Here is a 143384-nt window from a genome sequence, read left to right as displayed (position 1 = left end):
TCTTGAAATATCTTTAGCTCCCCAAATGTGCACTGTCATTGTTGCTGCAGGTGAAATGCTTATTGCAGTGCTGCGAAAAGGTGAGGTCACAGGACGCAAACCCGAAAAGGTGAGGTCACAGGACGCAAACCCGTATCTGAGACCTGGATGCCTCCCTCCACGCACTCACCCACTGGCTGTCCTGAGCATCACCCTGCACCTATTGTCCCAGCAACAAGGGAAAAATCATGTGAGTATTTTCTATTTCAGTCTAGAAGGCATAGCCTGCAAGGGAAGGAAGTGTGCTGGGAGATGGAGCAGGGGCTTTTGTCTGGAAAACAGGATTCTGGGCTAGAAACTAAGTCAGTGCCAATGCAGTGCAGGGAAGGGGAAATCATCACTGGGTCGTGGGCTGTACTCGTGGAGAAGGAATGGAGGTCAAGACCATAAGCCAGCCCCTAACTGCTTCTCATTTAATGTAATCCTCACTGTTCATTGTTGTTGGTTTGAATAAAGTCATGAAATCTTTTTTTTTTTTCAGGGTCTCATTCTATTCAGGGTCTCATTCATTTCAGGGTCTCATTCTATTGCTCAAGCAGGAGTGAAGTGGTGCAATTGTGGCTCACTGCAGCCTCGAATACCTCAGCTCAAATGATCTTCCCACCTCAGCCTCCTGAGTAGCTGGGACCACAGGCATGTGCCACCATACTCAGCAAACTTAAAAAAAATTTTTGTAGAGACAAGCTCTCCCTATGTTGCTCAGACTGGTCTCCTGGCCTCAAGCAATCCTCTTGCTTCAGCCTCCCAAAGTGTTGGGATTATAGGCATGAGCCATCACACCCAGCCTATTTTTAAGTTCTGTAATATAACTTGGAAATTAATTTGCCAGCTGCCCTGTCTTATCTGCATGAACATTTCTAAGATTTGTAGAGGTGTTTCTATGACACCTCCATGCCTGTGATCATGTATAAGATGTAGCTGATTGAATTACCTTATTCTGTTCAGAAATAGTAAATATAGTGTTTTCACCAACTCTGTGCATAGAATATACCAAATGGAGACCATAAGTGGGTCATCACAGAAAAAATCTATTGTCTCTTTATTATGGTGAGACTCTTTTCCCTCATGAAATCAGCAAAGAAAAGTAACTGAATTTAGCTTTTTGTGTTAGAAAAAACCATTATGCTCCTCAGCAGTTTTCAGAATTGCATTATTTTTGATCTTTCCTCTTGTTTAAAAATGTTTTCACGTCATCCCCAGGCTCAGTGCTCATCTTGGTACCATTTTGGGTCAATGTATAATCATTACCTCCAGTTTTTCTTGTGCATAATGAACTTGAGTTTTCATATAGTGAACTGTTCTGACATTGATATACTATATTTGATATTTTCACATTCACCAGTCCTCATTTTCTTTCTACACTCATGGTAATTTAGTTTCTCCTCTACAATGTTTTCCCTCCTACTCGTTTTCCTGCTCCCTTGCTTAGCACACGGTCATTCCATTATGCCCTCCTTCTTGGTTAAGATGGAAAAGAACCTCCTCTTTTAATTCCGTTTGTGCTTAAGAAATTCCATTTGGTTGTATATAATTATTCTTCTAAGATTATGCTAAGGTTAGCCTATCTATATTTTTCTTGGATCTCTGATCACTATAGATGATATTTGCCTATAAAACAAGCATTGGCGTATTCAATCACAATCGAAAAGAAAAAACTCAAAACGATTCTTTTAAAAACCCACAAGAGGTACAAAAATTTTTTTAAATACATGGATTGTCTTAAAAATTATTTCTCTCGGCCGGGCGCGGTGGCTCACGCTTGTAATCCCAGCACTTTGGGAGGCCGAGGCGGGTGGATCACGAGGTCAGGAGATCGAGACCACGGTGAAACCCCGTCTCTACTAAAAATACAAAAAAATTAGCCGGGCGTGGTGGCGGGCGCCTGTAGTCCCAGCTACTCGGAGAGGCTGAGGCAGGAGAATGGCGTGAACCCGGGAGGCGGAGCTTGCAGTGAGCCGAGATCGCGCCACTGCACTCCAGCCTGGGTGACAGAGCGAGACTCCGTCTCAAAAAAAAAAAAAAAAAAAAAAAAAAAAAAAAATTATTTCTCTCTGTTGCTACGACAGCATAGTGATCAAGTCCATTGTCAGCTTCTGACACTGCCTCTTACAAGAAGGTGACTTTGGAAATGTCATTCAGCCTTCCTGTACCCGAGATCGCCTCACCTGTCAAATGCGAACAATAAAGCACTTCAAAGAATTCTTGTAAAAGTTCTATGTAAAACACTATTGTAGTACTCTTATGCTAGGAATATATAACTATACACACATATATTTTTATAGTGAAACTCTCAGGAAGAGGAAAATGAAGTTTAATAGGAAATTAATGGCTTGAAAACAATGGTAAGTGGAAAAGAGTGGCTTTCAGTTGCCATGGTACAGCAGGTGTCTTGTTTCCACGCCAGATCCTCTCACTCTGAATAGGATGATCAGTCATTGAAAAAAGACAAATGGCCTCCAGGGATGTGGCAATAGGAATGATCTTCTTATCTCAGACCACAGTAGGATTCCTGGGCAATTGCTTTCTTCTTCACCATTATAGTTATTTATTTCACCAGATGCACACTAAGGTCCACAGATCTGATTCTGCAGCAACTGACTGTAGCCAACTCCTTGGTCATTCTCTCTAAAAAATGCTCCATATCCTTGTCAATACTTGGTATTGGAAATCCTTTTAATTTAAGTCATTCTGGTGGTAGTTTTGGTATCTCATTATAATTTCAATGTCCATGATACGGCTATTTTTTTTTTTTTTTTGAGACAGAGTCTGACTCTGTTGCCCAGGCTGGAGTGCAGTGGTGCCATCTCGCTCACTGCAACCCTCTACTTCCCAGGTTCAAGTGATTCCTGTGCCTCAGCCTCCTTAGTAGCTGGGATTATAGGTGCGCACCACCAAGCCCAGGTAATTTTTGTATTTTTAGTAGAGATGGGGTTTTGTCATGTTGCCCAGGCTGGTCTCCAACTCCTGGCCTCAAGGGATCCACCCACCTCGACCTCCCAAAGTGTTGGGATTACAGGCATGAGCCACTGCACCCAGCCATGACATAGCTATTAATATAGAACTTTTCATGTGGGCCTATAGGTCAATCTAGGAATTTGCCCTTTCAGAGGCTATTCATATTTATATGCATATTGGTGCATGGCAGGGGTTGGTGTATACACCTTGGTGTATGGCTGAGCCATAACTGGAACATACCTGAGAATAACCCTATTCTAAGTGTGTTTGGAGTCCCAGGCTAAGGAATCCAGGAGTAGCCAACACTGAGATTCACTACTTATCTATGAAGGACAGCCATACCCCTGTCCCATCCCTTGGAACACAGGCTGTACAGGTGATCAAGGCCCTTTTTTTTGGGTTAAATTGAGATTGCTAGAAAGAGGGTTCTAAGTGAAAATGCTATATGCTATATGGACTACATGCTTTTTTTTTTTTATACAAACGGTAGCATTTCTCCAGGCCAGCCCACCACCACTGGACCACCCCTGTATGTAGCTCCTGAATAAACCTTATGTTTCCTTCACTGGTTCTGCCTTTCCTATAGTGCCATCCCAATCGGAATCAATGGGGATCCGGAAGGACAATTGGCCATTTAGATAACATTTGAAAATTAACCAGTATAATTGGTTACATTGTAACAATATTATTAAAATATTATTTTAAAATTATTATTATATAACAGTAACATATTATTATTAAAAATACATATGAACATTTCAATAAAGGCAGAAAAATCACTTGATATTGAATGCTTTCCTCTTGATTTTACAACCAAGACAAGGAAGTCCATTATCACTATTTCTATTCAATAGTGGACATACTAGTCAGCAACAAAACTAAAATGTATAAAGATTACAGGAAAGTTAAACCATCTCTATTCACAGATTGCAAGATTGTAATCACATAAATTCCAAAAGACTCTCCAGTCTTTTGGACTCCCTTACAAATAATAAGGGAACTTAGCAAGATGCTTGAATATAACATCGATATGTAAAAATCAATAGCATTTCTATATTCTTACAACAAACGAGAATATAAAAAAATAAAATGCTATTTAACATCGCATTTAAAACACTGCTCAAGAATAAATCTAATGAAAGATATGTTTGATCTCTGTACTGCAATCGATCCAAGCACAACTTGGATCCAAACATTAAGACATAAATATGTGTACAATCTACAAAATATTGCCAGGAGAAATTAGAAGCCACTTAAATAAATGGTGGGAAAGAATGATATTAATGGATTGAAGGACTTAGTATTGTTAATATACTAGTTTTCCCCAAACAGATCTACAGATCCAACGCAAGCCCAGTACAAATCCCAGCAGTTTTGTTTTTTTTTTAAACTGGCAAGCTAATTCCAAAATTCACCTAGAAATACAACGGCCTTAGAATAAGCCAAAGCAATCTTGGGAGAATAAAGTCACAGGACTTCAAGACTTATTATAAAGGTACATGAATTAACACAGTTTGGTAGTGGTGTAAAGTTAGAAAAAGACCACTCCCTCCAGCTCCCCATTCTGCCCCATCCCTGGAAGGCGCTGGCAGCTTTCCCCATCCGATCTGCATGGGTCAAAGCGCGCTGACGGAGGGCCTGACCGACTGGGGTGGGAAACACAGCGGCCCTGAGATCACTTTAGGCCACCTTCTGCCCCTCAGTGTTTTCGGATAGAAAAGGTTTTCCTTCTTGGTCTAGGAAGCCCACTAAGAAGAAAGCCTGGGCTGTGGAGTTATGAGGAAGGGAATGAATAGTACGCGGGCGCCAGGCGCGTCTCCCCAGGAACCAGAAGGCCTTTAGCGCTATTAGTTGAGAACGACTTCCTGCGAGTCCCAGCCCTTTTCCATTCCCAGCGCAACGATCGCCGGAATCCAGGCGCCATCCAGGCCCCTCTGTTCCCTGAAAAGACCACGCAGCCGCCAGTGACATCACGGAGACAAAAGGGCTTGGCTACCTGTGGTAGCCATGATAAAACCTAGGGAAAACGGAGCTCGAAGTAGCTTATGTTATTTATTTATTTACTTATTTATTGAAAAGGAGTCTTGGTCTGTCGCCCAGGCTGTGGTGCAGTGACGCGGTCTCTGCTCACTGCAACCTCTGTCTCCCACGTTCAAGCGATTCTCTTGCCTCCGCCTCCCGAGTAGCTGGGATTACAGGCGCCCACCATCACGCCCGGCTAATTTTTGTATTTTTCGTAGACGTGGTTTCAGCATCTTGGCTAGGCTGGTCTTGAACTCCTGACTTCGTGATCTACCCGTCTCGGACTCCCAAAGTGCTGGGATTACAGGCACGAGCCACGGCGCCCGGCCTGGAGCTTGTGTTACTAAAGGACATGCAAACGCCCTTAACTGCTAAGCTCCTGAGGGGTAACAGTATGCTACAAAAGTGCTCCTGAGCTACTACTCCTGGAGGCTTGGTCGGAGTGACCGCTTGGTCGGAGTGACCGCGGCGGTGGGCGCGGTGGAAGACAAGGAGAGAACGTGTTGGCCCGGGCCTCCGTACCCATGGCTGCGAGGGGCGTGGACTGGGAGTGCAGGTCCTGGGCCAGGGTGCGGGCTGGGAAGACTCGGTCCTCCACTGCCCCAGCAGGCCACGCGCCCGCGCGTAGCCTCCCGTCCCGCTAGCAGCACGCTGCGTGGCTGCTCGTTGGCTACTTACGACGGAAGCGCGGTTGGGGTTTCTGCAGAAGTTTCCCCCTTGGGCGGTGGCGGAGCTGATAAGCGCGCTAGTAGCAGCTCTGGCGGAAGCAACAGTGACTACGAGGGATGGCGGCGGCTGCAACAGGACCTGCCGCATCCCAGAGGTGCGTGTTTTTCCTTCCCTTTGCTATTTATTTTATTCCCCTTTCCTTGGCTAGTGGGTCCTGCTGAAGTCGTTGTTTTCCTGACAGGTTTTTTCCAGAGCTTTTCAGATGCTCTAATCCACGGCGGCGTTAGAGGTGAGAGAACCTTTTCTGCTTCCTCCACCCCTGGCTGACGCGCCTCCTCCCAGCAGCACCTGATTGGGACCCAGGGTCCTGTGGATGCTGCGTCTCCGCCCCAATATTGAGATTCTCAGTCTCCTTGCGTTACCTCAGACTCCTGTCTTGCCCTTTCCACTTCCAGACTCTTGCATTCCTGCAGCTTCTGAGAAAAACCTCCTCCATTTCTTGGGAGCATGGTTGACAACTGTAGTTGGGCAGAAAGGATTTTGTTTTTTTTTAATGGCAGTTATGACTAGAAGAGAAAAGCGGACTCTGGGTTCGATGAAAATTATTTTTTTCGTTTGACAATCATTGTTGCCATTCTTACGTAAAAGTGTCGATATGAAATCAGTCTACTGGAACAAAAACCTTTTCCCTCACGTCCCTGAAACTTTGCAGATGTCTTGTCATAGTTCATTATTCACTCATTTGTTTATTCATCAAAAAATGTTTTAGGAGTTGCTGTGTGCAAAGGTGCTGATTGCTATGGGTTAGTCTTAGTTATACACTTAGCTAACCTAAAAATCACTTCTTGTAGGTGTGCGCTGAAGCAAACCATAAAGCTGTAAAGGAATGTAAAAGAGCAAGAGTTAAATAATAAGAGTTAAAGAAGAGCCTAAACTAAAGATAAATGATGCTGTGGATTACAGAATTTAACCAGGAGGTTTTTGTTTTTATTTTATTTTATTTTTTTGCTTTACAGCACAGAAAAAAGGAAACCCTGTTTTGTTGTTATTATCTAACATAAGTAACATTAACAATTTGAGGCAAGACAGCGTCTTTTCTAGCTTATGGCTTTTATAAGAAATGTGCCATGGGGTGCTGGAGCCTCTGTTAAGCGATATTTGAGCAGAGACCTGAAGGAGCAAGAGAATTCACTTAGAAGTTCTGGGGAAAGAGCATTCCAGGCAGGACCAAGAGCCAGTGCAGAGATCCTGAAGTAGGCATGAAGTTGGCCTGTGTATGGAGCAGCAAAAAGGCCCTTTTTATTAGAGGGCCCGTTTGATTAGGAGATAAGGTTGGACAGGAAACTAGGAGCCAGGTCCTGTATGGCCTTTTAGGGCCCAGGTATGTTTTTTGAATCTAAATATATAGACCTTTAGATACTAGCAATAAGGCTTCTGGGATCAGTTTTGGGATAATGTTACAGGAAGCAGTGAAAATTTTTCTCTGTAATTCCTTATATTAGATAGCTATTACTTTGAATTTACATTTCTTAATTGTCATGTTAGGGCTAGTGCATCCTTTGGAAATCCAGTTTATATAAAAGTTGCTTTTAGGCTGGGCGCGGTGGCTCATGTCTGTAATCCCAGCACTTTGGGAGGCCAAGGAGGGCGGATCCCTTGAGGTTAGGAGTTCGAGACCAACCTGGCCAACATGGTGAAACCCTGTTTGTACTAAAAATACAAAACAAACATTAGCCGGGTGTGGTGGTGTGGATCTGTTGTCCCAGCTACTTGGGAGGCTGAGGCAGGAGAATCGCTTTAACCTGGGAAGCGGAGTTTGCAGTGAGCTGAGATCGTGCCACTGCACTCCAGCCTGGGTGACAGAGTGAGACTCTGTCTCAAAAAAAAAAAAGTTGCTTTTAAAGAATATTAATATAATAAACTTCATTGTCACTTTCTATCTTATTTTACTTACTAATTTTTTTTTTCGAGACAGAGTTTCACTCTGTCACTCAGGCTGGAGTGCAATGGCATGATCTCGGCTCACTGCAACCTCTGCCTCCCAGGTTCAAGCGATTCTCCTGCCTCAGCCTCCCAAGTTGCTGGGATTACAGGTGCACACTACCACAACCGGCTAATTTTTGTACTTTTTAGTAGAGATGGGGTTTTGCCATGTTGGCCAGGCTGGTCTGAAACTCCTGATCTAAGATGATCTGCCTACCTCGGCCTACCCAAAGTGCTGGGTTTACAGGTGTGACTGTGCCCGGCCTTAAATTTTTTATTGAGGCATATATGACATGTAAATAACATAAATTTTAAGTCTACAGTTTGATGAGTTTTTACATATGTGTACACCACCCAGATCAAGATATAGAGCATTTCCATTCATAAGGTTCCTTCATGCTCCTTCCCAGTCAGCAGTTCTTCTTATTGTCCTGACTCCCGTTTTGACCTCCATCACCATCTGTTCGTTTTGCTTTTTCTCGACTCATAAACAGAATCATACAGTAGGCGCTTTGTTCAATGTAGGCAGTCTGTTTTTGCTTTAATCATTCCATGAGTATACATGCATATTGTGTGAAGCAGTAGTTCTTTTTGCATTGCTGTGTAGTATTCCATTGTATAATTGTATAAATATATGTTGTATAAATGTAAGTATAGCACAATTTATTCTAATTGGACATCTGGTTTATTTCTAGTTGTTAGCTAGCATAAATAAAGCTTCTGTGAGTACTCTTTTGTGTATTTTGGTGAACACATGCATTTCTTTCTTTTGATTGTATATACCTAGAAGTAGAACTGGATAGAATAGTCATGTGGTTAGCACTGGTACCTTGGTTTTTAATGTGTGGCTCTTGGGCCAGCAGTAACAGCATGACGTGGCAATTCACTAGAAGTGCAAATTCTTACTGAAAGTCCTTATGGGCCAGGCGCGGTGGCTCACGCCTGTAATCCCAGCACTTTGGGAGGCTGAGGTGGGTGGATCACCTGAGGTCAAGAGTTTGAGACCAGCCTGGCCAACATAGTGAAACCCTGTCTTTATTAAAAATACAAAAGATTAGCTGGGCCATTTTGGCAGGTGCCTGTAATCCCAGCTACTTGGGAGGCTGAGGCAGGAGAATCACTTGAACCCAGGAGGCGGAGGTTGCAGTGAGCCAAAATGGTACCATTGCACTCCAGCCTTGGTGAGAGAGCAAGATCCCATCTCAAAAAAAAAAAAAAAAAAAAGTCCTTATGACTCATGTAGTCCAGTACTTCTTACTCTTCCTTATCCCAGTGTATGTAAGAAAGCAGACCTTGCTAAGCGTGGTGGTTCATGCCTGTAATCCTACCACTTTGGGAGGCTGAGGTGGGAGGATCACTTGAGACCAGGAGTTCAAGATCAGCCTAGGCAACCTACAGAGACCCCATTTCTTAAAAAGAAAACAGAGATTCAAATAAATCCAAATGATCTGTCATAGAGACACACCAGTTACAGGCAGAAGGGGGGGCCTCAGGACACAGGTTTCCTGAATTTTAGTCTGGTGCTATAGAACAGTGGTCCTCAAAGGTGTGGGCTCCAGATTAGCTGCAGCATCAACATATTAGAAATGCAAATTATTTATTTATTTATTTATTTATTTATTTATTTATTTGAGATGGAGTCTTGTTCTGTTGCCTAGGCTGGAATGCAGTGGTGCAATCTCAGCTCACTGCAGCCTCTGCCTCCCAGGTTCAAGTGATTCTGCCGCTGCCTCCCAGTTAGCTGGGATTACAGGTGTGTGTCACCACACCCAGCTGATTTTTGTATTTTTGATAGAGATGGGGTTTCACCATGTTGGCCAGTCTGGTCTCGAACTCCTGGCCTCAAATGATCCACTCGCCTCAGCCTCCCAAAGTGCTAGGATTACAGGTGTGAGCCACCATGCCCTGCCCTAGAAATGCAAATTCTCAGGACCCACCACAGACCCAGAATCAGAAACCCTGGTGTGGGGAGGATGATCATGATAAGAACCAGCTGTGTTAAGAAGAAATGTTCTTTTTAAACTGTGAGATGACCTCACAAAGATGAACAGATCAATGTAAATTATTAAATAATTGGTAATGATAAGTAGGGCTGAAACTTTGATGATGAATGTGAGTGTATTTCTCCTGGATTGTCCCAAGGGCTACTTTAACAGCCATTTGGGATTCAGGTCACTAGGTATCATGTGAGTTACAATGTGTATATTTGATATAAGGTCATCCAATTAGGAATAAAGGGGAATGTTCTTATCACATAGGCTGTTTCACATTTTTCATTCATTCAACAAAGAATGAACATTAAGTGGTGAATGTTGTACTGGAAATCAGGAATCTAAGGATGAATAAACTTCAGTGAGTGAGTTTTCAGTCTAGTGGAAAGACAAGTCAACAGATCATTAAAATATAAGGTAACTACTGTAATGGGGTTGTGTATAGAAGAGCATAGCAGAATAGAATCTGACTGAGGGAGTTAAAAACTTTACAGAGGAGGTTGCAAAATTCAGTAGGGAGAGAAAACGTATGAATTTTGAGAATCGTTCAGGGCCCAGTATGTGTGGTGGTTAAGAGCCCAGGCTCTGGAGTCAGAGACTCTTGGGTCAAAATTCTGGTTTCATGATAACAGTGTAACTTCAGTAAGGTTCCTGTCATCAGTCCAGAGCAGATTTCTCATCTGTCAATTGGGAACAAATAGGACCTACTTGAAAGGTTTATTATGAAGATCAGTGAGGTACCCTGTGTCATATGCTTAGTACAGTGCCAGGCACATGGTAAATACTACATAACTGTTCTGTTTGGGGAATGATACAAGTTGTTCGGTAGTATTAAAACATAAAATGTGAGGAGGCAAGTGCTAGGAGATAAAGGTTAAACAAGTGGAGAGAGGCCAGGCCATCAAAGGCATTAAATCTCAACAGATGGTTTTCAGTTTTATCATATGATCATGGAGACCTGTGAAGAATTTGGAGGAAGGAAATGAAATTTTCTGAATTACAAAACCTACTTTAAAAGCAGAGTAGATAATGAATTGGAGGAGACACAAGGGATAGTGGATAGCAGGAAGATGGTGGTACAGACCAGGTCAAAGATGAATATCTGCATTCAGGGCAGTGATTGTGGGCATGGAGGCGAGTTGTTTTATGTAAAATGCACTGGACTTGGTGATGATTGGAATATAAGGGATGACTCCCGAGTTTCTGGCTGGGGGAATGTAGTAGGAATTGGTGACTTTCACTTAAATAGCACCTAGGATGATAGCACTTAGAAGATTGCATTCAGCATGCGGGAATAGGTTTGAAGAGAGGAATTAGTTTTAGATTTTGAATATTTGTATATGAATTGCCCCTGGGACATTTTGGGTGAAGTCTGGAGAAAACTATGCTGATATTGCACAGGAGCACTGTCTAGGCTCTCAAGATAGACTTGAGTCATCAGGATGATTCAAGACATATGTGAAGCCCCCGACACTACTTAGAGTCAAAGAATGTTTCTAAAGGGGAGGAAGTATAAGTACTGAGCCCAAGGGAAACATTAGGTTTTTTTTTTTTTTTTTTTTTTTGAGATGGAGTTTTGCTCTTGTCACCCAGGCTGGAGTGCAATGGCATGATCTTGGCTCACTGCAACCTCCGCCTCCTGGGTTCAAGTGATTCTCCTGCCTCAGCCTCCCAAGTAGCTGGGATTACAGGCATGTACCACCATGCCCAGCTAATTTTTGTATTTTTGGTAGAGATGGGGTTTCGCCATGTTGGTCAGGCTGGTCTTGAATTCCTGACCGCAGGTGATCCACCTGCCTTGGCCTCCCAAAGTGCTGGGATTACAGGTGTGAGCCGCTGCACCCAGCCCGGAAACATTAGTTTTTAAAAAGCAACAGAATGGTAAGCTGAAGGGTCTGGTTATTGTCAGGGGCCACAGAGAGATCAAGTCAGATAGGAATCAGTTGGATTTGATAAGGGGTTACTGGTGGCTTTGAGAAGATTAAGACTAGGGAGGCAAACATTTTTATATTTTGTGGCAAAGGAGATGTGGTCAAATAGAGATTGGGGAAAAGGCGGAAAAAGTCTGCAAGGAGAGAAATCAATACTTTTCATTTAGTGCCTACTGGATGCCAGATATAGATCTAAGTAAGCCCCAAATCCTGGAGTGATCTTCAATTTCTCTTATCCCACATTGGCAAGTCTTGCTGGCTCTAATATATTCCAGCTCACTGTATTTCTCTTCATCACCTCTGTGGCTAACATCCTTTTCTAGCCTAGACTTAATGTATTAGTTTCCTAAGAAGTCTCTGTTTCCAGTCCTGATTTGTTATAATGTATTCACCATGCAGCAACCAGAATGACATTTGAAAAGAATAAATTGGACCATTTCTCTCTCCTACTAACAATGAACTTTCCACGGCTTTCCATCACACCTAAGGTCCAAATTCCTTTTAACAGCCTGCAAGGTACAAAGTGAGGCCCTTGAAGTAGCATTTTATAGCTTCTTTGCTCTCTTAGTTTGAGCCACACTTTGTTTCTGTTGATTGAATGCAACCCCAGGTGAGTTGAGGGGCATCTGTATTCATTGCTTTGTGAGAATTATCTATTAGGTTAAAGCAAAGTCAGTGACACATGTGGCTATTGAAATACTTTTACCATTTAAGAAAACTACCAAATCCCTAGAGTTTGTACGTAGTTGGCAGAAAATAAAAGTGTTCCTGTGTTCCTGCACCTGTCCTTGATCTCCCTAATTCTGTAATCTCTTACATCATTATTTTTCCAGCTACCATACCTATATGTTGTGACTGCACAGGGTGAAAAAGTTTTAATCTCTCTAATGTTAACTCTTGATCAGTTGCCATAGCCATCTATTAGATTGTATCTGGGCTTTGAACAGAATGTTTAATTGCATTTTATTAGAGTTGTGTGCTATTGATAGAGGATAAGAGAGGGCCAGGTAAGCTTGATGGTGTAGGTATTGATTGTCTTAACCTCCCTGAGCTCTATATTTAACTTTTAGTCTTTTTTATTGGACAGCTTCACATTTTCTAGGAATTTCAAATTCTATATGATGTTTGAATCTTCTCCAAGTTAGAAGGAGAAAATCTGTAATGGTCCATGTATATCAATTAAACTCTTCAGAATATGTGAGGTGATAATAATTACCATTTATTGAGTTCTGTAGGTCAGGAATTAAATGCTTTTTTTTTTTTTTTTGAGACGGAGTCTCACTCTGTCGCCCAGGCTGGAGTGTAGTGGCACCATCTCTGCTCACTGCAAGCTCCGCCTCCCGGGTTCACACCATTCTCCTGCCTCAGCCTCCTGAGTAGCTGGGACTACAGTCGCCCGCCACCATGCCCGGCTAATTTTTTGTATTTTTAGTAGAGACGGGTTTCACCGTGTTAGCCAGGATGGTCTCGATCTCCTGACCTCTTGATCCGCCTGCCTCGGCCTCCCAAAGTGCTGGGATTACAGACGTGAGTCACCGCGCCGGGCCTTTTTTTTTTTTTTTTGAGACGGCGTTTCACTCTTGTCACCCAGGCTGGAGTGCAGTGGTGTGTTCTCGGCTCACTGCAACTTCCGCCTCCTAGGTTCAAGTGATTCTCTTGCCTCAGCCTCCCAAGTAGCTGGGATTGCAGGCATGCGCCACCGTGCCTAGATAATTTTTGTTTTTTTAGTAGAGGCGGGGTTTCACCATATTGGCTAGGCTGGTCTTGAACTCCTGACCTCAGGTGATCTGCCTGCCTCAGCCTCCAAAAGTGCTGGGATTACAGGCATAAGCCACCATGCCTGACCCCTAAATGCTTTACAGTACAGAAATACTATGTTAGATTGTCTACTTTTGGGAGGACGGGCAGCAGAAGGGCAGATCCTCTTTTTTTTTTTTTTTTTTCCTGTTTTAGCTTTTTATTTTAAAAGGAATTTTAGATTTACAGAGGAGTTGCAGAGCTAGTATAGAAAGTTTCAACCTACCCTTCACCTGGCTTCTCTTAATGTTAACAATTTATGTAACCCTGGTTCAAAACTAAGAAATTAACACTGGCACAATACTAATAACAGAACTACAGACCTTATTCCAGTTTCACCAGTTTTTCACTAATGTCCTTTTTGTGTTACAGGATACCACATTGCGTTTAGTTATCAGATCTCTTTAGTCTCCTATCTGTGAATAGGACAATCTCTGACAGTTTCTCAGTCTTTCCTTGGCTTTCACGACCTTGACAATTTTGAAGATTACACGTCAAGTATTTTGTAGAATATTCCTTCAATTTGGGTTTATTTGATGTTTTTTTCATGATTAACTGAAGTTTTTCATTGGGGGAATAATTTTTTAAATATTGGTACTATCCATCTATCTATATATAATAGATATAGATATATAATTCTGCAACTATTTTCATTCAAAAATATGACTGAGATATATCCATGTTGATACATGCAGATCAAAGTCACTTCTTTTATTTTTTATTATTATTATTTTTGGAGACAGAGTCGTTCTCTGTCACCCAGGCTTGAGTGCAGTGGCACAATCACAGCTTACCGCAGCCTTGACCTCCAGGGCTCAAGTGATCCTCCCACCTCAGCCTCCTGAGTAGCAGTTGCAACTACATGCTGGAGCCACCACGCCCGGCTGATTTTTAAAAACTTTTTGTAGAAATGAGGTCTCACTATGTTGCCCATGCTTCATTTAAATTCTCTATAGAATTTTATTATATAAATATTCTACATTTTAGTTAGCCATTCCCCCATTGGTGGGCATTTAGCTGATTCTAAATTTTCTTTCTTTTTGTTTTTTTTTGAGACAAAGTTTCACTCCATCACCCAGGCTGGAATGCAGTGGTGCAATCTCAGCGCACTGCAACCTCTGCCTCCTGGGTTCAGGTGATTCTCCTGCCTCAGCCTCCTGAGTAGTTGAGATTACAGGTGTGCACCACCACACCTGGCTAATTTTTGTATTTTTAGTGGAGACGAGGTTTCACCATGTTGGTCAGACTGGTCTTGAACTCCTGACCTCATGATATGCCAGCCTTGGCCTCCCAAAGTGCTGAGATTACACATTCATTCTTTTTATTATTGATTTTTTAAGAGTCCTTTATAGACAAATCCTTTGTCTTTTGTATATTGCAAATAGTTTTCCCCTTATTCTGTTATCTTTTAACTTTGTTTTCAGTTTTCTTCAAGTTATTCCATCGCTCTGATTTTTTAAATTCTTTTTTCTGATTTATTTTTTAAAACAAAGTTCTTGATTATAAAAGTAATACAAACACTGTAAGAAATTAATACAAAGTACAAAGAAAAAACCACCCCATCTTATCACAGAGAAAACAACATAATCAATTACATATTTCCCTGTAGTCTTTTGTGTGTGCAGTTTTTTTTCACAGTTGTGATCACATTCATTTGTGTGTGTCTGTATATTTGTTTTTCTCTCAGTACCATAGTCTTTAGACACAAACCCTGGCCTTTTTTCGTTTCTTCTTTTTTTTTTGGAGATGGAGTCTCCCTCTGTCGCCCAGGCTGGAGTTCAGTGGCGTGATCTTGGCTCACTGCAACCTCTGCCTCCCGGGTTCAAGCAATTCTCCTATCTCAGCCTCCCGAGTAGCTGGGACTACAGGTGCGTGCCACCATGCTCAGCTAATTTTTGTATTTTTAGTAGAGATGGGGTTTCGCCATGTTGGTCAGGCTGGTCTTGAACTCCTGACCTCAAATGATCTGCCTGCCTTGGCTTCCCAAAGTGATGGGATTACAGGTGTGAGCCACCACGTCCTGCCACCCTGGCCTTTTTTCAAATGCACTTGGTTTAAAGATTGTGTTCTGCTAGCTTCCAACCCCTATTCCTGTTTTCCATATATCCTGAGAAATTTAGAAGGTGAGGGGCCCAAGGTCTATCCTCAGCTGACCTGAAGCGAAGTTGGCTGAGAAGCACAAGAAGGGGTAGATCTAAGTGCTCTGGCGGAGCACTTATTAAAAAGACGCGGAGGTTTTGGTTGACTGCAAGCCCAATATGAGTCAACAGTGTGAGTGCCAAGAACTTTATCGCAGGAGTGCAAAGCGATAGGTCCCAAAAGGAGGAAGCTATAGTCCTGCTTTGCTCTGATGATACCACAAACATTTGGTTCAGTCTTGGGTGACATATTCTAAAGAAATCACAGTCAAATCTACCATTTACATGAGAGGGATAAAGACCTTCAAAACCAGGGCAGAGGAGGAATAATGGAAGGAACGGGAGACACTGATGTGGAATGAGAAGACCTTGGGCAGAGGTGATATAAGTAAAGTATCTGAAAAGTCAAAGGTCCAAGAGAGATTAGACGTTTGTTCTCTGTGGCTCCAAGGCATCGAATTTGGGCTCTGAGAGTGGAAGTTTAGACACATTTTCTCACTGGTGAGAGCTGCCCGGACCAAGGAATTCAGCCCTCTGGAAATAGCTGGCTGCAGGCCGGGCGCGGTGGCTCACGCCTGTAATCCCAGCACTTTGGGAGGCCGAGGCGGGCGGATCACGAGGTCAGGAGATCGAGACCATCCTGGCTAACACGGTGAAACCCCGCCTCTACTAAAAATACAAAAAAATTAGCCGGGCGTGGGCGTGGGCGTGGGCGCCGGTAGTCCCAGCTACTCGGGAGGCTGAGGCAGGAGAATGGCGTGAACCCAGGAGGCGGAGTTTGCAGTGAGCCGAGATCGCGCCACTGCACTCCAGTCTGGGCGACAGAGCGAGACTCCGACTCAAAAAAAAAAAAAAAAAAAAAAAAAAACAGCTGGCTGCTTTTGTGGAGTCTTCCTGCTGAGTTGCTGGTGGTGGGGTGAAAATTTGAGTGCTTACTGTGTGCCAGGACCCTGCTGAGGGCCTCACCTATATTGTGTGATTTCATCCCGTCAACACCCTTTGATGTGGGGACTGTTGTTCCCTATCCTGGTGTTACAAATGTGGGCACCGGGTATAGGAGGTCAGGTACCTCGCCAGAGGTTACAGTTTGTAAGTGGTGGTACTGGGACTGGAACTCGTTCTGGCAAACTTCAAAGCTGGTATTTTTAGCCATCAAGGGGATTCGAGGGTGCCATGGGGGTGTGGACGCATGAGGGGCCTTAAGGTCCATTAGACCAAAACATTCTGTGACTGGGAAAAAGGATGCCCTCTCCTCCCAAGGAAAAGCTTCTTCTGAATGAGACACAGTGGAGAGGTTAGCCCGGGGCCCGGCTGAGGGGCGCAGGCAGAATGCCAACGGATGGAAACCCTCAGAAGGGCAAAGCCGGTGTTCTGTCGTTTGAAGACCTGCAGACCCGCGGGACAGACAGACGCAGCGCGGTCAGGCAGCGTCGGCTTCGCCGAGCTCTGCGGCGGAGCTGGGGGACGGAACAGCGCGCCGGTCCCTGGGCGGGCGCGAGCTGGAGGGCGGCGTGGGGCGGTGCCCGGCGGCGGGGGCGGGGAGGGCGCGCACCTAGGCGGCTGCGGCAGTTGCGCGCTGGGGTTGTTGTCGTGAGCTGGCGCCGGTGAGTGCGGCGGGACCCGTGGGCGGGCGGGGAGCTGGGTGGGGAGGTGCGCGGCCGAGCACGCGAACCTAGGGTAGCGGCCGCCGCTTGCCCCCGCCCCCGGTCCCCCAGGGACCATGGCCCCCAGGCCCCTCTCCTTAGGCCGAGTCCCCGCCAGCGCGCTCGCGGACGCCGCACGCCTCCCAACTCTCTCGGTGCGGCCCCCGCCCCACGGCAGCCCCTTCCTCCGCGCCGCCGCGACGCCCCCGGGCCCACGTCACGCTCGCGCCATTGTTTCCCAGCCGCCCGCTCGCTGGGACCCCGCCTCAGCCTTCGAGCGCGGCGGTTCGCCGCGTTCCGCCCTCTCCCCTCTTTGCTCACGCTGGTGGTGGCCCTTTCCTCAGTCCTGCTGATGTCCTCCAGCTGATTCCAGGCTGTTCCCAGCCACCCCTGAGGCCGTCCTTTCGCTTCTTGTAAAAGCCTCCCCGCCCCCTGAACTCCCTGGGTCGCCTCCCGAGAAGCCAACGGGCCCTGGTGGAGCGCCAGGTTGACAGCGTTTTAGCAGGACCGCGAGAAACCGGAGAGATCCTCTTATGAGGAAAAACTCCAAGATTACATCCCTGTTATCTTTCCTCCAAATAGTTTCTGATAATAAGTTATTTGTTTAAAAATTATGTTTTAATTAGAATTTGATGGCTTTTAAAAAACTTTTAGTGACACTCAACATGTTTGTTTTTGTAGGAGCTGACTAAGGCTTTGGAACAGAAACCAGATGATGCACAATATTATCGTCAAAGAGCTTATTGTCACATTCTTCTTGGGAATTACTGTGGTAATTTTTCTTATAAGGTATATTGCCCCTTTTTAATAAGTTATACATTTTACCCATGACCAATTAATCAAATAAAATAAAGGTTGTCTTTGAGGATTTTTGAGTTGCTCGTTCATACAAGGTAAAGTAGCTCAAGTGTGACAGACATGTTGAGCAACACCTATTTAAATTTTATGGATGTCACTTCCTTCAGTGGGTGGATAATGTATATAGGTTTCATTCATAGTTATTGAGTAGGCTGATATAGTATCACATTTACTATTTGACAGAGTATTAAAATGACATGCTCTTCTTTGTATTTTTTTACAAAAAAGAATGTGGCATGGTGGCTCACGCCTGTAATTCCAGCACTTTGGGAGGCCAAAGCGGGAGGATCACATGAGCCCAAGAGTTCGAGTCTAGCCTGGACAACATAGCAAGACCCTATCTATATTAAAAAATAATGTATTCCTGTACTGTGTAACTTTAAAAATTATTCTGATGAAGAATCTGGATAGCGAAAGACTGAATATCTTTTTTTTTTTTTTAGATGGAGTTTTGCTCTTATTGCCTAGGCTGGAGTGCAGTGGCACAATCTCATCTCACTGCAGCCTCTGCCTCCTAGGTTCAAGTGATTCTCCTACTTCAACCGCCCAGGTAGCTGGGACTACAGGTGCATGCCACCATGCCTGGCTAATTTTGTATTTTTAGCAGAGAGGGGGTTTCACCATGTTGGCCAGGCTGGTCTCAAACCCCTGACCACAGGTGATCTGCCCACCTCAGCCTCTCAGAGTGCTGGGATTACAGGCGGGAGCCACTGCACCTGGCCAAATTACATAAATGATGCTAATGAGAAAAGGAGATGAATTTTGTCACACAGCTTTATTCACTGATGGAAGAGCTTTAAGAAGGAAGCTAAATGTTAAGCCAAAAGGAAGGTACAAGAGTAATATTTATTTGAATTCTGTGTTGGATTAGCTTTTCCTAATTTAAAACCATTGGGCGTTTCTGTCAACTCAAAAACTTAGAAATCTAAAACTGATCCGTATTCTGTGTGTATTTGCTAGAATCTGTAAATAACTGACAAAAAAACATCGTTTTCTTTTTTTCTTTTTTTTTTTTGAGATGGAGTCTCGCTCTGTTGCCCAGGCTGGAGTACAGTGGCGCAATCTTGGCTCACTGCAACCTCTGCCTCCCAGGTTCAAGCGATTCTCCTGCCTCAGCCTCCTGAGGAGCTGGGACTACAGGCGCATGCCACCACATCTGGCTAATTTTTAATTTTTTTTAATAGAGACGGAGTTTCACTGTGTTAGCTAGGCTGGTTTCGATTTCTTGACCTTGTGATCCACCTGCCTCGGCCTCCCAAAGTGCTGGGATTACACCCGTGAGCCACCATGCCTAGCCCAAAACCCATCTTTTTCTACATAGTTGCTGTTGCTGATGCAAAGAAGTCTCCCGAATTCAATCGAAATAATTCCACTGATGTGCTGAGAAAAGGGTATGCAATAGCTACTCTTTTTGTCGAGCTTGGACTGTAAATAGGAGACATGTAATTTGTTGAATGAGTTCAGTGTAAGCTTTATAAGTAGTAAAATTCTGTATTTATAGCAGAGATATGATTCAATTTTAAATATAAAGTTATAGTTCTATTATTTTGTTAACCATAGTATGTGATGGAGATCTATACTTAATATATTTAAAAATAGCGGTGATTGAAATAACTGCAAGGTATAGATGAAACTGATGGATTTCACGTTCTTTTTTTATTTAAAATTTAGAATTTACCATATTTAACCGACTAGAGGACAGCCTATTCTTCAACCAAGCTGAATAGGCTACATTTAATGGTGTGAAAGCTCTGTATCTATGTGCTTTATATCCCATCTTGTTTCTGTTAATAACTGTAACTTTATTCTTTAAGTAAGAAACTGCTTTAATTCCTTTGTATATATTTTGGAATAAGCAAGTATGTACAATTAAAGTGAAATTCCTTCTGAAGTAAGTTCTAAAATTGAATTTTACTGGAAATTGTACTAGATGTTAACAGTATTTTAGAAAGTCTCTTGGCTTACTAACATATACTTAAAATAAATTTTTTCTTTCAACAATAGAAAATACTAAGATGTTTTTATTTAGAAAGAAGGCTATTTTCCGGATCTTGTGTGTGTGTTAATTTGTTTTAAATATATTCATGCAGGATATGTGAATACCATTAAAAAAACTATGCTGCTGCTCTGGAAACTTTTATAGAAGGACAAAAATTAGTAAGTATTAAATTATGGTTTTATAAACTTACCCATTTCTGTCTTAAATACCAAAGCTGAATTTTGTTAATGTTAATCTCAAGTTAATTACAGAAACCCAATACCTGTTTTTCTCACCTTAATTACATTTCATATTGATCGCAGATATGAGATCACTTAAAATTGGTTAAATTAGCCTTTTAGCATTTAAATCACAGATAAACTTACCATTAGAAGTAAAAAACTATGTGGAAACACTTAACATGCTCTCTCTACTTAGTCTGGCTTTGTTTTTTTCTTTTCTTTATTTTATTTTATTTTTTTTTTTGAGACAGAGTCTCGCACTGTCACCCAGGCTGGAGTGCAGTGGCGTGATCTCGGCTCACTGCAACCTCCGCCTCCTGGGTTCAAGTGATTCTCCTGCCTCAGCCTTCCGAGTAGCTGGGACTACAGGCGTGTGCCACCATGCCCAGCTAATTTTTGTATTTTTAGTAGAGGTGGGGTTTCACAATGTTGGCCAGGATGGTCTCGATCTCTTGACCTCGTGATCCACCCGCCTCGGCCTCCCAAAGTGTTGGAATTACAGGTGTGAGCCACCCGCGCCTGGCCTGGCTTTGTTTTTTCTAATGGAGAAATGAAAGTTTAATTTGCTTTCTTGGTCAGAAGTCTGTTCATTTTAAGTTATTAAGAATGCTGAGATGGGAAATCTTAACAATAAAGTTTTTATGGAGAAGTGAAGTGTACATTTGGATAAATTATGAGAGAGTACAGAAGAAACCCAGAGTTTTGAGAGTATTGTTAGTTTTTAATGTTATATTTTTGAGGGGAATATATAAAAATTATCACAGGATTGTGGATATTTAGACATATATAGGAACTGTGAGAGCAAGAATTTTAAAATCGGAAAAATACTAAGAGGTTGTGAGTAATCCCAGAAAATTGTAGACTACATAATCCTACTCGTACTATTATTTTATCTTTCCGTTATGATAGAGTTTTATCACAATTCTGTAAAGCAGTGGTTCTTAACTGGAAACAATTGTTTCCCAGGAAACTTTAGGCAATGTTTGAAGAGATTTTTGATTATCATGAGTGGTAGATGGGGGATGAGCTACTGACATCTAATGAGTATAAACCAGGAGGTGCTACGAAACAGCCCATAATGGCCAGGACAGTCCTGCCCAACAGAGAAGTATCTGGTTCAAAATGTCAGTAGTGCTGAGTTAAGAAACTCTGCTCTTACGTATTATATGTTAAATTCTTACTCTGTACTGCTTTGAATGTTTGCTTTTCTGCTGTATACCTATTCGAAAAAGGGATTTTAGGCCTGATTACACAAATGGAAGCTACAAATTAGGAAAGGAAAGGTCTGGGTGACAGGGCTTATTGTCAGATTTGCTTATCCCAGTTTCAGTTTTGGTATGTGAATAATAAGGCTATTCAGTTAGGAAGACAGCATATCTACATTCCTAGCAAATTCCAGAGTCAAGTTATCTAGTCTAGCCTTGATACATACTTGAAACCCCTGAAAAAACATGAGTCATATCATCCTCTACATTTTCTTTTTTTTTTGAGACAAGGTCTCACTCTGTTGCCCAGGCTGGAATGCAGTGGTGTGATCTTGGGTCACTGCAGCCTCCGCCTCCTGAGCTCAAGTGATTCACCCACCCCAGCGCCCCAAGTCACTGGGGCTATAGGCATGTGCCACCACATCTGACTAAATTTTGCTTTTTCTTTTTCGCAGAGACAGGGTTTTGCCCTGTTACAAAGGCTGGTCTTGAACTCCTGGGCTAAAGTGATCCACCTGCCTCAGCCTCCCAAAGTGTTGGGGTTACAGGCATGAGCCTTTATGCCTGACCTCATCCTCTACATTTCTAGGCCTTATTACTTTTAAGAGCAATAGAAAAGTTTCCTGCCTAAATTCCTTTTTCTTCTGTTCGGACCTGGGGGCACAGAGCCTTACTCTCACCCAGACTTGAGTGCAGTGGCACCATCATAGTTCACTGCAGCCTTGAATTCCTGGGCTCAAGCTGTCCTTCTGCCTCTGCCTCCTGAGTAGCTGGGAATACAGGCATGTGCCATCACACTAAGCTAATTCATTAAACATTTTTGTGTAGAGATGAGGTCTCGCTACATTGCCCAGACTGGTCTCGGAACTCCTGGCCTTAAGTGGTCCTACTGCCTTGGCCTCCCAAAGCGCTGGCATTACAGACGTGAGCCACTGCACTTGACCCCTAAATTCTTCTCTTGAGTTTTCTTTCTTCCTTTACTTTCTTTCATTTTCTTTTTTTCCTTTCCTTCCTTTTTTCCTTTCTTTCTTTTTCTTTTGAGACAAAGTCTCGCCCTGTCTCCCAGCCTGGAGTGCAATGGTGCATTCTCGGCTCACTGCAACCTCTGCCTCCTGGGTTCAAGTGATTCTCCTGCCTCAGCCTCCAGAGAAGCTGGGATTACAGGTGCGTGCCACCACGCCCAGTTAATTTTTTTATCTTTAGTAGAGATGGGGGTTTCACCATGTTGGCCAGGCTGGTCTCAAACTCCTGACTTCGTGATCCACCCGCCTCAGCCTCCCAAAGTGCTGGGATTACAGACGTGAGCCACCGCGTCCGGCCGAATAATATCTTAATATCATGCCGTTGACATTTATTCTCTAATTACTTCAGAGGTGGCCTTCAGAAGAAGGCCTCTTTGGTAAAATTGCTATTGAGGATATTTCACTAAAAAACAAATTTGCCTTTAAATTTAAATCCAGGAAAAATTTAAGTTAAACTTTTAGGCTTCTATTTTTATCAGACAGGGTAAAAAATTTATAACTCAGAATACTACCTTTTCCCCTTTTTGCGTGATAGATTGCTTGGTTTTAGTTACGGATCGTTTAAAATAATAAGTTATTCAAACCCTCTTCCCTAGAATATAGTGTGTGTGAGAGAGTATATTTAAAATTTTTATTAAGGCCCATGTAGTTGTATTTCTTTTATAAATTAGTAAATTAGAAAATTTTGTTTTAAGAGATTTTTAATTTAAAATTTCCAGATTACTCTTGGCTGGAGTTAACTTGAATTAGTAGGCTTTTATTTAGAGTACTTTCAGTGTTTTTAATGTATTTCACTATGCACTGTGTATAAATGTAATCAGTGTTCTGTGTCTCCAGAAATGAATAATTTGTTTATGCATACATATACACTATTATCTGTAAGTATATAATTTATCACCTGTAGCCTCTTGACCCCCATGTAACTTGGATATATGAGAAAACTTCACAGAATTTAAAGATGCTTCTTGGTGTTGGTAGGAAAGGGATGGGAACAGATAAAGCCACTGAGAGAATAGTGGACTGAATAGGTAGCCGCATTGAAGAGCGAGCTGGGGCTGGGAAAGGCTTATGGACCTCAACTCAGCTCCCAGTTACCAAGCCTCCTCCCCACCCTAACTAATGGCATTTTGGGAGTCTGATTTAGATCTGACTTTGTTGTGTGGGTGAAGAAGCTTCTCTAAGGGCAGAGGGATTGAGGGAAATGTACATTATTTATATCTGTGAAATTAGTGAGGTTGACTGTAGTTAAAATTAATTTAAAAAAATCAAAATGTTTCAGGATGAACAACGAAATGTTAAACTATTGTTATGTTTATAGCTATAACAGAGTTTGCTATAAGTTCTGTTAAGACAGGTTTTATTCACTGCTGACTCCCCAGTGCCTAGAACAGTGCCTGGGATGCAGTAGGTATTTAATAAGTATTTGCTGATTAATAGGTTATGCAGATGAGTGATGTGATAGGTTTTTCTTTCTAGGTCCAGGTGCTAATTTCAGTGACTGGATTAAAAGATGTCAAGAAGCTCAGAATGGTATGTAGATCTCCCATGGTATTTCAATTTAAAAAGAAGTAAACGTTTGAAATTTTTTGGTTTAAACAAATTTGTTTTTACCTTTATAATTTATTTTAAATAGTACATGTTTCCTTAAATGTAGACTTCCAAAAATATACTGTCTTTTGCCTAGCTTCTTAGGTTGAAAAGGAGATTTGGGTGGATTTGCTAGTATGGCATATCAGTAAGAAATTACTAAGGAGTCTAGGCTGGGCGCGGTGGCTCACGCCTGTAATCCCAGCATTTTGGGAGGCTGAAGCGGGCAGATCATGAGGTCAGGGGATTGAGACCATCCTGGGCAACATGGTGAAACCCCATCTCTGCTAAGAAAATACAAAAATTACCCGGGCATGGTGGTGTGTGCCTGTAGCCCCAGGTACTTGGGAGGCTGAGGCAGGAGAATCGCTTGAACCCGGGAGGCGGAGGTTGCAGTGAGCCAAGATCATGCCACTGCACTCCAGCCCGGGCGACAGAACGAGACTCTGTCTCAAAAAAAGAAATTACTAAGGAGTCTAAAATGAATTCAGGAGGCAAAATGAATCCACTTTTCTTTAGTTGAAAGGTATGGAGAATTGGCTTGCTTAATCAGTATGTTTGTGCAATAAAAATCATATAAATACCTTTGCCTTTAAATGTGCTGTTAACTGAAAATGCTTCCTTTTTGTGTTTCAATAGGCGCAGAATCTGAGGTGGTAAGTTCAGAGTTTTCATTCTTCGTGTTTTTATTTACTTAGGTTAAATTTCAAGTACCAAATATATTTGAGACAGGACTCAGGATGAGCTCTCTGTCAGTTAATTATTAAGCAATTTCATTTAAGTACTGGTTCCTCTAGGAACTGAAATAAAACCATTTTTTCATAAATATGGAAGTTTCTAGTCATGAACTTTATTGGGCTATTTTAATGAATTTATTGTGTGGTTAAAATCGATTTGGTATGTTTTAGTATGGTCAAAATGATTATCTGTTCCTTACTAAAACCTTATTACATTTATTTAGGTCCAACAGTTTGAATCACTTGTAGGGCTTTTTATGATAGGCTAAGACAAAAGTTAAGGAAAATTGGAAGTGTTTATCTTTAATTCAGTATAATGTTTATTGTTTTGGGCATGAAGGCCTTCAAGTCTTTTTAGTTATTAAAAATTATGGTGGCATGAAGGCCTTCAAGTCTTCTTAGTTATTAAAAATTATGGTGGAATTGAATAAAAGTAACTTTTAATTTTATTATTTTTTTAAAAGACAGGGTCTTGCTCTGTTACACAGGCTGGAGTGCAGTGGTGCCATCAAAGCTCACTGCAGCCTCAAACTCCTGGGCTCAAGCAGTCTTCCTACCTCAGCCTCCCAGGTAGCTGGGACTACAGGTGTATGTCACCCCACCAAGCCCGCTAATATATTCTATTTCTTTAAAAAGCTTTTTAGGCTGGGTGCAGATTCTTATGCCTGTAATCCCAGCACTTTGGGAGGCTGAGGCAGGCGGATCAGTTCAGGTCAGGAGTTCAAGACCAGCCTGGCCAACATAGTGAAACCCTGTCTCTACTAAAAATACAAAAATGAGCCAGATGTGGTGGTAGGTGCCTGTAATCCCAGCTACTCAGGAGGCTGAGGCGGGAGAACCCCTGGAGCCCAGGAGGTGGAGGTTGCAGTGACCCAAAATCATGCCACTGCACTGCAGTCTGGATGACAGAGTGAGACTCCATCTAAAAAAAAAAAAAGGGGGGGGGGGACAAACTACCATAAAGATGAATCTGCTTTTTTGTTTTGTTTTTTAATTACGCTAAATATTATGTTACTTCATTATGAAGGAATAATGAAAAATTACAGTTTCAGTAACTAAGTTTTAGATTCCTTTATATTTTCACAAAGAAATAAAGCTATACAATAGAATTAATATTCAGAGAATATTTAACTATCACTCAAAATATGTAGATAATAGCCAGGCGTGGTGGCTCATGCCTGTAATACCACCACTTTTGGAGGCTGAGTTGGGTAGATCACCTGAGGCCAGGAGTTATACACCAGCCTGGCCAACATGGCAAAACCCTATCTCTAGTAAAAATATGAAAATTAGCTGGTCGTGTTGGCACGCACCTGTAATCCCAGCTACTCTGGAGGCTTCAGCAGAAGAATCACTTGAGCCTGGGAGATGGAGGTTGCAGTGAGCCGAGATCACGCCACTGCACTCCAGCCTGGATGACAGAGTGAGACTCTGCCTCAATTAAAAAAAAAATGTAGATAATAGTGTAATTTAGTAAGAAAAGTACTGAACTGAAAATCAAGAAATCTGACTGGATCTTTGCCAGCCCTGAGGATTTAGTCTAGGCACAAAATGACTATGACTAAATTTTTAGTACCTTTGAAAGGAATTCTGTGGACCAAATGAGCTCTGGAGTCCTTTCAGCTGTAAAATTATATGAAGGTATAATGATAAATGAGTTCAGGCGAATAAATGATATAGGTAGGCTTTTTCCATGGCTTCTCCTTTTTTATGTTTAATTAATTAATTAATTTTTGAGACAGAGACTCTGTCTGTTGCCCAGGCTGGAGTGCAGTGGCCCAGTCTCAGCTCACTGCAACATCTGCCTGTCTGGTTCAAGCGATTCTCCTGTCTCAGCCTCCTGAGTAGCTGGTATTACAGGCACGCACCACCACGCGTGGCTAATTTTTTTTTTTTTTTTTTTTTTTTGAGACGGAGTCTCGCTTTGTCGCCCAGGCTGGAGTGCAGTGGCGCAATCTCGGCTCACTGCAAGCTCTGCCTCCCGGGTTCACGCCATTCTCCTGCCTCAGCCTCTCCGAGTAGCTGGGACTACAGGCGCCCGCCACCACACCCGGCTAATTTTTTGTATTTTTAGTAGAGACGGGGTTTCACCGTGGTCTCAATCTCCTGACCTCGTGATCCGCCCGCCTTGGCCTCCCAAAGTGCTGGGATTACAAGCGTGAGCCACCGCGCCCAGCTCGTGTGGCTAATTTTTGTATTTTTAGTAGAGACATGGTTTCACTATGTTGGCCAGGCTGGACCTGAACTCCTGACCTCACGTCATCCGCCCGTCTCGGCCTCCCAGTGTGGGTGACAGAGTGAGACTCTGCCTCAATTTTTAAAAAAATGTAGATAATAATTTAGTAAGAAAAGTACTGAACTGAAAATCAAGATATATGACTCTGGATCTTGGCTTGCCCTGTGAACTTAGTCTAGGCACAAAATGACTGTGACTAAATTCTCAGTACCTTTGAAAGGAAGTCCGTGGACCAAATGAGCTCTGGAGTCCTTTCAGCTGTAAAATTACATGAAGGTATAATGGTAAATGAGTTAATGTGAATAAATGATATAGGTAGGCTTTTTCCATTACTACTGATTGATTGATTGATTGATTGATTGATTGATTTTTGAGACAGAATCTCTCTGTTGCCCAGGCTGGAGTGCAGTGGTACAATCCCAGCTCACTGCAGCCTCCACCTCCTGGGTTCAAGTGATTCTCCTGCCTCGGCCTTCTGAGTAGCTGGGACTACAGGTGCCTGCCACCATGCCCGGCTGATTTTTATATTTTCAACAGAGATGGGATTTCACCATTGTTGGCCAGGCTGGTCTCAAGCTTCTGACCTTAAGTGATTTGCCTGCCTTGGCCTCCCAAAGTGCTGGGATTGCAGGTGTGGGCCACGGCGCCCAGCCACTACTCCTTTTTATACAAAGTCCTGCAGCAAACTGTGTTACTATTTATTAACTTGAAGTTCTAAGGACATGTGAAGTTTCCTGTTGTGGAATAGGATCAGGGTTGGCCTGTGTCATGAGGAATGGTAACTGGGCCAGCAGAAAGGAGACAGGTTCGGAGGGTTGGAGCAGGAAGTGCAAAGTGAAGTAGTTTTTTGCATCTAGCTAAAAAGGATCTGCCTATTTATTCATTTAAAGATTGTGAACAACAGAGCTGGTTAATTATGAGGCAGATTTATGAAATAGCTGCTTGGGACAATAGAAAGTGAGCAAAGGGATGAAATCTTATCAAGTGTTTTTTTTTTTTTTTTTTTTTTTTGAGACAGAGTTTTGCTCTTGTTGCCCAGGCCGGAGTGCAGCGGCATGATCTCAGATCATTGCAACCTCCACCTCCTGGGTTTAAGCAATTCTCCTGCTTCAGCTTCCTGTGTAGCTGGGGTTATAGGCACATGCCACCGTGCCTGGCTAATTTCTGTATTTTTAGTAGAAACGGGGGTTTCACCATGTTGATCAGGCTGGTCTCGAACTCCTGATCTCAGGTGATCCACCCACCTCGGCCTCCGAAAGTGCTGAGGTGACAGGCGTGAGCTACCATGCCCGACCCTTATCAGGATTTTGGTCTGTCTCTGGTCCTGTCCACATTGTGTAGAATTTGTTCAATAAAATAATTTTGAGTAATCAAGCACAAAACTCTAGGTAGATTTGAAAGGGAGATATTTCCGAAAATTATAGATTTGATTTTTTTGGTGTATGTCTGTCAAGAGATTGGTAATGCATGTCCATTTGAAGTAATTTAAATTGAGTGTGAATAAATGATAAATGACTTAAGAGCTTGTATTACCGAGCCATCTCATATACTAGTGAAAGAATAGCATGTGTGGTAAATACACAGATCTGTGTGGCTAGAGTTGAGGATGTAATTAAGCACTGTCATCTCTCATTCTTTTTTCGGTTTTGTATCTTGCATTTGTTGATTTTAACCATTTTTCAATCCTACTTAGTGTGTTCTCAGTTTGCCTTTCTTCCCCTTTCCTCTTTAAATGCTAAGCAACTACTTTTCTTCCTTGTATAGTAGTTCGTTTATGTATACATTTCATATCCCTCATTCCTATGTAAGTCTCTGAGGTTAAGAAGCATGTCTTTTTTTTTTTTTTCTTTTGAGACAGAGTCTCACTCTGTCACCCAGGCTGGAGGGCAGTGGCACGATCACGGCTCACTGCAAGCTCTGCCTCCTTGGTTCATGCCATTCTCCTGCCTCAGCCTCCCGAATAGCTGGGACCACAGGCACCTGCCACCACACCCGGCTAATTTTTTGCATTTTTAGTAGAGATAGGGTTTCACCATGTTAGCCAGGATGGTCTCGATCTCCTGACCTCGTGATCTACCTGCCTTGACATCCCAAAGTGCTGGGATTACAGGCGTGAGCCACTGCACCCGGCCAGAAGCATGTCTTATTTTGTATGTTTGTATGTGCCCCAGTTAGGGTTCCCAGATAAAGTACAGCATGCTCAATGAAGTTTGTATTTCTGATAAACAATGAATTATTTATTTAGTTATTTTTTTTTTTTTGAGACAGAGTCTCACTCTGTCACCCAGGCTGGAGTGCAGTGGCCCAGTCTTGGTTCACTGCAACCTCTGCCTCTCTGGTTCAAGCGATTCTCCTTTCTCAGCCTCCTGAGTAGCTGGGATTACAGGCATGTGCCACCACATGTGGCTAATTTTTGTATTTTTAGTAAAGGCGGGGGTTTCACTATGTTGGCCAGGCTGGATTCGAACTCCTGACCTCAAGTGATTCACCCGCCTCGGCCTCCCATATGTTGGGATTATGGGCGTGAGCCACTGCACCTGGCCTATTTTTTTTTATTATATAAGTGTGTTCTGTGTTGCATTTTTGTTTGCTAAACTTGGCAGCCCTTGCCATGTGTATTGCACAGTGGGTGCTTAGTTCAGTGAATCAATCAAAATTGGGTTCTAGTTTTAGTCCTGTGACACTGGCAGAGTATTTTTAGTCTTAGTTTTGCAGGTGGAAAAAAATCTGAAGTTAATGGACTCTAAATCTTTCCCTAAGCTTACTCAACCTGGCCCAGGACACATACATACACTTGACTCCCAACCAAACTAGTACGCCTTTGCTTAGTTTTTTCCTGAGTTTTGAATTGAAGAACTTAGATTCTAAGGATTTGTTCTAAAGGATGATTATTTTTCTTGTCCTGTCCCTGGAATCTCCATATTTTATACATATATATGTGTATAATATATATATATATATACACACATATATAATATATATTAATAATATATATGTAATATATATATACACAAACACACACACACAAACATAATCTTGTTAGATTACTAACTCTAAAAACTATTTGGGGGAAAACAAATTGAAAGAAGTTTTCTTAATTATGTCTTAAGGGAAATAAATGATAAAAATCTTTCAATTTCCTTTTTTATACCGTAGAGGGAGACAGTATTAGAATACTGAAAATAAAATCTGTGGGCTACTGAGGCTTACTTTGTGGACACTAAGAGAACAGTACTAAAATAATTTGCTCTCCATGTATTCAGGTATCTTGATTGTATTTCACTGTTCGGGTATCTTGGACCTTTGTGCATTAAGAAAAGATGCATTTTGCTGGGGAGAATCTGCTTAGTATTAGAGCTTCTGTAAAATTTGCAGCTTAAAAGGGTGATTTCTGTGCTTTTGAGAATTCTCTTTTCTTTCCCACCTTCAAGGTTGAATGAATGTTGCATGTCCATGTGTAGTCGGTGGTTAAATGTTATTAATTTTTTTTATTGTACTTTAAGTTTTAGGGTACATGTGCACAATGTGCTGGTTTGTTACATATGTATCCATGTGCCATGTTGGTGTGCTGCACCCATTAACTCATCATTTAGCATTAGGTGTATCTCCTAATGCTATCCCTCCCTCCTTAAATGTTATTAATTTGAGTGATACATAATTTGCGATGAAGGTAGGAAGAGAAACAGGTAAAACCCTGAAATTAATGAAATAGCATTTCTTAACTGTTTTACAATATAATATCTAATATGTTTTTTCCAAGCCAGGATTCATATTTTTTCAGTATCTCTGATAGTTATTTCTACCTTTTGCTGAATATCACCTTTCATGTTAGCCTATTAATTTTTTAGAAATTAAGAAACTATAATTTTTTATTTCTTCTTGTTAATTTAATGACACTCTGCTCTGGTCACAGTCTCAGAATTGTGACTTTAGTGTCACCTATATTGTGAAATATTCATTTTAAAAATTAGGGTTTCTTTTTTTGAGATGGAGGCTGGCTCCGTTGCCCAGGTGGAGTGCATTGGCATGATCTCTACTCACTGCAACCTCCGCCTGCTGGGTTCAAGCAATTCTCTTGCCTTAGCCTCCTGAGTGGCTGGGACTACTACAGGCGCACACCACCATGCCTTACTAATTTTTTGTATTTTTAGTAGAGACGGGCAGGCTGGTCTCGAACTCCTGACCTCATGATCTGCCCACCTCAGCCTCTGAAAATGCTGGAATTACAGGCATGAGCCATCGCGCCTGACATTAATTTTTATTCCTTTTAAGAATTAGAATTCTCAGTCTTTTGGGGTGAATTTGCCCTTGTGCAAATGTTGTTTTCTTCCTGTTTTTAGTCAGAATAATTTTTCTGTATTAAACAATACAAAATGTGAAAGCCTGGAATTGTGGGAATTAAAAATGTATGTCTTAGAAACAAAATAGCCTCCTTTTCTCTCACTAAAATTTGAGAAGTTTTAAAGTAATCCCTTTTTTTAATGTCAGAGAAGAATATTTCTATGTTAAAGAATCCTGGTGATAATGTAATGGAATGGGGTATCTGGGCATGATGTTCCTGCTTGTCTGAATACACATATATGGGATTTTAAAAATTGTTGCTTTTAACATCTTGCTTCATACAGTGGTGGTGATAATAGTGAGAATTGTTTAATTTTTTTTTTTAACTGAGTTAGTTAAAAAAAAATCCACGAATTGTAGATCTTGGAATGTATTCTTGTTACTTTTCATATATTTTGTAACATATATTTATATATTTTTAAAGAATTTTACTCTACATAATTTTTAAACAGCTATACATTGTCAATATTTTTATCATGTCCTTACATATTCAACAGCAAAGTATTTCATCATATGCATGTACTGTACCTTATTTAGCCAGCTCCATTTTGTTTGTCCTGTGGATAATTATAATAGCTGTTTTGACTCTTTTACCACATGCCAGGCACTGTACTGTGTATTATCTCATGTAATTCTCATAGTTACTGCATGGTGTACGTATTTTTATCCCCAGTTTACAGGTAGAGAAACTGAACTCAGATATTAAATAATTCGTCCAGGTTTTTCGGATTATACTGATGACGATGGTGATAACATTCTGTCGTCAGTTATTTGCCAGAAAGGGTTCTTTATTTTTCTTATACATAATATCATTTATTCTTGAGAACCCTAAGTGAGTTATTCTTGGGAACCTAAATGAGTTAGGGCCTACTAAGGAGAAACTGAGGCTCGCTGAGATTAAGTTGTGTGCGTATGGTTGTACATCCAACAAATGGCATCTATTTCCGACTCTTTCTGTTTACACAACTGATTGTTTTTGTCCCAACCCCTGCTTATTTCTGAGGAAATAAGTAAAAATTCCAGCTGAAAAAGACATTTCCAGCAATTTTTTTCATATTTTGACTCCCTCCTCTCTGAAATATGGGTAACAGTCTTTTTTTAATAGAGTGATTTTATTAAGTGAGATAATGCATGTGAAGCATGTAGCACACAGGGTATATAATAGTCAATAAATGTTACTAGTACTATTTCTATTATTTTATTTTGGTTATTTAGATTTTTATTCAGGCTGTAAAAGCAGTAAATGCATATTATACCATATCATAGAAAATCTGGAAAAGATAAACGAGCTTAGGAAGTAATCACTCAGAATCACCACTGATGACATTTTAACATGTTTCCCTCGGGATAACTCATTATTTCTTGATACATAGGTCGATCACTACACATGACACATACTGGAATCTTTTTACTTATGGGAATATCTCTTCTGATTAATTACTTTAAGAAGAACAAAGGCTGTGTCCTCATGTTCCAGCACTGTTTCTAGCTCAGAGTAGGTACTCACCAAATATTTGAAATGAGCTGTTAGAAGCTTGAGAGAAGACCTTTCAGGTCTTCTTCATTCATTGCCATTTTTTTGAATTTAAAAAATGATTATAAAAAGATTTTAGTTTAAAAACAAAGAAGGTAGACATACCAGTTTGAGCTCAGGAAGACTGAGCTATTATCAGACAAAGGAATTTGATGTAACAATGAAATGTGCAAAGAGCTCAGTAAGAGTATGTTGGGAAGGTTGCATTCTGTAGATCGGGGGAGAAATTATTTAATGAGTACAGTCTTGAAGTATATGGTTCTCAAAAGTTTGCCAATAAATTGCCCCAGCTCTTTAGTCTCTGGGAAAGATCTCTTCATGTTAGTCTGTAGTGGTAAGTGGAATCTTAACTTACCACTTAAGATGGTGGTGTCTGGATATCACGATTGCTTAAGAGTAATGACATCTCTTTAATTTTGAAGTTTCTTTCATTGGAAAAAAATTAAACTCTATGCTATGCAGAGGAGACTTTAGAGGTGGATGGATGGTAATACATATAATGTTGAGAACTAATGATCCAGCACAGTAGGGATTCTTATTGATAACGCGTGAATACTCTTTTGGGATATTAACACCTTGAGGACCTTCCCGGTACATGTGAGAGCAACATTCAAGCAAACTACCAAAGTTTTAAGTTAACTTTTAAAGTATTTTTGACTTCAGTGAAAATAGAATGGCTTCTTAATGGGTGCAATAAAAACCTCTGAAATTGGACTAGTGCTAGTTCTAGAACTATCTTCCAGAATCAAGACTTAAAACTTCATTTTAGAATTTTAGACCAATATCCTTGATGAACATTGATGCAAAAATCCTCAATAAAATACTGGCAAACCGAATCCAGCAGCACATCAAAAAGCTTATCCACCATGATCAAGTGGGCTTCATCCCTGGGATGCAGGGTTGGTTCAACATATGCAAATCAATAAATGTAATAGAACATATAAACAGAACCAAAGACAAAAACCACATGATTATCTCAATAGATGCAGAAAAGACTTTTGACAAAATTCAACAATGCTTCCTGCTAAAAACTCTCAATAAATTAGGTATTGATGGGACGTATCTCAAAATAATAAGAGCTATGACAGACCCACAGCCAATATCATACTGAATGGTCAAAAACTGGAAGCATTCCCTTTGAAAACTGGCACAAGACAGGGATGCCTTCTCTCACCACTCCTATTCAATATAGTGTTGGAAGTTCTGGCCAGGGCAGTTAGGCAGGAGAAGGAAATAAAGGGTATTCAATTAGGAAAAGAGGAAGTCAAATTGTCCCTGTTTGCAGATGACATGATTGTATATCTAGAAAACCCCATCGTCTCAGCCCAAAATCTCCTTAAGCTGATAAGCAACTTCAGCAAAGTCTCAGGATACAAAATCAATGCACAAAAATCACAAACATTCTTATACACCAATAACAGACAGAGAGCCAAATCATGAGTGAACACCCATTCACAATTGCTTCAAAGAGAATAAAATACCTAGGAATCCAACTTACAAGGGACGTGAAGGACCTCTTCAAGGAGAACTACAAACCACTGCTCAATGAAATAAAAGAGGATACAAACAAATGGAAGAACATTCCATGCTCATGGGTTGGAAGAATCAATATCGTGAAAATGGCCATACTGCCCAAGGTAATTTATAGATTCAATGCCATCCCCATCAAGCTACCAATGACTTTCTTCACAGAATTGGAAAAAAACTAAAGTTCATATGGAACCAAAAAAGAGCCCGCATCGCCAAGTCAATCCTAAGCCAAAAGAACAAAGCTGAAGGCATCACGCTACCTGACTTCAAACTATACTACAAGGCTGCAGTAACCAAAACAGCATGGTACTGGTACCAAAACAGAGATATAGATCAATGGAACAGAACAGAGCCCTCAGAAATAATGCTGCATATCTACAACTATCTGATCTTTGACAAACCTGACAAAAACAAGCAATGGGGAAAGGATTCCCTATTTAATAAATGGTGCTGGGAAAACTGGCTAGCCATATGTAGAAAGCTGAAACTGAATCCTTTCCTTACACCTTATACAAAAATTAATTCAAGATGGATTAAAGACTTACATGTTAGACCTAAAACCATAGAAACCCTAGAAGAAAACCTAGGCAATACCATTCAGGACATAGGCATGGGCAAGGACTTCATGTCTAAAACACCAAAAGCAATGGCAACAAAAGCCAAAATTGACAAATGGGATCTAATGAAACTCAAGAGCTTCTGCATAGCAAAAGAAACTACCATCAGAGTGAACAGGCAACCTACAAAATGGAAGAAAATTTTTGCAACCTACTCATCTGACAAAGGGCTAATATCCAGAATCTACAATGAACTCAAACAAATTTACAAGGAAAAAGCAACCTCATCAAAAAGTGGGCAAAGGACATGAACAGACACTTCTCAAAAGGACATTTATGCAGCCAAAAAACACATGCAAAAATGCTCATCATCACTGGCCATCAGAGAAATGCAAATCAAAACCACAATGAGATGCCATCTCACACCAGTGAGAATGGCCATCATTAAAAAGTCAGGAAACAATAGGTGCTGGAGAGGATGTGGAGAAATAGGAACAGTTTTACACTGTTAGTGGGACTGTAAACTAGTTCAACCATTGTGGAAGACAGTGTGGTGATTCCTCAGAGATCTAGAACTAGAAATACCATTTGACCCAGCCATCCCATTACTGGGTATATACCCCAAGGACTATAAATCATGCTGCTATAAAGACACATGCACACATATGTTTATTGCGGCACTATTGACAATAGCAAAGACTTGGAACCAACCGAAATGTCCAACAATGATAGACTGGATTAAGAAAATGTGGTACATATACACCATGGAATACTATGCAGCCATAAAAAATGATGAGTTCATGTCCTTTGTAGGGACATGGATGAAACTGGAAATCATCATTCTCAGTAAACTATTGCAAGGACAAAAAACCAAACACCGCACGTTCTCACTCATAGGTGGGAATTGAACAATGAGAACTCATGAACACAGGAAGGGGAACATCACACACTGGGGACTGTTGTGGGGTGGGGGGAGGGGGGAGGGATAGCATGAGGAGATAATACCTAATGCTAAATGAGGAGTTAATGGGTGCAGCACACCAACACAGCACATGTATACATATGTAAGAAACCTGCACATTGTGCACATGTACCCTAAAACTTAAAGTATAATAATAAAAAAAAGGAGTTATTCAATCTGAAAGAAAAAACCACTAATATGGAAAAACAAAACAAAATTTAAAATATTTGAAGGTATAAAACACACTGATAAAATTAAGTACATGCACAAATGCAGAATACTCTAATATTGTAATTGTGGTATGAAATGCACTTATAACTCTAGTATGAAACCCAAAATATAAATCTGTCAAAAACAGTAATAGCTACAACAACCCGTTAAGAGACAGGTAATATAAAAATAAGTAAATTGAAACAACTAACATTCAAAATGTGGAGGCGACGGAGTTACAGTGTAAACTTTTATTTTCATTTTTTCTTTGTTTCTATTCTATGTGATCTAAAATAAGATATCATCTCTTTAAAATAATGTTACATCTATAAGTTTTTTTTTTTTTTTTTGTAAACCACAATGCAAAACCCTATAGTGAGTTCACTAAAAATAAAAAATTAGGCTGAGCGTGATGGCTCACACTTGTGATCCCAACACTTTGGGAGGCCGAGGTGGGTGGATCACCTGAGCTCAGGAGTTCAAGACCAGCCTGGCCAACATGGCAAAACCCTGTCTCTACTAAAAATACAAAAATTAGCCAGACATGGTGGCAGGTGCCTGTAATCCCAGCTACTTGGGAGGCTGAGGCAGGAGAATCACTTGGACCTGGGAGGCAGGGGTTGCAGTGAGCTGAGATTGCACCACTGCACTCCAGCCTAGGAGACAGAGCAAGACTCTGTCTCCAAAAAAACCAACAAAAACAAATTAAAACATACTGCCAGAGAAGATCACTGAACCACAAAGTAAGGCAGTAAGAAATGAAGAAAGGAAGAGAGGAGTTACAAAACAATCAGAAAACAAGCAACAAAATGACAGTAGTAAGTCCTTAGTTGTCAATAATAATACTAAACATAAAGGAACTCAATTCTCCAATTAAAAGGCAGAGAGTGGCTGAATGGATAAAGAAATGAGATCCAACTATATGCTGCCTACAGGAAACCCACCTGTAAAGATAGACTGAAAATGAAGGAGTAAAAAAAGAGTCCATACAACTGGAACCAAAAAAAGAAAAACAAAAGTAGAAGTACCTATAGCTATAGTTAGATAAATAGACTACAAGTCAGTCAAAGATTGTAAAAAGGGACAAAGAAAGTCACTGTATAATGATAAAGGGGTCAATTTCTCAAGCAGATGTAACAATTTTAAATATATAGGCACTCAGCACCGGAGATCCCAAATGTGAAAAGCAATCTAAAGGAAGAGATAGACTGCAATACCCCACTCTCAGTAATGGAAAGATCATTCAGACTCTCTACAATAAATTTTCTAAATTAGCTGGGTGCAGTGGTGCATGCCTGTAGTTCTAGGTACTTAGGAGGTTGAGATGGGAGGATCACTTGAGCCCAGGAGTTCAAGGCTTCAGTGAGGTAAGATTACACCACTGCACTCCCGCCTGGTTGGCAGAGTAAGACTGTCTCTTAAAAACAAAGCTGAAGAATAAATACCAATTCTACTGAAACTCTTCAAAAAAAAATAGAGGAGGAATACTTCCAAACTCATTCTATCTATGAGGCCAGCATTACCCTGATATCAAAACCAGACAAGGATACAGCAAGAAAAGAAAACTATGGGCCAATATTTCTGATGAACCAAAATGCAAAAATTCTCAATAAAATACTAGCAAACGAAATTCTACAACACATTAAAGAGATCATTAATCATGATCAAGTGGGATTTATCCCCGGGATGCAAGGATGGTTCAACATACACAAATCAATAAACATAATACATGACATTCACAGAATCAAGAACTAAGAATGAAAAACATGATTATTTCAATAGATGCCAGAAAGGCATTTGATAAAATTCAACATCCATTTATGATAAAGACCTTCATCAAACTGGGAATGGAAGGAACATACCTCAAAATAATAAAGGTTATATATAACAAATCCATAGCTAACATTGTTCTGAACAGGGAAAAATTGAAGGCCTTTCCTCCGAGATCTGGAACAAGACAAAGATGCCTATTTTTTACCATTTTTATTCAACGTAATACTGGAAGTCCTGGCCAGAGCAATTAGGCAAGAGAAAGAAATAAGTGGCCTCCCAATTGGAAAGGAAGAAGTCAAATTAGCCTTGCTCTGAGACAACAGGATCTTATATTTAGAAAAACCTAAGGACTCCACCAAAAACACTGTTAGAACTGATAAATGAATTCAGTAATGTTGCAGGATACAAAATCAGCATACAAAATTCAGTAGCATTTATACATGCCAACAGTGAATAATCTGAGAAAAATTGAGAAACCTGTTTACAATAGCTATAAAGAATATAAAATACACAGAAATCAATTTAGCCAAAGAACTGAAACATCTATACAAGGAAAACTATAAAACACTGATGAAAGAAATTGAAGAGGACACCAAAAAAATGGAAAAAATATTCCATGCTCATGTATTGGAAGAATCTGTATTGAAATGACAATACTACCCAAAGCAATTTACAGATTCAATGCAATGCTTATCAAAATACTAATGACATTCTTCACAGAAATAGGAAAAAAATTCCTAAAATCTATATGGAAATTCAAAAGACCCTGAATAGCCTAAACAATTCTGAGCAAAAAGAACAAAGCTGGAGGCTTCACACTACCTGACTTCAAAACTTACTGCAGGCTGGGTGGGGTGGCTCACGCCTTTAATGCCCGCACTTTGGGAAGCCAAGGTGGGCAGATCACCTGAGGTCAGGAGTTCAAGACCAGTCTGGCCAACATGGCAAAACCCTGTCTCTACTAAAAATATGAAAATTAGCTGGGCATGGTGGTGCGTGCCTGTAATCCCAGTTACTTGGGAGACTGAGGCAGAAGAATTGCTTGAACCCTGGAGGCAGAGGTTGCAGTGAGCCGAGATAGTGCCACTGTACTCCAGCCTGGGCAACAGAGCAAAACTCTGTCTCAAAAACCAACAAAAAACTTACTGCAAAGCTATAGTAACCAAATTAGCATGGTACTGGCTATACAGATAGGTACAGATACATACATGGAACAGATCAGAGCACCCAGATACAAATCCATGCATTGTCAGTCAAGAACATGCAATAAATACCTTTTCAATATATGAGGCTGGGAAAACTGGATAACTGTATGCATAAGAATGAAACTTGTCTGGGTGCCGTGGCTCATACCTGTTATCCCAGCACTTTGGGAGACCAATGCAGGCAGATATCTTGAGCCCGGGAGTTTGAGACCAGCCTGGGCAACATGGCAAAACTTCAACTCTACAAAAAAAAAAAAAAAAAAAAAATTGGCCAGGTGTTTAGGAGGCTGAGGTGGGAGGATCAATTGAGCCCAGAAGTTTGAGGGTGCAGTGAGCCATGGTCATGCCACTGCACTTCAGCTTGGGTGAGAGAACAAGACCCCATCTCAAGAAAAAAACAAAAACAAAACAAAACAAAAACAAAAAACTAGACTCCTATCTCTCACATACACAAAAATCAAATAAAAATCGGATTAAATACTTAAAAACACATAAAACTATAAAACTACTAGAGGAAAATATTGGAAAAATGCTGCATGACATTAAATTTTTCCTGTAAGACCTCAACAGCACAGCTAACCAAAGCAAAACTAGGCAAATGAGATTTCCTCAAGCTAAGAAGCTTCTGCACAGCAAAGGAAACAATCAGCAAAGTGAAGAAACAACCCACAGAATGAGAGAAAATATTTGGAAACTACTCATCTGATAAAGGATTAATAACCAGATTGTGTAAGAAGCTCACACAACTCATTAGCACAAACCCAAATAATCTGATTTAAAAATGGATAAAAGATCTAAATAGATGTTTCTCAAAAGAGACATACAAATGGCCAACAGATGTATGAAAAAATGCTCAACGTCACTAGTCATCAGAGAAATGAAATGGAAACCACAATGAGATATCATCTCACCTCAGATAAAATGGCTTTTTTTTTCATTCCCACTGTTCAGAATGTAAAATATATACTTATATACTTAGAAAAACCTAAGGAAGGACCTTAGAAAACATCTAAGCTATAGATCCAAAAGAAAGGAAATCAATATATTGAAAAGATACCTGCACTTCCATGTTTATTGCAGCACCATTCACAATAGCCAAAATATGAAATCAACGTAAGGGCCCATGAATGGATAAGTGGATTAAAAAACATGGTCTATATACAGAATGAAATATTCAGTCATAAGAAAGAATGCAATCCTGTCATTTGCAGTAACATGAATGGAATGGGAGGTCATTATGTTAAGTGAAATAAGCCAAGTACAGAAAGACAAATGTCGCCTATTCCCACCCATATGTGGGAGCTAAAAAAGTGAATCTCATTAAGATAGAGAATAAATTGATGGTTGCCAGAGGTTGAGAAGAGTAGTGGGGAGGAGGAAATGAAGAGAGGTTGATTAATGTGTACAAATGTAGTTTGATAGAAGAAATAAGGCTTAGTGTTAGACCATTAAGGTGTGTATAGTTTACAATCTGTTGTACACTTCAAAATAGCTAGAAGAGAATAATTTGAATGTTTCCAACATAAAGGAAAGACAAATATTTAAGTGATGGATATCCCAAGTACACTGATTTGATCTTTACAAGTTATATAAATGTGTTAAATTATCGCACATACCCCAAGACTATGTACATCTATTATGCATCAATAAAATTTTTAAAAAGGTTCAAAGAACAACAACAACAGCAGGCTGGGCTGGTGAGGAAGACAGTGACATTGTAGGCAAAAAGCTGCAACTCAGACCTGGGAGGACCATCTACAGACTTCTGGGGCTGTCAGGGCCAGCAGATACACAAAGACAGCCAGAGTCACGTAGGCTGGGCTTCCTTCTCCACTCAGCAGTGTCTTTGCAATTCTTCTAATGGAAGAAGAGAAAGGTGAGAGGAGAGAAGACCAGAGGCAGGGAGATTCCTGCGAGGCAGATGAGAAACCTGGGGCAGGGGAGACAGGAGGGCAGATCCCAAAGGCATGAAGGATGGGTAAGTGCCAGGGAGCTATTTAGATGTGGAGAGGAGGACAGGGAGGAGCAAGGGTGCCCCGGGACTCATCTGAACCCCTGTGCGTGTGGTACTGCTGTTCACTATTCAGGATCCAACATTCAGCTCCTAGGGTAGGGAACAATTCTGAATTCATTTTTAGATATAGCAAGTGTCAGTTGGAGTTCTTGATGACTTCAGAATTATTACTTTTTGGGTGCAGAAAAAAGTAACAAACTATAAAAACCTATTTTCCCCTAAGCCTGTAAGATTAATTTCGAATTTTATTATCCTAACTGTAAATCCAAATTCCCTGAAACAGTCTCATTTACAACTCATTTTATTAAATCCCCTTAAGCCTTTTGAAGTACATTTATATATAAATGTGATGCATCTGTTTTTGTTTGGGGCACTTTGGTGCCTGACTAACAAGCAAAACCTTTCTAAGCACTTAAAATTATTCTTGTAAATTTAATAAATTAAAGTCGTAAATATGTGAATCTCAGATTCTCATAAACATTCCAGCACTATTTACTAAACTCATCAGATTCTCTTTTAATGCAAAGTCACAAGTCAAAAATCAGTTACTTAATTACACATTTACAGTGTAATCTCAGATATGCCAAATTCTCTTACACATCACAAAACCTACAAATACCAAGTATATACAGATCATTCCTAAGTTCAACACAAATGTATTACTATTAATTGACTTCATTATTTATGTATTTAATTTATACCTTCCAGGGGTTAAAAAGACACCTTTTCAGTAAGGGAACTGCTTTCTCGTCCCAAGAAAACTGAGGTTGCCAACCCAGTTACAGCACCCTCATTTCAGGTGAGCTGAGGTTCTGGGTCAGTCATTACAGTCATGCTATTGTTACCATCTCACAGGCTGCAGGTACTGGTGGCCAGAGGTAGTGGTTGGCACTGAAGACTAAAACATAATCATCCTGGGTGATTCCTCTCAAGCACTTTTTAATGTGACTTCAGCGGGTTCCAAGCCCAGGGCAGTTACATTTTCAATTCAGGCCCCTTAGTTTCAAGTTACACCATGACCTAAATTATGTAACTAATTTGAGTTTGCAATACCCCTCCACTCAACAATTGTGTTGTACCTAGTTTCATCCAGTATATCACTTTGTGCAATACCAAATTGAATTCCCTATTTTTTTTTCTATTTTTTTCTTTTTGATAGGGATATCACTTATAACAAAATTTAAAATAACACCTGATTGGATTCTATCTGACTCCATGCCTTTCTTTGCCTGGCTTGATGGTCAGTAAACTCTCTCTCTCTCTGTCTCTCATATATATATATATATATATATACACACACATATGAGAGATTTATTGGATTTATTGATCCAAACTAGCTTGGATTTATTGATCACTTACTATGTGTCAGGCTCTGTGCTAAGGACTTGCCTACAGCTATACTTCTTTTGGACTCAGGGAGAATTTAATCAGTTGATGTTCTGATCTAGCATTTCATCTTTGTGGTTCCTTATTCACGTCGTGGTTAGTAATATGGAATTTCTGTCATTTCCCAGGTATAGAGTTTACAGGCATTTCTGGAGCAACAGCTGAGAATGTCCCAGTGGAACAGATTGTTGAGAACAATGACATCATCATTTTAACGCCACAGATTCTTGTGAACAACCTTAAAAAGGGAACAATTCCATCACTGTCCATCTTTACTTTAGTGATATTTGATGAATGCCACAACCCTACTAAACAGCACCCATACAATATGATCATGTTTAATTATCTAGATCAGAAACTTGGAGGATCTTCAGGCCCACTGCCCCAGGTATCTCCAAAGTCAGATGAATACTTCAGAAGAGTTATGATCTTCCTAACTCCTATTTTCTTACGCTTATGGCCACACTGAAGATGTCCTTCTCAGGTCCCAAGTCCATATTGTACAACTCATTATGAATTTTGGTTCCTTTATTCATTTTTTCACTTAGTAAATACGCATTATGTGCCTCCATGTGCCATACACTGTGTTAGTAAAAACAAAAAAACAAAAGGCCTACCTCAGCAGGAAAGAATTATATGAGGGATTGTGGAAACATTGTACCATTTCTGAGACATCTAATGATTTTGAATGCTCCTTACAGGTCATTGGGCTGACTGCCTCGGTTGGTGTCGGGGATGCCAAAAACACAGATGAAGCCTTGGATTATATCTGCAAGCTGTGTGCTTCTCTTGATGCGTCAGTGATAGCAACAGTCAAACACAATCTGGAGGAACTGGAGCAAGTTGTTTATAAGCCCCAGAAGTGTAAGTTGGATCCAGTAACAAGCCCTTGAGATTCTGTTACTCTTCTGCTACTTCTAGTTCAGAGCCATCTAGACGAACACTGAACTTTGACCCTTTCTCTGTTTAGTAGAAAATATTTAACCCCAAACTTGAGTAATAGTCACATTTTTAGCTTCTCTAACTGAGCTCTCATCCCAAGCAATGGATGAACCTCAGAAGTGGCCTGTAGAGAGCAAACGTTCTCCCTCTTTGGTTCCAAAAACCTCTTATAAATGTACTAGCAATGCAAAAGAGGTGATGAGAGAATTTAGGCATCAGATAGCCAAGAGCTGGGCTCACTCAGCCTTTTCCCATGCTCTGTGCCTGTGTGGTCATCACTGTTTGAATATGTATTTGATCATTTTAGTTGAAATGGAATGATGTGAATTCATGATGTCACTCCTCCAAAGATCAGATACGATTTTTTAATAAGACTAACAATTATTTATTGATGTTATTATTATACTAACCCTGCAAGGAAGAGAGGGATACAGAAAATATATATGACTTCACCCTTGCTCTCTGAGTAGTATGTGACTGTATGTCTGAGGTAGAACAAATAGACATGTAATAGGGAGTGGTATAGATAAGTTCGTTTTTGAAGGCTGCTTGTAAGTAAGGATTTTGATGTACCCGATCCCAACTTTTCAGTGTCACCTATGAATTTATTTATAATCCGATTCCTCCTGCCCTGTGAGCTTCATCACCTCCAAACATTCATAAACCCAACCATGTTGCATTCCTCTGGGCTGCTCAATCGTGCCGTGTGCTTTCTCTCTCCCACCTTTTGTCTATGCTTCGTTTGTACATCACTGCTCTTTTTTTTTCTTTTTCTGTGCCAAGTTGTGATGGAATATACATGACTACTCTTGCTTTCTTCTTTCTTCTTCCTGTATTTATTCTACAACTCTGACTTCCCTGGAAGGATTAGGTGTTACTTTCCCTGTGTTTTGTGACACTTTGCGTGTACTACTACTTTTGTTTTTTTTTTTTTTTGAGACGGAGTCTCGCTCTGTTGCCCAGGCTGGAGTGCAGTGGTGCGATCTCGGCTCACTGCAAATCTCCACCTCTTGGGTTCAAGTGATTCTCCTGCCTCAGTCTCCTGAGTAGCTGGAATTACAATCATGTGCCATCATGCCTGGCTAATTTTTTGTATTTTTAGTAGAGACAGGGTTTCACCATGTTGGCCAGGCTGGTCTTGAATTCCTGACCTCAAGTGATCCACCCTCCTCGGCCTCCCAAAGTGTTAGGATTACAGGTGTGAGCCACCACACCCAGCCACACTTTACATGTACTTCTGTTAGAGAACTGCTATGGTTAGTTAGCCATGTATATTTCTCTCCCTTAAGATCACAGCCCTGTATGGAGCATGAAGTGTATTCTTTCAACTGTCTATAATCAAAGCATGGCACATTGCAGGCAATTAATAATTAGGCCGAAATAATACATTGATAAATGGTAGGATCAGTGTGAATACCGCTGGGGGCTGTGTGGGGAGGGAGAATATCAAAGCACAGAGACAGGGTTAGATTGTGACACTTGTAGAGACATGAGAGATGCCAGCCTCATCAGAGAATAGGTAACAGGACAGCCACAGTAAGAAACTGGTTAGGCCAGGCACGGTGGATCACGCTTGTAATCCCAGCACTTTGGAAGGCCAAGGTGGGTGGGTCACCAGCTTAGGAGTTCGAGACCAGCCTGGCCAATATGGTGAAGCCCCGTCTCTACTAAAAATACAAAAATTAGCTGGGCATGGTGGTGTGCGCCTGTTGTCCCAGCTACTTGGGAAGCTGAGGCAGAAGAATCACTTGAACCTAGGAGACGGAGGTTGCAGTGAGCTGAGATTGCGCCACTGCACTCCAGCCTGGGTAACAGACTGAGACTCGGTCTCAATCAAAAGAAAAAAAAAAAAGCTAGTTAGACCTACACCATGAAAGACAGATGTTAGAATTAGTACAAGAAGCAACAGGGAGCCATTGCATTTTGATCATTTGTTACATCATCTGAACCACCTGCCAGTGAGCCTGGAACCTTAGGTTTTTCAGAGGAAGTATCAAAGGCAGAGAAAGGTTTTAGAGATATCTACTTTGAACTACAATCTGTCCTTCCTGAAAACATACTCACTCTTTTTTCTTTTCTTTTTTTTTTTTTGATGTCTCTAGTTTTCAGGAAAGTGGAATCATGGATTATTGACAAATTTAAATGCAGCATAGCTCAGCTGATGAGGGACACAGAGAGTCTGGCAAAGAGAATCTGCAAAGACCTCAGTGAGATAAATCTCATATTTTGTGTTCTCTCTACTTGGGAATAGCCATTTATTGTTCACTGTCGTCTTTTTGCGTTCTCCTTAGTTCAGACAATTTCAAGACCATATCCAGAGGTTGTCTTCCTTGATTATAGGTTATTTAGGAGCCTTATATGTCCTCCTCTATTCTTTCTTTTTTTCCTTTTAAATCCAAAGTAAGTTCATCCAGACACACGCACCTGAAAAATAACCATACTTAAGTCAGTTCATTGCTTTCTCTACCTTCTAAATCAGCTTTCCCGCCTGACTTTCCTGTTTACCTGAATGAAACCACCATTCCTCTACTGTCTCAGATTTATACCTAGGGGCAATCACCTAGCACATTTCCCAGCATTAAAGGAGTGCGACTAGAGATGGGCCAGGGGGAGACAGTGAAGGGCCTGGATTTGAATTTTATCCTAAAAACAATGGGGAAAAAAGTGAAGATTTAAAACTGATTAGTGATGTAATAAAGATACCAGTGAATGAGAAGGACCAAAGAGAGGCAGTAGAGATGGATTGGAGAAGGAAGGAGACACATGAGATGCTTCCAACTGTGAGTGTTATGATTGAATGGCTAACTGGATTTGGGTGGGGATGAGAAAGGGGCGGGAGGGGCTGATTTCCCCCCAGGCATCTGGCTTAGGCACCTGTATGAATGCTAGTGGGTGGTCCTGGTACCAGGACTAGAAGCAGCCTTGGCAGGTACAAGGTGAGTTTTGAGTTTTAGAGATGTTAAATGTGACGTCTGTAAGACTCCTCATGGAGTCTCTCCTCCTCTCACACTTATTTTGCTTTTCTCTCCCCTTTTCTTTCACAGTTTAATTTCTATTATAATTGTTCTAACAGCCTTCTAGCTGATTTTGCCTACCTCTGCTCTCCCATTCAACCCCTCATGAACTAGTTAATCTTCATGAATACATTTTATCATGTCCCTGTACTGCTTAAAAACCCTTTGCCTACAGGATAATCTTCACGCCTCTAACCTGCAGTCTGAGCTCTGCCTGAACAACCAAGCTGTACTTATCTTTCCAATGTTATATTCTACTACTTCCCTACCTGAATCCTTTTGATTTAGCAGTTTCCTGAATGTGTTCATGCATATGTTCATTCATTTAGTGCTAAGGAATGTTCTAGGTGATGGGAATACAGCATGAATCCTAAGATACAGCGCCTGGCCTCAGGGCATTTCTAGTCTAATGTTAAGGCCAAAATTAGAGAAGTAATACTAATACTAAAGGAGCTGGTGTGGTGGGGGTGATAAGGTGTGTTTCAGGCACAGGGAATAGCATATGCAAAGGCCAGGAGACTAGAAAGAGTATGGGGACTTCCATTAGTCCTATAGAATGCTGAAAGGAGAGTGGCCAGAAATGAGAAGCAAAAGCAAGCAGAGGCCAGATCATGGGGAGGAGTCTGTGAGCTGGGGCAGGATTTTGGCTGCAGGAACCCACTACAGGCTTTTAAGCAGTGGGGTGGGATGGTTTCTCATCTGCAATTTTGCAAACTCCCTCTAACCACTGGGTAGAGAATGGGTTGGAGGGAACAAGGCAAGAGGAAGGGAGACCAGTTTGGAGATTGTCATATTATCCAGCAGCATAATGATGTGGTTTGAACTGGGGAAGTAGCAGAAGGATGGAGAGATGGTGATGGAGTCACGTGAGTTTCTATTTTCTTAACTCCTCCCACCTCAGGTACCCTTCCTCTACCTTTTTGCCAGTCTGAATCCAGTTAGCTGCTCATTTCTAAATTTCTTAGGCTATTTTTACACCTACCCAGGTTCAATCAGTACCTGTTGGCTCATCTTCTTTACTGCTGGCCGCCTCATTGTAGCTGCAACTTGGAAAGAAGCATGTCAATACTACTTGTTTGGGTAGCCTCCTTTGTTCCTATTATTGAAAATGAATGAGTGAGGGGAAGAATTTAACCCAGAAATACAGCTCTTGCCTGTGACTTTTGTTATACTGTGCTCTTCACGAGGAGCCCTGGCGAACTGATACCAGAGTAACTCACAGACTTAGCTGCTTGAGAACACAGCCATAGTCTCATCTTTTTATCCCCAGCACCCTGCACAGAGCCTGGACCACAGCAGATGCTCCGGCTTTGAACCAAGCCACTGAGGCTTATCCTAGGAGACGCACACAGACAGATGCATCTGTGATAAGTGTCTTTTGAGGGCCAGTTCTATGCTTGGCCCTGAGAATGCTGCTCTGGAGAACAGGAGGCCCAAGTTCACTGCAAAGCAGAACATAGGGTGTACTGAGTCCTAAATCTCCTCCTTTATTTTTTTTTTAAGAGTCTCACTCTGTTGCCAGGCTGGAGTACAGTGACGTGATCTCGGTTCACTGCAACCTCTGCTTCCTTGGTTCAAGCGATTCTCCTGCCTCAGTCTTCCAAGTAGCTGGGACTACAGGTGCGCGCCACCACCCCCAGCTAATTTTTGTATTTTTAGTAGAAACAGGGTTTCACCCTGTTGGCCAGGATGGTCTCGATCTCTTGACCTCGTGATCCACCCACCTGGGGCTCCCAAAGTGCTGGGATTACACATATGAGCGACTGCGGCCGGCCAGTCTCCTGCTTTTATATATCGTCCTCTGATGAAGCTCTTGAGACCTGTTATTTTTACTTCTTCAATTTAAAGGTGAAGTTGGGTTTTTCATGTCTACTATTTATTTCGGGGCTGCTTTGGTTGTCAGCTCATAGAGCCAGTAGAGCTTGGGCATCTGACATGTGGGTTTGAATTCCTGCCCTTTCTCCATGTGCTTGCTGTGTGACTTCAGGTAAATTGCTTATTACTTGGCTTTTCTGAACTTCAGTTTCCCATTATATGAAATGTAATATGTATCTCATGGGTTGTGAAAATTAAGTGAAATTATAAATGTAAGGTACTTTGATTCTTGGTACATAGTACTCAAGAAACAATCAAACACACACAAACACACAGATGCACTGCTTACAACTCAAGGGAGGGAACAAGGCAAGAGGTAGGGAGAACAGTTTGGAGGTTGTCATATTATCCAGCAGCACAGTGGTGTTGTCTGAATGGGGGAAGGAGCAGAAGGATGGAGAGATGGTGATGGAGTCACATGAGTTTCTATTTTCTTACTCCTCCCACCTCAGGTACCCTGCCTCCACCTTTTCACCAGTCTGAATCCAGTTAAATAGTTTTAACTAGACTACTTAAGACTATTTCAGGAGGAATTCCTCTTTGCAGAGAGTAAGACAGAAAATTAGGCCAGGTGCAGTGGCTCATGCCTGTAATCCCAGCACTTTGGGAGACCGAGGCAGGTGGATCACCTGAGGTCAGTAGTTCGAAACCAGCCTGACAACATGGTGAAACCCTGTCTCTACTAAAAATACAAAAATTAACCAGGTGTGGTGGCACACTCCTGTAGTCTCAGCTACTTAGCAGGCTGAGGCAGGAGAATCGCTTGAATCCAGGAGGCAGAGGTTGTGGTGAGCCAAGATTGCGCCATTGTGCTACAGCCTGGGCATCAGAGTGAGACTCTACCTCAAGAAAAAAAAAAGAAAAAGTTAGAGGGTGAGGCCTGTTTATAACCCTAAATGACTGACCATATGACACAGTGAAAAACTTTTTTTTTTTTAACAGAAAACTTAAATTCAAAACAGGGAATTTGGAACACAGAAATATGAACAATGGATTGTTACAGTTCAGAAAGCATGCATGGTGTTCCAGATGCCAGACAAAGATGAAGAGAGCAGGATTTGTAAAGCCCTGTTTTTATACACTTCACATTTGCGGGTACGTTCCTCTTTTTAAGAGTCGTATTCTGGTCACAGCACCTACTGGGAGTGGCATCGTGGAAGCCAAGATAACATCAGCTTCTCATCCTGTCCTCAAGAGCTCACTTAGGAATCTTTCCAGAAAGTTCTTATGAAGCAAACTCCAAAAGTTGTCCCATTCAGCATCATCTTGGTTTGTTTTCTGAAATTTCATACTGCAGGCAACAGGACTGAAATAAAGGCTCAGATTCTATGCCATGCCTCGAGCATTAACTGACATGGTTGGAAAAAATTGGGTGATGCTGAGAGAACATTATTCCAGATACAAGACCAGTCCAGTGACAGCCATCCTTAAAGCTCAGCAAGTGGAAAGTTCTGTTGCCACGTCCTGAAGCGCACATTTCTTTGCCCCATGCTCAGAAATCCAGGTTCTCTGGCTCACCAAGAAGTTAAGGAACTACAGTGACAGCTATCACCTCTGCTTATCCAGCCATTGAAAATATATTAAAATGCATTCAATTAGCATGCATTTGTAGAATTTTAGTTAGCTTAGTTGAACATTTGATGGAGGTGGTCAGGGCCATCATTTTGGAAGGTACACTGACAATTTAGTGATGGCTTCAGATGTATATAGAAATTAAGTGAAATGTTGGAATTATGAGGCAGGCTTATGTGGAAGTTGATTTACTTTCCTTATTTTTTAATTTTGATGTGTGTTTTTCATGTAGTTTTTCTTTTCTAAGGTAAAATTCAATAATCCAAAGTGATGATAATTAATGTTACTAGCTAATTGAGATTTTTTTTTAACAGTATTTGGTTCAAAGATTTTGTTACAGAACTGTTAGAGGCCATTCATCTTTAAAAAGCTAAGTTGGAATAGATTTGAAAAGAAAAGTTTTCTTAAAACAATTCGTTAAATACAACAAATTGAACTTAAATGCAGTGAATGTGTTAGATATTGGAAGCATATTGAGACAGTTTTTACTTTCAACAGAAATATAATGATGCCCTCATTATCAATGAGCATGCACGAATGAAAGATGCTTTGGATTACTTGAAAGACTTCTTCAGCAATGTCCAAGCAGCAGGATTCGATGAGATTGAGCAAGACCTTACTCAGAGATTTGAAGGTGGGTGGTGTTTTCAGAGGAGGAAGCCACAGTAGCATTCTTGGTGACTGGAATGGCAAAACAAACATGTATTGCATTTAATATACATAAACTTGGGGATGCTTAGGGAGTTGTCCTGGATGTAGGAAGATGGAGATGGTAGGACTATTTAGCTTCAATGAAACCTAGTACCTATGGGAAGAGTCTGTTGCTTATACCATTCCCTATTTAGAATAAGGAAAAACAAGATTTGCAAAGGGTATTTCCCATATGGTTCACAGACAGTAGCATTCTTTTTGTTTAATGTTCTTTTTTAGTAATTTTATAAAGATTTAAAAAATATGAAAAAGTGTTTTAATGATATTAAAAAGACCATAATTTATGTATACTTTTTTTTTTTTTTTTTTTTTTGAGATGGAGTCTTGCTTTGTTGCCCAGGGTCAAGTGCAGTGGCTCAATCATGGCTCACTGCAACCTCTGCCTCCCAGATTCAGGCAATTTTCATGTCTCAGCCTCCTGAGTAGCCAGGACTGCAGGTGTGTGCCACCACACCCGGCTAATTTTTGTATTTTTAGTAGAGATGGAGTTTTGCCATGTTGGCCAGATTGGTCTCAAACTCCTGACCTCAAGTGATCCATCCGCCTCTGCCTCCCAAAATGCTGGAATTACAGGCATGAGCCACTGTGCCTGGCCTATATATATTTTTTTACATAAAGAGGAAACCAAAATGGCACATAATCTCACTGCCTGCATATGATTTAAAAATAGACATTAAGCAAACAAAAAAAATGTTTTCCTTCTCCCTGTTTTGAATTCTTTTCTCAAAGGTAATTACTGCTAATAATTTTGGGGTTTTTTTGGCTTATACCTAAGTATTTGCTGTACATATGTGTAACCAGTGCCATGCTGGTAAATATTTAACAACCCACTAGAGAAAAAATGTATGCATATATATGTACATAAGCTTATTATTTTATTGATATAGAGGAGGTATACAACCCACAATTTATAAATAATGATAAAAATAGATTATTCTTTATTGTAAATTCCACATAGCCAATTGGTTCTCACAGAATGCTTTTGGTGGTTTTCGCAGATTTTTTGTATCCATGGCCAACCAAGGGTTGCAATGACAAAGAAATGTGGTTCTTTTTGATATGGTTGTTGGTATATAGTTTCATTAATGTTAGAAGATAAAGATGAAACAACAAAGGTGTATGTTGGAACTTCACTCATTTGCCAAAGATGCAAGCAATTTTTTGCTGAATTGTATAATAATTCTGGGAGAATGTTTCTCAAGATTTTGTGTTATTCAATGTAATAGCTAAATTTAATCTGTATTATTATTTTTTGATCATGTTCATAAGTCTAAACTCTCAACATAAATTAAGCCAGGCATGGTGGCTCACACTTGTCACCGTGGCACTTTGGGAGGCTGAGGCAGGTGGATTACTTGAGCTCAGGAGCTGGAGATCAGTCTGGGCAGCATGGCGAAACCCCATCTCTACAAAAAATACAAAAATTAGCTGAGCATAGTGGTATGCTTCTGTGGTCCCAGCTACTTGATAGGCTGAGGTGGGAGGATCACCTGAGCCTGGAAGGCAGAGGTTGCAGTGAGCCGAGATTGCAGCACTGGACCCCAGCTTGATAGAGTGAGTCCTTGTCTCAATCAATCAATCAATCAATCAATAAAGCACTGATTTTTTGTGTTTTCTTGATTTCCATGATATAACTGCTTCCACTGTAGTGAATTCCAGGCTACCAACGTGATGTCATTGAATTATTGTTAAAAAGAGATGAGCAGCAGCACATCATTCTACAGTATTTCTACCATATAGATACAATAGATGTAATTAATCTCAAAAGTGTAGATAATTGTAAAAAGTAATAAAATTTAACAATTGGCCAGGCATGGTGGCTCACACCTGTAGTGCCAGCACTTTGGGAGGCTGAGATGGGTGGGCCACCTGAGGTCAGGAGTTCAAGACCAGCCTGGCCAACATGGTGAAACCCCATCTCTACTAAAGATACAAAATATTAGCCAGATGTGGTGGCATGTACCTGTAATCCCAGTTACTTGAGAGGCTGAGGCAGAAGAATCACTTGAACTCAGAAAGCAGAGGTTGCAGTGAGCCGAGATCACACCACTGCACTCTAGCCTGAGTGACAGGAGACTCCATCTCAGGAAAAAATAAAAAATAAAACCAATAAAACAGAAACCACAACAATTGACTCCCATAGTCCCATAGTCTGGTATGATCTGGCTGTAACACACCCCTGTTTTATAACTGTATGTATTTTTTTCTTTTTCCTTTTTTTTGAGACAGAGTATTATTCTCTTTCCCAGGCTGGAGTGCAGTGGAGAGATACTGGCTCACTGTAACCCCTGCTTCCCAGGTTCAAGTGATTGTCCTGCCTCATCCTCCTGAGGAGCTGGGATTATAGGCGCCCACCACCATGCCTGGCTAATTTTTGTATTTTAAATAGAGACGGGGTTTCACCATGTTGACCAGTCTGGTCTTGAACCCCTGACCTCAAGTGATCCACCCATCTCAGCCTCCCAAAGTGCTGGGATTACAGGTGTGAGCCACCACACCCAGCCTGACTATATTTTTAAAATCCCAATCATACTGGACATACTGTCCTTACCTTGATTTTTTTAACCTTAAAATATTTTTGGTATCATATATATCGTGTACATAGCTCCCTTATTAATTTTCACAGCCACATTATATTAACATCAGATGCATAGCCCATGATTTTTTGAACTGTTTCCCTATTGTTGGGCACTTAGGTTTTCTGTTTTTCTTTTATACCCTAAACAGTGGTACAGTGAAATCCTTGGAGACCTCTTCCATAATTTTCTAAATATAACTGTGTCTCAAATTCTTAGATGTAGAATTATTGGATCAAAAGATGTGTGTGTGTGTATTAGTTTTGATATATATTGCCAAATTACCTCTTAAAAGGTTGTACCAATTTAAAACAGTAGTTATTACTCATAAAATTCTGGTCAAAGATTTAGAGATTAACTGTTTGAATGATAGCTAAAGGTCACAGTATGTTCTAAGTTTTTAGAATTTATAAGCCATTTTAAAATGTTTCCCATTTGCAGAAAAGCTACAGGAACTAGAAAGTGTTTCCAGGGATCCCAGCAATGAGAACCCTAAACTTGAAGACCTCTGCTTCATCTTACAAGAAGAGTACCACTTAAACCCAGAGACAATAACAATTCTCTTTGTGAAAACCAGAGCACTTGTGGATGTAAGCTTTTTCTCTCCTTGTAGATAACAAATGGACCCAGCACTATTCATTGAAAAGATTGGGCTGGGTATGGTGTCTCACGCCTGTAATCCCAGAAGTTTGGGAAGTCGAGGCAGGAGAATTGCTTGGGGCCAAGAGTTCAAGACCTGCCTGGGCAACATAGTGAGACCTCATCTCTTAAAAAAGAAAAATTAGCTGGTGGTGTGCACCTGTAGTTCCAGTTACTTGGGAGGCTAAGGCTAGAGGATTGATTGAGGCTGTAGTGATCATGACAGCGTACTCTGCACTCCAGCCTGAGCAACAGAGGTAGAACCTGTATCTAAAAAAAAAAAAAGCCGTTTTCTCTCTATGGTCAAGAAACCATATATGTGTATGTCTGAGTCTGTTTTGGGGTTCTCTGTTCTGTTCTGATTATATGTTTATCCTTACACCAATACTCTAATGCCTTACTGTGGTTTTTTTTTTCCACTTAGAGACAGGGTCTCACTCTGTCACGTAGGCTGGAATGCAGTGGCGCAGTCATGGCTGTCTGCACCCTCAACCTCTCAAACCCAAGCAATTCGCCCACCTCAGCCCCCTCTCCCACCATGCCTGGGAGTACAGTCATCTGCCACCATGCCCAGATTATTTATTTATTTATTTTTGTAGAGGTGGGGTCTTGTTATGTTGCCTAGACTGGTCTTGAATTCCTGGCCTCACATAATCCTCCCACCTTGGCCTCTCAAAGTTTTGGAACCTGGCTTCATGCTGTCACTATGTTAATCACTCTAAGTATTGATACTTGTAGAGCAAGCATTTCTTCCTTTTTTTTTACTTTTTAAATTTTAGTCATTTTGTGGGTAGGTAATGATACCTCACTAGAGTTTTAATTTTCATTTCACTAATGAGTAATATGGCTGAACAACTTTCTTCTGCTTATTAGCAGTCTGTAACTGCCTTGGTGAGATGTCTGTTCAGATCTTTGAAAACCAATCTTTTCACAAGATTGGTTTATCATCTGATTGAGTTTTTGAGAATTCTTTTTATAGTCTGACAAAAAAGTCCTCTGTCAGAAATGTGATTTGCAAATATTTTTGCTCTGTCACCCAGGCCGGAGTGCAGTGGCACAACCTCAACCTCGGCTCACTGCAACCTACGCCTCCCGGGTTGAAGCGATTCTCTTGCCTCAGCTTCCTGAGTAGCTGAGACTACAGGCGTGTGCCACCATGCCCCGCTAATTTTTCTATTTTTAGTAAAGACAGGCTTTTGCCATGTTGCCCAGGTTGGTCTTGAACTCCTGGGCTCAAGTGACTCTCCTGCCTCGGCCTCCCAAAATGCTGGGATTATAAGTGTGAGCCACTGTGTCCAGTACTTAAAAACTTTTGAAATTCCAATAGTTTGTTGCTAGTATGTAAAAATACAGTTGAATTACATATATTGATCTCATGTCCTGCAATCATGCTAAACTCACTTACTCTACATACCCCTATTTTGAACTTTTGTTTTTTCTCTTAAAAATGTCTTAGAGATGACCAGGTGCGGTGGCTCATGCCTGTAATCCTAGCATTTTGGGAGGATGAGGTGGGTGGATCACGAAGTCAGGAATTTAAGACCAGCCTGGCCAACATGATGAAACCCTGTCTCTACTAAAAATACAAAAATTAGCCAGGCATGGTTGCTGACGCCTGTAATCCCAGCTACTCAGGAGGCTGAGGCAAAGAATTGCTTGAATCTGGGAGGTGGAGGTTGCAGTGAGCCAAGATCGTGCCACTGCACTCCAGCCTAGGCGGTAGACCAAGACTCCATCTCAAAAAAAAAAAAAAAAAAAAAAAAAGTCTTAGAGATTAAACCATATCAGGTCACAGAGATCTATGCCATTTTAGTTAATTATTACATAGAGTTCAATTCCAAAATGCTTTTTTTCTCAGGTTTGTCAGTCTGAAAACTGTACGTGTACTAACTAAATTTTTTTCTTTCTGCATGTATTTCAATATTGAATTAATACAAGTGATTTATAAGGAGTGTCCAATTGATAATTGCTTTTCATTTTCAGGCTTTAAAAAATTGGATTGAAGGAAATCCTAAACTCAGTTTTCTAAAACCTGGCATATTGACCGGATGTGGCAAAACAAATCAGAACACAGGTATTTATATATAGTAAATTAGATTTAGTGGATTATGCATTTAAGAATATGTGTGTGTGTGTGTATGTGTGTGTGTGTGTATATAGGTATATATTTCAAATTCTGTTTTAATATATATTTCAAATTCTGTTTTAATGCTTGTATCAGTCAAGGTTCAACCAGAGAAGCAAAAGCAGTAGGTGATTATACATATATATATGAGAGGTGTGTGTTGTATATGTGTCCACATATGCACATATACAGAGATTTCTTGCAAGGAATTATGTTACACAATTGGGCTGGCAAAGCAAGTCTGAAGTCTGTAGGGCAGGTAGTCAGAAAGGGACTATCAGGAACAGACTGGAACCCCACAGGCATGAGCTGTTTGGAGTCTCTGACCTCGGAGAAGGCCTAAGCCGTCTTTAAAAGGCTCACCTGATTAGGCCAGGCCCACCTGGAATGAACTTTCTTTTGATTTGACTTAAAGTCAACTGATTAGGGACTTGAATCACATCCGTAAAATCTCTTCAGAGCAGCACCTAGATGAATTACTGGGAACTGTTGTTTGGCCTAGCCAAGTTAATGTATCAAAAAGCCATCACAGTGCTCAGATGCCAAAAACCACTCCAGTCTCTTTCCTTGTAGACATTGCCTCCTCTCATATGTCCTGCAGACAAAGCCAGAGTTGTTTTTTAAGTCATGCTTGAGCACATTATTATCCTGCTCAAATTTTCAACCAATAGATTAAGATTATCTAGAAATAGAAATGTTCTGTTTCTGTTTTATTGTTATTCTTTAAGCAGTAGATATGCATAGCTTTTGTGTGTATTATGTATTTTACAATTTTAAAAAATCCAAGCAGACAATTCTGAAATCCAGCTAGAGTGGTCAAGGCATAAAAGGCTCCCTGTGTTATTATCTGGGAGGATCCTGGGTGGCCTGCCCTCATCCTGACATCCTGACCACCTCACAGCTGTGCCCCCCACCCCTCAGTGACTGGCGCTGACAAGTCTTCCTATTTAGTGTTGTTTATAATATGCACCCTCCCATACCCACCCTGTTGGTCCCCAGTTATCACCCTTGCACTTTCCCTTCATGTAATTTTTAAACTTCATAAATATGAAAAGTAGATTCAGATCTTAAAAAGTGGTTCACCAAATGAAGTCTAACACCATATTCTTGTGGTTGGGATTCAAAGTTCTCTGCGATCTGACTCCAACATGAGTCCTACTTGATTTTCAAACTTTGTTGTTCCTCCACAAATAGACACTCAGGAAATATTTTCTTATTGGTTTGTTCATTCATTCATCCATTCATTCAACAACATTTATTTATAACTTATGCTGTGCCAGGCATTGTGCTTCTGCCATGTAGCCTTCCCCAGCCTCCAAAAACTGGTAGAGATCTCCTTCTTCCACATTCCCATCACATCCTTTCTGTGCTCATCACACTCAATTATAGCTTCCTATTTATATTTTTCTTCCACAAAACATGAGCTCCTTGTGGATAAAAATGGACCTTTTAATCATTATTTTTATCTGACAAGCCATAATTGCTGAATAAATGTTTGACTGAATAGATGAATAAATTAAGACATTAATCACGTATGATGTCTGTTCCAGAGATGCTCATTGTTTAGTAGATGATGATGGTGAAAAGAAATTGTTTTGGCCTTAGCAAAATATATCTCAAGATTTGGGCTGGAAATATATTAGGAAAAAATTGGAACTTTTATTTATTTTATTTTATTTTTGAGACAGTCTTGCTGTTTTCCAGAGTGCAGTGGCACGAACTCAGCTCACTGCAACCTTCTAGTTTCAAGTGATTCTCATGCCTCAGCCTCCCAAGTAGCTGGGATTACAGGTGCACACCACCATGCCCAGCTAATTTTTGTATTTTTAGTAGGGACAGGATTTCGCCATGTCGGCCAGGCTGGTCTTGAACTCCTGGCCTCAAGTAATCTGCCACCTTGGCCTCCCAAAATGCTGGGATTACAGGTGTGAAACACCATGCCTAGCCAATTGGAGCTTCTATAAATTCTGTTAACTCTGAGGTAGAGACCACTGAAGTATTTTCTTCACTCAGTTTATCAGTGTGAACTCTATAGCTTTTATCGAATGGGTTAAAGGTAATTAAGACAATTTTAGCTGAATTTGTTTCTGGTCTGATCCTCTTCCTTGCACAGTTAAGCTAGAAGAATTTTGAACGCCCTTTTTTACAAAAAGCTGCATGTAAACAAGCAAAAGTTCAGTTTGCTAAATTTGTGTATTTCCAAATTTCCATTTCTTAATTTCCTGTTTTGTGAAGAAGCAGGTTACCTAACCTCTTCATGACTTACTTTCTTCATCCATCAAATGGAAAATAATAACAGTACCTAGCTGAGAGGGTTAATGTCAGTAGCAAAATCTGGCTCACTGCCTGCTTATGAATGACTCTTGAGCTGAGAATGATTTTTGTTTGAAAAAAAATCAAAAGAATATTTTATGACATGTGAAAGGTTTGTGCAATTCAAATTTCATTGTCTATAAAATAATTTTTGGGGGGAACACAGTCATGACCATTCATGTATGTATTGTCTGTGGCTGCTTTCACACCATAATGGCAGTGTTGAGTAGTTGAGACAGCATGGCCCACAAAGCCTAAAGTATTTACTATACATCTAGCCCTTTATGGTAAAAGTTTGCCAACTTCTGGTTTAGAACAATGCCTGGCATGCAGTGAGTGCTCAATATATGTTAAATGTTAGTTATTATTCACATCCAGAACTTTTATGTAATGGTCCACAATGTTCATCATTTGTTTGGTTTTGGTTTTACTGAGAATACATGGATTCAAAAATAACAGAAAGTATGTATCTTTAAAAAAAGTACTCTAGATAAAGAAAGCTCAAAAGTAAAATCAAAATAATGTTTAGAGATTGATTTTTAAGCAACTTTCTGAAAGTAAAGCTGCCTGCATTTGAATTTTCATGACTTTGAATGGTAAATAATTCAAAAACCACAAGGGTTCTTTTTCCACAAACTCTGAGTCCACTGCCAGCTAGGTAATGGAAAGTAATACATATTACCTTCCTCTACCTACCTGAGGTGGGTCTGCCCTGTGAGCAGTGAGTGGAGATCAGGTGATTCTACTAATAGATAAATGTAGATGTCTTTAGGATCCACACAGTTTGAAGTGCGCATATTCTTTGAGCCACCATTTTGGGTGTCTCACAAACTGGGTGATTACAAACTGGATGATCACACAAACTGGGTGATTATCACATCCAAACTTCACACCGTATTCAGACAATTTAAATTTAGCCTCCACTATCACAGGATATTAGAAGGCAGTATGTGGTTGTCTTAGTCAAGATCCTTTCTTTTCCCCGATTAACAGAAACCCACTTAGGCTAGTCTAAGCAGAAGGGGGTGTGGCTGCTACCGGGATAATTGGGCCTACCATAGAACCCGCAGTCCGGAAGTGCACTCGGGCTTTGTGGACAATTGCAATCCTGAATCCTGCACATCTGCTTCACAGTTTTCCCTTTACAGATTGCTCTCTCTGCTTCTCTATTCATGACTGCCCCACACCTTCCTGATTTACTACCTGTCTTCAATTCCAATTTCAGATTCCAAGAGGGAAGAATTGGATTGGCCCAACATAGTTCAAATGCTTAAAGTCCAGTAGCTGCAGCCAGGAACAGGCTGTGTATAAATCAGGGTAATCTATTTGCTCTAACAGACAACCCTCACGATCTCAGGGGCAGGGCGAAATACAAGTTATAGCTCACACTCACAAGTGTAGATAGGTAGGGGTGGGGGCTCTGCTCACTTATGCTCCCAAATGTAGATAGGTAAGGGTGGGGGCTCTGCTCACTTATGCTCCCAAGTGTAGATAGGTAGGGGTGGGGGCTCTGCTCCATCCTCTTCCACTTATTGTAGGGACCCAGGCTCCTTCCTTGTTATGGCTCTGTCATCACAGGGGGTCTCCAAATCCTCCACTATGACTTTATCTGGTCCATTAATGAGAAATTACAAGAACATGGACAATTTTTAGGGGTCTGGTTTGGAAGAGACACACATGACCTCTATCTACATGCCATTAGTGACAGTTTAGATTGTGAAGTGTAATTCAGCTGTGTGTGCCCAGCAGGAGAAAGAAACAGGATTGGTGAGCAGATAGCATTGCCTCTTTCATAGAGAAACATAATACAACTGTATTGTCGGTGGGTGTGGCAGAAAATGATTCTTAGTTTGTGTATGGGGAGGCAGACACCCCAACAGTGCACACTATTAGGGTCTTAAACTGAAGTTCAAGGCCCAACACTGCTGATAGCCGGCTTGTCAGTTTACCTCACTTCTGGAACCTCAAGCCCCTCATTTGTGTCTTTTTTTTTTTTTTTTTAAGACAAAGTCTCATTCTCTTGCCCAGGCTGGAGTGTAGTAGTGCCATCATGGCTCACTGCAGCCTCAACTTCCCCAGCTCAGGTGATTCTCTTACCTAAGCCTCCTGAGTAGCTGAGACTACAGGTGTGTGCCACCATGCCCAGCAAATACTTAAATTTTTTGTAAAGATGGGTTCTCCCTGTGTTAACCAGGCTGATTTCAAACTCCTAGGCTCAAGTGATTCACCTGCCTTGGCCTCCCAAAGTGTTATGACTATAGGCGTGAGCCACCATGCCTGGCATGAACCTCATTTGTTAAGGGGAATCAGAACATTTACCCTTTAACCTATAGGGCTTTATGATGCTCTGGTGAGTGAGAAGATGTGAAAATGTTTTGTCAGCTATAAATTCTTACACACATGTAAAGGTGTTACAATTAGCTGTTGATATTTCTGTAAAAATGTCTATTTCTTGGATAATATGGCTAAAGCCATACAACTAGTAAGTCCCCCAGAGCTGGGATTTGAACTCAGTCTTGTGGCAGAGTCTAAGTGTTAGATGCCACCCTAAATGTCCTCTCTGAAACAGGCATAGGAATAGACCCCACTCACTGCCTAGGTGTGTTGTGAGATCATGGATATAAAGTACTTATCATAGTACTTAGCATGTAATAAGCATTCCATAATCAGTAGCTGTTTTTTCAAGGGGGAAGTTCCCTCTTTGGTGAGTTGTATAATGCCCTCTTACTCTGACACAGGAATGACCCTCCCGGCACAGAAGTGTATATTGGATGCATTCAAAGCCAATGGAGATCACAATATTCTGATTGCCACCTCAGTTGCTGATGAAGGCATTGACATTGCACAGTGCAATCTTGTCATCCTGTATGAGTACGTGGGCAATGTCATCAAAATGATCCAAACCAGAGGTAAGAGAAGATTTGAGGCCATTCCTACATGGATTCCATTTTGACTGATTTATAAGTGTATGTGTCATTCTGGCCATTCTCTTTACTGAGCCATAGTTGAGTATGTGACCAATGGCACAGTGCACTTTGGTATCATTGGCCCTCAAGGTGGCTACAGTTTTGTTCACTAACATAAACTCTACTTTGATTCTTACAATGATGCTGCTCACTTGCCTGGCATTGACTGATATATTTATGGAAGAATAATTCCAACTTGGATTGAAGCTTTGCCAGTCAACATGTAAACCTTTCATGGTGGTGCTGGTGGGCTGAAGGGCCCCCTGTATTCAAGAAGGGATACTCCAGAGTTCTGCCCCACCTGGACTAGACTAGTCTCCTAAATAGTCTTCCCTCCTTTTTCCTTTTCTTCTTAAAATTCCGTAAGTACAGCTATCATATTACTTTTCCTGAAAAACAGCTCTGATCATGTCACTTCCTTGTATTGAAACGCCAGTGGTTCCCCAATTTACTTGATGCTAAAGAGTTTCCAAAATCCAGCACCTATTTCATTCCAACTTTATTTTCCATTCTTCCCTTTTGTTCATCATCCACTTCCGCCAACCTGACTTCCTCACTTATTGCTTGTTGAAGGAACTGCTCAGGTACTGCTACTCTTCATTTTACCTCTTCCCCTGCCTCCATGTCACCTGACCCTAATCCTCCCAGCTGGCAAAAATCTCTCTTTTGAACATATAAAGCCTATAACCCTTTATATCTATCTTTGTAATAGTACTTAAAATATTCCACCTATGTTTTGCTGGTTATGAAGAGATCTTATTTCCTCATTGTCTAGAAGGTTCTTGAAGGAAGGCCTGTTTATTGCTCATCTTAGAGCCATCACAGTGTCATACTGGGGGTTCATGTAGGTATCTTTAAAGCAGTGTTTCTGACAATATGGCTGTCTAAATCACCCTGCATTGTTGAGACCCTGAGAAAGCCAGCCTAAGGTGGGCTCCTAGTTTTTCCACATATTTAACATGCAGGTGCACACCTGCATTTGAATGTACTCTTTTTTTTTTTTTGAGATAGGTCTTGCTCTGTCACCCAGGCTAGAGTGCAGTGGTGTAATCCTAGCTCACTGCAGCTTCAAACTCCTGGGTTCAAGCAATCCTGCCTCATAAGTTCATTCTTTAACAGCTCAACTTTCCTGGGAAGTGGGATTCAGTGAACCAAAGTTGAATTTTAGGAGTACCTCTATTTGTTTACCTATTTGCAGATTATATCAGAGCTTTAAGTCAAAAACACCAACTAAAATATTTATTTTCTGATAGGCAGAGGAAGAGCAAGAGGTAGCAAGTGCTTCCTTCTGACTAGTAATGCTGGTGTAATTGAAAAAGAATAAATAAACATGTACAAAGAAAAAATGATGAATGACTCTATTTTACGCCTTTAGACATGGGACGAAGCAGTATTTAGGGAAAAGGTAAGTCTGTGTTACTCTTTCAGCATCTGACCATAAATAACTATCAGGGAATGTGAGGATGGTTGGTACGTTTTATCATATTGCTTAGAGTGTTATATTACAACAAAAAGTTTATACTTAGTGAATATTAAATTCATTCTGTTTTTAAGTGTCAGTGAGGTTAAATTATATTTAATAGTGCTAATAACTGAAGTTATGTTTTCAGATCTAAAAGGCAAATTGAGCTAGGATTTCTCTAGTTGACAGTTCATCTCTAGGACTATATCCTAACATTGGAAAAAAACAGCTCTTCTTAATCTCTTTCTTAAATCTCTCTCCAAAGAGTCCTCAGAGAAAAGCTCCTAGGTCACTGTGCAGGTATTGGAATGTCTTTTTATAGCTGTGGACAGTCATATACACCTTGGAGTGACATGCCTATTCAGATCAACCTCTGAGTGTAATGACCTTCATTTCATTGTAATTTCCGTAACACAGAAACATGAAATCAGATTGGAGAAAGTCAAGAAACACATACCTACACTTTCTCCAGACCCACTGCAGAGATTTTCATCTCAGAATCTCTGGAAGCATGATCATTGCAGGGCTAGAGGAGAGCTTTAACACTAGAATCCATGGTTCAAATCCCAGTTTTATAACTTGCAAGATGTGTGACCTCAGGCAGTTGCTCTCTCTTTTAAATAATCAATCTCCTCATGTAAAAAGTGGGGAAAATAACAGTATTTAACTCCCAGGGTGGTCATGAGGATAAATGAGATGTATGCATTGCATCTCTTAGTGCCTGGCATAAAATACGTGCCTGAGAAATGAGAGCTGTTACTGGAGAGAAGTGTGGGACATAGTTTAACTTCATGAAGATGAACCTTACAGTTTAATAGACCAACTCCATAGTGTCTATAATTTTAAAAAGTCATAATCTCTGTGCTCCAAAAAGTATTGACAATCAATTATCTAAAGCAGATTAACACTTATTTTAGGACACAAATCACAACTTTGTCAATGTTTACTAATCTAAAAAACATTTTTCTTCCTAAAGCTGGGAGATTAAGTTATCTAGAACCACCTCTTCCACATTTTCAGTGAGAAGAATTGCAGGGAAATTATTTAGTTCCTCCCTTAGTTTTACTGGGGATGGGATTATCTTTTCACTGAGCCACCTTTCCATATTGTAAAATATATTGCCAATACATGTTTTAAAACCATGAGTTTTAATAGCCATGGCATAATTTTTATCTCTTCTCCTAGGTGACAAGCTACTTAGACTCATGTGACAGAAGCAACAGAGTAAAAGTCTGTTGAGGAAGAGAGACGCTAGACCAGATGTAGGCATTCTTTTGTAGCCAGCACACCAGGATAAGGAGTGGGGTGAGGAGGAAATGGGTTAAGTTTCTGTTGAATCAGGCTATGTAATAGCATTTGGGGTTCCCGTAACACTTACAGATAGATAGGCAGAGATGGTAGGGAACAAGAAGCCCTATAATCAGTGTACCTGGGAGTTACTGGCAGCTGGGAAGCCTGAGTTGTGTTGGTATCCCTGTCCTATCATACATGACCAGGCCCAGCTGCCCTGCTCAAAGGGGAAGGATTTGCTTTCAAAGGCTTAGTAAAGGCCGGCCGCGGTGGCTCACGCCTGTGATCCCAGCACTTTGGGAGGCCGAGGCGGGTGGATCATGAGGTCAGGAGATTGAGACCATGGTGAAACCCCGTCTCTACTAAAAATACAAAAAATTAGCCAGGCGCGGTGGCGGGCGCCTGTAGTCCCAGCTACTCGGGAGGCTGAGGCAGGAGAATGGTGTGAACCCGGGAGGCAGAGCTTGCAGCGAGCCGAGATCGCGCCACTGCACTCCAGCCTGGGTGACAGGGTGAGACTCCGTCTCAAAAAACAAACAGAAAAAGGCTTAGTAAAAGTACAACTAGGTAGGGAAAATCTTATATTCTTAAAACTAAAGGGAATTAATGGTTTTAGGGGTTTTGTGGGTGCTTTGATAAGGGTTTGGGGTTTGGGTTTGAGCATCCTGGTCCCTGTATATGGGTTTTAATGGAAGGAAGGAACTCTGCAGAACAGAGGGCAAAAGCTTGGAGCTCTTTAGAGCAATCTGCAAGAACAGGAAAGGGAGAGGGATGAGTAGAGTACTGGGAGACTGCTTTCTTCCCCAGCACCCCAGCTGCACAGTCCATTGTCTGTGTGTGGCCTGCTGTCACTAGAGCACTCCCCATCCCCCGCCCCAGAATTCTCTGGTCACTCTGCAGCCATCTTAACATGTAGACAGCCCAGAGGTATCCAAGAACTGATTTCCATGGTGGACGCTTCAGGATTTGGTGGTGTTTCATTCTGGAGGAATAAGGGATGAAGGGTATGACAGCTGTAGTTGTGAAGGTTTATTTGAAATCCAAATGAGGAAGCTGCTTTTCTTTCCTCATGGAGCAGAGAACAAAGATGGAGTGAAAGAAATTTCCATTTTGAACAAAGAACTTCCAACATGCGTACCCATGACTACACATAATTAAGATAGTTCGCTTTTCTCCACCTCAGTGTGTGGAGCTAGGCTGCTGCTTTAGCCACAGGTTGTGTGGGTGAAAGTCAGTATGCCATAGACTTAACTTATGATTGGTTGAGCCTCTTTACCCAGTTATTGATTTTTACTTAGTTTTAAGTATAGCTGTAATAGTTTTAACTTACTAGGATTTATACCTATTGCCTAGAGTAACACTTAAAATATTTGAGATTATTAGTATTTGATTGAATTTCAGTATATAATTGAATACCATTATAAGTGAATTTTTTTAAAAAGTTGGATGCCTGAAAGGCAAGGTTATATTTTCACCTTCTTTCCTGGTAACCTGTATTCTGCTTAAGTAGTGATTAGAACCATATCTGAAAAAAGAAATTAAAAAAGAAAATTAAAATTGCTCATAGGAAAATGTGTATCATATAACCCAGGGATTTCAATTCTAGAAATTTGTCCAAAGGAAATAATGGGATAAATACATATAATGTAACAGTTTTACAACAGAAAAATTGGATTAAAAACAGGAGACCTGAACACCCTTTATTTTTACAAAAATAATGAAGATAATTTCAGGTGGGATGGGGCCAAGAAGTGGGGAAGGGGAAATTATATTTGGTTTTTAATTTTTTAATTATTTATTTCTTATTTATTTTTTTGAGACAGGGTCTTACTCTATCACCCAGGCTGGAGTGCACTGGTGTGATCTTGGCTCACTGCAATCTCAGCCTCCCAAGTAGCTAGGACTATAGGTGTGTGCCACCACATCACTAATTTTTGTATTTTTAGTAGAGATGGGGCTTTGCTATGTCACCCAGGCTGGTCTTGAACTCTGGACTCAAGTGATAATGCCAGCCTCAGCCTCCCAAAGTGCTGGGATTACAGGTGTGAGCTACCGTGCCCAGCCAGTATATTTGGTTTTTTAAATCAAAACATTCTAGGTCTAGCTGGGCATGATGGCTCAGGCCTATAGCCCTAACTACATGGGAGGATCATTTAAGCCCAAGAGTTCAAGTCTAGCCAGGGCAACATAGTAGGAATCTATCATAAAAAGGTGGAGTGGGGGAAAGGAAGCTGGGTGTGGTGGCTTACACCTGTAATACCAACACTTTGGGAGGCTGAGGTGGGTGGATAACCTGAGGTCAGGAGTTCAAGACCAGCCTGGCCAACATGGTGAAACCCCATCTCTACTAAAAATACAAAAATTAGCTGGATGTGGTGGCACCTGCCTGTAATCCCAGCTACTTGGGAGGCTGAGGCAGGAGACTCATTTGAACCCAGGAGTTGGAGGTTGCAGTGAGCTGAGATTGTGCCACTGCACTCCAGCCTGGGTGACAAAATGAGACTCTGTCTCAAAAAAAAAAAAAAAAAATTAAATTTTTTTTTTTATATAAAGCAAATTTGAAGTGGTATGGGAATCAATATATTATCTATGTATGATCAGTAACCAATTAAAAGATATAAGGGGGAGGGAGATTTCCATTCACAATGACAATAACTGCAGCTCATGCATGTAGAACACTGACTCTCCAACAGTCCCTGCAAACGCTTTACTCACATCAATAGGCTTTACAGCAATCCATACAGTAGTGCCTCCTATGTCATTTTATAGGCAGGAAACTGAGACTTGAATAGCTTCAGTGCCAGTAGATCACACAGCTAGTTCATGGTAGAGTTGGTAGAACCCATCTGTTTCACCATTACATCTACCAGCCTAATCAGAAAAGTTTGAAGCAGAAATGAGGACAAATAACAAAATTTTACTGGGAGATATTAAGATAAAAGAAATGCCATGCTCTTGAATGGAATGACTGAATATTTTAAACATGTGCATTCACCCCAAATTCGCTTATTCACGTATCACCATATTGAAAGCATAAATACTTCTAACTTGATAAAATGGTTCTAGAGTTTATATAAAATAATAAATAGATGAAAATAGCTATATTTCTAGAAAAATAAAAATGGGGGTAGCTAGTAGTGTCGTATTGATAAGGCAATCCCTAATGAACGGAGATTGCCTTATCAATACAAAACTACAAGCCACCCCATTAACATTTTCATGGCTCTTAGCATAAGACTAGCCTAACGGAGGGAGGCAACGGTGATGGGCATTTACCCTGTGCTGGGCAGGCCTGAGCAGTCATAAACTCATGTTATCTCCTGACAGTCCATGAAGCAGATGCTATTGTCCCATTTTGTATGTAAAGAAACGAGGCACTTGCCCAAAATCACGTAGCTGCTAAGTGACAGGGACACTATTTGCACCTAGGCTGTCTGGATCCACCTGGGACACTTGAAAGCATAATCTGATACAGAGAGGCGCCACCATAAGCCATAAACCAGTGGGATGGACAGAATCTTCCATAGAAGACATGGAGGAAATCAGTGTGTTCTTTCTTCTTCATGATGCTTCAGGGTTCGTTTTATCATTTCCTCTGTTTAGAAAACTTCTTTTAGCCATTCTTTTAGGGTAAATCTGCTGATGACAGATTCTCAGTGTTCCTTCATCTAAGAATGTCTTCATTTCTCCTTTATTTTTGAAGGTGGCATTTTGCTGAGTCTAGGGTTCTGGGGTGGACTGTTCTTTTCTTTCAGCATTTAAAAAATACTGTGCCACTTGAGGTAGCCTCCATCGTTTCTAATGACAAATCTCCTGTTATTCAGACTGATTTCCCCCTATGCGTAAGGTGTCTTTTTTTTTTTTTTTTTTTTTTTTTTTTTTTTTTTTTTTTGTGGCTGCTTTCAAGATTTTTTTCTTCAGTTTTCATAAATTTAATTATAACGTGTCTTAAGAGTGTTTTTTGAAGGAGCTTATCCTGTTTGGAGCTTCTTGAATCTTGGTTGATGTAGCTTGTTAAATTTGGGATTTATTTGGCTGTCATTTCTGTGAATACTTTTTAAGCCCTGCTCTTTCTTCTCTCCGTGCAGAACTCCAGTGCCATGACATCATTTTTTATAGTCCTATGGGTCCTTGAGACTTTGCTTTTTTTTTTTTCCCCCAGTGTATTTTTTTGTTGTTCAGACTGGGTAATTTCTGTTGTTCTTTCAGTTCACTGACTCTTTTCTTTGTCCCTTCCATTCTGCTATGGAAAGCCGCATCCATTGAACTTTTTATTTTGGTTGTATCTTTCACTTCTAAACTTTATGTCTTCCATTTCATTGTTGAGCCTTTATGTTTTCTCTTTGTGTTTCAAAAGTATTTATAATTGCCCATCAAAGCATCTTTATTAGGTGCTTTAAAATCTTTCTCATCTCAGTGTTGGCATCTGATTGTCTTTTTTTTTTTTCATTCAGTTTGAGATCCGTTTATTGGTATGAAGAGTTTTATAATATTATGTCCATGGTTCTAAGTTGGACCATGTTCTTAGCCAAGGCCTAGATTTTGAATTAGAATACAATCATACTATACATATGCAACAATATTCCCTGTGGCTGAAGGGGAGAGAGAAAAAAGGTTTTACATGTTGGGGGCTGTATTAGTCTGTTTTCATGCCACTGACAAAGACATACCCGAGATTGGGAAAACAAAGAGGTTTAATTGGACTTACAGTTCCACATGGCTGGGGAGGCCTCAGAATCATGGAGGGAGGCAGAAGGCACTTCTTACCTGGCAGCGGCAAGAGAAAAATGAGGAAGAAGCAAAAGTGGAAACCCCTGATAAACCCATTAATCACTATCATAAGAATAGCACAGGAAAGACTGGCCCCCTATGATTCAATAACCTCCCCCTGGGTCCATCCCATAACACGTGGGAATTCTGTAAGATACAATTCGAGATTTGGGTGAGGACACAGCCAAACCATATCAGGGGCTCTTCTGCCTGTTGTATCACTCATTGAGTTTCTGCCTGCAAATGGATATAATTATGCCTGAAGCAGCACATATTGTATATCTGGTACAGGTTTTGTTTTTTTTTCCAAGTTTTGCCAAACGCTAAAGTAGAAAGCATAGTTCATATGACTATTCTATGGACATCTTTAGTGCTTTTATGAGCACTTTTGATGAAGAAATTGAAAGACTAATTGGAGGCCGCAATTAAGCATTGACTAATACTAAGGAGAACCAATAAAATCTGTGATTTTACAAAGTCAGGTACCATATGTTCATGGAAGTTGTATATGAATGATTATATATGTGCATGTATGTATATGTATGTATATATCTGTGCCTGTTTCTTGCTATATATGTTATATTCAGATTACATTTGAGGTCTTTCTTTTTGCATTAGATTCTGCATATACAGACTCATGAAAAATTCATCAGAGATAGTCAAGAAAAACCAAAACCTGTACCTGATAAGGAAAATAAAAAACTGCTCTGCAGAAAGTGCAAAGCCTTGGCATGTTACACAGCTGACGTAAGAGTGATAGAGGTAAGCTGCCTTTTTACAAAGTGCCTGGTCCAGTTTTAGCACTAGCTACAGCTTACTGTTGGTGAAATATTTATAGTAAAACTACTGTTATTTCCATTGTTATTGTGGCCATGATCTGTGTATTTAAAAAAAGTTAAGAAGTGAAAAAGAAATATTAAATGTTCAATAATAAAGAAATAGTTTTTGCCCAGGCATAGTGGCTCATGACTGTAATCCAAACACTTTGGGAGGCCAAGGTGGGCGAATCACGAGGTCAGGAGTTCGAGACCAGCCCGGCCAACATGGTGAAACCCCGTCTCTACTAAAAATACAAAAATTAGCTGGGCGTAGTGGCAGGTGGCTGTAATCTTAGCTACTCGGGAGGCTGAGGCAGGAGAAACGCTTGAACCAGGAGGCAGAGGTTGCAGTGAGCTGCTATCGCGCCACTGCACTCCAGCCTGGATGGACAGAGCAAGACTCTGTCTCAAAAAAAAAAAAAAAAAAAGAAAAAAAAAAGTCATGCTAAATGCAATGAAGTGTCCTGGATTAGCTCCTGGAACAGATAAAGGATACAACTAGAGAAAGAATGGTAAAATCTGTAGTTTAGATAATAGTAATGTAATGATGTTAATATCTTGGTTTTGACAAATGTGCTGTGGTATATGAGATGTTAGCATTTGGGGAAACTGGGTAAAGGGTATGCAGAAATTTTCTGGGATATCTTTGCAATTTTTCTTTAAAATTGTTCCAAAGTAAAGTTTATTTTAAAAAATTACGAAGTTAATGTAGTATAATGAGAAACTGCTTACAAACTAATGGTAATATGGAAAAAAGTAACCAGAAAACAGAATTGTAAAGATGCTACTTTATAGCTGTGTGAAACAATAGCAGCAAATACCATTGTCACTGTCAAGAGAAAAAGTAAAAAAACCTACCTTTCTACAGAAAAACAAAGGCTAGGGGAACTATACCAAAATGTATTAATATTTTGGTGGTGAGATTCCGTGATTTTTTTTCTCTTTTCCTACTTCTTTATGTTTTCCAAACATTCTTTTTGGGCTATGGATCACTTTTATAATGAAAACAAAGTATCTCCTTATTTGTAAAATGTGACATCTGCAGATTAGCCTTCTATTGCAGCCTTATATTTTGTTCTTAAAACTTTCAGAGAAAGGGTTAGAAAAATCTCCAAAGAGAAATGTGGGGTATAACTCTTGCATGGGGGACACGGTGGAGGGGCTGGGCTGGCTCAGATGAGGAGTTATTACTTCAGGGTGTTCCGTTTGTTTTCAGAAAGCAGAAATCTCTCATCAGCTCAGCTGTTTGGGCAAAAACCCTATTAGGAGTCATATTGCTAAGTGCCCTTACCTTTCTAAGTCTGCTTCTTTAGCTGTAAAAGATTCTTTCAGCTCCAATTTGGGTGATTATTCTACTAAATATGGCCGTTTTAGACCCTATGTTTTCCTGAGGGACTAGTATGTTGGATCTCCATTTGGTTCTGAGCCATTTACTCTAAAGTTGACTCTAGATGGGGCCTGTGGACACAGTAGTCCCTGACCTTCTTCAATTGCATCTTGACCTTGGTCATTTTCCCTGTATCCTTTGGATTGTGCCTGCCAGGGCCACTAGTGAGCTTCAGCTTCACAAATTTTCAGCAAACATTGCTTCTGTTTTTGAATAATGAGTATCTACCTTCAGAAACTGGGTTACCTGGAACCTTCTTAATCTTCTTCTTTATGAGGTGCCCAGTGTCCTCACTTGCAACACCACCCTGCCTGTAGAGGGGAGTCAGGTGCATGGATCCTCCTCTGGACTTTGGGTGAATCCATATTTTTTTTTTCCTCCAATTGTAAAATAAGTGAGACCCACCTGTTCTTCGTCTCAGATTATTGTGGGGTTTTTTCTTTTTTTTTTAAGTCACAATTATGTACTGGTTCTAATGTTCTCTTTTGTGTGTTATTCCATCCCTTCATCTGTAGGAATGCCATTACACTGTGCTTGGAGATGCTTTTAAGGAATGCCTTGTGAGTAGACCACATCCCAAGCCAAAGCAGTTTTCAAATTTTGAAAAAAGAGCAAAGATATTCTGTGCCTGACAGAACTGCAGCCATGACTGGGGAATCCATGTGAAGTACAAGACATTTGAAATTCCAGTTATAAAAATTGAAAGTTTTGTGGTGGAGGATATTGCAACTGGAATTCAGACACTGTACTCGAAGTGGAAGGACTTTCGAGAAGATACCATTTGATCCAGCAGAAATGTCCAAATGATATCAGGGCCTCAATCTTCAGCTACAGGGAATGAGTAACTTTGAGTGGAGAAGAAACAAACGTGGGTATAGTCATGGATCGCTTGTACCCCGGTGAAGATACATTTTTTAAAAATATCTTTAGCAGTTTGTACTATATTTTATATGCAAAGCACAAATGAGTGAATCACAGCACTGAGTATTTTGTAGGCCAACAGAGCTCATAGTACTTGGGAAAAATTAAAAAGCCTCATTTCTAGCCGCCTTTTTAGAGTCAACTGCCAACAAACACACAGTAATCACTCTGTACACACTAGGATAGATGAATGAATGGAATGTTGGGAATTTTTATCTCCCTTTCTCTCCTTAACCTACTGTAAACTGGCTTTTGCTTTTAACAGTCTACTGAAATTGTTCTTTTGAAGGTTACCAGTGACTCTGGTTGCCAAATCCACTGGGCACTTCTTAACCTTCTATTTGACCTCTGTGCATTTGGCCCTGTTGAGCACTCTTCTTGAAACTCTCCCTGGGCTTCTCTCTCTTCTAGTTCTATTCTACTCTTTTTTATTGAGTCCTCCTCTTTGCTGATCCCTTCCAAGGGTTCAATATATATACATTTATATACTGTACATATGTATATGTAACTATTATACATACATACAGGTATGTATATGTAATGGTTATATGTACTCATGTTCCCTGTGTAGCAACATGTGGTATGGCTACACAGAGAACATGAGAACATAAAGCCATTTTTATGCTTACTACTAAAAGCTGTCCACTGTAGAGTTGCTGTATGTAGCAATGTGTGTCCACTCTACAGTGGACAGCTTTTAGTAGTGAGCATAAAAATGATAAAATACTTCTTGAAAACTTAGTTTACTATACATCTTGCCCTATTAATATGTTCTCTTAACGTGTGCCATTCTTTTTGACCATTTTCCTATAATGATGTTGATGTTCAACACCTGGACTGAATGTCTGTTCTCAGATCCCTTGGATGTTACAGATGAGGCAGTCTGACTGTCTACTTGAAAGATTAGAATATGTATCCAAATGGCATTCATGTGTCGCTTAGCAAGGTTTGCTGATGCTTCAAAGAGCTTAGTTTGCAGTTTTCTGGACATGGAAACAAGTGTCTGAGTTCCCTGGAGATCAACGGGATGAGGTGTTACAGCTGCCTCCCTCTCCATGTGATCCAGTGAGCAGTGGTGCAGGCGGGGAGCCAGAGAAACTTGCCAGTTATATAACTTTTCTTTGGCTTTTCTTCATCTGTAAAACAAGGATAATACTGAACTGTAAGGGTTAGTGGAGAGATTTTAATTAAAAGAATGTGTGAAAAGTACGTGACACAGTAGTTGGTTGATAATAGTTACTAGTAGTAGTATTCTTACTAAGACCCAATACAAATGGATTATTTAAACCAAGTTTATGAGTTGGTTTTTTTCATTTTCCATTTGTATTTTATTAAGAGTGATTATTTTATGTGATTTTTTTTATTGCTATTTGATATGGTTTGGCTCTGTGTCCCCACCCAAATCTCATCTTGAATTATAATCCCCATGTGTCAAGGGAGGGACCTGATGGGAGGTGATTGGATCATGGAGGCAGTTGTCCCCATGCTGTTCTTGGGATAGTGAGTTAGTTCTCATGAGATCTGATGGTTTTATAAGTGTTTGACAATTCCTCCTTTACACACACACTCTCTCTCTCTCATCTGCTGCCATGTAAGACGTGCCTGCTTCCCCTTCTGCCATGATTGTAAGTTTCCTGAGGCCTCCTCAGCCATGTGGAACTGTGAGTCTGTTAAACCTCTTTTCTTTATAAATGACCCAGTCTCAGGCAGTTCTTTATAGCAGTGTGAAAACGGACTAATACACTATTGTTTAAGAACTCCAATAGGATGTGTAAAACATCTACTAGAAATAGATTTAATAAGTTTTTTTTTTTTTTTTTTCCTGAGATGGAGTCTCACTCTGTTGCCCAGGTTGTAGTGTAGTGGTGTGATCTCAGCTCACTGCAACCTCTGCCTTCTAGGTTCAAGTGATTCTCCTGCCTCAGCCTCCCACGTAGTTGGGTACAGGCACCTGCCACCACACCTGGCTACTTTTTTTTATTTTTAGTAGAGTTGGGGTTTCACCATGTTGGCCAGGCTGGTCTTGAACTCCTGACCTCAAGTGATCCACTTGCCTCGGTCTCCCACAGTGTTGGGATTACAGGCGTGAGTCACCATGCCTGGCCAAGAAAAGTTCTTTTAAGTATGTAAATGATTCAATTTGGATGAAGGTGAATAGCCCTATTCAGCCAACTGAGGCAGGCAGACTGAAGTGAAATAAGGAGAACTTAGCATTTCCTTGTTTGGCTTTTAATGGAATAATGTCGTTGCCAGGCATGGACTCAAACAAAGTAGGCACTTGGTTAATATGTATTGAATGAAAGAAATGAGCAGGTAGGCTTTTAGGAAGTGGATCTTTTGACTGACTCCCAAATGCTGGTCATTGCAATTCTAGACCAAAGGCCACATTTTAGAAACATCTGAGGAGTCTTTTTCATGGACACACGCCCAGCCCCATTAGAGCATCCTGGCAGGGTGTCCAGCCGTGTACGTTTTAAAGCTCCTGTGGTTCAGACACAACCTGTTATACAACTACCACCTTGTTATCTCTGCGGTCCTGGCCTGTGCTGATGCTGTGATATTTTCAACCTGAAATGAAGAGTCATCTCAACATCAAGGTCAGTAAACCAATTCCTGTCCTTAAAATGGATTCATTATTATTTGAATTTCAAACAACAGACCAACCATAGCTCAATGTTTCTCAAGAGTATCTTGTGGAGAACAGTGTGTGAGACGCCCAGAAGAAAGCACTCTGTGGTCAGGTGGGTTTCTGTGCCATTTGCTGCCACCTTCCCTGCAAACAGTGATTTACAGCACACATTGTTCTTGTGTCTGTTCTGCAGTGATAAAACCCATTTAACTCAGTGGTTCCCAAATGTACTGACCCTGGGACTGTTTTACTCAGGGGACACTGTTAACATCCTGTAGAAGCACAGTAGCAGGTATCTAGCCTGCATACGATAAGACAGCCAGAACCAAATTTGGCAGGTACATGCCTGGAACTCTGTTGCATTATGCCATAAAATAAAACTATGAATTTCATTCAACAAATCTGTACTGAATATGTAGGATTCACTCTTGGGATGTCAACTTTTAAAACTTAATATCAGCTATCGTTATATAATCTTTGTTCATGATAATGACTCTGGGTGAACACAAACTGGCTGGGTGTTAAATTCCACTTGTGTTTATGATATTTAATAATGTCCTAAGAAGGCAGCCAGTAAAACCTTGGCTACTGTTTTTCAAAAGTGGCTCTGCATTGCTCCTACATAACCCCATGCATTACTCCACAGTCCTGTTAGAGCCCTGAAAGGGAAACTGCCACAAATAAGGTTCTTCATTTAGGTGACTAGGAACTCCCAATATTTTTGCCCTAGGGAATACTGGGAGACAAATCTCTAAGATCACAAATTATTAATGGTTGCCCCAGAACTGCTGGTGGCCATATCCCCTGGCACGTGGAAGGGCCCAGAAGAGGCCACTCTACTGCAGAGGCCAACAGAAGGTATGATTGGTGGAGGGATGGGGGGTGGTTGGAGGGGCAAATGGAAGGGAACTTGAATCACTAGATCCAATCAAGCCCATAGCCATGGCCACCACTGTTCCTCAAGTTCTATGAGCCAGCTTTTTTTTTTTTCCATAAGCTAATTTGAGTTGTGCTTCTACCACAGCTAAGATCCATGCCTAATATATCTTTCCCCTAGATTACTCCCTACGTACCTTAAAAATCTGGTGTGTAAATACACACGAAGGGCATCCCTCGTCCTTATTTGCTATATTAAAAATTTTAACTCTTAGCTTGCTGTGGATGCCAGGAATGCCTTTTTCCCTAGTAGGGATCAGGCAGTAATGAATTTGGAAAACTATCCAAACAAACATGGGAATCTTCATTCCTAAAGAATATGGGAGAACAGCATATTTTTAATTTGGATAGTAAGATGACGAGCCCTTAAAGAACCAGGTAAAAGAAGTTGGTTTATTTAGGCTTGTTAGTGGGCAAGGTTGAGACGCTGGTCGAGATACTTTTTTTTTTGGGGGGGGAGGGGGTGATAGGGTCTCACTCTGTTGCCTAGGCTGGAATGCAGTGGAGCAATCATAGCCTCGACCTCCCAGGCTCAAGTGATCCTCCCACCTCAGCCTCCTGAACAGCTGGGACCACAGGTGCACACTTGGCTGATTTAATTTATTTATTTATTTATTTTTTTGTAGAGTGTTGCCCAGGCTGGTCTCAAACTTCTGGGCTCAAGCAACCCTCCAGCCTCGGCCTCCCAAAGTGTTGGGATTATAGGCATGAGCCACTGTGCCTGGCGAAGATATTTTTACTGAAAAGGACAGAGGGTGTACTTGGAGGTAAGGGACCCAATTCCATTAGTCTAGCCACAATAATGTGTTTTCTCATAACCACAGTCTTTGGTTGGGCTGCTGTAACTAAATATCAACTGGGTGGCTTATAAACAATAGAAATTTCTCACAGTTCTGGCTGGAAAGTCTAGGTTCAAGGCACTGGCAGATTCAATATCTGGTGAGAACCCACTTTCTGGTTCACGGATGGTGCCTTCTTGCTGTGTTCTCCCATGGCAGAAGAAATGAGGGGGTCTCTATCTTGAGCTTCTTTTAAAAGGCACTACCCCCATGATCTAATCACCTTCCAAAGGCCCTAGCTTCTATTACCATTACCTGGGGGGTTAAGGTTTCACCACCTGAATTTTGGGGAGGATACAAAAATTCAGACCATAGGAGCCACTGAATGTGGGGAGCGAGACAGCTCCCCAGCTGCTCAGTAATGGAGAGCTAAGAGGGTGGAGGTCTGTTTTCTCAGCCATTCTTAGTGTTTTTATTCTAGGACTGATCCTAACTTGAGGATCACAGGCTTTTTTGTACAATGGAGTTCTGTTTGTTTGTAATTTTTTTTTTTTGAGACAGAGTTTTGCTCTTGTAGCCCAGGCTGGAGTGCAATGGCACGATCTCGGCTCACTGCTGCCTCTGCATCCCGGGTTCAAGCAATTCTCCTGCCTCAGCTTCCTGTGTAGCTGGGATTACAGGCACAGGACACCACACCTGGGTAATTTTTGTATTTTTAGTAGAGACGGGGTTTCACCATGTTGGCCAGGCTGGTCTAGAACTCCTGACCTCAGGTGATCTACCCACCTTGGCCTCCCAAAGTGCTGGAATTATAGGCGTGAGCCACTGTGCCTGGCTGTTTGTAATTTTTTTTGTAATGAATATAAATAAGATCCCCAGGACCGCAAGTGCAGGGATGCTAAATAACCTGTCTTGATCCCTCATCTGGTGAGAAGTAGAAAGAGGATTAGATTCCAGACGTTCTAATGACCAGGCCATATCCCCTGAGTGCTAAGGTTGACATTAGAATAATGTCCATAAGAATGGGACCCTGATCCAATACAATTAGTGTTGCTGTAAGAAGAGACACGAGAGAGTCTATTTTCTCTCTCCCCGACCAGGCACATACCAAAGAAATGCCATGTGAGAACGAGCAAGAAGGTGGCCATCTGTAAGCCAGGAAGAGTGTCCTCACCAGACTTTGATCTCAGAATTCCAGCCTCCATAACTGTGAGAAAATACATTTATGTTCTTTCAGCCAGTCTATGGCATTACATTATAGCAACCCAAGCAAACTAAGACATGCCCAGAAACAACTACAGGGGTAAAAATGAGCAGATAATTGGTTTTTAGTGTCCTGAAGTTTATCTACTTTTCCTTATGTACTTATTATCATTGCTACTGCTACCAGGCTACTCTTCCTTCTTGTCTGCTCCCAAACAGGGAAGAGCAAGCATAATGGTTCCTAAACATTTCCATTATACCTGTACAGTTCTGATAGAGTTCCATTATACCTGTACAGTTCTGATAGAGTTGTAAAAATGGGAGAATATGTTATTCAGGCTTCCTAATGATACGGTCTGAGATTCACTCTACTAAATATCCCAAAACTAGCCACAAACACAGCAAAACTCAAAGTCAACAAGTTTTCATTGAAAATAGATTTCATTTCATTCAAATTGAAAAGTGTTCTCCCAAACCACCTCCCAACAAAGGTCTCTGCTTGATAAATGAAAAGATCGTAAAAGAAAACTTCACATTTCTTTTTATGTGGATCTAACAAAAGGTACATAATCAAAAAAACGTTAACACCTGACCTGTCCATGAGGAGTCTGGATGATTCACTCTGAAGGAAAAGGGGAGAGAAGAGAGAATCACTGCTCTGATTTGAAATGTGCAAAGTTCTTATCTATGTCAGTTAACACTGGTATAATATAGAAAGGAAAATGACCCTCAAGAGAAAGGTTTCATTGAGCAGAGGGTAAGAGGAACAATAAGAAGGTAGGAGAGACACCTCCTGAGAAGGTTTGCTTGTGTTCAGCTGAAGATTAATAGGAAACAGTGAAAAATCAACGTCCTGTGATCAGTAACTTTAAAGACAAGCTTGGTTCTCTTTCTGGCACTACTGACATTCCCACCATTCTAGCTTCCAAATTCTGGAAAAAGAGAAGATTAACAAAAATAGAGAATGTAGCAACTTCTGGTTTTGTGCCTGCAGGACTGGCACCAAACCCTTGGCGCTCACTTGCTCCATCTACAAGGCAGCACCCCTCCCAGAGGCAGCCGGGGAGGCCTCTCCACCAGGGCCTGGGCTGGCTGGTGGTGCGGCTTCCTCCCTGGGCGCAGCACCAAGTGCAGGTCTCCTACTTGGCCATCTTGCGGATCATGTAGTTGAGGATGCCCCCGTTGAGGAAATAAGTGAGCTCCACGTCAGTGTCAAACCTCATGACAGCCTGGAAGGTCTTTCCAGTATCCAGCTATGGCACAAAGAAACAGAAGAATCATTGAGGGAGGCGGCGAGACAGCTCTGCTCAGAGGAAATTCTGCCCAGCCTGCCCCTCAGGTGTGGTCCACACTTCAGCAACACCAGCAGCACATGGGGACATGCAAGGCTGCTGGCCCCAGCCCAGACCCACTAAATCAGAAGGTGCATTTCAGCAAGATCCCTGGGAGGCTGCTTTGCCCATTACAGTTTGAGAATCACTGCAGACCGTAAATGATGGGGGTGAGAGGCATCTAAGAACTAGAAATAGCTTCTCAGGGCAGTAGCTATTAATGACATTGGGGTGATATTTTCTAAACCTCTGGGGGCCCCCTGTGGACAGAAGTATCCAATCAGCAGAGATTTCATTAAGGTTGTCCCTTAGGCAGCTGGCCCATCTGCTTATCTGAGACACAGACTTTTGCACTGCCTCTGCCTGGGGCATCGAATCGCCCCTGGGACCTGGTGCTGGGCTCTTTACCTTGCCTAGGGATCTATCATTTTCACTCTTGGGCTAATCAAAGCCTGGTGCCTGTGGGCAGGCTTAGGGAGGGGTGAGTACATCTGTTGCTCACATTTTTATAGTGAAATGTTTTAGGTAATGTGAAATTCACATCCCTGGGCACTCATCACGAGAGACCAGAAACAGGGTACAGTAGGGGGTGGGAGGTGAGACTAGAACTGAGGATAACTGTGAATAAACAGAGAAATTAATAAATCCATAGGCATCATCCTATGTTGTGAAGGCAGGTAGAAAAGATGCTAGTAGGCTCCTAAGTCTAATGCAGTCCTAGTGAGTGATATTTTTTGCCTTCTAAACCTCACTAATTTCCTAATTTCCTTCTAACAAGATTGGTTACAAACAAGGGGGCCCCTTTTGACAGTGCCTGGCATAGAGAGACTCCAGCTTACCTTGATCTGGACTTTCATTCGTGGTTTGAGGTTTTCTGGAATAATGATAGTGTATCGTTCTTGCCCTGTGAGCCCCAGGGCATCTGCATTCTCACCAGGGAGATATTCAAGTGGGATCACCCCCATCCCAACCAGGTTACTGCGGTGAATGCGCTCATAGCTCTCAGCCAGGACAGCTTTGATTCCCTGATGAATAAAGACAGTAGTTTAGACACAGTTCCAATCTTTTCTTCGGATACGCAGGTTTACAAAAGATTTTGTGAGAGAGCGGGCATGATGGCCGAATAGGAACAGCTCCAGTCTGCAGCTCCCAGTGGGACTGACACAGAAGGCGGGTGATTTCTGCATTTCCAACTGAAGTACCCGGTTCATCTCATTGGGACTGGCTGGACAGTGAGTGCAGGCCATGGAGGACAAGCCTAAGTGCGGGGCGGGGCGTCGCCTCACCCAGGAAGCACAAAGGGTCGGGAAACTTCCTCTCCTAGCCAAGGGAAGCCATGAGAGACTGTACCAGGAGGAACGGTGCACTCTGGCCCAGATACTGTGCTTTTCCCATGGCCTTCACAACCAGCAGACTAGGAGATTCCCTCCAGTGCCTGGCTTGGTGGGTCCCACCCACAAGGAGCCCAGGAAGCTAAGATCCACTGGCTTGAAATTCTTGCTGCTAGCACAGCAGTCTGAGGTTGACCTGGGATGCTCGAGCTTGGTGGGGGGAGGGGCGTTGGCCATTGCTGAGGCTTGAGTAGGTGTTTTTACCCTCACAGTGTAAACAAAGTCATGAACTGGGTGGAGCCCACCACAGCTCAGCAAGGCCGACTGCCTCTCCAGATTCCTCCTCTCGGGGCAGGGCATCTCTGAAAAAAAGGCAGCAGCCCCAGTCAGGCACTTATAGGTAACACCCCCATCTCCCCGGGACAGAGCACCTAAGGGAAGGGGTGTCTGTGGGTGCAGCTTCAGCACACTTAAATGTCCCTGCTTGACAGCTCTGAAGAGTAGTGGTTCTCCCAGCACAGCACTCGAGCTCTGATAAAGCCAGATTGCCTCCTCAAGTGGGTCCCCAACCCCCGTGTATCCTGCCTAGAAGACATCTCATACAGGAGAGCTCTGGCTGGCAGCTGGTGGGTCCCCCTCTGGGATGAAGCTTCCAGAGGAACGAACAGGCAGCAATCGTTCCTGTTCTGCAGCCTCTGCTGGTGATACCCAGGCAAACAGGGTCTGGAGTGGACCCTCTAGCAAACTCCAGCAGACCTGCAGCAGAGGGGTCTGACTGTTTGTCAGAAGGAAAACTAACAAACAGAAAGTAATAGTATCAACATTAACCAAAAGGACATCCACTCAGAGACCCCATCCGAAGGTCACCAACATCAAAGACCAAAGGTAAATAAATCCACAAAGATGGGGAGAAACCAGCACAAAAAGGCTGAATATTCCAAAAACCAGAATGGCTCTTCTCCAAAGGATCACAACTCCTCACCAGCAAGGGAACAAAACTAGATGGTGAATGAGATTGACAAATTGACACAAGTAGGCTTCAGAAGGTGGGTGGTAATGAACTCCTGCAAGCTAAAGGAGCATATTCTAACCCAATGCAAGGAAGCCAAGAACCTTGAAAAAAGGTTTGGCGAATTGCTAACTAGAATAACCAGTTTAGAGAAGAACATAAATGACCTGATGGAGCTGAAAAACACAGCACGAGAACTTCGTGAAGTATATACAAGTATCAATAGCTGAATCGATCAAGTGGAAGGAAAGGTATCAGAGATTGAAGATCAACTCAGTGAAATAAGGCAATAAGAGAAGATTAGAGAAAAAAGAGTGAAAAGAAACAAAGCCTCCAAGAAACATGGGACTATGTGAAAAGACCAAATTACGTTTGAATGGTGTACCTGAAAGTGACGGGGAGAATGAAACCGAGTTGGAAGACATTCTTCAGGATATTATCCAGGAGCACTTCCCCAACCTAGCAAGGCAGGCCAACATTCAAATTCAGGAAATACACAGAACACCACAAAGATACTCAACAAGACCCATAATTGTCAGATTCACCAAGGCTGAAACGAAAGAAAAAATGTTAAGGGCAGCCAGAGAGAAAGGTCGGGTTACCCACAAAGGGAAGCCCATTAGACTAACAATGGATCTCTCTACAGAAACCCTACAAGCCAGAGGAGAATGGGGGCCAATATTCAACATTCTTAAAGAATTTTCAACCCAAAATTTCATATCCAGCCGAACTAAGCTTCGTAAGTGAAGGAGACATATAATCCTTTACAGACAAGCAAATGCTGAGAGATTTTGTCACCACCAGGCCTGCCTTACAAGAGCTCCTGAGGAAAGCAATGAACATGGAAAGGAAAAACCGATACCAGTCACTGCAGAAACATACCAAATTGTAAAGACCATTGATGCTATGAAGAAACTGCATCCACTAATGGGCAAAATAACCAGCTAACAGCATAATGACAGGATCAAATTCACACATAACAGTATTAACCTTAAATGTAAATGGGCTAAATGCCCCAATTAAAAGACACAGACTGGCAAATTGGATAGAGTCAAGACCCATCAGTGTGCTGTATTCAGAAGACCCATCTCAGGTGCAAAGACACAAATAGGCTCAAAATAAAGGGATGGAGGAAGATTTACCAACCAAATGGAAAGCAAACAAAAGCCAGGGTTGTAATCCTAGTCTCTGATAAAACAGACTTTAAACCAACAAAGATGAAAAGAGACAAAGAAGGCCATTACATAATGGTAAAGGGATCAATGCAACAAGAAGAGCTAACTATCCTAAATATATATGCACCCAATACATAAGGCAAGTTCTTAGAGACCTACAAAGAGACTTAGACTCCCACACAATAATAGTGGGAGACTTTAACACCCCACTGTCAATATTAGATCAACAAGACAGAAAGTTAACAAGGATATCCAGGACTTGTACTCACGTCTGGACAAAGCTGACCTAATAGACATCTACATCTCTACCCCAAATCAATAGAATATACATTATTCTCAGCACCACACTGCACTTTTTCTAACACTGACCACATAATTGGAAGTAAAACACTCCTCAGAATACACAAAAGAATGGAAATCATAACTGTCTCTCAGACCACAGTGCAATCAAATTAGAACTCAGGATTAAGAAACTCACTCAAGACCACACAACTACATGGAAACTGAACAACCTGCTCCTGAATGACTGGTAAAAAACGAAATGAAGGCAGAAATAAAGATGTTCTTTGAAACCAATGAGAACAAAGACACAACGTACCAGAATCTCTGGGACACACTTAAAGCAGTGTGTAGAGGGAAATTTATAGCACTAAATACCCACAAGAGAAAAGCAGGAAAGTTCTAAAATTGACATCCTAACATCACAGTTAAAAGAACTAGAGAAGCAAGAGTAAACAAACTCAAAAGCTAGTAGAAGGCAAGAAATAACTAAGATCAAAGCAGAACTGAAGGAGATAGACACACCAGAAACTGTTCAAAAAATCAATGAATCCAGGAGCTGGTTTTTTGAAAAGATCAACAAAACAGACAGCCAGACTAATAAAGAAAAAAAGAAGAATCAAATAGACACAATAAAAAATGATAAAGGGAATATCACCAGTGATATACAAAGTACCATCAGATAATACTGTAAACATCTCTACGCCAATAAACTAGAAAATCTAGAAGAAATGGATAAATTCCTGGACACATACGCCCTCCCAAGACTAAACCAGGAAAAAGTCAAATCCCTGAATAGACCAATAACAAGTTCTGAAATTGAGGCAGTAATTAATAGCCTACCAACCAAAAAAAGCCCCGGACCAGACAGATTCACGGCCGAATTCTACCACAGGTACAAAGAGGAACTGGTACCATTCCTTCTGAAACTATTCCAAGCAACAGAAAAAGAGGGAATCCTCCCTAACCCATTTTATGAGGCCAGCATCATCCTGATACCAAAACCTGGCAGAGACACAACCAAAAAAGAAAATTTCAGGCCAATATCCCTGATGAAAATCGATGCAAAAATCCTCAATAAAATACTGGAAAACCGAATCCAGCAGCACATCAAAAAGCTTATCTACCATGATCAAGTGGGCTTCATCCCTGGGATGCAAGGCTGGTTCAACATACGCAATTCAATAAATGTAATCCATCACATAAACAGAACCAAAGACAAAAACCACATGATTATCTCAACAGATGCAGAAAAGGACTTCGACAAAATTCAACAGCCTTCATGTTAAAAACGCTCAGTAAACCAGGTATTGATGGAACATATCTCAAAATAGTAAGAGCAATTTATGACAAACCCACAGTCAATATCATATTGAATGGGCAAAAACTGGAAGCATTCCATTTGAAAACCGGCACAAGACAAGGATGCCCTCTCTCACCACTCCTATTCAACATAGTATTGGAAGTTCTGTTCAGGTCAATCAGGCCAGAGAAGGAAATACAGGGTATTCAAATAGGAATGTCTCTCTTTGCAGATGATATGATTGTATATTTAGAAAACCCCATTGCCTCAGTCCAAAATCTCCTTAAGCTGATAAGCAACTTCAGCAAAGTCTCAGGATACAAAACCAATGTGTAAAAATCACAAGCATTCCTATAAACTGATAATAAACAGCCAAATCATGAGTGAACTCCCATTCACAACTGCTACAAAGATAATAAAACAGGAGTACAACTCATAAGGGATGTGAAGGACCTCTTTAAGAATTACAAACCACTGCTCAAGGAAATAAGAGAGGACACAAACAAATGGAAAAACATTCCATGCTCATGGAAGAATAAATATTGTGAAAATGGCCATACTGCCCAAAGTAATTTACAGATTCAATGGTATCCCCATCAAGCTACCATTGACTTTCTTCAGAGAATTGGAAAAAACTACTTTAAATTTCATGTGGAACCAAAAAAGAGCCTATGTAGCCAAGACAGTCCTAAGAAAAATGAACAAAGCTGGAGGCATCATGCTACCTGACTTCAAACTATACTACAAGGCTACAGTAACAAAAACAGCATGGTACTGGTACCAAAACAATTATATAGACCAATGGAACAGAACAGAGGCCTCAGAAATAACACCACACATCTACAACCATCTGATCTTTGACAAACCTGACAAAAACAAGCAATGGGGAAAGGATTCCCTCTTTAATGAATGGTGTTGGGAAAACTGGCTAGCCATATGCAGAAAGCTAAAACTGGATCCCTTCCTTACACGTTATACAAAAATTAACTCAAGATGGATTAAAGACTTAAACTAAGACCTGAAACTATAAAAACCCTAGAAGAAAACCTAGGCAATACCATTCAGGACATAGGTGTTGGCAAAGACTTCATGACTAACACACCAAAACCAATGGCAACAAACGCCAAAATTGACAAATGGGATCTAATTAAAACTAAAGAGCTTCTGCACAGCTAAAGAAACTATCATCAGAGTAAACAGGCAACCTATAGAATGCTGACTGCCTGGGTCGCATTTTGGCTACAGCTCCCAACCCCCTTCCTAAAATCCTTTTCTTCTGCAATTATCTGGTTCTTTTCAGTAGTTTCCAGAAAAGACAGGCCTTTGACCTACTACCAACTAATCGGAGAACATTTCTATTTTCCTCAGAGCAAAATAACCAATTAAAATAATAGGTGTGATGTTCAAAGACATTATCAGAAGCCTAAATGTCTGGAGAACTGCCTGCCAGACAGCCACATTTTTTTACTGTACTTGCGGATATGAACTTACAGTTTCCCAAGTGCATTAATTTGCGAGCCATAAATGATTTAAATTGACATCAGGTAAGCCATGTGTACCCCACCCTGAAGATTCAGGCTGGGTGGCACGATTCTTCTCTGCTTTTAGGGCAAGCAAATGCTCAAGAGGTAAAAGCTCTCTGCTCCCTGCATGGCCCCTTCTATGGGGACACCTCGAGAGGTAGAGCCCTGAGATGGCGGATATGTGCCGAGTGAGTTTCACTCTCTCATCGAGAGCCCATAAGCAGATATTCATAGGCAGTGAAAAGCAATTATAAAAAGGGATTCTCCCAATTTTCCAGGAGACTTAAAACCCATTCTTGCCAAAGTAACTCCTGAAAAAGTCCAGGCTCCTTTTCTCTTCTGTGAAACTGACAGACAATACAATGGCCCTGGCTTATTCCTGACATTCACCTGGAACAAGGGACTTGAATAAATTTGGGGTCCTCAGCCTCTGAGAATGTTATAAAAGCCATGACACCTCTCCCCATGAAAGACATACATGTACACTTCTGGATATGTTTCCAGAGACTTCACAGACCCTACCCCAAAACTGTTCTATAGACATGCCCCCAAGGTCCATTAATGAATGATAGATCCAGTTCAACTCTGCATTGCCCTTCACCAAGTAAAATAAATCCAGAGGCACCAAGAAGCAGGCCAGGAGTAAACACTACCTGCTTTTTTGAGCTTGCTCTTCCTTGACATCTTGGAAAGTAAAGCAACAGGATTTGTGCCTGGGGACCCTCCCAGTTCAGAGGGGAGCTGCCTCCTAGGATGTCTACTTCATACTCACCAGCAGGAAAGGGCCCTTAGCTGCCCAGTCTCGGGAGCTGCCTGCACCATACTCTTTGCCAGCCAGAACGATCAGGGGAAGGCCTGCCTGCTGGTACCGCTCAGCAGCATCAAACACATCAAGCTGAGGAAGAGAAAAGGAAGTTTTGCAGATGCAGGAGAGGTAAAAAATGCACACAGGTCCCCTGAGCCCTGGTGAGGGCAGGGCTGGAGGGGTTTGCAGATGGCCAAATCCGTCCAATCATCTTGTCTACAAATTCCCAATTATCTTGATCTTTTTACTTCTACCAAATTAAATTTTGTATTCTTTTTTTTTTTTTTTTTTTTTTTGAGATAGAGTCTCACTCTATTGTCTAGGCTGGAGTGCAGTGGCATGATCTCAGCTCACTGCAACCTCCACCTCCCAGGTTCAAGTGATTCTCCTGCTCCAGTCTCCCAAGTAGCTGGGATTATAGGCGCACACCACCACACCCAGCTAATTTTTGTATTTTTAGTAGAGATGGGGTTTCACCGTGTTGGCCAGACTGGTATTGAACTCCTGACCTCAAGTGATCCTCCCACCTCGGCCTCCCAAAGTGCTGGGATTACAGGCGTAAGCCACTGCATCCGGCCTTAAATTTTGTATTCTTAAAAGCCATTTTATATTCTTTTGACAGAAATGCCTAATTGTTGTTGGTTTTATAAAAACATTAGAATCCTAAGGCATCAGGGGACAAAAGGAAACTAGATCAGATTTTTTCTTTTCCATTGACTATTTTAAAACTCAAAAAACAGACTCCGACCTAAACATTTTGACTCAATATCAGAAACTCGGTGATGTCAGTTGTAAAATTAGCAAAACACAAAGAAGGTAACATGTTCTGAAATTATATAAAGTGCAAGCTTTTATTAGTCATCTTTCTTCATGGAGGTCAAGGGAAGAGATGCTAGAAATGCAAATGGAAGCCCAAGTCAATAAAAGGTAGAAAAAGATTAATATTTTAGTACATGAGAAACATCTATACAAATAGATTTGTTTCTCACAGGAAATCTGAATATCTCACTGAACTGAGACTTTACAAAGACATGATATCATCTCTGGCGGTTGAGCAGTACCATTATTTTTCCTGGCTATATAAGTCAGAAGATAAAATTCCTCAAAAGAGAGACAGGAGTTAAAGAAAACTCTCAAACAGACTTTCATAAATTTGTGTTTTGGTGTACTGATGGAACCTGTGTTTAATTTCGCATGCATTACCTAAACCCGGATAGGATTCTGTATGTCTTCAGCTAGACAGAACTCATAAATATAGAAACTGTCATAGAAACAGTGAAAACCTTCTTCTAACTGAATTGTCTGGATCCTTTCAAACGCCAGAAAGAAACAACTTATCTGATATTTTCAGAGATTATAGCTTTGGGTATTAACAACGTGAGAGTGTGTGCTTTAAAAAGTACTGCAAAGTTGACAATCTCATGGCAAAGCACGTCATGTTACCCAAGACTAAGCAGGTCTAGAACTCAGGTCTCCTGACTTTTCTATTAAACATGCCATGCTGAGAGCCACTGACAGCTTAGGAAGCAACAGCTCCCTGCACTCTTATGCTTTTCTAAAGAGAACTTAGCATTTAGCTATTTCTTCTGTTACTGTGCCTGTGTTATCTCTAGGTATTATGTTTAAACTACTAGTCCTTGATTTCTCTACTTTTTAAAATTATCTGTCAATTTCCTACTTTGAGGATTTACTCCTCTTAACAATCTCTCCTCTTCCACACATCTCCCTTCTTCCCAACCTCCCAATATAGTTATCTTGGTAAGTCAGCATTTGGTGTTTGCATGATTATGACTATGTAAATACTATTTACAGCTGAGCCAGGTAATGTGCTATGATTTCCTTTTCTTGGTGATTTAAGACATGTTTCACTGGAGTCAGTAATGTTCATTTGTATTGAATGAATTTTTCTGAAAATTACTAATTTTCATTTTTTCTATGTTTTTCCTGTTTCTGTGTCCTTACCCATTAATTAAACCCTACAGTACAAATCACCTTTAAAGATATTCAAACACATCAGGCAATTTACCATTTTAAAATCTCTGTCATGGAGCTATCATTCCTGGAGCTCTCAGTCCTGTTCCAACTTGGGCTGACTGCTTGCTCTCTGGGCTTGGTGCATTCCTGTTACAGAGGACTCTTCCTTCACTAGCATCCTGGGGATTCCCTTCATCTGGATCCTGTGTCTTCCCTTTTGATTAACTCCCTCATTCTGGTGGAACACATTGCCAAGTAGCTTCCTAAGGAAGGTATTGAGGGCTTTTTTAAGCTTTTGAATATCTGAATGTGTCATTACTTTAAGTGCACTTGACTGGTGGTCTGATGGGTGTAGATTTTAGGATGCAAATCATTTTCCTCAGTCTAAGTTCCTAGCATCAAGAAGTCTGGAACATGTCTTATTTCCTGTTGTTTCATGTGAGCTGTTTTTCTCTGGAAATGTTGAGATTTCTCCCTTGTTGCTGTTAATTTCACAGTGATATAACTTGGAGTGTTTTAAAATTATTTAGATGGGCCTTCAGTGGGCCTTTTCAATCTGGATTCTCAGAGAAATTTTGCTTGTAGTTTTTTGTTTTGTTTTGAAATAATTTCCTCTCTTGCATTTTTTCTGTTCTTTTTAACACTTCTATTTAGGCAGGTTGTTAGGGCCTCCTGAGTTCAGTTCTTACATTTTTTTCTCTTATCTTTCTGTTACATATTCTAGGAAATGTTCTTAACTAATCAACTTCTCCTTTGAATTTTCTTTTTAAATTTAAAACATTCTTTCTTGTCTTCTGATTGTTAGTTCATAGTAACAGAAAAATAAACCCTTCTCTAAGGATATAATTTTTTTCTTTTACTTTTTGCACCCCTCATCACCCTGTTCAAGTCTTGGCTCAAATGTCTGTTCATCCTTGATTCTCTCTCATTTAAGATGAGCTTCTAGACATCTGACTAGAAGTTCTATGTCATGCAGGGCTTGTAAATGAGTATGGTACACTGTGACGTTTTTTAGGGGCCCCCAATGTCTATAACTACAAGTCTTTCCCCTTGGTCTCTAAGGTATTCCATCATTCAACATGTATCTTTTTTCATTTAATATTCTGTAACCTCTGCTATCCATTGAACAGGCATCTGCTGGGCTAGGTCCTAGTTATCAATGATTATTTCTAAAGAACGAGTTTGTGTTACAAAAACATAATCAGTTACGAGTGAGGCAGTATGTGTGGTGGTAAAGGGCACTGACTTCAGAGCCAGACTTTCTGGGTTTTCATTTCAGCTCTTCCACTGTGTGACCTAAAGGAGTAATACGACCTCTTTATGCTTCACTTCTCAATTTAAAGCACAGATAATCATGGTACCTACCTCAAGGGGTTGTTATGAGCATTACATAAATCAATATATGCACAGAGCTTAGGAGAACATCTGGAATGTAGTTAAGTGCCATAGACATATTAGCTATTATTTTAAAATAAGTCGGCAGGGTTATTTCTCAAGTAAGTTAAACAGTTTACAGGCAATTTCACAGCACTCACTGGGAAGGGAAGTGACACTAAGGCCCTATGACATGTACCAGACTCTATGCTAGGTTTTATATTTCATTCCATTTCATTTTAAGCCTCAGAGATGGAAATAACTTCAAGGCTCCCTGCTGCAACACACTGACCACAGTGCTCCCATTAGAACCAAAACATGCCTCCAAGCACCTCTCTACTCCTTCTTTTCATGTGGATTAGATGAATTGAATTACATGCCAATAGAGTCATACAATAGCACTTCTTGATAAATATCCTTTAATTTAACCTGGTATTTCCCCTTCAAATACTTTAAATGAAATTTCACTCAAAGCTCAATTCCTAAGAAAAGAGACTCAGTGAAACCATGGTTTAGAATCTCTAAGCAAGAAGAAAAGGTTTGAATTTGTCAGTGATAGATTCTATGCATATGGACACCTGGCAAGGAGGACTGTAGTTAGTCTGAGGTAGGATGGAGTTGTGAAGAAAAACTAAAACCAAAAGGCGAGTAACTGTAAATGTCCAACCTCCACCAAGGCTGACAAATGCTAGTGTCTGTAGGAAGCAGAAGACAATACTCACGATTTCCCCAGAAGGCAGATGGATAGTCTGTGGTGCCTGCTTGTTCAAAAATCTGTTTAACAAGCGAATGTTGGCAAATGTTCCCCGTGCCATGACGGCGTCATTACCTCGGCGGGAGCCATAGGAGTTGAATTCTCTTGGAGTTAGGCTAAGAAGGCAAGCAAGAAAGGAGCTGGCTTAGTGAGGCAAGCAAAGATTAACCTTAGCTTACACCAAGAAAAGAAAAAAACCAAAACAAAACAAAACATAGACCTGGCTATTTCTCTAAATCTCCTAAGCATTGTTCTCCATGGCAGAAAAGCTGTCCCCAAAGCTTCAACGGAGAAGAGAGAGAGGTGAGAAGGGGTGGTGAGAGGCATCAGTATTCTCCTGGGTTAACTGTCTTTCAAATCTGGTTAGAAAAATAAGAAGGAAATCTAAAAAAGAATGTTTTATTTGTTAGTAGCGTAGCCTATAAAGCTTCATATAAGATAAAGAGCTAAATGAAAAATAAGTGAGAAAATGGAAGCAAAGAGAAGAATTAGGGTAGGCAAATCAGATGGATCCACAAATAGGGGGAAACACAAAATACGTTCCATAAAGTAACCAGAAATAGTTTCAAATTTGTCCCTGAATTATCAGGAACTCAATGCAAAGGAAAGACACACAGCTGGCAACATAACTTATAACTTCCATGAGAGAAAAATCGAGGCAGTGCTAAAGAGGCAGAACAGCTATTTCTGGTCCCCAAACCAGAGGAAATCTTGTCTGTGGGCACTCAATGAAAGGAAACTTTGCAGTGTCAGGAAACGTACCTTAAAATTAACACAGGGACCAGTTCACTGATCTGTTCCTTAAAATACTAGGAGGTGGATGTGTTAATATTATCTAATTAATGGTTAGATAGATTTAAGGACTGAGAGTTTAATGGGTTTCAGTAGCAGGTGAGTATGTCTTAGAATCCCTGAAACTACCCAAAATGTTGTGGGTATGTGCATTTTTCTGGGAAGGCATTAGATTTGCTTTCATTCAATTCTCTGACATGTGCATGCCTCAAAAGGGGTCAACAATCAATAGAAAAAAGGCATTTGGATTCTGTTCCTCAAATTTGCTCTGGGGAATCACTGAAAGAGCTGATTCAGCAGATGGGGATCGGAACCAGGAGTTTTTATCTCCTCACATGATTCTCATGGAAACTCAGATTGGGGAACCACTGACCTCGATTAATATTAATATATGAGACAGTAGTTGATAATACTGGTATACCTCTGAATATCAGCACACTACTGAAGAACTGATAAACAGATGAGTAAGCTGCAAATCCTCCAAGCAGTGCTCTGTAAACATTAGGTTTCTCAACCAGGACCTGGCAATGCGTGTCAGGTTCTGCCTCTGCCCTAGGTTAAGAGCAGAGCCTTGTACTTTAAAGATCAGCTAACCCAGGGGCAGGGATGACAGTTTGGCCTAATGTATACACTTGCTCAAATGAAGGTCCCTCTCCCCTTCCCCTTGTTGGGATTCACATGTTGATTGTTTCTCCCATGGAAGCTGTTAAGCAGCAAACAGAAAACGCAATTGGTTTTTAAGCCCCAGGGTTAAGCCTCAGTGGAAAACCAAAGAGTCTGATTCCAAAAGGCCAGGTGAAAAGAGAAATGCTGGCCTCATTAACTCCATTACTCCATTTTTGCCTTTAGTCCTTCCTGCCTCACTCATACTTACCCTCTGTTAGTTAAGTAGCGAGCAGCAGGACTGTTTCTTGCAATATTTCCAGCTGGAGAGATGTGGTCAGTTGTTACTGAATCTCCCAAATTTAGCAGCACATAGGCATCCACTATAGATTTAGGGAGCTGAAGATCCAAAGTCTAGCAAAGAATACAAAAAGCATTGGCCCAGGTTTTCTCAAACAAGTTACCAGATCAGTCTCAACGATGGTGGCCCATGGACCTGAACCAGATGACAGTTCCACACCAATGCACGGAAAATTCTAGTGTTCTAGTTTTTATCAAAGATGCTAAGAAAAGTAAAGTGAATTTACTCAAAACATTCATATCTCAATCTTGAAGAAAAGGTAAAATACTGGCAATATCCCCTCAAAAGCAACAGTAATGCAGCTGCAAATGACATTCTCTCTCTTCACATCCCTAGAACTCCTCAGATGCTGAGGACAACTGGAATCCTCACTTCTACTGCATCCCTTCCCACAGTGACCCACCCAGGAGAGCATAAACTTCTAGATCATCAGTTTCAGGGACAATGTCCTTGGTTTTTATGGGTATAAGGTTCACTGTGGTGGGCTCTGGGGATGTTCTCCTGGAACAGTCCCTCAGACGCTACTAGATTTAAGTCCAGGTGATTACCAGGGTGCCTGCGTACATCCACGCAGAACCCCTGCATAGAGAAACTATAGACCCATAGCAGCCAAATATCCCAGCCTCCCAAAACTTTCCCTGGCAATATCTGCTTGGGTTAGCAAAGGTTTTAATAAAATGGGTAGTCAAAGCAAGAGTATGGGGTAATAAAGTAGATATTATTAGGAAAGAAATCCTTCAAAGAATTCATTTTGTTAAAAAATAAAAAGCCATACCAGATTTTCAAAGAATGGTGGTGATTTGATATATGTAGATTTGGAATTCCAGAAAAACAGCTTATCTGATGGGGTTGCTAAGGCATTCCAGCTTTCATTCACAGTCTTAAAAAAGAAAAGAAAGGCAGATCTAATCACATCCCATTCTAGAGAAAATTTAATATGCAAACACAAAACATACATTCAAGCTAAAAGGTACACTAAAAACCATTTTTATTCTCAATAGCCACATACAAGAGTTCCTTTATACTAATAGTGGGTCATGCTAAGTAACTTAAAAATCCATAGACACTGTGGGCTGGGTGTGGTAGCTCATGTCTATTAATCCCAGTACTTAGGGAGGCTGAGGTGGGAGGATGGCTTGAGCCCAGCAGTTCAAGACCAGCCTGGGCAAGATGGCAAAACCATGTCTCTACAAAAATAAAAAAAAAAATTGTCTGGGTGTGGTGGCATGTGCCTGTAGTCTGAGCTACTCGAGAGGCTGAGATGGGAGGATTGCTTGAGCTCAGGAATTTGAGGTGGCAGTGAGCTATGATGACACTACTACACTCCAGCCTGGGTGACAAAGCAAGACCTGGTCTCTGAAAAACAAAAAACAGCATACATATACACCGTGATAGGCAGCTTCTAGGATGGCAGGAGGGATCCTGCCTCCTGGGATTCACATCCTTAGTTGACCCCCTCCTGTTGAGTGTGGGCTGAAGCTAGTGACTATCTCCTAGATTAGGTTATTGAGACCTGCCTTCTGACTCTCTTGCTCTCTTGCTCTGATGGAAGCCAGCTACCACGTGTGAGTCGTGAAGAGACCCTCATAGCAAGGTGCTGAGGGAGGCTTCTAGCCAACAGCCAGTGAGAAACGGAGGACCTCAGTGCAACAGCCCTTGAGGAACTTCATCCTGCCAATAGCCACATGAATGAGCCTAAGTGGACCCTCCTCCAGAGACTGCAGCCCCAGATGACATCTTATTGGAACCCTGTGAAAGTACACAGTGAAGCTGTGCCTGGATTCTTGACCCACAGAACCTGGGAGACAATATATGTTTGCTGTTTCAACTCACTATATTTTGGGGTAATCTGTTACATAGCAATAGATAACTAATGCATATGCTTATCAATAACTTACGAAATAATAATCCAGATTGTACCAAAGGGGAAATTACTGAGTGTTTTTGGGAAGTGGCCTTCCAGGTCACACAAACACTGCGTAGCAAATGACAGCTGCTATGCATTAAAATTGGTCTGAGTTCTGTCCACAGGTCCATTAACTCGGCCTTTGGAGGAATGCATTTAACACAATGCCTGCCAAGCTCCCTAACACCATCTCCCAAGGAGCACCTTGTGAAGAGTGTAGTGTGTGAACATCACCCACATCACCCTTTCCCCTAGACAGTTCTACTCTCATTTAAACCACCAGCCACAGTCAGAAGCCCTTGGGTCAGTTGAATGCCGAAGGCGGGGAAAGGAATAATATCCAAGAGTCTCAGAATATAATGCTGAGCCCCATACATTTCCTCCTATTTGTAAAATGTATGGAAAGTTTTATTTCAGTAGTTTGGCACTTCTTACTGAGTGGCCTTAATTTTTTTAAGTGTGCAAAAATGCATTCTGAGAGGTGCATTCAACCAATGGACTCCACTTAGTGACACAATATAGTGACCACCAGGGGTCCTCGCCACAGCTGACACACACCCCTGGGTGTCCTAGAAAGGCGTGGGGTTTTGGAGAGCTGAACCTGAGGCCTTTCTTCTCTAGGCTGTCACCGACTTGTCCAAATCTGGGAACATCTGGGGGAGGTGGGGTTTGTAAAAATGCGAGTCACAGGAGAAAAATGACGGAGAACCACCTCCCCAGTTATCTGAAGAAATAAATATTACTTTATGTAGTTTATACTCCCGTTAGCCTTGAGGTCTGCAGACAGGACACAGAGGGAGCAGCTTTCCCTTAGATCCTCTGGGGCGGGGAGGGCAGTGTGGGACCTCACCTCTATTTTCTGATAGACTTCCTTAAACATCCCTGGGATGACATACTGACGCTCCACTGCCTGGATCTCGTCTCTAGTCGGCCAGATATCTTTCAGAAATACCTGCTGTCCCTTTGCATTTACTCCTGGGGAAAAAAAGTTTATTAACGAGAAAACTTTCTAATATGCAATTTTCATGATTATACAGAGTCAAGCCTCGTTCTCGGTAGTTATGTTCCATAAAGCCTGTGTGAACGCTGAATGAGTGGATACAGAATCACTGCCACTGGAGGAAATACAGGGTTAGGTTCCTGCAAGCCACTGGTCACCAATCAATACATAACCTTGCTTCATGTGAGGTTTATTATTCACCTTATTTAATAGAAATTGTTGACTCACTGACATTGAACTTCCAGCCAACAGCACTATAACTCTGCTGAATGAAGCCTATCTAAACATAATGCGCATCACAGTCGGCCTGTGCTTAAGAACACCAGAAGCACTTCAGGACTATGCCCAAGGACCATTTTGAACAGCGAAATCACCACAAAAAGCACAAAAATGCAAAAAGCATGGCACTAAGTAGACCAAGAAAAGGATCCTTATATATCGCATGAGAGCTGAAACAAGAAGTCAGAGTGACGCCTTGTCAGATCTCAGCATAGAACGTGTGTGTTGAGTGATATAAAGTTTTCACCCCTTTGTGCCGATCTGTTGAATGACCGTGAACATACTACAAATATTGATTTGGAGGTTAAAATACATTTTAGTGACGAGGCAAATCTGCAAGCATAGAACTCACAAATAACGAGGATCAACTGTACGTCTAAAGTTATGATTTCCTAAAAATAATTTCAGAGGCTTTGTTTTCATATTATCTATTTGGCTTAGAATAGATTGAGGCAGGCAGAGCAAGCAAGCCGATCTGAGGAAAGGAAATGATGTATCATTTCTTTGGAATTCTGAGAAGTTGAAATATCTGCAGTATGTTTCTACAGAGTATATATTAAAACAATGCCTATCATTAAAGTGAGAGCTGGAAAGGGAGGAACTACAGAAGAAACCAGAATAGTAAGATGTCTCTCCTTTTGGCACCTATTTTCCTTTCGTTATCCTTTACCCTCAGTAGATTCTTGTTTTAACTACTGCAGTTAAGTCTTAGCTGTATATTGGGGAATAAAGAAACGATTCTCTTCTTTGTCTTATCCCTGGATGTTCTGTGCTTCATTTCTTATTAAGGAAAGCAGCAACTTTCTTCCAGTAATATTTCTGAATTCACTGGAAAAAAAATTATGGCCGCACAAACAAAATCTTACCCAATGGCTCTTTCTCAAAGTCGATTCTGATGGTTCCAGCAATTGCATATGCTATTACTAAGGGGGGAGAGGCTAAATAGTTGGCCCGGGTGTTGGGGTGAACTCGACCTTCAAAATTCCTGTTTCCAGATAGTACTCCAACAGCTACAAGGTCTCCCTGTGTAAGGCAAGAGAAAAATCAGGTCACTAAAAGAGACTGACTAGGCTTCTTGTCTCAGACCATTGGCAAGAGTTTCCACATCGCAAGGATACAGTCCTTTAAGCTGCCCTTTCACTTGGTTCTCTCCCACTAGAGGGGAGAAGGGTACAGCAGGGTGTCCCCGTGGGAGATACTCTGGGTCAAAGGAAGCACAGACATGTTTAGTGATTTCTGCTCATGAGAGAATATCAGGTAGTTAGAAGGCAACATACTAGTTATTGCTGCCTGGGGCCCAAGAACAGGTGGGAAAGACCTAACAGTTGATAGTTAAAGGAAGTCACAGTGACTTAGATAGATTCTATAATTAATGCAGAGCAAACCAAATAATATTTTTCAAGGTTCAGCATTTTGGGGACAAAAATCAAGACAAAGCAATTTAGTTTAGATTCACTTGTGTGGAGACTTGTCTCACTTTGAACCAATTTTCAAATTATTTGGGTTGGTGCAAAAGTAATTGTGGTCTTCATCACTGAAATGGCAAAAATCAGTTACTTTTGCACTAACCCAATACCTATAACAAACAACTGTAGAGCTCTTTGTAGTGAAAACCAGCAAGTACTGAGCCCTTACTTGAGTGCCAGACACTGCACTAAGTGACTTATGTTTATCATCATCTTAATTCTCACAACTCTATAAAATAGATACCATTATCATCTCCAATATACAGTTGTGAAAACCCAGGCACAGATAGGTTAATTAACTTGCCCAAGGTTACCCAGCTAGTAATTTTAACTAAACTCAAAAGATCATACTCTACACCACATCCCCTGCTTCCATGGACCTTCTTGAAAATACCAGCATTTTTGTCACATTACATGAAAAGAAACAACTGCTCTGAAGACCTACAGGCACCTCTGCAATTACCTGTGTGATGGCTTCTACCACAGGTTCAGGTAAAGGCCCACTGTTGCCAATGCAGGTCATGCAGCCATAGCCCACCACGTCAAACCTAGACACCAAGAGAGAAGCACACACACACACAAAAAGAGTAACATTTAGTGAGCCCTTCTGCTGGCCACAGTTTCCAGAGACCACTGTTCAAAAAGGAATTGCAGTGCATGAACTAAGTTCAGTATAGTGCTATTTCTAAAAGTTTCATTCTTGAGAGCATTCTGATATATAACATAAGAATACTATTCATATTTTTAATTTATAAAAAGGAATCAAATTGAATGAGCAACAATTTAAAAAAGTTGAAATCATATGCCATTTAATATCTTCATTAACTACTATTGTATAATCCTAAGGAGATTTGAATTTTATGAGGTACATGAATAAAATATATGTCATAAGTCAGGAATAATATGGAAATTGGAGAAAGCATATTTGGCAATGAATACATTCACGCACTGCACAATGTTTCAGTTAGTGACAGACCACGTATACCCAACGGAGCTGAAAAATTCCTATCACCTAGTGATGATGTAGCCATCGTGATGTCACAGCGCAAGGCATTTCTTGTTTATGATGATGCTGGTATAAACAAACTCACGCTACTTTTTTTTTTTTTTGAGACGGAGTCTCACTCTGTTGCCCAGGCTGGAGTGCAGTGGCACTATCTCCGCTCACTGCAAGCTCCGCCTCCCAGGTTCATGCCATTCTCCTGCCTCAGTCTCCCAAGTAGCTGAGATTACAGGCACCCACCACCACGCCTGGCTAATTTTGTTTTTTTTGTATTTTTAGTACAGACGGGGTTTCACCGTGCTAGCCAGGATGGTCTCGATCTTCTGATCTCGTGATCCACCTGCCTCGGCCTCCCAAAATGCTGGGATTACAGGCATGAGCCACCGCGCCCGGCCACGCTTTTTATTGTTTTTTTAGAGTGTACTCTTTTTATTTATTAAAAAAAAAAAAGCAAACCAGTTAAGTGTAAAACAGCCTCAGGAAGGTTCTTTAGGAAGTATTCTAGAAGGCATTATTATCATAGGAGATGACAGCTCCATGGATGTTATTGCCCCTGAAGACCTTCCAGTGGGACAGATGTGGAGGTAGAAGACAGTAATACTGACAATCCTGACCCTGTGTAGGCCTAAAGTGTGTGTTTACCTCTTAGGTTTTTTTTTTTTTTTTTTTTTTTTTTTTTTGAGACAGGGTCTTGCTGTCACCCAAACTGGAGTACAGTGGCATGATCATAGCTCACTGCAACCTCAAACTCCTTGGCTCAAGCCATCCTGCAGCCTCAGCCTCCTGAGTAGCTGGGACTACAGGCATGCACCACCATACCTGGCTAATTGTTTTAAATTTTTTTTTTGTAGAAACAGGGGTCCCACTATGTTGCCCTGGCTAGTTTCAAACTCCTGGCTTGAAGCAATCCTCTTGCCCTGGCCTCTCAAAGCACTGATATTACAGGTGTGAGCTACTGGGTCCAGCCTGTCTTGGTTTTTAACAAAAAAGTTTAAAAAGTAAAAAAATAAAAACTTCAAAAATAGAAAAAAACTTATGCAATAAAGATATAAAGAAAATATTTTGGAACAGCTATACAATGTTTGTTTTAAGCTAAGTGTTTTAAGAGTCAAGAGTTTCAATAAACTTAAAAGTTTGTAAAATAAAAGTAAGCTACGGTTTACATTATTGAAAGAAACTTTTTTTTTATTAAGTTAGTGTAGCCTAAGTGTCCAGTGTTTATAAAGTCAGCAGTAGTGTGCAGTAATGTCCTAGGGCTTCACATTCACTCTCCACTCATTCACTGACTCACCCAAAGCAACTTCCAGTCCTGCAAACTCCATTCATGGTAAGTGCCTTAGAGGGCAAGAGGTCCTCTTTAGATGGAATGTAAGGGTTTAAGTCTAACTACCAGCTGATAAACGACTATGCAATTAGATATCATCAGATAATCTCACGTTTGTTACAAGGTGACACAGCAAGATACATGAGGGATAAAATTCAACAAAAGCAATGGTGCAAAAGAAAACTCTCCCTCACCCAAGCTGAGACAGATAAGGCATGACTCCGCTTTCTTGTAGGTAGTAGGTGACCACACCACTCCCAGGAGACAGGCTAGTTTTGATGTAAGGCATCACGTTCAGGCCAGCATCCACAGCTTTCTTTGCTAACAATCCTGTGAAATGGTAAACACAGATGCAGTGTGGGTGGCTGCCTGCTCTAGGTGCCAGACACACTTCAGAAAAGAGCCTGATTTTCTTCAGTCTGCAATTCCTGCCACCACCTGACCATGCTCCCTTCATGTTGGCACTATCTGCTGTTTCTGCTGCCAAACAGAAATCTAAAGGCTTCCTGGCCAATGGTCATTTAGATGTATGCAGTAAACTCAAAACTAGGCAAGGAAATGAAGAAAGAGATTTGCTTACTTTTTTTTTTAAAGAGATAAATGTAAAACCATTTAGGAATATATTACAAAATGAGTTTTTAATTTTTTTAGAGGGAAAATGATCTTTCTAATTATGTTTTATTTGGATGAAAATTATCATTGAAGGAGCCCTTTCTGAAACTATATCAACTGTGTGCTGACTGGCAAGGAACGGTCAGCCAAGAAGTAAAAAATCGAGTGTTCAGATATATCTTGAAGTGGAGGATCTGCTGGACTTTGGCAGATACAGAGACTGCTACTGGAACACTGAGTGCTCTGTCTTAGGAAGTATCACAGAAGTAGCAAAAACATGAGCAGTGGGGGTGGGGGCATGAGGGGACAAAAAGCACAGACAAGCTGGTAACTTGTCTACAGAAGACTGGTTTCCTCCAGACCAGACAAGGAAAGCTTAGGTGGTAATACACGGACTCAGGCAAAGAAGGCTTTCCCAATGCCCGTGTCTGCTTCATAAAAAGGAACTGTTGACACTGTATGGTCTGTGGATGGACATAAGAGGAGTTTTGGGGATGACTAAAAACTTGGAAACTAAAGAGACCTTATAGTAGGGAAACCGCATATGTAAATATTAACAACTCAACCAGAATTGCGAAACAGGTCAGTGGCCCCAGGTTTTATCAGCCAGTGCCCTGTGCCCTCATTCAGAAACACCTCCCAGCATTCACGTCAGAACTCAATCCTGCTGCTCAGGGGTTTCGTGGAGAACAAAGTCTGTGACAATACTTTATTTTTCTTCCAAAGTCTGACACACAAATGTAGGCTTTCCCAGAAATCCAGCTTCCTTTGCTTTCCTCTACTTATTTTCTGTGTTAATTCTCAAGAGAGACTATTATGCAGTGTGCATTCTATTTTAAAAACTTTGCTTTGCACACTATTTATTGTGTAGATATTTGTGGGCCAATAAATATCTGTATCTGGAAAAGAGGAGATTCAGGGAACTACATGTACAACTCCTCCAAGGCCCTGGGCCCTGTCTCGGGCTATTTCCACCCACACACATGTATGACCATGAGGATGGAGTCAAATGCACTTACCTGCCCCTAACATCACAGACGGATTACTGGTGTTTGTGCAGCTAGTAATGGCAGCAATGACCACAGAACCATGAGCAAGGGTGAATTCAGTGTTATCATAGATAAAGGTCTTACAGTCATTATGATGTTCAGGAGCAACTTGGAATCCTTTAAATCCTTGCTGAAGGAAGAAAAGATGCATATTATATAGGAATCTATTTATATAAGATACACATATATCTGGCTAGAGGAAAAAACATACATATAGTCAACAGTCCTCACTTGAGAAGAAGGAATACTTTGGTAACTATAATTTTAAAGGCCAATTCTTAACAAAAGCATAAGTATCTCTGCAAGTAAACTCTGAAATGCTACAGAAAAATTACTTGTTTTAAATCTTTACAAAAAGCAGTCATGATATCTGAGTCTTACTCTCTGCACTGAAATTAGTAACAATTACTTCCTTCCCACCTCAAAAATGTAAATGCTAAAACTACAAACTTAAGGTTAGTCTAAATTGAACTCAATGACATTATTGTACAGTTTAATGGATATGGACTGATTAAGACTATGGATTCTAACCTTACGGAAATTTAGAAAAAGGCACTACTTTGACCAGATTCAATTAATCATGATCAACAATGCAAACAAAGTACAGCTGAATATTTGGCATAATACTGGTGTCTCACAGATAAAATCCATCATACATCTTAATCATTCTTTTGGGAAATGTTCATTGAAAATCTACTGCATATAAGATACTGTGCTAGGTACCTTGCAGGCTCCCAAGGTGATTCAGACACAAATCCTATTCTCACATGTACAGTCTAGCAACAGAAATCATATATGCAAATAAAGTGCCAACAATGTAAGTTAAAGAATACGGAATGCTATCCAAGTATTTCAGACCAAGCACCATGAAGTGTCCAATAAGGGAAAGGTGACTTTCTGCTATGAGATTCTGAGAACCCGATGCAGAGTAGCTGGTCTCCCAACCAAGTTTTATGGAGTTCACAGAACAGAGTATGATGAGTTGGAGAAGAGACTTTCAGGCAGGGAGGGGCATGCACAAAGGTGCAACAGCTAGAAAACCTTGGGTGAGTAAACAGTGTGGTGAGGGTCTTGCGAAAAGCAGACATGCTTAAAAAGGTGGGTTGAGAGTTGTGTTTATGATGGCTCTTGCTGCTTGGCTCGTGGCTAATGGAGGAAGTCATTAAGGACTTCAGAAGGGAAAATAAACACCCTCAAGCTTCAGGCTACAGGAAGATTCATGGTCAAGTGGGATGAAAGCTTGGACACTGAGTAACCAGGCAAGAGGCAGAGTCGAGAGGATTCAACCTCTTCCTGCAGGCCCCTACCTTGGCTCCAAGGCAGCTCTCAAAGTCCTTTTTCATGTTGGACACAGCAACTTTGTCCTGAGGCCTTTTGGGTCCACTACAGCAAGGCACTACTGTTTTCAAATCTAATTCCACAACCTGTTGACCCCAAAGAAAAGAAATTATAGAATTTACATTATATCCACAAAGAGGAAATCCAAAGCATTGTCAGAGAATTTAAAACATGACAACCATAAAAATAAGCAAATAAACTACCACATTCAAAAACAAGAAGCCAATGTTTCTGTTAATCCTCTTAATTAATCTTAAGTGATTAATTTCCCAAGATCATGATAGGCACTTAAGTAGCAGGAGACAGGCAGGCAGCCTTGCCACCTCTCGGAAAGAACAGGGTGGGTGCTGCAAACGCCCAGTGCCCTCCACTCGCCCATCCTTGGAGGTAGCTCATTGCGTTTTATATGGCTAAGTTAAGTTGAAGGTGGGTTTTCTATTGAAATCATACATAAACCATTACACTTCTAAGGTGATTTCGGAGGGATGCAGCCATTAAGTTATCAACACCAGGAAATGGGCCTTAGTCTAACTGAGTATTTCCTTTCCTCAATATATTAAGAAACCAAATATGGGTCGCAGGTCTAGTTTACCTTGTTGTCTAGAAAAATGTGGATTCAGTTTACTGACATGTTTGTACCTTCACTTCTTTCTAGGTCTATAATAATGATGGTTTAGCCTGTAAACAGCTCTTGTTCCACTAGTGAAGTCTCTTTATTTTTTCTTTATATTTCAATAGATTTTTGGGGAACAGGTGGTGTTTGGTTACATGAATAAGTTCTTTAATGGTGATTTCTGAGGTTTTGGTGCATCCATCACCTGAGCAGTGTACACTGTACCCAATGTGTAATCTTTTATCCTTCACTTCCCTCCCACCCTTTCCCCTGAGTCCCCAAAGTCCATTGTATCATTCTTATTCCTTTAGCAAAGTCTTTCAGTGGTCTTCCACATTAAGAGGTGTGAATCAGTAGTTCAAATAGGGGAACACACTTAACCTACAATTATTAAGCCAGTAGGAATGTAAGAAGTTATATTATTCTGTTATGTTTACAATTTCTTTATCCTTTTGGTTTTTCAACCTTTTAAAACTCTGTTCTCTTGTAATGCTTTGGCAGTGGCTAATTTCCTACTAGTGCATTCCCCCAAGAAAAAACACAACTAAAGTCGCAGCCTTGAGGAAGAGGAAATACATGCGCAGTGGAAGGCACTCTCATACCTGGGTGAAGTCTGGGTCTTGAGAAGGGTCATTGAAATCTCGAAACATTCCTACAGCCTGAAGATATTTTTTAATGTACTTTAATTTTTCTTCATCACGACCTAAAAGGCATTTTAAGGAGTAACAAGTAACATAGGTTAGTATTTCCTGGTTGAAGTTTATAAACTGATACTTCATCAGCAATTATGTAAGTACGCAACATACGTTGCACTTACACACACACCAACAGCTCTGTCGATTTTTCGGCTTCCAGGCTAATGGTTTGACTCTCCCACTATGCTGCTTTTTATTAGGGGCCATTAATGAATGTGCTGTTCCTATCAAAGTGACTGTTTTCTGAAAAAGATTCTGGTTCTATCTATAGATAACCCATCTCTTTTGGGGTATAGCCTTTAATTAGGAGACTCTTAACACCTGAGCTAATTGTGAAAGCACACCTATGCATTTGCCTTCAACTGGCCACAAAGACTCAGCATTCCACATGATTACTGTTAAAATTAAAACCCATCCCAACCCCACCTGAAACCACTGGCTACTGAGCACTTTCTGTGTCCTAAACATTTTAAATGTATTACCTCAATCTCTAATCCTTTATCATGGCCTTATGATGCAAGTACAATTATTATTCTCATTTATGGATAAGGAAATGGCGGCTCAAGAAGACTAAGTAACTCTCTCATGTAACACAGCCAGTAAATGGCAGAACCAAAATCCAAACCTGAGCTTGACCCAAAAGTTCAAAGTCTTAACTCACGATGCTGCATCACCAGGAATATGACCTTCAACCCTCTGCTATTTAACTCTTATCAAGATCCCGGGGTAGGAGATAATACTCATGAAGTATGCCCAACGGACATGCAGTCCACAATTTCTCTGATGGTTAGAAACAGAAGGTTTGATCCTTTGGCAGATCCTACCACTGATCAGAACTTTTTGTCTGTCTGTCTGTTTTAGCTGAATTGTAAACGTCATTAGCTCTCAGCACAGACCTCATAAAAGACAGCTGTATGAGCTTCACTAATGTATTTGTCCTGACCTGTTGTTGAGCCCGCTGTTCACTACACCCCATGCCATGCTCCTCATGAAGATGAACAGGAGAAATCTTAGGGTTTACTATGAGAAAGGGCTACACTCTTCTGAAGCAATACGTTTGTTTCAATTTAATAGATGTTACAGATTTGGCACTGGATTATGAAGAAGTATAATGGCCACCTGCAGCACCACAGGAACTAACCAACTAACCTTCCCTCTAGATCCATCTCACAGCTTTTATCCCTCTACCCAGCACGCTGTCCCTCTCTTCTTTAGGTTGATTTCCTCAATTATTTATTCTGTTCTTTTAGTTCTTTATCTGTTTCACTTAAAATCCTTTGGGGGAACAAAGATGTATTAATCAATTTCAATGTGCTTATATTTAATAAAAACCTTTTAAAATAAACTTTTTCATGACAATCTTTACTATTTCTAGAGGAATTTCCTCAGGCTACGGCAGAAGACTAAGATTTATTTGGAGTCTGTAAGATTCTCATGAAACCCTTCCCATGGCTGTCCCTTCACTTCATCCAGACATCTGTGCAAGCACCTCTGGGGTACTTCAGCCACCTCCCCTTTCTTTCTCATCACATCACACTTACATATTTGTTCACTTGTTCATTCTCTTCCCCCCTCACTGGAAAGCAAGCTACTTGACGGCAGGGACTTTATTTATCTTGTTCACTGCTATGTCTTTGGGAACTAGGCCAGATATTGATAATTTGCTAAATGGATGACTGAAGGAAGAGTTAATGTTTTTAAATTGAGAAAAATATTTTAAAGCTTTCTCAAAGTTAAAAGTCAAATTTCTAAAAATACAGAGTTAAAGATCTGTCGATGATTTAAAATGCCTTCATATGCAGCCTCTCATTTCTTTTCTTTTTCTTTTTTTTTTTGAGACAGTCTCTCTCTGTTGCCTAGGCTGGAGTGCAGTGGTGCGAGATCGGCCCACCACAACCTCCGCCTCCCAGGAGTTTCACCATGTTGGCCAGGCTGGTCTCGAACTTCTGACCTCAGGTCAGATCTGCCTGCCTTGCCCTCCGAAAGTGGTGGGATTACAGGAGTGAGCCACCGTGCCCGGCCTCATTTCATTTTTTGGACATCCCTGAGTGGGGTGTTGCAGAGTGCTGTTCCTGTATGGAGCCAGGCAGTTGCAGTGTTGGATTCTGACTCTGCTGTTTATTAGCCTTGGGTATGAACACTTCTCTGCTCCTCAGTTTTCTGTAATATTAATTAACTAGTCAATCAATCTACCCTACAGATCTGTAAAGTGGTTGACAGCAAATACATACTAGGTACCTGGTACACAGCAAGTACCCCATAGGCAGCAGTAACCATTACTAAGATCATTTGTTTAATGTCAAAAAACTAGTAGTAGAGGACCAGTATAAATATCCAGGCTTCTGTAATCTCTGAGCTCTTTCTATTGGCCATACCATCTCTATCTCATATTAACTCCTTAAATCCCAAAAACCCATTTTGACTCCATGGAGAAAAAAAAAAATTGTGTAACTGTAACCCAGTGCCTTCTGTTGGGTAGAGGCAGAAGGCAGTGCTCAGATTCTCGGTGTTTCATGGAACTTTGACAAAGAGCCCTATGCTTTCAGGGCCCTTCACTTACCTGTTTGCGCCAGGTACATGATACTAACTTCATCAACTGGGAAAAAGCCAGCAGTTGCTCCATACTCTGGACACATGTTAGCAATTGTAGCTCGGTCAGCAATGGACAACTGGGCTACTCCAGGCCCGAAGAACTCGACAAATTTGCCCACTACCCCAACCTGGCGGAGGTGCTAAGCAGCAGAAACAACAGAAAAGTTTGAGATCTGATGGCCCACATTCAAAGTGCAGAACTACCATCTTGTACTTCTTATAAACTAGTCTTGTCAGTAAACCCAAATAATAAATTGGCCCAACACATTTGTGATCACTTTCAAAACTTAAAAAACAATGCCAACTAAATGTAACATGGTTCCCTGGATTGGATTCTGGAGCAGAATTCTGGGACATTACTGAAAAAACTGGTAAAGTCTGTAGTTAAGAGTACCACACCAATGTTAACTTCTTAGTTTCGATAAACGTTCCATGGTTATTTAAGATGTTAACATTATGGGAAGCTGGGAGAAAGATAACAGGAATTCTCTGTACTCTTTATACTAACTCACCCATAAATCTAAGATGATGTCAAATAGTTTTTATTTATAAAAAGACAAAGTGTGCCCAAAATACAAATAATATTAAGAAAAATATTTCAAAATGAGAAACATTCTCTTTCTCTAATGAGATCATTGGAAGCATCTGGAAGTGCTACACATTAAATTCTTTCAACCTAAATAAGAAAATAACTTTTCAAAGGCGTAATGAGCAAAATTCATGCTACAAGTATAAGTCAAATGTAACCAAAAGATCCCCATATCTTTTCCACACAAGGCACCAGCCAGGAGTGAGGCCACAGTGACTGACTTAGCTCTGCCTAAAGCCAGTTTCTAGCTACAACCACACAGATGGGCTCTTTTGGTTATAGGGGATTCTGCCAAATTTTGTGAGGAAGTCCTGTAGTATTCCGCATCTGAAGAACAGTGCACAGACATTTGTGATAAGCTATGGTATTCAAATAAATCCAATTCAAAATTTCACAAAAATTAAATCAAAGAGAAATGTGTTTTGCACTTTTAATGACAGCGTGTCCATGCAAAAGACCCCAGCCTCCAAACTATAAAAGCAGAAAAAATTATGTTTGTGATCATTAAAAACCACTGCTTTTGCAAAAGTCTTCCAAAACGAAATAGCCTTTTTACAAAACAAGCAAATCACAGAAAAAGATGATCTCTAACTGCTACAGAAAAAGCCTAATACTTTCCAGCTTCGTGACATATATGTTACAATAATGTAACTTATAATACAGAGAAGAGAATTTAAAAAGTAAAACTATTCATGGAACTACCTTGCTATTTACATAAAAGGAAGAACCATGTGGAAAGCATGTAGTGAAAGCATAAACACATGCATAGGAATGATTCTTACCACCTCAGGACAGTGATTATTTCTAGAAATGGGGAATGTGGCTTTAGCCACAGACATTACATGTTATTTCTTTAAAAACACAGCTTTGAAGCAACTATGACAAAATGGTATCATCTGTTAAATCTAGGTGGTGGGCATATGAATGCCATCTTAATTTCTGTATCATTGAACTATTTCACAGTTTAAAAAATTTCCTTTAAGAAAAAGATCAATGCAGCAATACTAGAAGAAAATAAACATAATTATCTAAACTTAACATAGAATACTTCCCTTACCTCATCTCCTTTTAAAATCATCAACCTTGTTTCCTAGCATTGCTAGAGCACTTGGAAACCAAACAAGATTCCATTATGTATTCCCTCCATTGGAAAGCTATCATTGTGACTTTCTAAGACCACAGAAGAGGTTGTATATTGTTACCTTGGTAATGGTGAGCACGATGTCAGTGGATGTTACCAGAGGGTGGGGCTTCCCCATCAGCCTGTAGCCAATCACCTGAGGAAGCACCATACTGATTGGCTGACCCAGCATGACAGCTTCTGCTTCAATACCACCGACACCTGCAATGAACGGCATGACCGGAAGAATGCCTTCATTACTCCTTACTCTATCTCTCACGTATAAATTTAGTGACATTAACAGGTAATAAACCCAGTTACAATGTTTAATTGGTACAGGGTTATGTTTCTATAAAGAGCAGTTATTTTTTCTCCATTTTCCTTTATAGAATTTTTTAACAAGTGTTTCTCAAAGCATGGTCCCCCAAACACCTGTATCAAAATCTCCTTGGTGCCACATGCAAAGAAGAGTAAGCTTTGGGAGTCTCTATTTTTAACACCCCAGGTGATTTTCATGTATGCTAAATGTCCCTAACCCCTTGCTTCTGTTCATTATTCCAAGCATAATTATTGAGTGCCTGCTAGGTGCAAAGTGATTCTCTGGGCACTGGAAAAACAGCAGTGACAAAACTGACAAAAATACCTCTCGGAAACTTGTGGTCATGTAAATTCATGTTACTGACATGTAATAGAATCACAGTGAATTAAAGTGCATGCCCCAAAACAGTATATATGGGAGAACACTCACCCCAACCAAGAATGCCCAAGCCATCAATCATGGTAGTGTGCGAGTCTGTGCCCACGAGGCTGTCTGGGTAATAATATCCATCCTGATCAAATACCACTCTTGCCAAATATTCCAAATTCACCTGGTGGATGATTCCTGAGCCAGGGGGAATAATCCGCATGTTGTGAAAAGCCTGGGAACCCCACTGGGATTGACAAATGGAAAGAACACTATGAAGATGAAGTACTTCTACTCAGCCCATCTTCTTGGCATCTCTCCCTCGTACCCCGCATACAAAGAAAACCAAACAATGGAACCAGACCCTGCCCATACCTTTAAAAATTCAAATCGCTCTCTATTTCTTTCAAATTCCAGGTCTTGATTCTTCTGTAAACTGTCTGCCCTGTCAGAGAGAAAAATTAAATGTATAAAATTTGAGGCTTAAATATTAGTGGTCAAATTTATTGGTGATAAAGAAACAAAATGGAATTGCATCTCCTTGCTTCCTGAGTGATAATATGAATTTCATTCATGACTATTTACAATGCAGAATAGGAGAGGTAACTAGTGAAAGTAAAGAGGGTAATTATTGTTTGGTACAAGTGATTCCTACAATGCTTTTAACTATGGTAGGCAGAAAACATGAACTGAATTCAAGTTAAAACTAATCTAATCAGAAAGTCTGACTCTTAGGAACAGACTCAAGACATTCATATGACAACAGCAGCCTGGACATTTAAAGAACTCTTGTTTCTATACTCCTCATCCATGACCTCATTATAACATCTCTCTGACCTGGGCTGTGTCTGGGCTGGTATTTTCATCTCTTTATGCTGGGAGACAGAAAACTAGCAATGCTGAGAGAATCAGTACCTTATAGAATCACAGTCTCCTGTGTGTAGGACCAAGGTTTATAAGGAAGATGGTGTCACTTGGTAACATCTGTGAACCACAGATTATATGCTAAGATTTACTCAAGGTCATTCAGTCCATCAGGACAACATAGGGCACCAAGATTTTCTAGGATTTTAAAAATCAAACTGCATTGTTTTGAGTCAAGGCAGAATAAGTCATAGTCACAAGATCACAGATTCGGCACACAGAATGTGCTCATAAAGCGTGTATCATAGGATTGAGTGAACACAGGACAGGCTAGTAAAATTAATAGCTAAGACCAAAGGCAGACTTCATTAATAAATGAAGTACTGGATAACTACTTCCTAGTACCCAGTAGTTAACACTTACTGACACTACCAGGAACCAGCAACTATTCTAAATGCTTTATGTTAATTTTCTCATTTAGTCTCCATAATATCCCTTTGAGTTAGGTGCAACTAACAGCCACATTTTTCAAGTGGGGAAACTGAGACACAGAGAGGGTTAAGAGATTGCCACTGCACTCAGGGCACAGACGAAAAAAAAAAAAAAAAAAAAAAGAAACTTGCTCAGGACCACAGACACTAGTAAATGGTGGAACTGGGATTAAAACCCAGGCAGTCTGACTCCCAAATTGACACAATCCTTTAATCCCTATACCACATGGCCTTCCTGTCATAGTAACAGCGACTGTGGCAGTAATGGTGGCAGTGGTAGTAACATCACCATAGTAACAGCAAGAGCTAAAGGACAACATTACGTTACAGGCGCTCAGAGCTTTACACATGTGAACTTATCATCACAACCCCTCGCGTAAATACTACTCTCATCCTCAATATCCAGAAGCAGCAGCTGAGGCACAGAAAGGTTAAATTTGTCCAAAGTTAGACAGTAACACAGTGCTGTTATCTGAGCCTAGGTCTGACTGGCCCTGGGGGTTTCTACTTTGACCATGATACTCAGCTTCTCACCCACTCTGATCCTCCCCTCTCCCAGAGCCTGCCATGTGCTACATGCTGAAAATGCAATGGTGCAAAAGCTGTGTGCTCACTACCCACTGGCGCTCTGAGTCTGGTGAGAGGGCAATTGCAAAAGAATGCAATCATCACTGCCTGGTATGGGAGCACTCGGAATGGGCCATGAACCCAGCTGGGGGTGGGGGTTGGGGGGATTGGAATGCTTTCCAGAAGGACATGGTATCAATGTAGTCTGAAGGATGATGGTGAGTCAGCCCAAGCAAGATGGGCAGGCACTCCTTGGGAAAAAAGGGACCGGAAGCACGTGTTATTTACCTCATAGAAAACACATCTGGAGCCGGGCACAGTAGCTCACACCTGTAATCCCAGCACTTTGGGAGGCTGAGGTGGGCAGATCACGAGGTCAGGAGTTCAAGACCAGCCTGGCCAACATGGTGAAACCCCATCTCTACTAAAAATATAAAAATTAGCCAGGCATGGTGGCAGGTGCCTGTAATCCCAGCTACTCGGGAGGCTGAGGCAGGAGAATCACTTGAACCCAGGAGGTGGAGATGGCAGTAAGCCGAGATCGCGCCACTGCACTCCAACTTGGGCGACAAAGCAAGACTCCATCTCAAAAAACAAAACAAAACAAAACAAAAACATATTTGGTTACCACACTAATTTTTTTTCTCTTGATATGAATATTCTCCAAGACAAGTGTTTGTTGCTTTAATAGGTAGGATCAATTCCTGAGACTGCCTTACAGCAGGGGTCTACAAACCAGCCCATGGGCCAAATGTGGCCCAATGCCCATATATGCTTGGCCCTCAAATGAAGGATGATTTTTACATTTTTAAAGGCTGGGGTGTTGGGGGGAAGAATATGTGACAGAGACAGCATGTGGCCAGCAAAGCCTAAAGTATTTGCTATTGGCCCTTTCTAGAAAAAGTCTGCTGATCCCTGCCTGAGTGAATAAGTGTCTATTTATGTGTGTACATGTTCGAGAAGAGCAAAAGAGAGAGAGAAAGGAGGGACCCCAGGATAGCAGAACAAGGCAGGACACCTGCATGGACACCGGCATCAGCAGATTCTGTGGACCCTCTGGACGAGACACAGCTACTCCTCAAGGTACTCATCTCGACCTTCTCAATAGTATGCTGAGGGCTCCATCCCTCCAGTTTCCACCTGTCTCTACGTCCAGATCTATGTTTCCAGTGTGTTTTGGGCATGCGCACCAAGAATACTTCAGGCACCACAAACTCAGTGGGTCAAACCCTGATGCTGGGCTTTCTTTCCTAAATCTGTTCCTCTTCCCTGTCTGTCCATATCTAATGAGCTCTTTTCCCACCACTTAGTACCTACAGCTATCAAGGTATTTATTCCAGAAATAGCCTCCCAACTAGCTGCCCTGTGAGGCCATTCAATCTACCTTTGGTACGGTCACCTGAATCATTTCTAAAATACAAATCATCACGCACCAGCCTGAATCTACCAATGGCTTTCCATTTTCTAATAAAGTAAAAATTCCTTGTCTTAAAAACCCAAGTCCTTCAACCTGACCTCAGCCATCCTTTATAAGCCCTCTCCTAGCCTCCAGTCCAAGCTCTCAGCTTCAGCTACACTGTAGCCAGCATGCTCTTCCCACCCCCACTTTCCTCATGCCTTTGCATGCTCTATTTGCTCTGAGTGGAAGGTCTTTTTCAGCTCCTCTCTCCTTGGTAAACAGGCTTCAGGATCCAGATCAGGTGACACTCCCTGAAAAACCCACAGACTCCCCAGGTCAGGATGATTTGCCCCTTCTCCGTGGTGACTACACTTATCAACTGCATGAAAGCTGTGTGTTCACTAATTTCTCTCCCCTTCTAAACTATAACCTGTTTCTGCAATAAATACTAGCACATAATAGATCTGCGAAATGGATTTAACTTTTTAAAAAGAGGAAAGCTTCTCTGACCTTGATTTCTACTGCTACAGGTAAGATTATAACCACATGTGGCCCTGCCTCTCCTCCCCATCTCTTTTGCCATATACCGCCAGCACTTATGGACTCCTAGTCATTGTCCCTGATCTTGCCCCCTCCAGCACCAGGAGGATGGCAGAGCTTCTCACAGCAGAAGCATGACTGATGACTGATGGGGGAATGTTTACCGCAGAGAATGCTGGGGGTATCAGTTTGATGGAAGCAACATGTTCATAGGACGTGCAGAAGCCAGAAATGCTTAGACTGTTTCATGATACAGTAATTCCAGGTAAAACTCTGTTTACTCAGGAAAACAAAACATCTATTATATGGAACTTGGCTCAATTAGCCTAGTTCTAGTTACTGGAATGAATAGACCTAGCATTCAGAATTTTCTACCACTCAGAACTTTCCTAAATTAGTCTAATCTAGTGAGCTTTTAATAAGGTCTGTAAATGTGAATGGCCTCACAGACTAAAGAGGAAATTTCTTAGTTACTTAATTTGAATTCAGAATTGAATGTAGTTCAGTTTCTGAGAATTACATTTAATGGAGCTCCAGAAATTCACGGACAGTATTAACATGGAGATAGTTTTCACATTAATGAAATCTGGTCAGAAAATGTTATGAAATTTTTATTATTTTTTTTTGAGACGGAGTCTTGCTCTGTCGCCCAGGCTGGAGTGCAGTGGCGCAATCTCGGCTCACTGCAAGCTCCGCCTCCCGGGTTCACGCCATTCCCCGGCCTCACTCAGCCTCCCAAGTAGCTGGGACTACAGGTGCCCACCACCACACCCAGCTAATCTGTTGTATTTTTAGTAGACGTGGGGTTTCACCGTGTTAGCCAGGATGGTCTCAATCTCCTGACCTCATGATCCCCCTGCCTCAGCCTCCCAAAGTGCTGGGATTACAGGCGTAAGTCACCGTGCCTGGCCACTGTTATGAAATTCTTGTTGGAGGAACAAAAAAAAGGTGAGGTAACTTTGTAAAATATCACAATAATGTGTTAGAACTTCAACTTCTAAAGATGATGTGAAGCTGATTAGTATTATTCAAACTAGGCAAAGAGCTTACAAACATTTAACTGAGATATTTACCACTCTACCACCCCTTACCCAGTTTTTCTCACTCATTTCTAGAAACAGAGGTGGAAATTAGCCCACAGCACAGTTTCACAGAGTTGAGACATCACATTTAATTCCTTACAAAAATGGGGAGAGAGATCATGAGGTTAAATTGCAAAACCACAACTCAAGAAATAAAAACAAAATACCACCAATAAAAACACTTCTAAAAGAAATGTTCTATTTTTTTTTTTGAGATGGATTCTCACTCTGTCGCCAGGCTGGAGTGCAGTGGCACAATCTCGGCTCACTGCAACCTCCACCTCCCAGATTCAAGCGATTCCCCTGTCTCAGCCTCCTGAGTAGCTGGGACTACAGGCACGCACCACCATGCCCGGCTGATTTTTTGTATTTTAGTAGAGACATGGTTTTACCATGTTGGCCAGGATGGTCTTGATCTCCTGACCTTGTGATCCACCTGCCTTGGCCTCCCAGTGCTGGGATTACAGGCGTGAGCCACCGCCCTGGCCAGTGTTCGCTCTAATTTTATATATACATGTGGGTTTGCCAGATTTGGTTATCAATCTAGGTCAAAGTTCACCCTTGGATTTTGCTGTTTTTCATAATGTTTTCAGTACATGGTGTAAATGAAAAAAGGTCTATAAAAAACTGAAACCACAATTGATTAGAGTCAAGGTCTAAAAAAAAAAAAATTACAGTGAACTTGGTGATGACCCAAGTTCAAGATGCATTAACAGCCATGAGCTCTTTGAATTTTGAGTCAATAGAGTTTAGACATGAAAACTATATTACAATTCCGTCTCTACCTGTACTTTCACATTCTAGGCGAGCGAAATGAAGGTAAACCCATCAACATTAATGAAAGTCTCCAAGAAAGATGAAATTGGGCATGAATTTATGGCTACTTTCATAAATTCTGAAGTGGGTCTTTATCCTATCTCAAACAGGATAACATTTTACGCATATATTTTAAACTCTTCCATTTGAAACCAAAACATTAAACTGAGTTCACATGATTTAGGAAAAAAGGAAGGTGGGGGAAGACATATTGCCTTAGGACAGGTTCAGAGTCCAAAGGAAAGGGAAGCGCTGGAGAGTACATGGTCTGTTCCAAGTACCATCAATTCAGGGGACAAAGTAGATTTCTCTTTATCCTGAATTTATCTGGTTTGGATGTTAGCAATATTAACTGGAGAAACATCATTTTCTAAATTTCTGAGGCTGCCTGAAATTCAGTTACATCCTCAAGGAAGCAAATAAAGGTGTTTTTGTTTCCCTTTGAGTGGTTTCATATTCTTAAATGACTTAATTATAAAAATAATAGCTTCTTATTAGGAAAATGAAGACAGTTGCAATCCCAGAGATAACTGCTTAGCAACTTGGCACCCTTTCCAATCTTTTAATTCCTGCATCATTTTCCATGTAGCTTATGTCACTCTACATATGCAATGTAGCATCTGGCTTGTTGAGCTACAATGTGATCATGTTCCAAGTGTTATTAAAGACTTCATAAATTAAACTCTAAAGTTACCTCATGATTCACTTCAGGGGTATACCATAATTTAATAAAGCATTTTTTGTTGGACATTTAGAATGTTTCTAGGCTTCATTTATAAATAATACTTTAATAAACATTATTGGACATTAAGCTTTTTCTGAAGTCAGCTATCCAGATTAGCTAGATGTAGTGGCACATGCCTGTGATCACAGCTACTCGGAAGGCTGAGGTGGGAGGACTGCTTAAGCCCAGGAGGTCAAGGCTGCAGTGAACGGTGATCACGCCACCCTGGTCTAGGGAACAGAGTGAGACCCTGTCTCAATAAATAAATAAATAAATAAATAAATAATATAAAGGGTATGCTTGGAAGTAGGAATTCCAGGACAAAGGATGTAGAAATTTCTAAGGTCTTAACACGTATTGCTTTAATCCTCATTTCTAATTTATAGTGCTATCAGCAGTGTATAAAAGTGTCTCCCTTATAACACCTTCATAATTAATATTTTCTAATCTCAACTATATTGATAAGAAAATGACATCTCAAATATTTACTTTTTTATTACTTGTGAGATTGAAAAGCCTTTATATACTGTTTACTACCATTTGCATTTCCTTTTATTATGAAATGTCCACTTTCCTTTGCCCATTTATCTTCAGGGACCTATTATTTTTCTAAATGGATTATAGATACTCCATATATTAAGTATATTAACACTTTGCCACATTTTTCAAGTTATTTTCTCTTAACTTTGCAGTAACTAAATCTATACCTTTTTTCCTTGTTTCATTCGTTGCTTCTAAATTTAGTCTTATCAAGACATCTGACACGCATATATTTCCTTCTAAAACTTTTAAACATTCATAAGAACTGCTCCCTCCACTAATCAATTTCCAGCACTGTATATGGAAAAGTTATTTCTCCCACTGATAGTTGTTTTGACAACTTTAGGTAGTCATACTTCTAGGTTAAGATAATAGCCTCTTAAAAATACCTGATTGCCCTCCCTGTATCAAAACCCTTGCGGTGTAATCTTGAAGTTACTTCCACCGAAGATGGGTGGACTGTATTTCCCCATTCCAGCTTTGGGCTCAACCATGTGATATGCTTTGATCAATGGCACTGTGAACAGAAGTGATGCTGTGCTGGTCCTTAGCTAGGCCTTAGAGATACTGCGTGTTTCCACTTGCCCACTTGAGTCTCTGTGGTCACAAGACAGCTGCTTTCTCCTTTAGCTTGGACCCCAAAAGAAACACACATGGAACAGAGTTGTCCCAGCTGCTCCGCAGATGTATGGTTCAGTGTAAGCTGCCAACCTGGCTAGTGCAGTGCAAAGCAGAGCTGCCCAGCTGTGCTCACCTAGGTCGGCTGACCTCCCAAACAACTAGAAGACGTGTAAGAAATAAATTCTTATTGTTGACTGCTGCTGAGATTCTGGGATTGTTATACAGCAATAGCTGATTTTTTTACACCCATATCTACATTGAAATCTTCATGGTTTTGGCTGGTACAAATTCTGCCTTTTGGAGAAAAGGACAAATGGTAGAGTTTCTTCGTTTCTTCTGACTTCATTCTCATCTGTCTATTACCATTGTGATCCAAAGGGCAAAGATGACTAGATTCTTTTTTTTTTCAAGTTTAACTTCATCAGGTACTCTTTTTTTTTTTTGAGACGGAGTCTTGCTCTGTCGCCCAGGCTGGAGTGCAGTGGCGCTATCTCTGCTCACTGCAAGCTCTGCCTCCCCGGTTCACGCCATTCTCCTGCCTTAGCCTCCCAAGTAGCTGGGACTACAGGTGCCCGCCACCACACTCGGCCAATTTTTTTGTATTTTTAGTAGAGATGGGGTTTCACTGTGTTCGCCAGGATGGTCTTGATCTCCTGACCTTGTGATCCACCCACCTCGGCCTCCCAAAGTGCTGGGATTACAGGTGTGAGCCACCACGCCTGGCCATCAGGTACTCTACTCTTATAGGCCCTATCAAATCACTAAGTGCTTCTCTTAGATTCTACTATTTTCTATGCCTTTTTGTATATCTTACAAAAGACTGGGGCTATATAACAATGTTTAATATCCTGATGGCATTTTAACCCAAAGACTCACTGCCAACACTTCCAACTTAAAGCAAAGGCTTTTAGAGAGTGAGATTTAGGGATAAAAGCTCATTAAAATAAACTGAGTCAGGAAAATTGACCATTACTACTTGGCTCTTAATCTCACAAAACTTAGTCATCTCTTCAATGGGCTAGGATTACAAATGGTACATATATTTTGATTAAGAAGTATTCACTTTTAAAGTTTGTTAAGAGGTCAGGCCTAAGTTGGTAGTTCACAACTACATATTCACATGTTCAGTTCTCTTCTTTGTAAAACGTTTTCTTCATTAAGATTTTTTTTTTTTTTTTTTAAAGACAGGGTCTTGCTCTGTCACCCAACTAGTATGCACGGCCTAACCTCCTGGGCTCAGGTAATCCTCCTGCCTCAGCCTCCTAAGTAGCTGGGACCATAGGCACACACCACCACACATGACTAATTTTTAAAAAGTTATTTGTAGAGATGTGGTCTTCCTATGTTGCCCAGGCTGGTATCAAACTCCTGGGCTCAAGCGATCCTCCTGCCTCAGCCTTCCAAAGTGCTGTGATTACAGGCATGAGCCACTGCATGTGGCCCACGAAGACATTTTAATATGCACACCTTTGGATGCCAAGGATGTGGGGATGGATTTAAAAAAACAAAAACAACAACAAAAAACCTATCCTCAGGGTTGTTTAGTTTTTCCCCACCTAAAGGTGTTATAGACCATTAGGTGTCTATATTCAGGCTTACCAAGATTCTCACTTAATTGAAGAATAATTTCAAGGTCACTCAATTTAGGATATTAAATGCCTATTTATCTGCTCAGCTCTTGCATTCAGGGAGCTGAGAGTCTACTTACCAAGGCAACTCAAGTGACAACTTCCCTTCAAGGGCTACAGGCCCACTCAGGACACTAAATCATCTGGCAAACTGAAGAACAAGGAGCTTCGTAGGCTGGAAAGTAAAGGATTCCTAACAGAATAAGATTTATGCTGGCCTTGAAGGACAGGTAAGATTTGGCAGGAACAGAGGAGAGGATATCCCAAACAAAAGAAGAAACACAGAGAAAGAAAGGGATAGGCATTATGGAAACCCACGTGGAGAGGCAGAGATCGCTAGATATGCAACAGTTACTTGGGATCAAAAAAGGAGTAAGGTTCCAGTGGATGAAAAAGCTCAAACATATCCTTGCACTGACATATACTTGTGTTGACAAGCTCTCATGGCAGAACTTCATGTGTGTGTGTGTTTTCACCCAGACTTCAAGTCAGATTCAAATGCAGGCTGCTCCCAACCAAGCAGTAAAAACAAATAAAAAAAGATAAAAAAAAAATCCACCCACTCTTCCCCCTAAAACATCTTTACTGCGAAATCTATATGAACTTTAAGTTTTTCAGAAGGTATCTTTTAAAGATTTTCTTCTTTAACTACATATACACATTTTAAAAAGATTCGTATTCAAAGATTTTGCATAAAGCAGAACACTCAGGTATTCGTTTTAATCTCTCACCTTCTGTTGAAATCAACCTGGATGGAATGATCTATTACAAGATCAGCAGGGCAGACAGGGTTTATTTTCTCTGGATCTCCTCCTAACTTTTTCACAGCATCACGCATTGCAGCAAAGTCAACCACAGCGGGCACACCCCTAAGAGAAGAAAGAGAATAATGCAGAAAATAAGCCTTAAATGTGTGTAACTGGATTTTTCAGCTTTTGCCTCCATTGATAATATTGACAAGGCCCTACCTCATCAGAGGAGCTAACAATGGGTGAGACTTAGAAATGTGAAAGTTTCTAAGCATATTTCCTCAGGCAGAAATCACATAAGTAGTAAGTACCATGACTGGGTGGTATCTCTATGTACAATGTTACCACTGTATTAAATTTAATAACAGCTATGGTCTAAATACAGCAACGATAGGAAAGCTGGCACTTAACAACTCTGGAACTCTTACTGCTGTGAGTGCTTCCCATTCACATGGTGGCTTGACAAAGAGCTGGAGAAGACTTTCAGATCACACCTTCTCAATTTTGACCAGATTTCAAGGAATGGATATAATTCAGAAAAGTTGGCTGTGAATCAAATTCATGTTAAATGAATCTCTCTTTTTCACTTAAAAGTATAACATTTTGGTGATCTTCCTCTAGAAAAATGAAACTGGGTCTCTAGAAGGAATAAAATAACATCACTTAAAAATGGAAATATAGTATCTCAACAAAGATGCTGCAATGGGGAGCAAGGATATCTAAAAATAGCAAGATGAGAACTGAGGCTTAACAGTTATGGTCAAGACTTGTGATGTAAGCTACATCATCTCCCTTCTGCAGACAGCACATCAGTGTTTCAAGTACAAGTGTTTGACACCTGGTTTCCTGGGCAATACAATATGGGAGAGAAAAGATTCCAAGATGGCTCTATTCCATGCTATTTCTTTGACCTTTCCCTAAGATACTCAGGACTAGGATCTTTAAGAGCAAGGATAATGACCCTTCCCATTAGAAAAGGTGGCATGTTTCAGTTTGCCAGACACAATCCTGGTTTCCTCTTGCTGCTGGGGGCAATGACCCCCTTAGCTTTCAAAAGTGTCTGGATATGGGTATATAATATTATACAGTCATAAATTAATAAATTATATAGTCATTGCAGAGTGTTTTCGTTTGTTTAAAAGAAAACTTTCTTGAAAGGCTAATGAGGGAGGCAGAGGAGAGTGAAGTGACATTAGGCTCACGTAAAGTCCTGCAGGATGACACGAGCAGGCTTAAATGGCACTTCTATGTTCTTGTGCTGCATGACATTCCAATGTAGAATATTTTCAATATCCTGTTTCTTCACCAAAAACTCATCACAATTCCGAATGGCTGCTTCCAGAAGAACTCTGATCGAAAATGGTAAGCGCCCTAAGAGTTAAGGATGACAAAATAAACAAAACCCGTGAGACAACTTAAGAGCGCTCTTTAAGGCCAATCTCTGTATAAAGTTGATACGAGGCATCAGACTATTCTTCCACAAGGAAAGAGGGTAAAGTGACCAACAATTTAAAATACATGGATATTTAATGGGTTTAAGAGATATTCAGGGCTGGCCACAGTGGCTCATGCCTGTAATCCCAGCACTTTGGGAGGCTGAGGCAGGCAGATCATGAGGTCAAGAGATCGAGACCATCCTGACCAACATGGTGAAACTCCATCTCTACTAAAAATACAAAACTTAGCTGGGCATGGTGGCATGTGCCTGTAGTCCCAGCTACTGGGGCGGCTGAGGCAAGAGAATTGCTTGAACCCAGGAGGCAGAGGTTGCAGTGAGCCGAGATCCATGCCACTGCACTCCAGCCTGGCGACAGAGCAAGACTCCGTTTCAAAAAAAAGAGATATTCAGTGGTAGAAAACACTACACACGAGGCCAAAATAAAATATTATTCTTTGGTATTAAATGGTTGTCTTGTCCTGGATTCCAACAACAGAAACTTTCCCTTAAGTCATCACATCTCACCATCAGTCTAGATTTTTATTGTATTACGTGTTTTGTTTGTTTTTGAGACAGGGTCTCACTCTGTCACCCAGACTGCAGTGTAGTGGTGTGATCACAGTTCACTGCAGCCTCAAACTCCCTGGCTCAAGTGATTCTCCCACCTCAGCCTCTAAATACCTGGGACTATAGGTAAGCATCACCACACCCAGCTAACTCTTTTCTATTTTTTGTAGAGACAGGGTTTCACTATGTTGCCCAGGCTAGTCTTGAACTCCTGGACTCAATCAATTGTCTGCTCTGGCCTCCCGAAGTGCAGGGATTACAGGCATGAGCCACCACACCCAGCCTATGTTAAATGTTGACAAGTAACATATATTTATACATGTATATATACACACAGAGTAATAGTTCTTATGAAGTTAATGCTCAAGAAATGAGAAAATAACCCCTTTACAATTATTGTAATTAAGACCAAAGTATATGCACGTACATCTTTCAAAGGAAACAAAACCCTAAACACTATGCAGCATGGCCAGTGGTAACTGGAGTTCCTAAAATAAAACAATATTAATTCATAAGAAAAATGATTTTGGGGCCGGGCGCGGTGGCTCACGCTTGTAATCCCAGCACTTTGGGAGGCCGAGGCGGGCGGATCACGAGGTCAGGAGATCGAGACCACGGTGAAACCCCGTCTCTACTAAAAATACAAAAAATTAGCCGGGTGTGGTGGCGGGCGCCTGTAGTCCCAGCTACTCGGAGAGGCTGAGGCAGGAGAAAGGCGTGAACCCGGGAGGTGGAGCTTGCAGTGAGCCGAGATCCCGCCACTGCACTCCAGCCTGGGTGACAGAGCGAGACTCCGTCTCAAAAAACAAAACAAAACAAAACAAAGCAAAAAAAAAAAAAGAAAAATGATTTCGTTTATTTATAAAAGTTCCATTTTGATATGCGAAAATTACTAAGCAATACTATCTGGAAATGTTATCTGGAAAAGACAGTGCAAAGGCAGAAAAAGGACGGAATTGGGAATAAAAAAGACTGTGTTCTTGTCCTGCTTGTCTACAACCCACATACTTGTGATCTGAGCATGTGTCATTGACTCTTGGGCCTTAGCTTCCTCAGGACCTCTTATATTTTATAAACATGACCCCATAGGGTTGTTATTCAGATTAAATGATATGATACAAATGTATACTCTATAAAGTGTTATATAAATGTTAAATGCATGTAATCATTATTACCTACTTAAAAATGATTAATGTAGGAAAGGCATGTGAGTGCTTGTGCACTTAACCCAAGAACATTCACCCATTCTCTGCTACTCCCTTTTCAAACTCTCCTAAAGTATAATTAATTACATAGCCTAATCATTGTGCAAATGAGATTCCAATTGCTATCATAGCCATGTACCTACCATATCTTGAATCCTCCAATTTATTCAAATTGAAGAATTTCTTTCCTGGTTGTACAGGATCCAATGGCTCAGCAAGGTGTGCGAATGGGTTGCTCATGATTACTGATGGCCACCTGTTCCTGAAAAGAAAAGAGAACATTTACATTCTTCTTTTAAGAGGCCTGGGACCTAGAAATCAGGACTGGGAAGAAGGCTTAGTTTTTACTGTTTCTTTTAGTATTGTTTGCATTTTTAACTATTGTACACACTCAACTTTAAAAAAATAGTTAAAAAGAAATAGACATTTGCACATCTCCTCTGTCCAAAACTACCTAGTACTGTCTGGTAGGTACTAGGTAGTTTTGGGGAGAAGCAGTTGATTGAGAAGCAGTCTGTGTCTTCCTGGATTGCTAGTGCAGGAGGCGACAGGACATGCCACAGGTACCGGTAACGGGCGCAAGACACTGAAGAGGAGACAGCCAGGCTGTTTGCCCAGCGCCTCTTTCCTGGGAACTGCTTCTCCCACCTAGTCTCACATGCTGTATGCAGCAGCTGCCATTTGATGGGATAGAGGAAAGGTGTCTGACCCAATTTGGCCCAATCAACTTCCTTCTCTGGGAGTTCTGGAACTGAAACTAAAGAATGGGCAGCAAAGGCTACTGGAATACACCGTAACTGTGTTTATAAAGGTATGTACCCTAGGCCATCTGCATTAGAATTATCCAGGGATCTTTCTTGTTAAAAATATAGATTCCTGAGTATCCCCTCCCCACCCATTGAACCTGTTCAAGCTTCTAGGTGATTCCAACACATGTTCAGCTTGAGAATCATTGGTGGGCACTGTGGAGTGCCACCAGGTGAGGCACTTAATTTAGGAAGCAGAGAGGCAGCACAGAAGATATCGAAAAAGGGAGGGCACATTCTAAAACAGGAGTCACAATCAAAATGCCTCCAGGGCTCAGGAAGAGACCTGTGTATGTGAGGCAGGCTGTACAGGGACTAAAGAGCCTGGGTGATCTGTGCCCATCTAAGGGGGCAGAGGCCACCTGGCTCCAGCCGAGAGGGCATGAAGGAATGCTTGCCCAGTGTTGAGAGATCATCTAATTTTCCAAGTGAGACTGGTAATCTAGATTTTTATATGAATTCTTGGCTTATAAAAGTTGGCAACTGATTTTTTCTAAACTGTGTGGGTCTGTGGCATGATGGCAAAACCAAACACACCTGTGGGCCCTATTCAACCAGAGGTGGCAGGTAACCAGGCGGGCAAGTTCATGGCAGAAACTGAAATGGAAAAAACGGGCGGATGGATTAAAAGCTGAAGAGGCAAAATTTAGAGAAAATGGCTGCTGGGTGAATGGGGGGAAATCTATGGGGAGAAGAAATAAGGCTTAACTCCAGGCAGGGAGAATTGAAGGCTATTAGGACTGCTTTGGGAGGGAAGATGGTGGCTTTAGTTTTTGAGGTGAGAGTGCATATAAGATAAAGTGCCACACAAATTCAAGAGATTTGTGACTAATTCTCACTCAATGAGCAGCCAATCGGCGGGGGGAAAGCCCTATAAATAAGAAACCTGCCAGCTTATCTGCAGAAGGAGAAGTTTACAAATCTGTGGGCTCAGAAAATGAAACTAATAATTCCACTGGCTGAAATTCTGAATATATTTAAAAAGGCAACGGTGCTACTCTCCCTTTCATTTGTCACCCATGCTATACTCCCCAGACTTACCTTTTCCACCCTCAAACAGTAGCAACTGCAACAATAAAACTGCTTTTTTGCCTGCCTGGAAAAACAGAAGACTATCTCAACAGAGGCCAGAGTCTCTGCAGGCAGGGGAAGTGGTGGGAAACGCTCACGGGACTGAGCAAGATGGGTCATTCACCTCTTTCAATGGCCTTAAGTGTCTGAATCATCCCTATCTCTGTGTCGAATCCTAAAGGAGCCAGATGCCCCAAGTCTCCCAAAATTTTTGGATTAAACCAGTTGTTAACTTGTACTCATATTTGCCATTATGTGTGGGGACCAAATGTGTCAATTTACTTCCCTGTAGCTACAAATGTCTGGGGCATAACGTAAGAAGCCTCACATGATTCCCGCTACTCCCACCACCCTACAGAGTCAGTTGGTATTTTGGGATGGATATAGTGACCAATATGGTGGCTCTTGGAGAAAATGGCTTGTTTTAAAGTACACTGCCATCTGCCTCCCTTTATCCTTGGAAGCTAGATAAGTGTCTCGTTTCACTATATTAGGGAAGTAAATTCTATCTGTGGAAGGGAAGAGAAGAACCAGTTAGTTATACCAGCACATGCCAAGTGCTTTACACCATCTTCTTTACCTGGCAACATCTCCGTAAATGAAATCTATCATTATTTCCATTTTACAGATAAGGATACCGCAGCTCAGAGGGATGAAAAACCTTGCCTAACGGCATACATCCAGTAAGAGGCAGAGCTAGGTTTCAAACCCTGGCTGTTTCTGCCAGCCAACACCACCTCTCTACGTCAGCCTGCTCTGACGATGCTGCTGTTGGAGGTCACCCACTGGCCCCTAAAGCTGGGAAAGTCATGGGAAATCCTCTCACAAGAGACTCAACTTTGAATGCTGGAGTTGCCTTTACTTCTTTCCAGGGGGCCACATGCAACTAGGTCTGAGCCAGGCACTGTCACCTGTCTCCTGCCACTTTGTGCTGAGCCACAGGTCAGTAGAAAGTAATAGCAGCTGCATTTCGGCAACCAAAGACTAGCTTTGTTTGGAAAACAGGCCCTCCATATAAGCCTAGAGGACTTTGGAATTTGGAGCCACTTCAAGCTTCCACCCATACTATCACGCTTGTCTCACATCTCCTGGTTTAGTAACTCCAAGAGAAAGCCAAAAACAATCATGTTTCAAAGAGGTGTGAGAAGAAAGATCTTTGGTTGGGTAATGGGTCCAGATCCAGAGAAGAATCCAGGCATCATACCTCCTAGGCCTGCCTTTCCCTGGCCAGACACTCATCCCATCCCTAATCCTTGAGTATTATCACTGGTCCTTCAGGCTCCAAAAATACCTCCAGGATCTGGGGTTTCATCTAGGAACCCCACCATTGGCCAGGAAGCCCTCCCTACGTCCCACATCCACATAAAGCACAGGTCTCACTGTTCCAATTCCTTTCTTATCTCCCACTCTCTCCTCCTGCTGCTTTGTTCTTGGCTCTTTTCTGTTTTATCTGATCTTCATTCAATAATAAAAGATAGGAATGAACAAACGAAGACAGTGAATGTGGATTTTTTTGGAGGTGGCAGAGTATCTAAATATATATAGTGTTTTTCTTTTTCGAAAGGGAAGAGTTAGCATATATCACACTATTTGGGGTTGCTGCTTTCTTTGTTCTGTAGAATGAGATGATACTACATGGTGGCAAGAAGAAAAAAGAGGAGAAGAAAAAAGAAAAAAAAAAGAAGGAAGGAACGGGAAACGGTATCTTTTAAGGTACAAGGTGGGAGCAATTATTCAGAACTTGTCCCTCCGGGACGCTTGTCAGAATGCTGAAGACGGCTGAACACTTGTCCCTGGCCACTGAATCAAGTAAGACAGATGAACAGTTCTTACACAAAAGGAATAAAAACGGAGCTACTGTATCTGAAACGCTTCACTACATGTAGTTCACATTCTGAAAGTCAAGATAATTATTTGGTAGAGAAATAGTGTCTTTCAAAGCTAACCCATCCTGAAATACCAGCTGGGTGACTTGTACAGGGTTATGATTAGCACAGGTACACTCTGCATGCAAGAGCGGGGGTGGGCATGGACAGTCTGAACACCAGATTTTAAAGTAGGTCACTAAAAAATAACAAATATTATGCAAAGGCAGGCAGAACTAGGGTAAGACATTTAACAAATGAGCCATGCTCCCAGTAAAAGGGTGGGAGGAGTGAAGAGCTGGGGTTTTTCCCCAACCACAGTCTTGCTACCAACTGACCTTTGGCTCAATTGAGGACACTTGCAGGTGCCTTGGAGTAGCGCCTTTTGTGCATACATGGCATGGCACTAAGGCATGGCACCAACCTGTCACCATTCCCTAGGGACACCTTGACCTTAGGTGCTAAGGAGGTAATGAGACAGAGAATGTTGAGTTTTTGGTAAAGAACCTTAGCAATCATGTAGCACTGCCCCAAGGAAGAGAGAGAGGCCCTGAAAAGCAACTGACTGACTAGGGTCACAGGAGTCATTAGTGGGAGAACCAGAAAAAAAAAAAAAAAAAAAAATACAGCTGATTTGCCCTCCAATGAAATGCAAATTTCCCTCAGGCGGAAAAAAAAAAAAAAAGCTTAAAATCTTTCATAGGTAGAGTTGAAAAAAGTACTACCTAGGTGTATCACAGTCTTTTGGTGCTTCTGTGATGTTAGTTCTATAATCACTTACTAAAACTTCCATGTGTTTCAGAATTCCAGAGAACTGACAGCTAAACTTTGGAAAAACAACTTAAGTTTAGGTTTCTGATGATCTACCCTGGGTGCCACTTTTTTCCAAAAGACACAGTAAGGGCAAATCAATTTTCCTGATATAATATTGAGTATACAATCCCTTACTCAGATTCAAGATACAAAATGTTGGTAAAGGCTCACATTAAATGATGTGAGAATTTTAAAGTTGCAAAATAATATATATATGTATATACTAGCATCTGATTTAAGTGGAAGAAAAAAAACTTCAAGACCATTAGTGTATATTCATTCATACATACACACCATTGCATATGCAAACGCACAAAAAAGAAAGACATAAAGTTAACATGGATTACAAATAGAATAACATATTGTATAAAGGGGAGACTTTAGCTTTCTATGTTTTATACTCCTGTATTATTCAAATTCTATTTTTGATAAGCATGCATTCATTTACTACTTACTTCTTAAAACACTGAAGCAGTCATTTAAACTTTGTACATAAATACCTACGTTAGCATCTCTATAAAATGAGAACTTGACATCTTCAGCAATATCCTTTGAAAGAAAGAATGGTCCATAAAGTTCCTGGAACTACAAATGCAGGTCTTTCTTTAATAATGACTGGTGAAGACGTATTTAAATTTGTGACTATGACTCCAGATAAAGTCCACTTTGCTCCCCTCAATATGTCCTTTGATATCCACCAACAGAGAGAAAGAGTTGTGAAGAGAATCCCTGAATGGCTCAAATTTAGCCTTAGATGAACAGTGCCACACCTCATTCAAGTCAAACAGACTAATCCAAGCGGGGCCCTCCCTTCCCACCCCCTCCCCAGCTCCCTTTCCAACTCAGCAGAATACCAAATTTGTTACTGAACCACATCTTCTTGGGTGGTGGTAACTTTAAAAAATATTACACGAAGAAATAGATACAGCCAGGCGCAGTGGCTCATGCCTGTAATCCCAACACTTCAGGAGGTCGAGATGGGCGGATTACCTCAGGTCAGGAGTTTGAGACCAGCCTGGCCAATGTGGTGAAACCCTATCTCTACTAAAAGTACAAAAATTAGCTGGGCATGGTGGCACACACCTGTAGTCCCAGCTACTCAGGAGGCTGAGGCAGGAGAATTATTTGAACCCAGCAGGCGGAGGTTGCAGTGAGCCAAGATGGTGCCACTGCACTCCAGCCTGGGTGACAGAGGGAGACTCCATCTCCAAAAAAAAAAAAAAAAAAAAAAAAAAAAAGAAAAAAAAAAAGAAATAGATGCTCACTGTAGCAACAACAGAAAATGCAAGTGAGCAAAAAGAACAAAATAAAATCCTTTGTAATACCATGATTTACAGTTTCATTTACCATGACTTTTAAATGCATTTAAATTTTTAAAAAAAAAAAAAAAATGACTAGACCTCACACTGTTTTGCAAATTGCTTTTTCACTCAATAATAAACCTCAAATATCTTAATACGACAATCGTGTGATATTTTACAGCACTTTTAACTATACCATAAAAATCTATCCTTCAGATATATAACAATTTCCCTATTATTAAAATACTTAGGTTGTTTCCAAGTACTAGCATTCAAACAATGATGCCTTGTATACTCACATTGTTAGTAGGTCCTTAAATCATTTCTTTTCAATAAACTTCTAGCTTTCAGTTCCTAGAAGAGAGCTGAGTGAAAGGATTTGCATATCACCAGGATGGCTGGAAAAGGCTGTACCAATTTTATGACCCTTCTCTGAGGCAGTGAGTGGAGGTGCTCAAACCAGGCAATAGAATTCATATTTACCTTTTGCCAAGTTGAAACATTAAAAAGCCAATCTTGGTACTTCTTTAATAGCTAGTTAAATTGAATAACTTTCCATCTGTCTGTTAGACATCTAAATTTCTTCTTTTGTAAACTGCCTGTCTGCCAGACAGGTCAAACTGAGTAACACTAAGATGACCTCTGCTGATCAAATGTTCTCATCTCCAAGGGGACTTAACTGAGCTATTAATGTGGATGCCTCAGCTCTGTAACTCTGGAGAGACTGAAACTGCCTTTGGCCTCTACTTGGTTTTGAGATATGGTCTACAACATTTCCCTTCACGTGAATGACAGACAGCCCTAAAATCTGTCAACAATTTGACCCCATGCTTGGGTGCACTGTGAGTGTAGCGAATTACAGCAAGGAAAGGGGATGATTATCTTAAATCACGGATAAAGTCCTATTTGGGCCAGTACATTTTGCTTATGAGTAGCTCTACATTAAAATTTAAATATTAGGTTGGCAGCTATTTTCTTTCAGCATTTAGAAATATCAATCTGGGTTGACGCAGTGGCTTATGCCTGTAATCCCAGCAATTTGGGAGGCCAACGTGGGTGGACTGCTTGAGCCCAGGAGTTGAGACCAGCTTGGGCAACATAGCGAGACCATGGCTCTACAAAAAAGCGAAAAAATTAGCCAGTCATGGTGTCCCACACCTGTAGTCCCAGCTACTCGGGAGGCTGAGGTGGGAGGATTGCTGGAGCCTGGAAGATTGAGGCTACAGTGAGCTGTGATTGTACCACTGCATTCCAGTCTGGGTAACAGAGCAAGACTCTGTCTCAAACAAACAAACAAAAAAAAGAAAAAGAAAAAACAGAAATTCCGAACCCTGGCAGCAATCCTTGCAAACAGGTTTTGTGAGGGAGACTGCACATAGCATATGGATGGATGCTAAACCATCACTCTTGCTAGAAAACCACGTCAGACCATACACCCATCCAGCTGGCAGGGAGTGACTCAACAGTAGCATTCGAGAGGAGTGCCATGTGATGATGTTTATCTATCATAGCTAGATTTGTAGAGACGTTTGGAATAGTCGACTTACTTTAAGCTAAATGCCAAGGATCAGAAAAAATAAGATTCACCTTTTAGGGTCTCCATCTCATCTTTGGAATATATAAATCTATGAATTTGCTACTTGTGTTATCAAAGTTTAATTTTCCTATGATAGTGAAATATTATAATTAATTACCTTATGATATAGACAGAGACATAGTATTAATGGACCCTACAAGCAATCACAGGATTTCCACACAGCAGTAGGAGGAGCACAGGAGAGGAATAAACCCAGGCAGCAGAACTGTCAGTAGTGGGCTGGAGAGGATGAGAATTTGTTTTTTTTGTTTGTTTGTTTTGGGGGTACATATCAGTTTCCAGGGGAGCTTGTAGAGCTTGAAAGAGCCTTCAGATGATCAACTGAGAATCATCTCTCTATGGTACTGGCAGCACATCCCCCAATCCTTTTTTTGGGCTATCTAAAGACACATAAGAGTGGATTTAAAAAATCTATGCAAACAAGAGAGAAAGATTTCTCCTGTATTTTATGTGGTTTGCCCTTCTGTTTTCCTCTCTCCCCACACCTTCTGAAATATACCTGTCTTGAACTGCCATGGCTTCCAACTCTAAAGTCAAAGTACTATCACTGCATCTCTGAGGTTCACTGCTGTTCATTAAAATGGTTAACTATATTTCATTTCTGTTTAAAGAGAAATTAATTGGCCCTACTCCCAAACCTTTGTGTATCTAAACATCATGCTACTTATAAACAATATTTTTGTCAAAAGTAAAATTCCAAGGATGTCTGTGTGAACATAAACAACATTGAGGTCAGAATCATCATGACCAGCAATATCACCAAGGCTTGTCAACTGGGTTCTTTCATAAGAGGAGAGCTAGAAATATTAATCCTTTGTTTTATTTGATGTGGACGCATCTGGGAAACTGCACTAAATATCTCTGAATTTTCCAAGAAACCAGGTCATCTCTTCAATTCTTTTAGCTGTTCATAAAACAAAAACCTATTAAATATGATACTTGTAACTAGAAGAACTTTGAAGGAGAAGTCATATGAGCAATTATCTATTTTTTGGAGAGAAACTGGGGGGAAGAGTGGTGCAGAAAGAATGGATTTAACAATATAACCACATACGTCAACACGTTTTTCTTGAGCACTAAGTATGTGCAAGGTGCACCATATGCTACAGAAAGGAACAAAACTCTGCCTCTATATCAGAAAGCTTTGCCATCTCACAGCAGCTTGTCTCTTCTTGCTCAAATTTTAAGTTAGTGGTCTATTTTCACACAGTCTTGTCTCATCCTGGATAACTGACCAGAATGTGCTATATATATGTCAAGATTTAAAAAAAAAAAAGCTTAAATGATGGTTTTATTTTGAATTGGCCATATAACTTTTCTGTTCCTCAGTTTCCCAATCTATAAATAAGGTTGGTTAACGATCTAAAAAGTCCTTTCTAAGTGGAAAAAAATTCAATGGTTCATTCATTCACATTTATGTTAACTGTCTATTATGTGCCAGGAACTGTTTTAGGTCCTGGGGATACATCAGGGAACAACAGAGACAGAGTCGCTGCCCTCATAGTACTTCCATTTTAATGGAAGGAGACAGAATAAACAAATAAATAAATATACAAACAGAATGTCAGATGGTGACCCATTCTATTGATAAAGCAGGGAAAAAGCAGTAGAAAGTACAGGGGCTGTGGGGAGTGTCAGTGATCAAAGAAGGCCTCACTGATGTTCAGCCACTGTGCAATCCAGGGAGGGGTAAGCTCACGTGCAAAGGCCCTGAGGTGGTGGCATGCCTGGTGGGTCTAAGGAAGGCCAAGGAGACCAAGGTGAGTGAAGGCAAAAAAGGGGAAGACAGAAAAGGCAAGAGATAGTAGGGGCCAGACCACATGAGGCTCTTTAGCCAATTCTGATGTTGTAAATCTACACTGTAAGCCAGGTGTACAGCTAGGTGTCTGTAGTTTATCAGAGTCCCTACTGTGAGGACTTTGATAAAGACAGTGATAAAGTGGCCACAGTAGGGACTTTGATAAAGACAAACTACAAAGCCCTAACTGTACATCTGGTTTAGACTGTAGACTTCCAACATCAAAAATTGGTTACAGTTTGATAAGAAATTAACTCATATATGAAAATATTAGATTGCACTTGAAAAGTAGTTACTTCCTGAAGTCTAACCCTGTTTCCCTGAATTTCATTATTAAGTAACACTAGAAATTCTCAGGATGTATCACAAAAATGATCATGACTCACTCAGCAGATGTGCACAGCCACTGCCAAAAACCACAGGACTTAGGGAACCAGGGCCACGCTATAACAATGCCTGACCAGGCAGCCCCTGCCTCTTGAGGGCTCCCCTAGTTCTGGGCTCACTGGCCAAGAGGGGGCAGAACATCACATGCAGCTCTCAAAGAGAAAGACTTAATGCATCCTCTAAGCTCGTTTTAAATTAGTTGCAGCAGCACAAACTCACAGAAATATTCACTTTTACTTTTTAGCGTCACTGTGGGCCAATATAAGCAGAGTTTCGTAAAAAGTCTTGGTGAACTTCGACATTTATAAATTCCAGAGACAGGCTGAGAAAGAAAGTCACCAAGGGGTCATGAAACATTTGGCAAGAAAGTAAAGGAAGAAGTGGGGGCATTGTCCTGAGAACCCGGCATCTGACCCAGCACTGAGCCTGACCTCATCCTCTCCGCCTTGAGGTCTTCCCTCAGCCCCTTCTCAGAATGTGGGCCCCCTACCCTGCAGCTCCCCATGGTCACCAGTGTGGTGTAGTACACGACACCTGCAGAGACCCCAACTAAGCCCTACTGCATCTAAGTTTTTTGGTTTTTTGGTTTGTTCTTTTGAGACAGGGTCTCACTGTGTCACCCAGGCTGGAATGCGGTGGTGCAATCTCGGCTCACTGCAACCTCTGCCTCCCAGGTTCAAGTGATTCTCTGGCCTCAGCCTCCGGAGTTGCTGGCATTACAGGTGCCCACCACCACGCCCGGCTAATTTTTGTATTTTTAGTAGAGACGGGGTTTCCCCACGTTGGCCAGGCTGGTCTCAAACTTCTGACCTCAAGTGATCCACCCATCTCGGTCTCCCAAATTGCTGGGGTTATAGATGTGAGCCACCGCACCCAGCCTGCATTTATGTTTTAAGAGGGGGAGAAGTACTGGGTGAAGACAGCTGTACTTTCAAAAAAAGTATTACAAAGCAGGTCCAGTTGTGATCCAATCTTTAAGAAAGCAGCATGATTTCCTCAGGCTCCTGAACTCATTTTGCAGATCGTGGCAATGAACTTTTCTAACTCGAACTTTAGGAATTAGGAATTAGAAAGAAAGGCCGTCACCACAAGAGATTGGGTGTCTGGCTGCCAGAGGTCTTATAGCGCCATCTTTACCTCTGAATTCACCAAGTGTCTGGGGCCAACTATCCCCACCCACCTCACCAACCTGGTCTCATCAGGGCTGACTGAACTCAGGGATTATGACTCATGCTAATAGAATTATCAGAGCTCAATATGTAAACCCATATATTTACTGATTTTACCTAAGAAAGGCAACTGTCACGAGGACCTGATGCTCCTGTTTCTGACCAGCACATTCCTTCCCCACAGCAGGATAGAAGGACGTTAGGAGCTGCAAATCTGAAGCCAGATGCAGGCGTGCTGAGAGAGGGAACTGGAATGCAAACCCAAGTCCATCAGACTCCAGAGCCTAGCTCTGAAGCAGCTGGTTCCATCCCAGTGACTCCCACAATGGCATGGCTGCTCTATTTCATTGGGTTGAAGGAGTGACAAATACTAAAGCAGCATTAGACCCTGATACTTCTGGGAACTGGGCCTTTCTACGTTGTCTATGGGAAGGGACTGGTGTGGATTCATTCATACACATGACATTTACAGACCTGGGATGAAGGGATAAAGTCCCCATCCTCCTTCAGACACTCAGACTGAGAATGGAGACTGTGTAGGAGAAATCAGAACATCATGCAGCCCATGCTACAGGTGTGGTGGATGAAGGCTGATAAAGAACCATCAGGAAAAAGCACCTAATCCAGCATCAGAGCATCGGAGGGGGAGAGAAAGGACTCTAGGGACGGGTGATACCATGCACAAGCCTTCCAGAATTACACAGAGGTAGGGAGTCACTGAAAGAATAAGCTGGCAGATGAAACAATACATTAAAGGCACAAAAGTGTGACACTGCGGGAATCATAAAGTGTTGCACATGGATAAAGTACAGGGTACATGTTGGGGAGAGCTAAGAAACAACAGATGGAGCAATCCAGGTTGCTGCAAAGTTTGAATTTTTACCAAAGGTAAGGAGGCACCATTAAAGGATTCTGAGCTGCAATTTTTAAGACCAGATTTGATTTTCAGAGATCATTCTGGTAGGGGTATAGACTGACTCAGGGAAAGGCTGCCAGACTGGTGTCAGGGAGGCAGGTTACAGTGTTATTACAGTCAACAAGACAAGGCAATGAGGAGGCACAGGAGGGAACAAATCCAGGGAGAGTTATGTATTGGGCAAAATTCACCCCTGATATTTCATGTAGGTTCTTTTCTATTTTCCCCAAGTGTCGGCTGGTCTGAGAAATAAAGGGAAAGAGCACAAAAGAGAGAAATTTTAAAGCTGGAGACATCACATGTCGGCAGGTTCTGTGATGCCCCCTGAGCCATAAAACCAGCAAGTTTTTATTAGTGATTTTCAAAAGAGGAGGGAGTGTACAAATAGGGTGTGGGTCACAGACATCACATGCTTCACAAGGTAGTAAGATAACACAAGGTAAATGGAGGCAGGGTGAGATCACAGGACCGTAGGACCGGGGCGAAATTAAAATTGCTAATGAAGTTTTGGGCACGCGTTGTCATCGATAACATCTTATCAGGAGACAGGGTTTGAAAGCAGACAACCAGTCTGACCAAAATTTATTAGGTGGGAATTTCCTCATCCTAATAAGCCTGGGAGTGCTACTGGAGACTGGAGCTTATTTCATCCCTACAGCTGTGACTGTAAAAGACAGCCGCCCCCAAAGCAGCCATTTTAGAGGCCTACCCTCAGGGACACATTCTCTTTCTCAGGGATGTTCCTTGCTGAGAAAAACAATTCAGCGCTATTTCTCCCATTTGCTTTTGAAAGAAGAGAAATATGGCTCTGTTCCCCCGGCTCACCGGCAGTCAGAGTTTAAGGTTATCTCTCTTGTTCCTTGAACATTGCTGTTATCCTGTTCTTTTTTCAAGGTGCCCAGATTTCATATTGTTCAAACACACATGCTCTACAAACAATTTGTGCAGTTAACACAATCATTGCAGGGTCCTGAGGTGACATACATCCTCCTCAGCTTATGAAGATGATGGGATTAAGAGATTAAAGTAAAGACAGGCATAGGAAATCACAAGGGTATTGATTGGGGAAGTGATAAGTGTCCATGAAATCTTCACAATTTATGTTCAGAGATTGCAGTAAAGACAGGCGTAAGAAATTATAAAAGTATTAATTTGGGGAACTAATAAATGTCCATGAAATCTTCACAATTTATGTTCTTCTGCCATGGCTTCAGCCAGTCCCTCCGTTCGGGGTCCCTGACTTCCCCCAACAGTTATGAAAGCAGGATGGGCTGGGGTAGGTAAGGAAAAAAGATAGGTCTTGAATAGCTTCTGTGTTTCTCATTTGGGCAAACTGGCAGAGCCAATGAACAAGATGGGAACTGGGATGTTGATTTTAGACACGGTGGATCTGGGATAAGATCTCCAGCGGGCAGGGGCATATATGGGCCTGGAGCTTAGCAGGTTGGACTGGGACAGAAGCTGAGAAGAACAGCAGCAATGTTCAGGCATTATCCCATGAGTGCCAGGTCATCCAGAAGCTCAGCAGCCTGGGACATGTGCTGAGTGCCTGTGGGATGCCAGGCATCTAATCCAATTCCTCTAATGCAGATCCTTGGCAACTCTGTGACAAGGGCATCACCATCCCATTTCACATGAGAGAAGACAGGATCTGAGGGGCTAAGTATCTTGCCATGGTCTCATGGCTGGTAAGTGACCAAACTGGGAGTCAAACTCAGGCTCCTGATGTCAGGACCAACTCTCTTGCACCATGCTCCTCCCAACAGGCCACACAAGTGATATCATTTTACAGTCATTTAACGTATTAAGATCCAAAAAACCAAATGCATTAAAAAAATATATCATTTTAAAACCATCTCCAAGCTCTAAAGCACATATATGGGGACGAGATGGTAAACCTCATGTTCCCTAAAACATCCTTGATTTTGGCAAAATTTGTATGATAGATAACTTTTAAAGAATGGGTTGATGTAAATAATATAGGCATTATCAGCACTTAGGAGACTGATTTCTTATCTAAGAAAATAAGAGTTTATGAAACATAACATCCTTAAAACCAATCCTGGCTACTTTTGATTCTGCCATTAATACAAAATTGTACCTTTCAAATGTCCACCCAGCATAGCGCTTACACCTAGCAGATTCTTGGCAATGGCTTATTTATCTTATCTGTTCTCAACCGAAAATTCAAACCTGGTAATCATGTAGGAGGATACTTTCCTAGACTGATACCTCTTCTTCATGAACTATGCCACAACTTGCAACTTGCTATGTAATTCCACAATAGCAGTTAAAGAAAGGATGACAAGGATGTTGATTAAGTGCTCCATACATGTCTGTTTCGTGAGCAGTGGCCCAGACAAGTTACACTATCCAAAGATGGGCTTGCCCAGGGTTCTCCTTAGATCAAGACAAGAGAATGAGAGAGAACCACACCAGCACTCATGTACAAACAGCCTTACTAATTCATCTAAGGTGGATTAATTTTTAACACCAAAGATAACAGCAGAACATGAGGAATCTGAGGAACAACTGGCTCAGAGAGTGTGATATCATTTCAATAGGTCTATGGCATTAAGGGGCACAAGAACCTGTTCTGTCTCCCAAAGACATACTTAGATGCTTTTGCGTCTTCACATATTTGCAACATCTAATCCCAAAGACTCTTGGTTTCCAATTGATTCTTAAAGTCAGTCTCTGCCACTTGCTGCTGAGGACAAGATTTCTTCTATATTCTTAAACCTCAGTTTACTTCTTTGCAGATTTTAGGTAACATGTCTGTCTGCACTGCTCTGCCCAGATGACAAGGGCTGCTGGGATAATTAAATGAAGTAACACACGAAAGCACTGCATATTCTGGGAACTATATCCCCGTGAGCTACCATAATTCATGAGATTGCTATTGACTTACCTATGGTAAGCTCTAAATGTAGCCTGTTTCTTTTACTTAAGATTTAAATATACATTTTAAAACAAGTATTTAAAACATAGTCAAGAACCACTCTTATCCAATACAAGCGACCCAATATTATTCAGTTTTATTTTTTCAGGTCTTTCTCCTGGTGGGGGGGTGGTGAGGGGATGCATTCTATGATTAGAGAAGACCCACAGGCTCCAGATATATTTGTGAAAAAATGACAAAAGATCATTAAAAACATTTTCTTTTTAGAAAGCTATCTTTTTATATTGGCTCGAATTTAACACTCTTTTCATGGCTCAAATTTAAGACTCTTTTCACCATGATTCTTTAAAATCTTTTAAAATCCAAACAGGTGAAAGAAAATGTTCTTGGTCCTAGGTCATATTTGAAAACTTTTCTTTTAATGTGATGGATTTCTTTTATACTCAAAATTTTTCTCCAGTGAACTTAATCAATTCAAATTATCTTAGCATGTATTTCTTGAGTATCTTCTTTGCATTATGCATTGCTAAATACCACAGAAGAAAAGAAAATAGGCACACATTCCTTCTCTTATTTGAAGACTGCAATCTAACAAGGAGACTAAGATAAGCACACAAATACAATAGGATGAGGGTTATAAGAAAAGTCAAAGGAAAGAGACAGCTACAAGTGGGATCCAAGAAAGGCTTTACAGAGAACTACGAAGTGGAAGATGAATTCAGATGCACAGGCAGAGTAAAGAGCAAATACCAAAGTAGAGAAACAGGATAGCGCAGCAAGTGTTCAGGGGCTGCTCAGCAGTTCAGTATGGCTGACATTAGGGCAGAACAGTTTTAAGATTTTTGCTACAGCAGTCAATACATGCTTATTCCTAAAAGACCTAATAAGTGATTCTCATTAATTTATATAGCTGCAAATGAAGATGCCAACTCTTGCCAGAAGGAAAAAGAGGTGATGTTGAAGAAAAGTATAAGGGAGGGGCCAGGCGCAGTGGCTCACGCCTGTAATCCCAGAACTTCAGGAGGCTGAGGCAAGCGGATCACCTGAAGTAAGGAGTTCGAGACCAACCTGGCCAACATGGTGAAACCCCCATCTCTACTAAAAATACAAAAATTGGCTGGGCGTCGTGGTGCACGCCTGTAATTCCAGCTATTCTGAGGCTAAGACAGAAGAATCACTTGAAGCCGGGAGGTGGAGGTTGGAGTGAGCTGAGGTCACACCACTGCACTCTAGCCTGTGTGACAGAGTGAGACTCTGTCTCAAAAAAAAAAAAAAGGTATAGAGGAAACAAAATTGGCCAATTATCACTGTTCACAGTCATTGAGGCTGAGGGTTTATACTCTCCTCTCCACTTTGTATGTCTGAGATTTTCCATTAAAAATAGAGAAAATGAAAACAAAAAAGAAGAAATGAAGGCCAGTCGATCTAGGGAAACGGTCAGCTGATGGTGCCAGTCAACTGAAGTGAGAGGGCGGGGCTGAGGTCAGACAGACTCTACAGGGGAAGCAGACACAGCACAACGTGACTCCATGGTCAGTGTGCCTGTTTTTCGGTTCCCCATGCCTCACACTCCTCACCTTTCTCACTGGGAGAGAGTAGCTGGGGTCTGCCACCAGGTAAGCTGGTGGTAAGACAGTCTAAGAAAGATGGAAGAACTGTCCTCAACATACCAGGTGCAAACATACTGTAGGGGTTGATTTTGGTAATGTCAAATGTAATATTTATTCATGCGTGAAAACCCCGATAAGCTAAAGTGAAGAAAATCTAAAAAGCAACTGTGCTCTATCACCAAAAGAAAAGCACTCAATGTTTTGGCATATCCGCTGCCTTTGTCCATGCAGGGGCACACTCGTACATATATGCACATGCTTTCTCTCCTCAGAAATACAGAATCACAGGGAAATACTGCTGTGTAACATGCTTTTTTAGTTTAAAAACTATACAACAGTATTTTGTAACACCAGTGTAAAGGCTGCATAATAGCTTGCTAAGGAACACTTTGACCTAGTATTACTAACCCTGGACAAGAGTCAAACATTAATACTGTTAAATAAAATGTTTTGACTTGAGAGGCTCTCTAATATTATTTTAATATATACTAATATTATATATACAAGTTCAGAGCTGTGATATAACAAAGTAGTTTTTTTTTAATTGGGGGAGGAGGATGGTGGCAACATTCCTATCAGAGAAATAACTCTATTTTCCTTCCAAAAGTATTGATTGTTGGGATTTTAGGTTTTCTACATTGTAAAAGCAATATATGAATGCTACAGGCTATCCTCCCTTATAAGATAGGCACACATCTGTTATTATGAAAAGTAACAAAAGTTATCTGGCTTCCTTCTACCTCATTCCACTGCCCAGAACTGGCTACTGGTCTATCTTCTAAACATTCATGATGCTACTTTAAATACATGGAATGGAATATGTAATGACACATGCACACAACTTATGTACACATAGATGTACAAATACGCATACACACAGGTATATACACACACAGTGTACTCAACAATGCATCATATACATATATAATGAGGATTTTTTTTTTTTTTTGAGACAGGGTCTTACTCTATTGCCCAGGCTGGAGTGCTGTGATGCAATCATGGCTCACTGCAGCCTGGACTTCTCAGGTGATCTTCCTGCCTCTGCCTCCTAAGTAGCTGGGACTACAGATATGTGCCACCACACCTGGCTTTTATTTTTTTTCTGTATTTTTGGTAGAGATGGGGTTTTGCCATGTTGCCCAGGTTGGTTTTGAACTCCTGGACTCAAGCGATCTGGACTCTGAAAGTGCTGGGATTACAGGCGTGAGCCACCATGCCTGGGCCTTTCCATCCTTTTTAACATTTCCTTTGTCTCTGCCCCTGGAATCAAGATAGCTCTTAGAGACACTACTAGTTTTTGCATAATAATATGCAAAATTCACACAACGGGTTAGACTGCAGGTCCATCCATCCCAGCATAACATCTGAGATGGCTCCAGGGAGGGAGGTGGGAATAAGATCCATATGTGGCTCTGTCCTTAAAACTTGAACACGCTTGGCCTTCCTTTAAACAACCTATTATGGAGTCTTCTATGATTGATTCCAAATCCTCTACAGTTACTACTGCCCGCTACGTCCATCTTGGACACTCAAGTTTCTGGTATTCACGCATAAAGTCCTGAAGAATCTCCTTTTCCATAAAACTATCTCTTTGAAACATGGTTCTTGTTCTGATAGTTTAGGTCAGGAGTCTGCAAACTATGGCTGGCACTTGTTTTTGTAAATCAAGCTTGACTGGAACACAGACATACTTGTTTGTTTGCATATTGTCTATTGCCGCTTTCATGCTTCAACAGCAGAGCTGAGTAGCTGCAATAGAAACTGTATAACCATAACCCAAAAAGCCTAAAATATTTCACTACCTGTCCCTTTACACAAAGTTTGCTGATCTGTATTTTAGAATATGATGAAACAGATTTTTTTCCTTATCAAAAATTTTAGAGGACTTGAATCATACACCCTATATCTAGGATCTTTGTCTAGGCCTAAGAGTCTGTTTTCTACTAAAAAAATAAACAAACCAAAAGCATCTTGGCTCAGACAATAGCAGTGTCAGCTGGCAAAGGTTTATTTAACAACTTGAACTCCAGGAGGAAAAAAAAGCTCTGATGTAGCATTTGCTGATTTCCATGGTGTAACTATTCCCACCATGGCTTATTTCAATCTAAAAAATGTGTTGCCACTGAACACGGAGTTAGGAAGAGATATGCACAAATGCTAGTATAAACCAGCTCTGAAACCACTGGCTCCTTGGGACGCTTACTATCAATGGCCTAACTCTTCATTTTAAAGTCAAAGACACTGAGACCCAGAGAAGGTGTCTTAACCCGAAGCTGGCCCAGTGACTGGCACCAGGTTGGAGGTAATTTCCCTGAGTCTGGCTGCCTCACAGGAAATTACTTCCTATGTAGAAGGAGGAGTGGGGGAAAGAAGGCAAAGAAGTTATTTGCCAGGCACGTGGTGATACACGTTGGTTTTTATTATCATCTTCACAGTGTGGGACTCTGGTTTCTTCAGCACATGCCTTTGAAGCACACTTTAGGTAGGGGGTACTGCTCTTCACACAGGACCAGCTTTCATGTGCACACTCTGACAATAGACTATCTCAATTAACCAGCAGTTATCTAAGCTATCAGACTGTAATTGCCAGAAAGACAGGGACTGCATCTTTTGTGCTCACTACTTTCCTGGCATCCAGCACATAACTGGACACATGAGAAATAGGTGGCCAATAAAAATCTACTGAAAGAATGAAGGAATGAGACCCCACCATCAAAGTGGAATTTTTTAATACAAAGAACACAGCGGGTGCTCAGAGTTTAGATCCCATTTCCTTCTCCTGTGGACTTCTCCTCCTTCTCACCTGTGGACTGTGCAACACACACAACATGCTCATGTGCATGCAACATTTCTCAAGTATCGGCAGTAGCATTTAAACTGATCCATCAGAGTACAAGAGGCTCTGTGGATGAAGGAACAAAAGGGAGGATGGAGTTAGAAAATTTCTTCCTCCCATATATATACACGTAACATCTGTGTTGAACTTGTTCTGACAAGGCACGAAGCTAAGGAAAGAGTCCCGTGAAGGACCTCACCTACCACACTCCAGGATGGTGGAAACTGCTTTTTGACAGGGGCTGAGGAAGCATCACTCAGAGTGACACCCTTTGAAAGTGGAAAGTGAAAGAACGTCAAGACTGGGAATCATTATTCCAATAAACTCAAGGCTAACAACCATGCAACTGCAAACAGAAATGAACACGTGCAAGGGAAGGCAAAAGCATGCCTCTCTGTTCTTTTGGAAATAACTTCCTGACTACTTGGTAACTCTCACAGGAACCCCTACACACTTGGCACGGTCTCTCCATTGGCACTTTTCTGAGCCCACAGGTCCTGTTTGCCACATCACTGTTGTAATCCCGATGCACGGACAGGTCAGCTCTGCAGGCACAGAAACAACCAAAGGCATGTGTGAAGCCTTGCTGACTTTTCAGGAGGTTGGCAAGGTTCATCACAGCCTCACGTAGGGACCTAGTACATGGTTTCCAAAGTGAGATCAAACTTGGTTCCAGATACCAGAGGTTAATACTGTCCATGGCACGAGGTGGTGTGTGTTCCCAATCAGAGGAAGGATCACAAACAAGAAGCAGGCCCGATGAAGGAAGCCTCTGAAGCATTTCCTACACTAGCATCCTCAAAGTGTGGTGCAGAGAACTCCTAGGGATCTCCAAGGTCAAAACCATTTTCATAGTAATAAAATGTTACTTGCTTTTTTCCACTCACACATTTTCAGGAGTATACATTGCAGGTCTCAAGAGGCTACATGATATGTGATATTGCAACAGACTGCAGAAGCAGCTATCAGAATCCAGCTGTCTTCAATTATGCTTGACATCAAAGAGATTTGCAAAAATGTAAAACAATGCCACTCTTCTCAATAATTTTCTGTTTTGGAAAATATAGTTCTTTTTCATAAAAATAGGCAATGTTAAGATAGAATTAGTTCACTATTCTTTTTAAATGAATTAAATATACTACAAATTTCTCAGTCTTACTTATATATTATAAATACGGATAGATATAACACACATAAAAGCTCCTTAAGATACTAATTTTTAAGAGTGTAAAGGGGTACTGAGTCCCAGAAAAGTTTGGGGACTTCTGTCCTAGAGGTTGTCCCCCAGGGAAGAGAGTTATGTGTGTTGCAAGAAGGAAGATGCCATTATGATGTGCTAGCTGAATCTGGAAAAACATGACTTGGTCACAACTGCAGCCCAAGCTCCTTTCTGGATCTCTGAATCTATCATGGGGGGCTCTGTGTTCAAGCCTCCCACCGGAGGGTCTCTTCCCCCTCGTCCCATTTTCCCTTTACCCCTTGGAGTGGATTCCCGGATCTGCCTGCACAACTTTAGCAAGGGTTTCCCTATCCAGCTAGCCGGGCCTGGGCGAGGACTCCCAGTGCGGGCCTCACACCCTCGGGGTTAGGACTCCCAGTACTGGCCGCACAACCTAGGCAAGGACTTTCAGGACAGCACGCACAGCCAAGGCTAAGAGGGTCTAGGAAAGCCACTTCCAATCCCTGGTCCCTCTCCCCGGCATGACATAGATTGGGGACAGGGCGGAGACGTCAGTCGCCAGAAACACGTCCCCGATTCTCCTCTCAGCCTTCCCAAGCTCGCCTCCGTGTCCCCTGGGCCGCCACTGCCTCGGGCACCTCGGTAAAGGCCCGCACCGACTCTCGAGGGATACAGGGTGGACGGCGCTCCCGCCTGGAGACGTGGGTCGGGCCACTTCGGTACTCACCTCCGACTGCACGGCGGGGCTCCCGCGACCGGCGAACCAGACCCCAGCGGCGGGACGCGTTCCCGTGCGCTGCGCCGTTCCAGCTGCCCCCTCCACGCTCCGCCCCCTCTCGCCCCAGGGGCCGCCGCGCGATGGGCGGAGCAGGGGCGGGACGGGCGGGCAGCTAGCCGAAGAAGGGGCGGAGCCTGCGGGCCTGGAGGACTTCGCCCGGGGCGGGAGGCGAGGGTTGCGAAGGGCTCCTCCGCAGGAAGTGGGAGGGCTGAGCCCTCCGCTCGGGTCCGCTTCTGCCAGCCTGGGACCTGGGACGAGGGTGTCTGTTGCTCACTTTGGAGCTTAGCACGTGACTCCCCAGCCGGCGTTAGGAAGTGACCAAAGGGTGGGGAAGAAATGGAATTATTTAAAAAAAATGATTTGGCCATAACTGCAGAGGCTTCATGTACGTGTGGTCACTTCGCTGCCTCCCTTCTCACTTTGTCCGTCCCCGCCCTACCCACCCTCTCCACCCTCGCTTTAATTCTTTGCACAAAGCCTGCCAAGTGGACATCGGAGTCACGCTCTCAGAATAGGACTTCAGCATTTCCGTGGCAAAAGTTCTATGTGTAGATTTCTTTGGACATGTAACAACACTTTCTTTCTTTTTTTTTTTTTTTTGAGACAGAGTCTCGCTGTCGCCCAGGCTGGAGTGCAGTGGCGCGATCTCAGCTCATTGCAGGCTCCGCCCCCCGGGGGTTCACGCCATTCTCCTGCCTCAGCCTCCCGAGTAGCTGGGACTACAGGCGCCCGCCACCTCGCCCGGCTAATTTTTTGTATTTTTGGTA

General features: G+C 41.2%; 2 protein-coding genes and 1 long non-coding RNA gene across 4 annotated transcripts; 2 read left to right on the top strand and 1 right to left on the bottom strand.

The window, feature by feature from the left end:
- Nucleotides 1–23949: 23949 nt before the first annotated feature.
- Nucleotides 23950–42207, top strand: LOC115836359. The gene is made up of 3 exons (XR_004031381.1): nt 23950–24003; nt 24700–24716; nt 41867–42207. It is a non-coding gene; the product is annotated as an uncharacterized LOC115836359 (long non-coding RNA).
- A 386-nt stretch (nt 42208–42593) lies between these two features.
- DDX58 (DExD/H-box helicase 58) lies at nt 42594–73216 on the top strand (the record flags this gene model as incomplete). Its single annotated transcript, XM_030817433.1, is given in 12 exon segments — nt 42594–42932; nt 43246–43408; nt 45589–45705; nt 49325–49470; nt 50446–50581; nt 53676–53824; nt 55857–55947; nt 61050–61220; nt 62531–62682; nt 69418–69561; nt 71520–71767; nt 71769–73216. Coding segments are annotated over 12 exon segments (1899 nt in total), but the record flags the coding sequence as incomplete, so codon positions are not given.
- A 4678-nt stretch (nt 73217–77894) lies between these two features.
- Nucleotides 77895–142693, bottom strand: ACO1 (aconitase 1). Of its 2 annotated transcripts, XM_012509121.2 has the most exons (21): nt 142567–142693; nt 121732–121850; nt 119581–119749; nt 118361–118498; nt 108733–108802; nt 108421–108604; nt 107755–107894; nt 105932–106103; nt 103279–103379; nt 102033–102149; nt 100696–100855; nt 99259–99394; nt 97201–97285; nt 96138–96294; nt 94843–94967; nt 92862–92966; nt 91997–92139; nt 90299–90446; nt 86196–86318; nt 79643–79828; nt 77895–78725 (listed from the first exon to the last, which is right to left on the bottom strand). In XM_012509121.2, the coding sequence occupies exons 2-21, from the start codon at nt 121826–121828 to the stop codon at nt 78612–78614; spliced, it is 2670 nt and encodes an 889-aa protein (XP_012364575.1). In that variant the 5' UTR covers nt 121829–121850; nt 142567–142693; the 3' UTR covers nt 77895–78611. The 2 variants fall into 2 exon arrangements, with proteins under 2 accessions (XP_012364575.1, XP_012364576.1); XM_012509122.2 differs by lacking the exons at nt 77895–78725; nt 79643–79828; nt 86196–86318 and having other exon boundaries at nt 90387–90689.
- Nucleotides 142694–143384: the final 691 nt, after the last annotated feature.

Source organism: Nomascus leucogenys, chromosome 8 (genome assembly GCF_006542625.1).
Source record: "Nomascus leucogenys isolate Asia chromosome 8, Asia_NLE_v1, whole genome shotgun sequence".
In the NCBI taxonomy this organism is placed as follows: domain Eukaryota; kingdom Metazoa; phylum Chordata; class Mammalia; order Primates; family Hylobatidae; genus Nomascus; species Nomascus leucogenys.
This window is presented reverse-complemented; position numbering and strand designations above follow the sequence as displayed.

Coding starts and splice junctions, on each gene's coding strand:
- ACO1 (XM_012509121.2), bottom strand. CDS start 121,828: ATGAGCAACCCATTCGCACACCTTGCTGAGCCATTGGATCCTGTACAA. Junction 106,104..107,754: donor TCGTGCTCACCATTACCAAG/GTAACAATATAC, acceptor TCTGCTGCTTAG/CACCTCCGCCAGGTTGGGGT. Junction 92,967..94,842: donor AAGTCTATCAGAAAATAGAG/GTGAGGTCCCAC, acceptor TTCTTTTTTAAG/ACTGTGAATGAAAGCTGGAA.